The 140,174-nt window shown below is 38.4% G+C and overlaps 18 protein-coding genes across 20 annotated transcripts in view; 10 read left to right on the forward strand and 8 right to left on the reverse strand.

Annotated features, from left to right (window-relative positions):
- Window positions 1-3,634: 3,634 nt before the first annotated feature.
- Window positions 3,635-7,865, forward strand: LOC126782245 (uncharacterized). Of its 2 annotated transcripts, none has more exons than XR_007670747.1 (4): window positions 3,635-4,574; window positions 4,848-5,050; window positions 5,722-6,195; window positions 6,593-7,865. XR_007670747.1 is itself a non-coding variant. In XM_050507458.1 (4 exons), exons 2-4 carry the CDS (start codon window positions 4,945-4,947, stop codon window positions 6,803-6,805), a joined length of 477 nt encoding a protein of 158 aa, XP_050363415.1. In that variant the 5' UTR covers window positions 3,635-4,574; window positions 4,848-4,944; the 3' UTR covers window positions 6,806-7,865. The 2 variants fall into 2 exon arrangements, 1 of the variants encoding a protein (XP_050363415.1); XM_050507458.1 differs by having other exon boundaries at window positions 6,038-6,195.
- A 275-nt stretch (window positions 7,866-8,140) lies between these two features.
- LOC126782241 (EID1-like F-box protein 3) lies at window positions 8,141-9,625 on the forward strand. Its single transcript, XM_050507454.1, has one exon. The coding sequence runs from the start codon at window positions 8,619-8,621 to the stop codon at window positions 9,471-9,473; it is 855 nt and encodes a 284-aa protein (XP_050363411.1). The 5' UTR covers window positions 8,141-8,618; the 3' UTR covers window positions 9,474-9,625.
- A 1,295-nt stretch (window positions 9,626-10,920) lies between these two features.
- On the forward strand, window positions 10,921-15,238 carry LOC126782227 (CSC1-like protein At4g02900). Its single transcript, XM_050507437.1, has 11 exons — window positions 10,921-11,234; window positions 11,346-11,492; window positions 11,588-11,723; window positions 11,909-12,010; window positions 12,191-12,313; window positions 12,431-12,511; window positions 13,055-13,395; window positions 13,493-13,738; window positions 14,082-14,406; window positions 14,505-14,738; window positions 15,011-15,238. The coding sequence occupies exons 1-11, from the start codon at window positions 10,921-10,923 to the stop codon at window positions 15,236-15,238; spliced, it is 2,277 nt and encodes a 758-aa protein (XP_050363394.1).
- A 632-nt stretch (window positions 15,239-15,870) lies between these two features.
- Window positions 15,871-19,418, forward strand: LOC126782247 (isoamylase 2, chloroplastic-like). The gene is made up of 2 exons (XM_050507459.1): window positions 15,871-16,020; window positions 16,511-19,418. The coding sequence occupies exon 2, from the start codon at window positions 16,586-16,588 to the stop codon at window positions 17,630-17,632; it is 1,047 nt and encodes a 348-aa protein (XP_050363416.1). The 5' UTR covers window positions 15,871-16,020; window positions 16,511-16,585; the 3' UTR covers window positions 17,633-19,418.
- Window positions 17,858-19,198, forward strand: LOC126784149 (isoamylase 2, chloroplastic). Its single transcript, XM_050509634.1, has one exon. The coding sequence runs from the start codon at window positions 17,858-17,860 to the stop codon at window positions 19,196-19,198; it is 1,341 nt and encodes a 446-aa protein (XP_050365591.1).
- A 540-nt stretch (window positions 19,419-19,958) lies between the features above and the next one.
- LOC126782243 (endo-1,3;1,4-beta-D-glucanase-like) lies at window positions 19,959-22,582 on the reverse strand. Its single transcript, XM_050507456.1, has 7 exons — window positions 22,214-22,582; window positions 22,078-22,099; window positions 21,102-21,231; window positions 20,869-20,959; window positions 20,668-20,757; window positions 20,425-20,522; window positions 19,959-20,289 (listed from the first exon to the last, which is right to left on the reverse strand). The coding sequence occupies exons 1-7, from the start codon at window positions 22,419-22,421 to the stop codon at window positions 20,143-20,145; spliced, it is 786 nt and encodes a 261-aa protein (XP_050363413.1). The 5' UTR covers window positions 22,422-22,582; the 3' UTR covers window positions 19,959-20,142.
- Window positions 22,583-24,570: 1,988 nt separating this feature from the next.
- Window positions 24,571-34,157, reverse strand: LOC126782225 (mediator of RNA polymerase II transcription subunit 33B). Its single transcript, XM_050507436.1, has 12 exons — window positions 33,753-34,157; window positions 32,742-32,852; window positions 31,846-32,193; window positions 31,328-31,647; window positions 31,136-31,227; window positions 29,992-30,352; window positions 29,697-29,904; window positions 28,914-29,028; window positions 28,684-28,845; window positions 27,346-28,006; window positions 26,484-26,690; window positions 24,571-26,200 (listed from the first exon to the last, which is right to left on the reverse strand). Exons 1-12 carry the CDS (start codon window positions 34,028-34,030, stop codon window positions 25,080-25,082), a joined length of 3,984 nt encoding a protein of 1,327 aa, XP_050363393.1. The 5' UTR covers window positions 34,031-34,157; the 3' UTR covers window positions 24,571-25,079.
- A 4,973-nt stretch (window positions 34,158-39,130) lies between these two features.
- On the reverse strand, window positions 39,131-42,379 carry LOC126782237 (uncharacterized). Its single transcript, XM_050507449.1, has 7 exons — window positions 42,210-42,379; window positions 41,359-41,510; window positions 41,116-41,249; window positions 40,776-40,999; window positions 40,498-40,692; window positions 40,075-40,155; window positions 39,131-39,441 (listed from the first exon to the last, which is right to left on the reverse strand). Exons 1-7 carry the CDS (start codon window positions 42,254-42,256, stop codon window positions 39,201-39,203), a joined length of 1,074 nt encoding a protein of 357 aa, XP_050363406.1. The 5' UTR covers window positions 42,257-42,379; the 3' UTR covers window positions 39,131-39,200.
- A 1,247-nt stretch (window positions 42,380-43,626) lies between these two features.
- On the reverse strand, window positions 43,627-44,780 carry LOC126784150 (uclacyanin-3-like). Its single transcript, XM_050509635.1, has 2 exons — window positions 44,615-44,780; window positions 43,627-44,198 (listed from the first exon to the last, which is right to left on the reverse strand). Exons 1-2 carry the CDS (start codon window positions 44,778-44,780, stop codon window positions 43,627-43,629), a joined length of 738 nt encoding a protein of 245 aa, XP_050365592.1.
- A 5,410-nt stretch (window positions 44,781-50,190) lies between these two features.
- Window positions 50,191-50,986, reverse strand: LOC126784151 (leucine-rich repeat extensin-like protein 4). The gene is made up of 2 exons (XM_050509636.1): window positions 50,887-50,986; window positions 50,191-50,804 (listed from the first exon to the last, which is right to left on the reverse strand). Exons 1-2 carry the CDS (start codon window positions 50,984-50,986, stop codon window positions 50,191-50,193), a joined length of 714 nt encoding a protein of 237 aa, XP_050365593.1.
- Window positions 50,987-53,847: 2,861 nt separating this feature from the next.
- LOC126782242 (xyloglucan endotransglucosylase protein 1-like) lies at window positions 53,848-55,218 on the reverse strand. Its single transcript, XM_050507455.1, has 3 exons — window positions 54,931-55,218; window positions 54,507-54,700; window positions 53,848-54,205 (listed from the first exon to the last, which is right to left on the reverse strand). The coding sequence occupies exons 1-3, from the start codon at window positions 55,216-55,218 to the stop codon at window positions 53,848-53,850; spliced, it is 840 nt and encodes a 279-aa protein (XP_050363412.1).
- A 5,754-nt stretch (window positions 55,219-60,972) lies between these two features.
- Window positions 60,973-63,127, forward strand: LOC126782230 (aspartic proteinase 36-like). The gene has a single exon (XM_050507441.1). It carries the CDS (start codon window positions 61,264-61,266, stop codon window positions 62,746-62,748), a length of 1,485 nt encoding a protein of 494 aa, XP_050363398.1. The 5' UTR covers window positions 60,973-61,263; the 3' UTR covers window positions 62,749-63,127.
- A 1,703-nt stretch (window positions 63,128-64,830) lies between these two features.
- LOC126782234 (BTB/POZ and MATH domain-containing protein 1-like) lies at window positions 64,831-68,024 on the reverse strand. Its single transcript, XM_050507447.1, has 4 exons — window positions 67,329-68,024; window positions 66,445-66,793; window positions 66,042-66,318; window positions 64,831-65,207 (listed from the first exon to the last, which is right to left on the reverse strand). Exons 1-4 carry the CDS (start codon window positions 67,763-67,765, stop codon window positions 65,029-65,031), a joined length of 1,242 nt encoding a protein of 413 aa, XP_050363404.1. The 5' UTR covers window positions 67,766-68,024; the 3' UTR covers window positions 64,831-65,028.
- Window positions 68,025-83,355: 15,331 nt separating this feature from the next.
- On the forward strand, window positions 83,356-87,232 carry LOC126782233 (uncharacterized). Of its 2 annotated transcripts, XM_050507446.1 has the most exons (6): window positions 83,356-83,709; window positions 84,324-84,504; window positions 84,935-85,228; window positions 85,295-85,337; window positions 86,052-86,129; window positions 86,362-87,232. In XM_050507446.1, exons 1-6 carry the CDS (start codon window positions 83,623-83,625, stop codon window positions 86,861-86,863), a joined length of 1,185 nt encoding a protein of 394 aa, XP_050363403.1. In that variant the 5' UTR covers window positions 83,356-83,622; the 3' UTR covers window positions 86,864-87,232. The 2 variants fall into 2 exon arrangements, with proteins under 2 accessions (XP_050363403.1, XP_050363402.1); XM_050507445.1 differs by having other exon boundaries at window positions 84,935-85,337.
- Window positions 87,233-89,546: 2,314 nt separating this feature from the next.
- LOC126782235 (GDSL esterase/lipase At1g54790-like) lies at window positions 89,547-91,272 on the reverse strand. Its single transcript, XM_050507448.1, has 5 exons — window positions 91,068-91,272; window positions 90,732-90,935; window positions 90,475-90,641; window positions 90,120-90,390; window positions 89,547-90,026 (listed from the first exon to the last, which is right to left on the reverse strand). The coding sequence occupies exons 1-5, from the start codon at window positions 91,270-91,272 to the stop codon at window positions 89,749-89,751; spliced, it is 1,125 nt and encodes a 374-aa protein (XP_050363405.1). The 3' UTR covers window positions 89,547-89,748.
- An 824-nt stretch (window positions 91,273-92,096) lies between these two features.
- LOC126782232 (elongation factor Tu, mitochondrial) lies at window positions 92,097-95,518 on the forward strand. Its single transcript, XM_050507444.1, has 12 exons — window positions 92,097-92,360; window positions 92,640-92,715; window positions 92,846-92,938; window positions 93,058-93,132; window positions 93,237-93,341; window positions 93,452-93,542; window positions 93,621-93,826; window positions 94,084-94,167; window positions 94,392-94,457; window positions 94,543-94,605; window positions 94,743-94,983; window positions 95,129-95,518. The coding sequence occupies exons 1-12, from the start codon at window positions 92,188-92,190 to the stop codon at window positions 95,194-95,196; spliced, it is 1,341 nt and encodes a 446-aa protein (XP_050363401.1). The 5' UTR covers window positions 92,097-92,187; the 3' UTR covers window positions 95,197-95,518.
- Window positions 95,519-96,091: 573 nt separating this feature from the next.
- LOC126782239 (E3 ubiquitin-protein ligase SP1) lies at window positions 96,092-99,279 on the forward strand. The gene is made up of 11 exons (XM_050507451.1): window positions 96,092-96,431; window positions 96,552-96,604; window positions 96,687-96,808; window positions 96,914-97,009; window positions 97,204-97,341; window positions 97,420-97,485; window positions 97,917-98,029; window positions 98,136-98,246; window positions 98,442-98,488; window positions 98,573-98,681; window positions 98,779-99,279. The coding sequence occupies exons 1-11, from the start codon at window positions 96,358-96,360 to the stop codon at window positions 98,879-98,881; spliced, it is 1,032 nt and encodes a 343-aa protein (XP_050363408.1). The 5' UTR covers window positions 96,092-96,357; the 3' UTR covers window positions 98,882-99,279.
- A 40,006-nt stretch (window positions 99,280-139,285) lies between these two features.
- Window positions 139,286-140,174, forward strand: part of LOC126782228 (RNA demethylase ALKBH10B-like) — a 4,915-nt gene continuing 4,026 nt past the window's right edge. The window contains exon 1 of the mRNA XM_050507438.1: window positions 139,286-139,947. Coding sequence (XP_050363395.1) covers window positions 139,422-139,947 — 526 coding nt within the window. The 5' untranslated portion in view covers window positions 139,286-139,421. The remainder of the gene's footprint in view (window positions 139,948-140,174) is intronic.

Below are 140,174 nucleotides of genomic sequence, written 5' to 3' on the forward strand. Positions count from 1 at the left end.
CAATGTTGCACAAATGAAAATTTAGATCTCACATTTCATTTTTGCTATGCGTCTAATAGCCATTCTAGAAACAAAAAAAGACTAGACATTAAAAAAAATTACATATAAATTGGGAACTACATGTTTTATTTGGTTGATAGAACTCTCTCCAACGAGGAACTAAATATAAATTTAATATAACTACATGTTCTCAATTTCACATGTGTAATTTCACAACAATTGACCTTTTAGTGGTTACCATTTCAAACCTACCTTCTCTCTCTCCTCCTCCTCCTTGCTTTTCCTCCTTGCGAGAGGTCAACTGTGTCAGAAAAGGAGACGGTTCCTCCAACTCTCACTCTTACTACATCCATGTGTAAGAAAACAAAGTTTTCAGCTTGCTCGACGCTTATGTCCATTTGAGTATCAATGATGGATGTATTAGTCTCCAATACAAAGTGAAAATACATTCTTAGTTGACTAAATTTCTCATCCTCTCAGTAAAATCACTTGAAAAAGGGAGGGTCTCTCCCCTCTATCGACTCTATCACCTTCGATTCTAGAGAAAAATTTGACAATGCGATTCATGCAAAAATGTTGAAGAAGTATTTGCAGAGTCAGATCGCAAGCACCTTTGAAGTTCCCACCTTGCCCAATGCTTATGTCTAGTTGAGTGTCAACTATTATGGAGGTATTGAACTCTGATACGGGAGAAAGCTACCATCCCATTTGGCCAAATTTCTGAACATGTCAACAATTTCTCTTGCAAAAGGAGAGTCTCCCCCCTCCCCTATTGACTTTATCACCTTCACTTTTAGAGAAAAAATTGATGATGTTATTCATGCGAACAAGTTGAAGAAATATCTAGGGAGCCAGATTCCAAGTTTGGCGACGGAGGGGAAGCCTGCCCAACAAGCCAAGCCACCCCTCCCTAAGAAAAAAAACAAGGGGAGAAAGGTTTCCAGGGAATCCAAAGACTATATTAACTAGGAGGGGGGTCGTTGAAGAGAGCAAAAGAGAAAGAACTAAGTAGAATGGGAGGGAGACAAAGAAGAATTAGAAGATGTTATTTTGCGTAGAGGGGTATGGGGCTCCTCTCTTTTATTATGTTATATTTAATGAAATGAATTTCTCTTATTTTCTATGCTTCTTCTTAAGATCATTTTAGTACTCAATTTTTCTTTTTAATTCTACAAAGGCATTTTATTGAGAGGAAAATGAGTGACGTGATGAGTTGTCTATGGGAGATTATGAGGCAGCTGCCACTGCTGGAGCTGTTATCGGTGACGATGGTTTGCCTAGGATTGGGGTTTACTTGGTATGATTTTACATTCTTTTTGTTGTGTTGTTGTGTTGGAACTTCTCAACAACTAATGTAGATGTTGTGTTTAAGCATGATAGGTTCATCCATTGTAGAATTTCTTATTTGGGCAATAATGTTTGTTGGTTCACTACTTTTGTATGTGCTTTCCCTAAAAAGAAGAAGATACAATTAGATATGTGGAATGAGATTTAGAAGTTCAAACCCATGAATGATGATGCTTGGATTTTAATGGATGATTTTAAGGGAAAGACTAAACTTTACTTATAAAACAACGAAAGAAAAAGGCAATAGAGGGGTAAAAGCGATAGCTTCCACATGCATGTATATATATGAGGGTCATTGCTTCACCCATATTTCCAATCTTTCTTACCATAAGCAACTACATATAAGACAGCGCATGTTGTCTATGACAATGAAGCATGCATATGCATAACTTGTGTGAATAATGGCTGAATTGTCAAAATTGATTTTCACATAATCTACATCTCATATTACTTTTTTCTTTTCTGCTATATATTGGTCTTGAATTTTTTTTAAGACAAAAATAAAATTACAAAGACGCTCATCTGAGACGCCCATAAAACGAAATATCAGACAAAAGAGCCATATTGGTGGGGGAACTAAGGGAATGACCCAAAAAGTAGGGGTGGGCATAAAAAACGGAAATCCCGATCCCGTCCCGAAATTCATAGGGACGGGACGGGACGAAGGTCTAAAAACATTCGTCCCGTCCCGATCCCGTCCCGTTTCATAATGGTGGGATGGGACGTGGGACGAATAATTTCTATCCCGCTTCGTCCCGTCCCGTCCCACCTTTAATGAAAACTTAAAATTTCTTATATATTTGTATGAAAATTAAACTAATTTATGTTCTTAATAACTCCAAAATTCTATCAACTCAAATAATAATGGTAAATTATAATATTTTGAACATAATATGCATTTTTTTGTTAAAATTTCATTATTAAATGTTACTTTGTTAATGAAAAAGTAAAAATATAGGTTTTTATTTAACTTCATATGAAGGTGGGATTTGTCCCGTCCCGTCCCGATCCCGTCCCGTCCCAACCGGGATTAATCCCGAGTGGGATGCATTCTTAAAAATCTTCGTCCCGTCCCGATCCCGTCCCGATTCAAAAGAGTGGGACGGGACGTGGGATGAGCCCCGTCCCGTCCCATCCCGTCCCGTGCCCACCCCTACCAGAAAGACAATAATATCAACTAAAAAGTTGGCTTCTCTAAAGATATGCTTGAAGGAGATCTCACTGAAAGACTCTACGATGACTTTTACATCTCTCACCAAGGACTTGAGCTTCCAAATAACAGTACAAGAGCCATTGACACACCTAGTTATGAGGGATGAGTCTCCCTCTACTTCCAGGAAACGACAATTGGTGGACAAAGTTGCAATCAGACCATCACGTAAAGTAGAATATTCAGCTTCAGGAATTGAGGTCGAAGCAAGCTTGTGAGCACCTGGTTTTGAATGAGAAGGAACATCATATTGCATATTAGTAGCAGATTTAATGGAGAAAACTCCATTAGGAGTAGGACCCCAAACAAGTTCATCCTCATAGTCATTTAGAAGAATATTAATTGCCATAATCTCCTATACAATATCTTAATCCAACACAACATTGAGTTTATCTACATTCCATTGATCATTACAAATAAAATCAGCAACATAATCATTCACAGTAATCAAATGAAAGGAAGAAGGTAAATCAACTTTAAGGAGACAATAATCGAAAACCCAATGAAAGACTTGCATGTGCAAGAAGGCTACAGTGCATTTGTTTTTTAAGTGAGAGGACATGGGTTTAATTACGAATATTTATCCATTTTTTCCATTCTAATATAAATAAAATTTTAATTTCACGTCCACCCTAATACTGTATATGTGTGTGCATCCGAACTCTATCTTATTTGCCTAATTTTCACAATTTAAATAAAAAAAATATAAGTTGAATAAATCAATAAATATCATCTCTATAAAACAATTATTCTAAACAATTTATCTCAGTCTGTTGTATCAAACAAATAGACGGCTGATTATTAGACTAATAACTTTCAGATGACTGTTGCTTTGTTTAATATGGTCGACGGAGTTGATGACTTTAATTAACTATTGATCTTTTACCGAAATGATTTTTATTAATAAAAATTGAATGGTAAATACATTTTCAAGTGCGCAAATTAGAGCTAGTTCTTACACAAGTTTTTTCCATTATAAAATTATCTTCCTAGAAAGTTTGAAAGACTATCTTTTGCAGCAAACAAGTATCGAATACGAGACCTGAGACCTGACTGAAGCTACAACCTTCCTTTCAATGGATTCCATTTTTACTCCTTGGGAGAAATCTGCTCTGAAGGTCCAAACGGTCTCCTTCTTCAAAGTTCAAACCCTCACCTCCAGACTCAACTTCTCTCCGCCACTCCAAGAACCCCTACGGGCGGGGCTACTCTCCCTCCCCGTCCTCAAATTCCATTCCCAAAACCAAACCGCCACCGTCTCGTACCTTCCAACCGACCCTTCAATCCAGTCGTTCAGTGACACCGAGAGTCTCAACCTGAAGCTCGTCGCCGATCACCGTCTCCGCAGCAACTTCCTCGGCCTCTACGACGTCCAGTCCGCCGCCGACTCCATGTGCGCGTTCCTACAGCGCGTGGCCGCGGCCGGGTCAAAGGGGATCGCGCGGAGTCAACTCTCCAAGGAGCTTGGGATTAGAGGTGATATTTTCTTTTACAAGCTGAGGAGGCTTGATTGTGAAGAAAATGATGATCCTAATGTGAGTTTGAGTACCAATTTAGTGTACCTCAATCGTTATGCAAAGCATTTAGGTTCAGAGAGAGTGAGGTGACTAAATGTGAGGGTGGAGAGAGTAAGAGTGAGAAGAGTGGTGGAGATCTAATCGTGGAGCTTCCGATTGAGCATCAAATTTATGAGATGGTTAATGAAGCCGGGTCGAGGGGGCTGATTGTGTTTAAGGTTGCAGAGAGGCTGGGAATTGATAGGAAAGAGAATAGGAAGAGGATTGAGAGTTTGTGCTCCAAGTATGGGATGGTAATGGATAAAGAGATATGTGGAAAGACTCAAGTGTATCGAGTTATGAAATTCCGAATGAGTCTGCGAGTGATGGTATAAGTAAGTTTACTGAAGTAAGGCGATACTGCAATGGCAGCAGCCACAAATGATGTCTCGTCAAGAACATCGCCTGCTGTGGATAGTGCCAGGCCGATAAGGGGAAAATGTACACTTGAACCATCACAGGTGATAGTCCTTATCCATTTTTTTTTCAGAATTATTCCTAATCATCTTCGAATTATCTTCATTTTGTGTATGTATGTATCATGGATTTCTCAGTGTTTAGTATGATAAAGTGTAATCGGTTTTGATGTCAAATTAGGCTCCGACTTTTTAATATTGTTAGTAATTCAGGGATATAAAGTGCTTTCTGTTTTACTCATGTATGCTCTTGTAAATTATAACTTGTAAAGCTGCTTTGGCTCTTGATGTGTGCCTAAATTGTCGTAATTGATTCAGGATAAAGGTGATGAACTTCAATCTCTGGAAATCAGAAGTCCTTCACAGAAAAGGAAGAGATCAGCATATCTAAGGTTTCTAGAAGTTCACGACATAAATGAGCAGCAACCTGGAGCAAACGAGGATGGTGAAGAGTGGTGTGCTTTCTCAAAGCCAAAATCAACATGCGAAAGTAGGTTTTCATGGACAGAGGAGGCTGTTAGGTAAAAAAAAAAAACTTAATATCATTTTAGCTGTATACATTAAAAGTCTTAGGTCACTGTAAAGTCTATAAGGGAGCTACAACGTTAATTGTCATGTTTGTTATAAAAATCTAGGCCACTGCAATAGTGTAAAGTCTATAAGAAAGCTACTACATGAATTGTCATGTTTACTATAAAAATCTTAGGCCACTGTAAGGTCTATAGGGAGATTATATGAATTTTCATGTTTACAAAAAGAGCAATCTGACAAAGCTGGACGTGCATTCGTGTATCAAAACCCCAAGGTGATCATGGGTTTATCATCTATAAGAAGCTAAGTGACCAACACAATTGCATCATAGCATCAGTCAAGGGGTTATGCTTATGCATCTCAAACTTATTGTACATGTCTCCTTTTTTTTAATTTGTTTTTAAGACATGTAGTTAATGATGCCTAGACAGAGAAATAGTCTATCAGTTCGAATTGAATAATGAAAATACAATAGTAATTCTTTCTTCTTCGTTTTTTTCTCTTTCTTTTTCTTTCCTTCTTCGGGTTTATAAACGTGAAATCTTATCTCCTTGGATTAAGATGGGGCATGTATGCTCTATATGCTCTATGAATTTTATGATTTTTATGTACTTTTGATGTAGCTTAATAATTACGTAAATCTTTCATTTTTGTTCATCAGGAAATTGGTTATCCAATATGTAAGACAGTGTGCAACTATTGGAGCAAAATAATATCACCAGATAAATTGGGCTTCACTTCCGGACCTTCCAGCGCCTCCAAGTACCTGCAAAAGAAGAATGTCATAGCTGAAGATCAGTAATGGAAAATTTAGAAAGTCTTTAATGTCGCTGTGTAACATGTTCAGTACACGATATGCAAAGCTCCTGCTGAAAACCCAGAACAGGTCACTTAACCAAGATGCTTGCAAATCACTTCTGCAAGGTTCAACAGAGGGGGTTATAATCTGAATATACCTTTTAGTGACCATGGGACAGGTCTTCAAGAAGAATCTTGGGATGACTTTGATGACAAAAATATTAAGGAAGTGCTCAATAAGACGCTTCATTATGTGAGGTTGGCTAAATCTGTTGCCTCCAAAAGATGTGCATCTTCCTGCAAGGAGGAGTCAGATCTTAATGCAAATGCTGAAGATGTTAGTACACTATCCTTACACCTTTCGCTGTGTATTACTTCACTTTTTAAACTGTAATGTTTGAAAGAAACTAAGTGCAGCATCAGTTAGCTTGTCCACTGTGCTATATATTTTTATTGGGTGTCCACAACCTATATATCTGGCTCTTTCTCAGTCTCTACATGTGTCTAGTTTGTTACTGAAGTCCATGTGCTGTGGAATATACTGAGTCATCTATATTAGTTTTTGCAATTTGTTTTAGACTTTAGGTGATAAAATGGTGTTAAATCTGCAAGAGATTCATTTCCGTTATGATAAAGTTTGAACCCCCAGTTTCTGATCCAAGTGTTTCCATGTTTGTCATCTATTTCTTTGGACCTAATCAATGTATTTTCTTCCATGTACTTTTATTTTTCAGGTTGGGGGGAGTGATTTTCAACCTCTGTCTCTCTCACCTCTGGTCTTCCCTGACGTTGTCAAGTCACCATTTCCAACTAATTCTGGCAAGAGAGCTGCCAAATTTTCTAATTGGCTCCACGAAAAACATAGAGATCTTATCGAAAGGGGGATTGACCTTCCTACAGATATGCAGTGCGGAGACATGTTTCATCTGTTTGCTTTAGGTTCTTGAGGTGAATTGGTAATCACCCCATTCTTGCCTAATGGAGTGGGAAAGGCAGAAGATCTGAGACACTCTAAACGCAAAATCAGTAGTAAGGAAGACTTGGATGCTAAAAGGCTGAAATCCTTGGTAGCAGAAAGTGAGATTAATTCCCGTCGAGAAAAAGGTTTTCCAGGTCTTATTGTGTCTGTTTGTCGTACAACATCTTATAAAGCTGATGGTGAATTTATCTGATGGTATCTCTTGTGGAAAAGAACATTGTTGTGGGAATCATCAAGACCACTCAGGCCAGATTCCGACTAAAGAACCCCTCAATTCAGGCATTGTTTTTCATGTGGCAGAGACCTGTAGTGAGTCACTGGGCGAAAGTATCCTCCATCCAGGAATTTTTGATACTGGTGGTCCTCTGAATGTTAATGAAGCAGTAAGTACTCTTGATTCTCCAAAAGAGATTGCTGAGCGCCCATCAAAAAAAGTAACAAGCAGTGTAGAAGACAAAGTCATCTCTCCTAGGGGAGATTTTGATAACTGGTCAAAATGCTCTTCTGGTAAATTATGTGTGCCACCTCTTTGGTTAAATGAGGACAATACCGTCAACAAGAGTATATACGAGGGGCTCACGCGATGTGTTTTTGGGATTGTGATGCAAAATCCAGGGATATTAGAAGGTGAAATTATCAGTAAGATATCGTACTCGATCCGGATAGCTGTAAAAAATTGTTGGCAGAGATGATCGAGGCAAAGCATCTTCATATCAGGAATATGTGCCAAGCGACATCCAATGGTCCCCCAGCATTTCTAGGAACCCTCTCTGGTAGCAGCCTCACCCAATCAAAGGTGATTTTCCGTGACCATTTCTTTGCAAATTCCATGAGTTCATTCTTGTTCTAGGGATGCTTTAGCTTTTTTCCAATAGTGAAAGTACATTGCTAATTTGCAATTAGCATCCTATTCATAGAAATGAAAGCACATTATAGTGTAGAAACTTGACACTGACAGTGTATGTTGGTAAACTCGAGTTACGATTACTGTACTGCATTGTTTGGATAAACTGCGCAGCGCTCACTATTACTCCAGGTGATTACCATACTCTATTCACATTAATCGAACTTGGCGTATTTTTCGACCAAAAAAAAAAAAACTTGGCGCATTCGGTCTTCGTCTTTTGACTGTCTAGCATTCAAGATGTTGTATCTTTAAAGTGATCGTAAACTATCCATGCTTTTATTACCAACATTTTACATAAAGGGAAAATTGGGGGACATAATAATGGGCTTCCTCTTGGGTACCTCTCTCTTCTCTAACCCAAAAATAGAAGGAGGCTATTAAAGGAAAGAATTCTGGGTTCAGAAATGCCAAACTGATCATTGTCTTTACCTCAAAGCTTGTCAGTCACGCTCTGACAATTTAGGCGGGGACCAACCAACCACTTCTTTTTCCCTCTAAAATTCCCATTTTGGTCCATAACGTGACCACGTGAAGACAACTTTGAATCACACGTGTTGCCCTTCCCCGCCAACACGTGCTACCGAAAGGATCTCCCCACCTGATTCGTGCTCTGCCTCGCGCCACTTGTGGCTTCCGGATCAGATATTTTTGTTCTCGCGGAAAAGATATTTCCAGCCCGACACTATGACGTAACTCCTCGATTCGATAACCCAGCATCTTCTGCAATAACAGACCGACACGCGTCCGATTAACAAATGATCACCAAGGTAGCTGATTTTTCCACTCTGAGATACACACGTGGAGAGTAGCGGTGCTCGCTTATATATAAGCGTGGAAATAGTTCGTCGCTCACAAAAACCGGAAGGTTTCCGATATGAGTGCCAGACAACGAGTCAGGGCGAGTCAGGGCTCCGACTCCGCCGAGTTCGGGATTCACAACGAGCGCGTGCTGTTCCTCGTGTTCGAGTCCATGAAATGGGACATCCACGCGCTCTGCTCCACCGCTTCCGTCAACCGAAAGCTACGCGCCGTCGTCAACCGCCTCCTATGGCGGGAGGTCTGCCTCTACCGCGCGCCGCGGATGATAGCCACCTTGACGACCGGCGCGATCAACTCCCGGATCGGCGGCGGGTGGCACACGCTGGCGAAGCTCATGTTCTTCTGCTGCGGCTGCGAGCCGACCCGGCATTTCCGGACGAGTGAACCCACCCGCGGCCACCGGGTGAAGGCGTCGCGGTTCTCGAAGACCTCCGGGCAGAGCTTCCTCTCCAGGAACTGCCGCGGGGACCTGCTCTACGTCAGCGACATGTGCGAGCACCAGACCGGGGACAAGGAGGAGGACCACCTGGGGATATTCCGGGGGGTGTTTCGGGGATTTCACAGGTCGAGGACGAGGGCCTGCTTGGTGGAGCGGCGGGTGAAGCTGGAGGAGAGAGTCATGTGCACTTACTGTGGGGCGCCCGTGTGGAGCATGACCGCGGCTCAGCTCGTTCCCAAGAGCGCGGCGCGGCGGCTCGGCTCGCACGACGGGGCGCTGGAGTATTTTGTGTGTGTTAATGGGCACTTGTACGGCAGCTGCTGGCTGGTGCCGTTGTCGTCGGACGAGGATGATGACTCGGATGGGGAGGAGGAGTGTTATGAGGATGGTCGCCGGAGGATTAGCTCCCACGATCGGACGACGACGAGTGGAAGCCTGGGCTCGACGGGAGAGGTGGTTGTGGAGGATTAGTCATTGTGTTTTGTTTTGGTCGCGTGAGTGGATATGAGCGTTAGTTTTGGGTCAATTATGTGAAAAATTATTATATATACCCGACCCGTATTCAAGTGACGTACCTTTAATATTGTTGGTATATTTTTTGTTGCGATTATTTTGGATTTGTTCATATAAATAAATATTTTTTTTGTCATTTTCACCGCGTGCATGTTAATTATATCATGACGTAATATAATTGACTTGATACATAGATAGACATACTGTGCGGACATAGAATAATTACTCTTATTTTAGGGTGATCCACGTGATGACGTGAAAATAGTTTTGGCAAAACTTGGACTGACGTGTAAAATATGTTTTGTGGAATTTATATATGTGAGTCGGACTGGTACGGTGTTCATTTTTGCTGGAAGTTGCTTTCACCTCGGTGTCGTTCTTTGAGTTTGTTTATTCCTTTGGGGAAGCTTTTTCGCCGGAGTGCGATATATATGAGGATATGGATTGTGTTGCTTTCTAGCTAGAATCATATCAGCTAAAAGGACGGTCTGATAAAATCAAGAATTGTGTTGGCTATGCGTTCATATTCTCGGTAACACCAATAAGCTAAACTCTAAGTGGGCGACCTAAATTTCACGAACTAAAATCACCACCAAATCATGACCTATATGGTTATAGAATTAGAGATCAAAAGTCACGAGCAACACTTCTTAAACCTGTCCAAAATACAGTTGTTACGTTTCTAAGTAGAGGCAACCCTTGTGTATCATCAGGATCACGTCTAAACAAAAATTGTATTTGAATTATGTTATTCATTTTGAAAGTTACTAGCGCTAATCCAACACTCAAAGGTGCCTTTGTGGATAGGATTCAGTTGTCTCGGACTCTTGACATCTATATTTCACTTTTGATCAAGGGGGTGATTATCAGGAAAAAATATATATATTTGTCATAGAAAATCATATAGGGTTAATGGGGCAATTATTAGATTCAAATATGCCGGGTAGTGGTAATATGATAAAGGGTTAATGTGGTAAATAATAGATTCGAATAATACAATGATATAGGCATGTAAACGTTACACGCGTAAGTGCAGCGACGCCAAACACACCTCCGAGCTTATTGCCGCCATTCTGCTTCTCCTCCCCCCAAACTCCTCCATTCTCTCCGCAAATTTCAATCACCCTCATCTTCAAGGCTTCAATTCCCATTCAATCCCCAACCGCCGCGCACCGCCGTACCGTACAACGACGCATATACATTATCCTGAGTAAGTAATCCATCATTGAAAACTTATGGCAGAGGTATGAAGAATGTCACATCATCATACATTTCGTTTAGAACAATGTGACTGCATGTCTTTGATATCAATGTTCCTGAAAAGATCAGAATTGGGATTTGGATTAATTGCAGGAGGAAGAGGGAACCAATATTTGGGGTTTCTTTTTATTACTGAGTATCCGAAATGGCGAATCTTCAAGACATTCTAACGGCAGCAGCTATTAACCTCCTGACTGCATTTGGTTTCCTTGTGGCGTTTGCTTTGCTGAGGCTTCAGCCCTTCAACGACAGAGTCTACTTCCCGAAATGGTACCTGAAAGGGATCAGAGGGAGCCCCACGAGCTCCGGTACCGTGGTCAAGAAGTTTGTCAACTTAGATGCCATGACCTACATCAAGTTTCTGAATTGGATGCCTGCAGCACTGAGGATGCCGGAGCCGGAGCTCATTGATCACGCCGGGCTAGATTCTGCTGCGTATATTCGCATATATACTCTCGGGTAAACTTCATTATATTCATGATTCATGATGATGCATGGTCAAGTGCAAACTGTGCAATAGTATTCATCACATGATGATTGTAGTTGAGTTATGTTTCACACTGTTTGCAGCTTGAAGATATTCTTTCCCATTACTGTTGTTTCACTTGCGGTTTTGGTGCCTTTACATTACACAAATAACGAGCTGGAAAAATCCAAAGTAGAATTCAGCAATATCGACAAACTCTCGATATCCAATGTTCCTAATGCATCTCTTAAGTGAGTTTATTTTCTTGCTAACCAATGACTAGCTAGGAAAATATTGGATGATCCTTTACACTTTGCCAAATAAGGAAATTTTGTTTGTCTTCCAGGTTCATTGCACATCTCATATTGTCTTATGTCTTCACATTTTGGACGTGCTTTGTTTTATACCATGAGTACAAGACAATGGCGACTAAAAGGCTACGATTTTTAGCATCCCAGACACGCCGTCCAGATCAATTTTCGGTGAGAAGATATACTCTTGGCTGTGAAATTTGCTTCTATAATGTGCCCTTGAAACATGTTATGTATAAATCAATATGTTTCATGCATAAATCAGTATGTATATGCCCCCATTACCATCTGCCTCATAGTCTGCTAGGTCAGAGTTGAGCTTGCTTCCTACCCTAATGATTCTATGTCCCTAACAGGTTCTTGTGAGGAATGTACCCCCAGATCCTGATGAATCAGTCAGCGAGCATGTCGAACACTTCTTTTGCGTAAACCATCCCGATCATTATCTTACTCATCAGGTATGCAACTCTATTGAATTGTTCTAATTTTGCTAGTTCGATCGACTGATGTCAATTTATGCGGTGAACATATGGTCACAACAAAGATTGGCATTCAGGAGTCGCTTGTAAAAACAAAGTGGGATATTTTATATCTGCAGTTAAGTCTAAGAGATACTGTTTCTGCTTTAAAACTTTCAGGTTGTATACAATGCAAATAAACTTGCAAAGTTGGTTTCAAAGAAGAAGAGTATGACGAATAGGCTTGTGTACTACCAAAATAAGTATGAGAGACATCCTCAGAAATTAAGACCTACTACAAAGGTTTCTTTCTTTACTTGATTTTATTTTTTCCTTTTAGTTGTCAATATCTCAGTTATTGACAGTGCCATTTGATAATGGAACCGTTTCTATTGAATTCATCATCTCACATCCCATTAGACAGGTTTCTTGGGTCTGTTGGGAGACAAAGTGGATGCAATAAATTACTACACAACCGAAATTGAGAAGACAAGTGAAGAAGTGAGTATTGATTACTGTAGTATCTGTAATGTGTTTAGTGTTATCACTTTGTGTATACTGTATAAAGATAGTTTCTTGTAAAATTATTCCCATCTCTCACGTCATATAGAATCTTTTTTACTGCTTTTGTTCATATAGAATCTTCTAAGCATGTAGAAGAGGACACTAAATTGCAAAAGTAGCTTGACATATTTTGCAATAGAATCAATTATTAGTTACAGTGTTGGTGTCAGTTAGAGTACTTATTAGTTACAAAGAGCAACTATAGAAAAGTAAAAGCTCCAGTCTTACGATTAGTGACATTCAACAACTACATTATATATGATTCCCAGTCTTGTTCTGGTGTTCAAAATTGACAAAATGGAACTTCTGAAAAAGGAACATTGGTTCTAGGTTGTTAGGCCAATCCTTTTGAGCTACTATATAGCAATCATGTGCTAGCTAATATCAATGCCAATACTAGTGCCTGTTCTTCCTAAAATGAATGGGAATTGAGCCTTTGTTCTTCTGTTCTAGATGCATAATAATGTAGCTTTCATGCAGGAGAAAAAAGAAAGAGAAAGAGTTGCAAGTGATCCACAAGCCATAATGCCAGCAGCATTTGTTTCATTCAAATCACGATGGGGAGCAGCTGTATGTGCTCAAACTCAGCAATCAAGTAATGCTACCATCTGGTTGACAGAGTGGGCTCCCGAACCACGGGATGTATATTGGAGAAATCTTGCGATTCCATATGTTGAACTCAATGTGAGAAAGCTGCTTATGGGTGTTGCTTTCTTTCTTCTCACTTTCTTTTTTATGATTCCAATAGCATTTGTCCAATCTCTAGCCAACATTGAGAAGATTGAGAAGGCCCTTCCTTTCTTGAAGCCAGTAATAGAAATGTGTGTGCCTATTTCATGCTTTTAATTATTGTTTTGTTTTGTAAAAGTGTTACCTGATTTTACAGCTTACTTATGTGTTTCAAATCCTGTTCTTCAGGAACAAAGTTAAGTCTGTTATCCAAGGATTTCTTCCAGGAATTGCATTGAAGATATTCCTTGCTGTACTTCCTATGATTATAATGTTTATGTCAAAGATAGAGGGTTATACATCACTCTCATCTCTGGATAGGCGATCTGCTGCGAAGTATCACTTGTTCATACTTATCAATGTGTTTCTGGGAAGTATTGTTGCAGGAACAGCAATGGAACAGCTTGAGAAATTTACAAACCTGGCCCAAAAAGAGTAATAATTTGTAACTCTTTCAATGGTATCTAATCCTAACACATATAAGGAAAAAAGCAACTATATACATCTGACAACTCCCAAATTATGTGTGGTGGAACTCAACTTTATTGAGATCTTAACAAGCTTACTTCACTGGTTATTGATTTGTGAAGCAATACTTTACTTTTCCCCTTCTTTCTGTTCTAATGATTGAAAAAACCTCTTTTTATCAAGTAGAAGCAGCATTTCTGAAGCCGTTGGCACCAGTTGCTTATTTTGAATGTAGACTAGCGTGAAACTTTCACTCTATCTATTCATGAGGCAATAGTCTTACAGGAAACATGCACTGCTGATTTTGTAGATACTTGGAAACTATTGGAAGAGCCATGCCATTGAAAGGCACATTCTTCATCACTTATACAATGGTTGATGGCTGGAGTGGAATTGCTGCAGAAATCATCAGATTGGTTCCGCTAGTTCTATTCCACCTGAAAAACGCATTCTTGGTTAAGACAGCACAAGATAGGGAAGAAGCAATGGATCCTGGTTCCTTAAACTTTGCTACAAACGAACCTAGAATACAGTTCTATTTGTTGCTGGGGCTTGTATATTCTGTTGTCACACCTATACTTCTTCCATTTATTCTTATCTTCTTTGCTTTCGCCTATGTGGTTTTTCGTCACCAGGTGGGTTGTACTCTCACTGAGGCTAAAAAATTTGGTCTGTCATCCTCTGCTCATCTCATGTTTACATTTCACTAACATTTTTGTTCCTTTGTTGCCAGATTATTAATGTCTATAATCAGAAATATGAAAGCGGAGCAGCCTTCTGGCCTTATGTGCATATGCGCGTAATTATTGGCTTAATCATATCCCAAGTCCTTGTAATTGGACTATTTAACACATTACATGTGAAGTATTCAGCATATATTCTTGTTCCACAACCTGTTTTGACATTCTGGTTCCATAGAGTCTGCAAGGGTCGTTTCGAGCCAGCATTCGTGACCTTTCCTTTACAGGTAAGATTGAATTTTTCAGTACAAATTACTTTTAGTCATCCACCTTACTTCTGGATTAGTCTATGTACACACTTCTTGTTACTGCTGTGTAAACTCTGCTATGATGCCAGTGATACATCTTTGCATGCTTACTAGTGTGGTGACATGTACAGAACATTGCAAACTTAGTTCCTCTAGTATGCTTCTTTCTAATAGCAACAATCCGAAGAAATTTTCGCTTTTGCGATGAACATATACTGTTTCGGATTCTCAATGTCTTTGACAATGCACAGGATGCAATGGTGAAGGATACAGTTGAAAAAGCTACAGAACCAACCCTGAATTTGATGGCCTATCTCAAGGATGCTTATGTACACCCTAATTTCAAGGGAGGGGAACTCCACAAAGCCGAGGCCATTGACGAAGAAGAGAGCAGTCCTCTTGTTCCTACGAAGAGGACATCTCAAATGGGTAGTAAACACGAGTCTGAAGGATCTGAAGGACCATTTTCGAAATCTTAGGAATCTAAAACTATACCTTTCAAAATGTTTTCTACATGTTCTTGTAAATGCACCAGGATCATATCCCTTTGACATATTCTTCCTGTCTATAGTAGGAAATATGGTATGCCTGGTCTAACCTAGTGAGGTTTCAACCTCAGAGAGTCATAGTGCAAGATGAAACTCAGCAACTCTTCTGTAATTGACTTCATGATCAGGTGGTATTTCCTTTATATTGTTGTTATGTCAAAGCCAACATAAATTTTTTTTTTTGATTTCACAGCAGCGAGGACCATGTACCCCAATAACCCATGGACCCCCTAGTCTCATATGGCTCTTACGAGCCCAATAAGCCAATATAATATTTACCATAGCAAGAAAAGACAAGTTTAATAGAAACTTATATTGTTATTGTTACAATAGCTCAATAGCTCAATAAAGAATTAAAAACTTTATTTTTTTAATATTTTACTATTTTAAAATCCGAAACATACCATATTAGCCGACTCAAATTGTATGCCACTATACTGAATGATATAGGACTCGGAACTTCTGTGAGAGATTTATATCACTAAATCAAATAATTGTGAATGTGTTTTTATCCATTTCTTTTATTAATAGCAGACAGCTTTACCCAACACTTGAAACTCGATCAGCATTTGCTGCGTTGGGCGGCTCTTATAAGTTTTCCATAAAACGACGACATCTCCTGTCTTGTTCTCTTCCTCCTCTTCACTCGGCCCCTCGCTCTCTGCTTCTCTCTCATCATTTCCAGTTGCACCACTCTCACCAAATCCAATGATGTAAGTTCAACACCTTTCACATTCCTTGTGTTTCGATCATTCTTAACATTTGTTGATCTGGGTGTTATTGTTTTGCTCTATGTTAAAGTTTGTGACTTTATATCTGATTTATGAGTACCCATCTAGAAATTTTCAATTGAGAATTGGGTTTATTTCATTTTATTGATTTGCAATACGTGTAGGTTGATTAGTGAGGACCCTTTTTTGGCTTTGATGATTAACATTGAGTTTTGGTTGGTGTTGATTCTCTGATGGATTCCAATGCTTTAATGATTAGATTGGTTTTATGTTTATACTGTTGTGAATGCAATTGTATGCTGCAGAATTAAAATCAGGATTCTTTTGAACAATGCCAGAGCTTAGGAAATTTGGTCATGCTCCAATACCAATGATAGATTATAGTTAATGATTTGCTAGGATCTTATTTTAAGCCTGAGATGGTGAGTTTATGAACAGTTATTGAGAATTTTGGTATGTTTCATTGGAACAGAATACACGTTTGCATTGAGTAGGGAGGTCTTCTTGTCTTGCAATATCTGTTTGGGAATCTCCAGCTCTGTGATAGATGGCTACACTACCGCTGTCAATTACACCACAGGTCTGTTGTTGGGCCTGTGGAATAACCACCGAATTGTCTAAGCTGGCAGCCACTACTCATTATAGCAACAGAAAGAAATCTACACTCGGTTTAATAAAATTGGACGCAGAGAAAAAGCTGGTTTTTGGAGGATTTGTCCAGAGTTTTGCTCAGAGTTCACTACGGGGTTGTCAATCTAGGGTGCACACTGCATCAGGAGTTTCTATTGAACCAATGGAGCAAAAGTTTCCCATTGGTGCTGAAGAAACGGACAAGGTATCAACTTACCTATTCAGGACAGAAAATGGGGATCTGGTAAATGTCTTTGTTAGAAATAATACCGTCAACTACAGTGTGTATGTTGAACTTTCATCATTGCAACTGTCTAGCAGTAGTGACAGGCTAATCCTCAGTTGGGGCACATATAGAGCTGATTCATCCAGTCTCATGCCTTTAGACTTGATTGAAACCCCATTTAAAAGGACTTCTTCAGGCAGTTTTACTCTCAACTTGGAGTTTGAGGCTAAACAAACCCCATTGTATCTCTCATTTATTTTGAAGTCTTTGGTAGATGCCAATTTGAGTGGTTTGGAAATAAGAAGCCATAGGAAGACAAATTTCTGTGTCCCAATTGGTTTTGGTCGAGGTCATCCTACTCCATTGGGTCTTTCCTTTTCTGGTGATGGTTCCATAAACTTTGCCATTTTCTCTAGAAATGCAGAAAGTGTGGTTTTATGCTTGTATGATGACCCCACAGCTCAGGAACCTGCCCTGGAGCTTGATCTAGATCCATATGTCAATCGATCAGGCGACATGTGGCATGCGTCATTTGAAAGCTTGTCGACTTTTGTGAGCTATGGCTACAGATTTAAGGAAACTCTTCTGAGGAACACAGATAGGTCTGATGAAGGGCATATTCTTCTGGATCCATATGCTAAGGTCATTGATGAATCTATCTCTAATAAAGGGACATGGTTGAAGTTACTTGGAAGATTATGTGAGGAACCTGTATTTGATTGGGATGGTGATGTTTGACCTCACCTCCCAATAGAGAAACTAGTGGTTTATCGGTTGAACCTAACACGTTTTACCGCACACAAGTCTAGTAAGCTGCCTACTAATGTAGCAGGTACATTTTCTGGTTTGACCGATAAGTTGGATCATTTCAAAGATCTAGGTGTAAATGCAATTTTGTTAGAGCCAATTTTCCCATTTGATGAGGTAAAAGGTCCATATTTTCCTTGCCATTTCTTTTCACCAATGAGTTGTTTTGGACCATCGGGAGGCCCTGTAGCAGCTATCAACTCGATGAAAGAGATGGTGAAAGAGTTTCATGCCAATGGAATAGAGGTCCTGCTGGAAGTTGTTTTCACCCATACTGCTAAGGGTGAAGTGCTGCAAGGAATTGATAAATCATCTTATTATCGTGCAAGTAAGGCGGATGATTTGGAAGCAAGAAATTCTTTGAATTGTAACCATCCTGTTGTGCAGCAAATGGTATTAGATAGTCTCCGATACTGGGTGACTGAGTTTCACGTTGATGGTTTTTGTTTCATAAATGCATCGTCTCTGTTATGTGGAGTTGATGGTGAATACCAATCCCACCCGCCTTTAGTGGAAGCAATTGCCTTTGATCCAGTACTGACAAAAACCAAGTTCATTGCAGACCGTTGGGACCCTCATGAAATGGTACTAAAGGAAACTTGTTTTCCTCATTGGAAGAGATGGGCAGAAGTGAATACAAGATTCTGCAATGATGTAAGAAACTTTTTGAGGGGTGAAGGCCTTCTCAGTGACCTTGCTACACGGCTTTGTGGGAACGGGGACATCTTTTCAGATGGACGAGGCCCTGCATTCTCTTTCAATTTTATTTCCAGAAATTCTGGTCTTCCTCTTGTGGACCTTGTTAGTTTCAGTGGCAGTGAGTTATCTTCAGAACTGAGTTGGAATTGTGGGGAAGAAGGGCCTACAAGTAAAACTGCTGTACTAGAAAGACGCCTCAAACAAATCCGCAATTTTCTATTTATCTTGTTTCTTTCATTGGGTGTTCCTGTTCTTAACATGGGAGACGAGTGTGGACAATCTTCAGGTGGTTCCCCTGCATATCGTGATAGAAAGTCTTTCGATTGGAAGGCTCTGGAAACAGGTTTCGCTACTCAAACCACACAATTCATTTCATATTTAAGTTCACTCAGGAGGAGGCGGAGTGATCTTCTTCAGAAGCAGCACTTCTTTAAAGAAGAAAATATTGACTGGTTTGGAAGCGATCAATCTTCTCCTAGGTGGGAAGATCCTCTATGCAAATTCCTTGCTGTGAGATTAAAAGCAGACCAGGTTGAAGCGGAGAACCAATCAAACAATGAATATGCTGATTTAAGGGGTGACTTGTTTGTAGCCTTCAGTGCAGCTAATCAGTTGGAGACTGTTATTCTACCTCCACTCCCAGAAGGTATGGCATGGAGTCGTTTGGTTGACACAGCCCTCCCATTTCCAGGATTTTTCTCAATTTCTGGTGAGCCAGTCATTGAGGAAATGGAGAGTTTAATTGCTTATGAAATGAAGTCCCACAGTTGTGCTCTGTTTGAAGCCAGAAGCTTGTAGTGACCTCTACTTGCCTTTCCTACTGCCTTGTAAGTTTACCACATTTCCACTTTCTTTCTCTTGTAGATTATTTCCCCGCGCCTTAATGTTTGATATGCGTATGATAATAAGCATTGAAGTGCAGCATAGATAGGTACTGCTGTAAATCGCCTGTAAATTCACCAGCTTTTCCTGTAACGCTAGCAACTTTTAATTGCAGCAATAAATAGTTGTCACTACCTCATCATGCATTCTTATTCTGAGCTGAACTTTACACAAATTGTTGCCTAATGTTCACATCAAATGATTCTTAGCGAAATGATTGTCCTTCGCCCTTCTGTAGACTAGGTTGCCCACACCAAGAAGAAGAAGAATCATACATCATATTACTTCCCATTAAAGCAAAGGAATTGTACTTAGCTAACTGCATGCGAGACCTCTTCTGTAAGCCTAGGTTAGAGACTAAGCCCCATAACCTTGATATAGTTTCTCCACCAGTGTTAATCGTTTAAAGGGTCGTTAGAACACGTACTCTCTCACAGTATAGGCCAAAATCTCCAAGTTACACTTAGATGGAAGTTAGCTACCCCAAAAGGAATAAGGTTTCATCAACCATTAACTGGGGTTTTACATCAAAATGGTGCTCAAGGATACTAATCCTTTAGTGCATTGCAAGATTATGTCTGCTGCCATTGGCACGCTGTAGTGCGTTTTTTTTTTTATGCAAATGACTTTACCATTTCATATCATACATCCTGATATAGACTTTGGAAATGCCAAATAGCGTATTTTAGTAACTATATATTGTACTTTATAGATCCCAAAGAAGTTGAGAAAGTTCAGAAACAGCGTAAAAATTGCTCACATTTCCTGCTCACCATTCTTTATTGACAACTGATCATACAGTGAGCTGAAACAATACTGTCTAAATGTAAATGATGGCTGACAATTCATAATCCACAGAACTATCTCTTTTGAACATACTTAGTGAACCAGTTCAACATATCTTGATGAGCTTCGTTAGCACTTTTGACAGCGGTGGCATTATCCTCTGCATATCTGACAGCCCATCCATGCGAAACACCAGGAAATATTTTCACAAAGTTGTCAACCTGCATAAGGAAATCTTCCACAAGCATTAACATTTGTCTCTTCACATACCATTAACATTTGTAAGCAATTTCACATAAGATTATCGTTCCGTACCAGAGTGGTCATTTTACGATTCTAAGTTGGGAGAAACTTACCTTATTAGTGGTTAAAACCTCCTGAAACTGTTTCATGAGTGCAGGTGGAGTGCCATTGTCAAATTGGGCAACCAATATGGATATTGGAGTCTTAACCGCTGACATAGATGATAGATGAACAAAGATAAAGAAAACACTAGATCAGTAAGTTAAGAAATGAATGTACTAGTTTTTTTTTGTCTGAAACCAGAGGGATACCATTATTTTTTTTTTCAACTATGAATTGTGCAAGGGATTTCCTACCTTTAATATCATCAAGAGTGACACGGGAAGGGTGTAACAAAACTGCAGCCTTAGTGTAATAACCCTTTGCTAGCTCCGAGACTACTTTGCCTGATGAATTCAGTTTCAGAAGTTAGAATACTAACCATGCTAGTTAATCAAACCAAGAAAAGTCCATCTTCTATGATTCCACACATAAAAGTGGGAGTAAAGAGTTTTTACCTCCCCAACAGAACCCTGCAGCTCCTATCCTGGATACCCCTTTATTCCTTAGAGAAGCAATTACACGTTTAGCATCTTCAAAACCTTTGTCCTAAGAAAGAGAATGGGGTGGGGATGACAAAAGCAATATTCTTGATTAGGATATGAGTATATTTCACAACATAGAGAAGATATGCATATGTAACGCATTATACTTTTTTTTTTCCATAAAATAAAATGGTTTAGAAACTTACTGTCCCATGGTCCTTTAGCCAAACTGTCATATTCCTCTGAGTGTTGTTAGGATTGTATGGCTCTCCATAAAAGAAGTCTGGAACCACAACATGGAATCCAGCAGTGCTAGCAACTTTGTCTGCAATTTTCCTAATAGTGACGGTAGATAGATCCCGGGAATGAGTAAAATGAAAACCCACAACCAAATAGATGAAAAAAAAAACACATCTCAAAGGGAGGGAGTTTCAGTTATTCAAGCAGACATAGAAGAACGTCCACTCTATATGAACCTTGATAAAGTTGCCAATGCTGAGTAAAACGTGATGGTCATGGATAAAAGCCCACTAATTATAAAGTTTCTACTGGTGATTTTATAACTGATTGAGCAAGAAAACCAAATGACCAAAGTACTCAGAACATCACCTAACTAAGCATGAAAATCTATACATGAAGTAGGAGATCGATCTATATATGTAACTAAGTGCTTATTGACCTAACGAAATGTCTCCAAAGAGAATTTGATAAACAAAACGAGCGAAGTTACAGAAAATATAGTGCTTTCTGTCATTGCTTTACACAGATCTACTATATATATGCAACATTATGCAAATCATCATAGCTTCATAAGGTATCTTCTCAGAGGCTCAAAGGTTAAACAAATTGATACAATAAGCACATTATTTGGAACGTAAAAGCAATCGATGTACTATTGGAAATTTGGAATAATACTTTCTGAAACTTTCAGAAACTAAAAACAGAAGCAGTTGGCATTTGTCAGATAAGAATGCCATACTCATAATTCATGAACAAAAATTCTACATCTGCAGCGAAGCCAATAGATCAAATATCGACTTTGACTTCTTTCCAGACACCCTTGGCTCTTAATATGAATCCAACTAGAATAAAGTCAATTTACAACATACAACCAGTAGAAATTAAATCTATAGTAGAAAGTTACTGTAGATTCATAGCAAATAGTTGAGAAAGCGGGCATACCTCAAGTTTGGTGCTTCATATCCTTCAAATAAACAGACAATCAAACTGTTAGAACTTCTATAATCAAGAAATTAATCGATGCTTCATACTTTAACCACAGCACAGATAGAAGAATAGTTCAAATATGGGAGATTACCAAAGACGTCAGAAGCGAGAATAATGGCAACCTTGGAACGAGGAGGGCCAGTAACATAGGCCTTCAAGCCCCCAACCTTAATAACTGATCCTGCTCCGGACGTTCCGTTAAGGTTCGGTGGGTGCTCCAAGCATTGAGGACCAGACAAACCTTGTTGCAGTTGCAGACACAAAGTCACACACAGCAAATGTAATACGATGGTGAACATTCTGAGCGTTCAAGCTTGTGAAAATCCACCGGATTTGATTATGCTTCTTCAAGACACGAAGTCAGAGCCAGAGAGAAAGCAAGGGAGAGGTGCTGGATGAATCAAAAAGGGAGAGGTGCTGGGATTTATAGAGCCACAAGAGCGCGCGTTATAACTGAAAGAGAGTCAACACCGAATAATTAAAGGAAAAGAGAATATGGTTGATTTGTTCTTGTAAAAGTACATGTAGATTACTCCCCTATCTGATTCTGCCATGATATATTAGGAAAAACTTATAGTGTAATTGGTTTAAAACATAAATGCTTACCTGTTTTTACGATGAGAAAACTAAATACTTACCTATTTAATTTTGATCCATCTCCACTGCTATAACTAGAAGCTCTCTGTTGACACCAACAACTTAACCAAAAAAAAATGGATTTACCAGAAATACCAATGTCATGGAAAGCTAAGCTGAAATAATAATATACAAGAAGGTTAAAAAAGAAAAATAAAAAGAAAACTTACATGATGTAAAAAAGTGGGTAAAAGGTTAGTTTTAATATATTTAGGGACCTTATTTTCTAGCAAGATTAATACAATTAATGGTAACAAATAGCAAGCAGCACCAAGTGGAACATTTTAGCTAGGCATGCAATCAACTCCTATAATTAGCACTAATTTCGTTCCTGTTCCGGGAGAATTACTATTCTACCCTTGTGTGTGTCTTAACCTAATAGGTTTCCTGTTAGGAGATAGATTAACATCTCCGTAATAGATTAGGACTCCGAATCCTACGGGATTGTGGTTTTGTAATGCCTATATATAGGCCCCCATATCATTCAATAATACACGATTATTTTATCCTACATCAGTTCCAAGTTTTTCAAAGAAATTCTGCCTGTCTGCCACATACAGTATTAGGAACGCCACCTCAAATAAGGAAGCAGATCGATCGATTGATATAGTTAATTAACGTTCTAGAATATTAAAAGCTGAAATGTTGAATTAAAGATCGGCCAACTTGTATTTAAGTTTCTAAATAATAGCTAGTTCAACCGAATCGACCTAAAAAACAAAGACTGTCTAGGTCATAATCATATATATAATAGAATACCAAGTCAGAGAGATCTGCTGCAATCGGAGCCCGATCCCCGCCACTTATTTATATGAAAATAAAAGTGAAATAGACAGACCACAATTTCGGAATTTCCACGTTTAGAAGATAAGATAATTGACACCAAACAATTGTTTATTTCACACTATCGTGGAAGACGTAGTATGCAAGGCACCTGCTGCGTTTGACGTACTGGTGATGTTCAAACGAAGCTTTTCACCAGGGAAGTCGGAGCATTTTAAGGACCAAGGTGTGAGTCCAGTTTAATTTGTTGGCGCCAACGTAGCTTTCACATTATATGAAAGGGAAGAAATGATCGGAAAGGTCTGACTTCATGTCGAAACTGTCTGCGTTCTATTATAAGGGTCCCTTTGGCGCGCACTGTACGTAGTCACAAAAGTTCTAGGAAGATCGATCTACATGATAATTCGATCAACTGATTAATTGAAATTGTAAGTAACATAAAAAAAATATAATTAAGTGGTTGGAGTACTCCCAAATTTTGAGTTGAAGACTCTAGATCGATATGCCCTGCTGGAACTGAGCCGACACGTAGAGTACGTACTTACGCAACTTGATGCAAAACAAAGATCTAGAGACGTAAGCAAAGGAGGCGCAGAACTAAAGATTAGTGTTCATCTTTTCTCATATCACCATAAGCGATTCAATATTTAGATATGCTATTCAAGATCATCTCTACAAAATTTCATTTAATTCGGATATCGTTAAGGTATTGAAATTAGATTAAATCAATGAATGAATTAAAACTGTTCAACGTGAATCGTTCGTGTAAATCTCAATTTTAAAAGCTCAAACCATTATCAAATTGGATGAAACTTTGTAGAGATGATCTTGAATAACATACTTAATTATTGAATCACTTATGGTGAAAACATTTGACCGAAAAGTGTGCCAAAATTAGAACTTCACTCTGGATAGAGAATATATATATGCGCTTATGTCTCCTATTATCATCAACTTTCCTTGTATGGTTCGGAGTATAGCCTTTTCTTGACTACTAGGAAACCATTGAATCTTTCCTCATCTTTCCTCGTTCGTCTTTCCCTTTCTTGACTAGGAAAGAACACCGCAGGCTCTCATACATTTCTGAGAGTCTGATCTGATCTATCTGATACTACCATCACCTTTCCTAATTTGGTTCGGACTTCGGAGTAGCCCTTGACTACCTAGGAAAGCATTGAATCTTTCCTGGTACCGCTTCTATCTTTTTCCCTTTCTTGAATTACACAGGCTCTCACAAAATTGGTTTCACCAGCTCTAGGATCGCATTCTAGGATCACAGCCTCAGACTCCATGGATCCCATGATTGAAGGAGCTAGAAAGCTTGACGAAACCCAGAAACCTAAACTCTAAATGCACTAGAAATACTTTCAATTACTTATCCAAGTTCTAAGAATCCACTAGCGCACTTTACATGAATGAGGTGCTATATTTTTTCAAAACCTCTATAAGCTATTACCAATCTACCGGTCAAGAATGATATCTTACATGAGATAAAACTACAAGTTAGTCGCCTTTTGATGCATGCAAGCTCAAGGCATTCAAAATTCACATTCAACAATTAGTTCAGCTGCTGCGCCCATAGCCCCTACTCCACCAAGTCCCAGTAATGCCATAGCCAACTCTTCCTCATTCCAGAGTCTTAGTCCCTTGCTCAGTCTCTTCAACACTTCCACATCAACTTCCAGCACCCATTTCTGAGTGCAAGCCACCATCAAACTAATGAAGCCTGATACATATGCTCTCCACATGGCCCAGTCACAACCAAGCGAAATTTTCCCATCTAGCGCACTGGCCAGAAATTCCAAATGCGCCCCTAGAACCTTTGGACGACGTTTTGATGCTGGTGATGCTGAGTCCACACCCCAGGCAAATGTCCCACAAAGAACTGCAAAGTATGCAACAGCATAACCCCCCAGCATGGCCACCATGCCTCCAGATTCTCTGCCTTCCTGATCCAAACCATGGCCCGATATAAACCATGATGGTAGAGTTTCTTTGATCAATGACTGGACTAAACTTGACCCACCCGATATCCGAACTAAAGTAGCCCCAAGCGAAGCTGCAAGCCTGACACGAGCCATTGCTGCAGTAAGAGAAACCTGTCCATATCTCATCCCATACTTTGTCTTCTTCAATTTCTCCACTCTCTCTCTTTGTAACCCACTACTTGCAATATCTCTAACGCAAAGCATTAGAATAGAGAGAATCTCTTCAGTCATGAACATTACATCTCTCACAGACCGATGAACACGCAAGTACAGAATTCCAGGGGCAACTGGAGTGATCCCACCAGAGAAGTGGGAACCAAAACCATGGCCAAGGAGGCCACCCACACCACCATTGTTGTAAACGTGAGAGGAGCTTAGCCCAAGAGTTGATGTAAAGCAGCTCTTAAGAAGCTGGACTACAGCATCAGCATTGTGGTGGAAGACGGTCTGAGAAGCACAAAACACAAGGTAGTCACTCCAGCGCTTTACCTTCTGGGCCCATAATGAAGCTAGAATGGGCATGGATGGCCAAGGGCAACCAGCAGCCAGAGAATTCAAGGCTGGACCAATCAGGGTTAGGGCACGTTCAGAAGCTTTATCAAGTTTATACGTTATTGTGAGACTGATGAGAGCAGCAAAGGGTAAAGGAAGCGTAGCTGGAGCGCTCCCACCTGCAAACAAAAAATGAAAGGCCAGAAGTGTCAGAAGATTGACTGTCAGAAGTTTGTAAATATATTAAAAGCCACAATTTCACTTTTCAAATTCATTGGTCATTTTAATCTCAATTGGACAGTCACTTTTCATCATCACTAGAACAGATCTGTGAAGCCCTTCTAGTTTAAAACAATAGCAAGAATCAGGAATCTGGAAAATGTTCGTCCGCAAAGTTCTTTTTTTTTTTTTTTGCTTTTTGCTTGTTGTTTTTTGTTTTAAAAAGGCGATAAAGGCACATACCAACTGCAAGGCTAGGCACATCAACACCAGTGGCAGCTAGGATTTTCTTAATCTGCTGCTCAACAATGGATAAATTTGCTGCAGGGCTTGGCCAATCAGTTCCGTTCATAAATGCTGGCTTCCATATTCCCCGTGTCACTTCAGCCGAAAAATAGCTTACCATGGTTGCCAAAGTTGCTGGCAGATAATCAGCAAGATCTTTCAGTCCTGAAATGAAGCACACAAGGATATTTAACAACTAAGCAGTGCATTGTCTACATGTTCAACTCAGTAATAAGAATGCTTAAGTCAGTTTGGTCAGATATCCAGATACCAGAGTAGTTACATGTATAATTATTTCTTAACTCATAATTGATAGGTATATTCTTTCTTTTAAGCATACGATATTCCTTGGGGCAATTACAGTATCTGAATAGATTACTGGTATGAACAGAAATACAAGGCACAAAAGGTACTGGTAAATAATTACGCAATATGCTACAATATTGTGACATTTTTGCACATGTATACTTTTTAACTGAATGTCAGACAATGGTGAGATTGCCTACATTATGACTTCTATTTAGTAAACAAGGCATGTATCAACATAATAAACATACATATTTAGTCTGTGTGCGTGTGTGTGTTTTGAGTGTATATTTTATCTGAGTAAGATAACAAAATAGCATAGAATTTTAGACCTGATGTGATCTTACTCATTGCGCATTGAGCCATTTAGCTTAAAGTACTTTCACATGGAAAACTCAAAATATAACTTTTTCCATATACCTCAATTCTTCTCAGTCAAAATACCTCAACATGACGATACCCACTAAACATTACTGCTTGCTTTTATATTAGTATGTACAGAGAATCAACATACCTGTAGCCAGTTCACGGGGAGAAAGTCTTCCATGGGCACAGGCAGTAAGAGCAGCATCAAGCACAAATGGAGTTGCTTCAAGGATGTCCCATGCTGGAACTTTCATTCTAATAGAAGACTCATCAGTTCCTGATGCAGACGAATTACTGCTCCCTGAAGTTGCAGGAGTCACAGGGTGACTGCTTCTGTTTATTTTTCTAAACATCACGGTCAGGAGGGCATCAACAATTTGATGAACAGGAGTTCCAGGGACAAGCCCAGAAAGGGTGGAACAAATACATTTTTGATGCTGCTGGTACCAGAGTTTCAATTTTGGAAAGGAATCCATAGTAATTGGATCTGAAGAAAAGGTTATAAATTTTGAAACTCTTTTGCTTTTAATTCGATCTAGTGGTGAAGTACCATAGGATGCTAATCGAGCGTTACGAAGCACCAAGAGGTATTCCGGACCAACTTGGGTACCCACAGTCGGCGAATCCCCCATCATGTGTTCAAGAGGGGGATGATCAAATCTCCATAACCTCAAAAGAAGTGTAAAAGCATTGGAGAAAACTGCATGACATGAGAGCTCTTCCCCTGTTGTAGGAACCCATGAGGGATTGGGAACACTCGATCCAAAAACTTCACAGATGGGCATTAGTGCAGATGCAAGTAGTGGAACCTAGAAGTTGATAGAAAAGTGAATATAATATCAGTTTTAGGCCCTGAACGGCTCTTTTCTAGAACTTAATTGTGTTGCATGGAGAGAACAAAGCAAAATCATGCATGTTTACAAATGTTAGTTGATTGAAGATGCGGAACAATTTAGACAGTTGATAAAGATTTGGTTTGTTTTTAGCTATACAAGAATCAAGCATAGGCCTAAGTGCCTAACAAGTCTAGGAGACATTAAGAAGAAACTGTCCTGAAATTAGTATGTGTGCCTATCTAAAAACTTCTTGTTATAAATACGGAGAATATAGAATCCTTTTCAAGAATATCTAGAGATATCATATGAAGGACAGCAAAATTTATGAAGCTTAATAGATACTAGGTGGTATCACCCCCTTAATTCATCTCAATGCAATATTCATTAATACTCAATAGATAGACTAAAATTAGGAGACATTAAGAAAAAAACTGTCCTAAAATTAGTATTTCTGCCTATCTAAAATGCTCTGGTTATAAATACAGAGAATATAGCATCCTTTTCAAGAATATGCGGAAATGTCATATGAAGGACAGCAAATTTTTTGGAACTTAATAGATACCAGGTGGTAAGATAATTTATCTTGATGCAATATTCATAAAAAAAAACCCAATAAATACCAGGTGATTAATGTTTTTATAGAAACTTACCAATCCAAGTAAGGAGAAAATCTGAACAGTATCTATAGATGATACACCAACCAGAAGAACATTAAAGAATGAAGCATAGCTGATCAAATGGCTAACACTCCCTGAATAATCTGCAGGAACCGGAGGGGATAGCAGCCTTATAATGAAAAGGCAGGAGTGCTCCTGAAATATAACTAAATTAGATGAGAGAGAGAGAGAGAGAGAGAGAGAGAGAGAGAGTGATTTCACACCTGTATATTCCAACCACGAACTAGAGACGCCCCACAAAGAATGGTAGCCGCAGATATCTTGTCCTCATCTGAACCATTGACTGCAATCTCATATATTTTCTCAATCTCTGCTAAGCTTCCATCAAACCCATGAGCTTAAATTCAGTTGCCATACCATTGGATAAATTTACCAAAAAAAAAAAAAGCCATCTGATATTTCTTGCTTTATGAAAAAGAAGGCTACAAGCCTACAACTGAAGACCAGAGTCATTGAATCACAAGAAGTTAATGGGTACTATGGTGTCATTGCTGCTATAGGGATACTTTCAGCTGGGTACTACAGACTTATCCCATGTGTTGAACTAGGCTTTGGCAATACCTTTATACGCTTGAGTTTGTAACACTCAGTTTCTGTAACAGCAATTATTATCCTTTCTTAAGACCTAGTAAATACAGTGGACGGTGGTGGTACAGGAGTTCTTCAAAAAAGTATATAGGGGAGGGGTTAAATCTAGCAATACTTACCAGACAAGTGTCTGCATCCATCTAGTCAATTTAACATGCCATGGCAATTTCTTGAGCTTGCAGTTGAGGTTTTACATTCAACCACATCTTCCACTAGAATACTAATCTGAGTAATATCAGATTGAGTGGCTTGGGTTTGAGTACATCTCATCCTAAATTTGCAAATGTTCATAGACCTATAGACGGTTGTGGGGTGTGGGGTGGCAGGTGTTACATGGAAACAGAAAAGAGAAACAATAAAACGGAGAAAATGTTGTAGTGATGCGTGTAGCAGCATACCTAGAAGCTGGAGTTGTAACCAAAGCGCTAACCATTGATGGAGTTAGAGGAGACCCTTTCATTATTGAAGACCAACCAGGTACTTGGCCAGACACATTGCGCAGTACCTGGTTGCTGCTGCGCACATAACCTGGCCAGAAATATGCTGACGTGTCTAGTAGGTTCCGAGCAATACAAGCCTCAACGATTAGATGCCGCAGATTTCCCGCTGCAAGACAAATCAAGAGCTTGAGGATAAATCAGGCTATCTTCTAACATCCAAATTGCAAAGATGGAAGGAAACTTCAGGACTTACTACAATTTATTGGCATGTCATTCACACTAATAGATTCATAGTAACCATTACTGACGGTAAGGCCTGATCTTAACAGCATGGCCTTGGCAGCAGCTTGATTGGCCACTGAAGAAACAGACTGAGGTGTCACTAATAAGGCCTCATGATCACCTAATACCTGTAAGCTGGTAATTAAATCCCTGCGAAGCTTTCCCATAGCCTGTTTTTCCTTCCCTTGGTTAGTAGGGTCCCGCTCAGTTTCTTTCAACTGTTCAGCTTCCTCTTCTTCAACAAGATTTGTAACAGCAAGTGTTGTTATAGACAGTAGCATGCATAAGCAAGTATCAAGGCGAGGAACAGGTCCTTCCCTCGGATCTCTTTCCTAAAAGACCATATAATAACCAATCAATATGTATCAATTCAACAGAACACACCATAAGAAGATTTGAATACAGCTACTAGGATCTACTGTACAATCTGCATGCAGTTCCTTCACTTAATTACAATTGTTGTTGAGTCAACTAGATATAGAGATTCCTACATATTACAGTCAAGATGTGCCCCGTCAATGATTCAAAACAAAGTCGTTGGCCAAAAGCAATAGCAAAACATAATGATATTCCTGGAGAGAAAATAACTGAAATTAGAGCTAAAAGTTGAAGCTATAAATTTCAAGGGGCAAACATGCAAGTCACAGACCCAAGTTCTTGGATGTCACAGCTTCCCTTATTCTAGTTAACAAGGTTTTGGTCTCAGCTTTGGATCAAATTGAGCTTTAGTTGACGTGCTCATTTGCACCAAATCTGACCGCCGTACTCTAACCAGAATAATATTTTTACCAAGTTCTTGGATATCATGCATATATATAATTATATATTACCTAAAGATATATGTGACCATGTAAATTGGGCTTGGGTGTGATGGTATGGATGATCAAACATCAGTAACACTTGAAGAACGGGAGAAGAAAAATTATATTCCTAAGAATTATCCAACTAGACACAGTAATGTGTATTTAGAAAAAGATATGCGTAGATGCCTTATGTAGAAAGCTGAATCAGTCTTAAAGGCATCTTCCATTATCAATTCTTGGGAATCAATTCTTACCCTTTGAAAATGTCCTTTAACCAAGATTTTTCTAGCATCAACTGCAATCAATTCTTACCCTTTGAATTAGACGCAGAGCTGCAATCCACAGCCCTAAAAATGCATTTTGCCATGTAGTCCCATTAATTGCCTGCAGAGCCTTTACCAAACCTGCAATAAAGAAGATCATTATCACAGCCTGAGAGGACAGGATTCTTATCAACTACAGGTATGCAAAACAGAAATAATAATTACAGAAGTTGCCCCGCACCACCAAGAGTTTCAATGGCACTAGTTGCTGCTACTTCCGATCCATCCATAGCATCTTCAAGAAAGAGGTCAATAGGAAGCCAAAAGGCAGACGAAGTAGCCCCATGTGATTGACAAGCAGAAGACATTAAGGATCCAAAAGACAATACTGCATGAAATTTTTGCCTTGAAATTGTTTTGCCTTCCCTAGTCAAAAGTTGGCGGGAATCAGATGTCAGCTGCAGAAGGGACTCGGGAGTTACATGTTTCATAGTCCTCAAAATCGATGAGTGTGCAACGAGCACTTGCAGTTGCTGAATGAAACCTCTCCAATGTGATGGCCTATTAAAGAAACACCAACAATATGGTATCTCAATTCAATAATGCTTTTTAAACTCTAATATGAGATTTAAAACTAGTCAAACATCAGACCAATGTTTAGTATAACTGCTGTTTTATTTTTCTCCATCACAAACACAACTAACATTTATAAAACAGAAAGAAAAAGGTTAATATGTAACAAAATAACTAGGTCCTTACATATTTCGACGGGCCAAGTACAAAATCCTTGAAGTTACTTTGTTTTGAAGAAGCTCTTTGATTATCTCAATAGCCATGGCAGTATTTGCTTTCTTCAGGCCTTCATTTTGCTCACTTTTGTTTTCATTAAAACTACCGGTATCATCTATTTCCATATCTTGTGGCCTAGTAGGCCATCTGGAGCTCTTGTCTGGAGTCAATTCGAGCAAACGCTCATCATCTAATGATGCATCAAGTAATTGCCATATGATTGAAAAGACAAACTCAACAAGAACAACTCCAGGTTCACACACTGGAAGGCCAAATTGTTGCGAAAGTTGCAGAACATCCTGAATGGATCTTATGATACTGTAATCGCATCAAGATATGTGTTAATAATAGTTAATTGAGCATAAAGCATTAAATTATCAGGGCACATCAAATGGAAGAATCACTGAATAGGCATTTCATGATGGTACTTGAAGACTATGATAGATCTACTACATACATAAGACAGACCTTTAATTTTCAGTGCTCTTTTCAATGGAATCACCACCTGGCGGGATATGGAAAGGCTTTATTATTGGTGTTAATGACTGTCGATCAACACAGGTCTTTACCTCTATAGAGGTATGAGGAGAATCTGACTACCTATTTCAAAGACTACTGAAAGACTTTTATTTAGAAATTGCATCTTTAAATATGATTAACTTCCAATAAACTCAACAAAACAAAAAATATTTTAAACTGGCAGGAATGGAAACACCTAATTGTCCCTAATAATTTCAGGTTGTCATGAAGTATTGAGATCAGACTATATATCATAATAAGAAGGCATATGAATGAGGGAACTTTTTAGGGAGAAGTGAGCAATGATAAGTGCATTGTTGCAAGACAAGAACAAATATGAAACTTACTTCTGCACATTTGGTCCATTCAATTGAGAAGAAAATATAAATGTATGCCTCTTAAGAAGTTCCATATAAAGCCTATATGCTGCAGGGTGAATGTGCCGATTTGGAATAACCCTGTAATAGACAAAGAAAAATTGAAGGTCAACTTTTATCAGTGAAGTAAGCACTAGCAAAATGATAACTGATGATGCAACAGCCGCATTGCAGACAACAGAAACAAAGGTGCCAGACTGACAGTTGAAGTCTAAGACAAATTATGCTAATGCACGACGCAGATGTTAAAGGCAAAATACTTGAAGCTTTACATCATACATACAATCACATCATTTTTGCCAACTGAATAATTTCTTCACCGAGCACCGACTCGGTACCTTTGAGCCATAAGACCTTCAAATATACTGTCACTATATCTTGGGTGCAATTCTATCTTCTAGAATTTTCAGTTTCCATCTGCAGTTATCTGTATGCTATTTCAACAAGTCCCTATGAGTCCTCCTTTCCACGATTATAGGAGTTAGTTAGAGCCTAGCTTTATAATGAGAGAGCTGTGCCAGATTTTATGTAGCTGGTGACTGAATAAAAGAAGTCAACTTCTAGTACTTGCTTTCTAATCGTCACTTCATAGGTGTATTACTATGTGCCAAAACGATAATTTAGTCAATACCGATCCTTTAACATCTCTTGACCCCATTGTTAGACACCTGATTAATCATAGTTCACATTAACTTGTATTCCACAGTAACATTAACTCCGGCATTTCGCAAACACCTATTCTTAAACGAACCAAAGAGGCTTGCTCGACTACTTAACCTCATTTCTTTTTAAATGTACTTAAAAATATCACAATTCAACAGAATAGGCCAACCGAATCGGTCACTAGATACATCTCTCTAAGCAATCCTAGAGCAATTTAGTGCATTCTAAACAGAATCTGAGTCAAAACTGGCACTAGAATACGAAATCGACAACTCGAGAGAGAGAAATGGGGATGTAAGTAGTAGTCGTAGTAGTTACTCGGTGGAGAGAAGAGCGAGGACGAGCATGGGAGGGACGATCTTGACGGCCATAGCCTTCTCGAGGAACTTCCACGTGATCGGCACGTGATTGGCCCAGCAGATGTGGGAGACGAGGAGGTGTGCGAGCTCGACGGACGGCAAGGACACGGCGGCGGAATTGAGGCTGGAGCTGAGCTGGAGGGCCCAGAGGAGGGGGTCGCTGCTCTTGTCCTGAGCTGACTTGGTGAGCTGGAGGACCGAGTCCCATAGCTGACTCGGCGGTTGCTGCACAGCCATCGGAATCGCGGTAGGGGGAGGGTTAGGGTTTCTCAGGTCACTGCAGGGAAGAAGAGGGGGAGAGAGAGAGAATCTGAGAGCTTTTTATTGCTTTGGTGTTTAGCTTGTGTGTGATTGCTTTGACTGACGAAAGAACAAAGCAGACGCTGCCTCTGCTCTATTAGTCTCTTTTCATTGACTGCACTGCTCAAAATATGTGATAAGTTGAAAATGAAAATTATATAAATAACAATGAACACCAATTCCTTTTTTATTTTTTCTCTCCATAAGCAGAATACAAATACAAATTTCTTCTCTAAAAAAATATTACAAATTAAAGCTTCTTTTACAACCTCCTCTAACAAAATAAACTATAAACTATGAACGCAGGCATAAGTTCTCAAATTATTGTGACAAAATCAATGTAGTACCCAGACTCATAAAACTACCAACATAGTACACAAACTCACAATTCACTATTAACGTGATACATCATGAGTCCCCAAACCTCATGACAAGGCCAAAGTGATACCTAATCTTATAAAATGTAATATCCAAACTAATAATTCCCTATCAACGTGATGTCAAAGATTATTTTCTGGCGCGTTACAGTCTGTTTTATCAAGTATTGTGCACGTGCCCTTTTAAAAAATAGTAAACATGACATCTAATAGGGAAGTGTGCGATCACACTCGCCGCCTTATGAACCGACTTCCAGTGAGCCTCCAGCGCCTCTCCTTTCTTCTTCCACATAAATGTCATCTTCTCCTCCATAGCCATGCACATGCATTGCACACCCTTCGGGAATGATAAAAAATGAGATGATGAAGGAGATCGCTGACTTGTTCAGTGCATTCCAGGTAGATCTCCTGAGAACTCAGGAACTATTGGAACCGAACCAGTTGAGAGCAGTTCGGTTTGGTTCGTATTAGAAAAAATGTAAATTTTGTGTAGAACCGAACCGTTTTATATGAATACGGTTCAATTCAGTTCCCTTTATTAAAAATATATTAGGAACCGTTTGATCAATTTAAGATAATAATGACTGTTAGATGTATATATAGTTATGTATTCAATCCTTTTAAGTCTTTAACCCTAACACAATAATCTAGGGGTCGCAAAAATGAGCCAAACAAAACCGAACTAAGTCTTACCAACCGAACTAAGTAAGTTAGTTACCAAGTATTTCAGTTACCGAAACTTTGGTACGGTAGTACCAAACCAACTTCTCTAAATTAGGACGGTAATGGTAATGGTTTTAGCGGAAGTTGGTATTACCGTACCAACCGAATTTTTTATTTTAATTATTTATTTTTTTAATTCATTATTACATATATCGATCTTAGCCGTTGATATATCTCAAATTATGACTCGTCAACGGGCCGGCCTTGCATGCTTGTATTAGAAAAAAAAAACATAATACTCTTATTTAAGAGTTTGAAATAATAAAAGAATTATTAGAAAACATTCTAAAAAAAGTCACAAATAAATTCTAGTTTCGAAATATTGTCGATCGACACCGATAGATGTGATTGATATATATATTTAGGGACCCTGTAAAAAATTTGTCCGCTTTGAACATGGTTTGACCGTCTGTACCTACGGTTAACCAAAAAAGAGGCGTTTTGACATAATAAACCCTCATTGACCGGGGTTTTGCCAAATGAGTTTCCTTATTACGACCACGCACGATTGATGACAAAAATTAGAAATTAGGTGATTTCAAATATGTAAACAGCTTTCGACATTCGCATCTTGGTAATCGGTCCTCCCTTTGGGCATATTAGTGGTGTTTTTGGTTTACCGAAAATTCCACGATCAAACGAGGTCCGAATTGGATGAAATTTTAAAATGTTCACTAAATATATATACCGATCACATCGGATGTTGTTGATCGATTCATAGAAGTTTCCTTCATATGGTCGCTTCATCATGCGATGGTTTTATTATAAACCTAATATAAAGGTTATGATACATTAGTTGACACTTCAACTATCAACAACTCCAGTTCGAAATATGGTCGATCGACACCAACATATGTGATCAGTATATATATTTAGGGAACCAATGTCTAAAGCTCCAGCTCAGTTCAAACCAATGTCTAGCATAAGAGGATATTGAAGTCATCGATGTTGATATTCTGTATCAGTCCTTTAATTTGTTAATTTGTTTATGTTATGATGTTGGAGTGTTGGACAATACTATGTAATCACATTTGTAGTTGAGGGATATTGTTGTATTAAAGAGTTCGGTCCAAAATTCAACTATGAATTATGAAGTTTGTTTAAATTTCTTTTATAAGCAAAAAAACTGATCTGGGTCTTAAACTTAATTGAGCCGATATCATATGATGTTAAGGCCCATTACTAACCGAATTAACCGAAAATATTGATATACAAAAAACTTGGTATAAAGACTTAAGTGGTCGATACAAATTTTCTCGTGGTAATGACCAATTCAAGGTAATGTACCGAACCCAGCACTATAATAATTGTTCCACCGTCCATACTCAAATCTGAGTCTCTACTCTTTGTTCCCAAAGCCAAAACTATGATTAATTGAGGTGATTCTTCATGAGAACTTCAATTCGTTGCCAGAATGCTCTGATTCTTCAATTCATGCCCAGACTTCTCTGATTCTTTCATCAACTCGTTTGGTGGTAAAAGATTTGACGACATTGCCGACGGTTACCGTAGGTGAGTCTGATTGGGATTCCGACGAGGGCTTTGGTGTGATTCCCACTACCCATTAGGGCTTCTTCAAGTACATAACAGGTTGCTTAGTTTTTTCGGTGAGCAATTTCGGATTCATTCAAAATCGATTCATTGATTCTTCAATGTAATCTTTGTTTCTAATTCATTGATTTGTTGTTCTAGTTCGATCTCAGTTCATTGAGTGGATTGTTTTAAATTTTCATTTAGTTTCAATTTCGATTATAAATTTCATTGATTACGATTTCAAGGAAATATCTTTCGATTTAATCTGATGTTCATCCTACACTGAACTAAAGACATATGCAGAACCGTTTAGGGACTGGAACCGAACCGGTTCTAAACAGTCCGGTTTTTAAATGGTTCATATCCTCAGAAACACAGAATCCGAATCTTTTAAAGAACGTACACAGTTCAGCTCACGGTTCCTGTATATTTAGGTGCTTTTGGAACCGTTTACAGCCCTTGTGTTTATGAAGGAAGACCAAGGTTGTTGGTGTAACCTTTCCCTCTCCATCCCCGTCTGTTTCTTCTTCTTCTTCTTTGGGAGGGGAGGCTTGGATTCTTCCTCCTTGCATTCCAGCACAATTGTAGAAAGCTGGTTCTTCAAGTAAAGGGAAACTCTCCTCACTTCTTCAAAGTCTCTCCCCTCCTTGAAAGGGAGAAAGTCCAGAGAGGGAAGCTCATAGCCTTCTTTAAACAACTGAGCAGAGAGGTTCAGATAGTCGGCAATAGACTGGTATAGGACTCCTCCGTAACGGAGGTCCACCTTCAACCTCAATTTAACGTAAATCACCTTCTTGAAGCTGGGGATCTTGTTCTTCCCATCATACATTTTTGGATTAAAGGGAGTGTAAAGTTTCCATAATTCCTCAACCTCCTCAGAATCGCCGGCGCCACACTTCAGCTCCCGCAAGGAAGAGAAGCGGGAGGCGGAGAAGGAGAGAGAGGAGGAAGAGGAGGAGAGGGAGAGGGAAATGGAGGAGTGTAAGGAGAGAAATGGTGAGTTCAAAACTGATTTGGACAGAAGGACAAATGAAGAAATTGGAAGCGCCATGATTGATCGGTGTGGTTTGAAGGATTTACCACTCTCTAGTGTGTATAGAAGTCAATAAAATTAAATCTTTAGTATTGAAGACATTAACGATGAGTAGCTCAAGCACGATGGATTGTTATGAGAGATTCATGACACACCAAATTTCATTTCTCTCACTATTTTCATATTTACACTTGGTTTTGCATCTTGTTATTATATGATATACGTGGCGGTAAGTGTTAAAAGTATGAAAAAGTCTCTGATCAGTGAAAAGTCTTACAGTATGAAAAAATGATTTTAGAGCTTTGGCACTCTTAGTAATTATAATATGCACCTCCTTAGTTGTTTACACTTGAAACTATCAATAAAACGAAAATCATACTATTTATTCTCACACAGAGCTTAATTGTGAGATTAATAATGCATAAACAGATTGTCACGATTTGTCAATCTTTTTTTAGTCAATCTCAGTGCGTCAAAGTTCAAACTTCGTCCCACCTAAACCATTTTACCTTCCTTGTTGAAAAAATATAAATAAAAGAAAGAAGGAAGTGGCCGATGTTTATGAAATAGAAGATTAGCGAATGTTCAAGATGTTATGAGAAAGCAATTTTCTTTTTCCTTGTAGAAATGTATATATATTTTTTTCAAGTTCTAGCTCTCTCATGCTCACTCAAAAGACTCGATGGCGGACTAATTGAGATACATACTGTTTAGAGTTGTCCATTTATTAATCATTTATATGTGTTGTGACAGGTCAAACTGCGAAATTATCGTGTACCAAATCACACCATTGAGGATATAAGTGAAGTTTGACGGATTTAAGTGGAAACCATAGACATGCGCATAGAGAAATTTGTGAGACACTACATAGCAAGGTTCAGCATACTGAAAATTCTTCTTTATTTCATTCGTTAGGTTTTTGCACTATTTCTAGATTATTTTCTTATTATGATCTTTTTTACTGTAATCGTACCAAATTTTAGAATTTTTACCGAAAGCCAGTATGAAAAGGTAACACCACCATATCATTTGGATGAAGTATTTTAAAGTTTTTTTTTTAATTCAACTCTCTCTCTCTCTCTCTCTCCTTGTAGACATAAGTATTCTTATTTTCTTCTCATTTCAGGATTTTATTGACAGCAAAACACCCAGATCACGCTGTCTACTGGTTCACTTGGTGCTGTTTGAAAATGTTTTATAAAAACAGCTGCGCATGGCAAACTAAATTGCCAGAACTGAGAATGTGGTACTGTACCGAAATTCATAAACATTACCAGGGGAACGCTACTTCAGAATCCAAATGATGACTGCCAACAGAACGTGTACCAAAAAATTTATGACAAACGACAATCATGCCCAACATCCCCTGCATCTAAAACCCTTGCTGAATTGTCGTCTCTATATTACACAGAAAATTGTTTTCTAGATATTAGTCATAACCCTAAGGTTGCAGTGCTTGCCTTGTATCCAGACACCAGCACTTGTAGTCTGGTTTTGACAATGCATAAAGCTCTTCAGCTGTCATGTTTTCAAACTTTTCAGTTGTCCAAGAATCAAAACTCCCATCAAGTGATGCAACAGTGCCTTCTGTCTGATGATCCAGGGCTTGAAATCTCTTGTACAACCTCATTACAGCCACACAATCTTCATAAGGATCGTGCACAGCAGACTGGATATCGTACCTGTAAAGCCAAAGCGTCATGATTCACTCAATATATACAATCAGATATGACCTCTACAAGAAAATCAGGGAGACTGCAAGATGAAGAACCCTACAACTTGAGACTATCAACAATTTATACTAGTTTCTGGGTAATTTTTCAAATCATGAAGATATACATGAATTAAAGATGGTTATCAACATTTGGTATTTGCAATAAAAATATATAGAAGAGACAAAGAAATCATATGTCAAGGGAAAGAAGGCTTACAACAGTTCCTTGCATTCTCTAAAACAACAGAAGTGAGATACTAAGTTAGGTGCAAATGAGCCAGTAGTAATATGAAAAAAGCTTTGAAACTAGATTTCAAGTTAGAGATCATGACCCAACAAAATAGAAGGGTGCATCACATTTGTGTAACCCAGCTCAAACTACCACAATAATATTTGTTTCAAACTTTGATTGATGAAGTTCTTCAAAGTACCAGAAATGGTTTCTCGTAAAGAGAATAAACTGGAACAGCATAAGCGAATAAAATAATTTTACAAAATAAAAATTAAACAAAGAAACAAAGCAAACATCTCAGAAGAATAACTCACCCCAGAATCCCAGATCCATTCTGGTGACATACTTAAGGTACAAAGAATAACTTACCCCAGATATTTTTTGGTGAGATACGTGAGGGAGTGACTAGTTCGATTTGTTTTCATAAGTGGACGATACTTTGCAGTATCCCTGCACATAGTATAAGGAAACATCAAGCATCTAGAGGCAGCCAAAGGAAAACAACACACAAAATCAGTTATGTATGGCAGCACTGGTTCATAGAAAGGTAAAAAGAGCCCGAGTACAATGGCCCATATAATAAGAGTTAATATTAGCTACATTAGGCGTTGCATATGAAAAACCAAAAAAGTTTGATTGCTCCAGAGTTATAATACAATTTCATTCAAACAGATTTCTGTCCATATAAAGGTGCTCAGCACAGTGATGCAGTTAAATTAATATTGGCCTAAGAGATAACTAGTACCATATGAAGTAGAAAACATGACTTGGGAATGGAATAAAGCTTTATACCTCAGCAGGTGCTCAGGATAATACATTCCCATGCAATCCAAATCATGCCCCACAAGAAGCTTGGCCTTGCCCCCATCCAACCTTGATCTCCCAATGGACTCTTCATTGTACAAAATTTCCAAGACCTTATCTTGAACTTCTATGAGCGGCATCGCATTTCTAAAATGACCTTCTTCTAACCCTGTGATTTCATATCTGAAAACATCGTAAAAGGCATGTGAATCAGAGCACTGTTTCCAAAATTCGTGAGACAATAAAACGAGAAGCCATACAAATACCTGTAATTAGTGATAGAAAGTTGAGGCCGCACATAGGTATTGAATAGGACATTTTCGTTTTCATCTGTTAGGCAAACCCTTGCGCACAGGTCCAGTGATCCATCACTTCCACCGCCAACCATTTCACAATCCACTGCAATTGCTTCGGGGTGGTTATTAAAGTCGTTTTCACCACACAAATTCATAAAAGATTGAGATTCGGCATTAGGAATTATCATTGTTTCCTGCAACAGGTCAAAAAAATTAAGCCATGCATTTCTACATATACAGTAAGTTGAGAGGTTAAGAAGTGTTGTTGACGGATCAATGAACAATAAGACATCAAGTGAAATCAACTTACTATGGGAGCAGGTGCAGATAGGAGACACCATTCTCTATGCTGGCTAAGAGAAGCAGGGTTATCAAAGAGCTTCAAACATAGATCACAACCTTGATCAGAGAAAATCTCCATGCAATGTTCTTTTGCCTTTGGACCTAAACAATAGGAGCCACAAAAGATAATAGAAATGAGAAGCAGATTCACCGATGAAACATGAAAAACTACGTGATGACTTATCAGCTGATATGAACTATTCAGTCTCACCAGCAAGATGTTCCCTCAAGGACTCTAAAGATTTGCAGTGCTTTCTACACACTCCACACCTAGGATCATGAGCTGAGTGCAACGCCAGCTTCAGGTGCTCAACTAGATGTTCTGCTTTCTTGTATTGCTTGTAACAGGCAGAACATTTGTACCTGTAAGCCCATGGGTCACTAAGTTTCAACAGGGTCGACCAAATTCATGCATTGCATTCACTCTTAAACTCCCAATAGAAATGCTAGTGTTTATGTTTACTTATTTTGAAGATTTTATTAATTTAAAAGGTTTAGAAACACTACTCTAAGACTAAGAGTAAAACTGAAAATATGTGAACATGTTCCTGCAGCCTTATTATATGTAAGCATTTCAGTACTTTCTAGGATTAAATCTGAAACCTTTATAACTACCCTGAGACATCGATTACTCTCCTGCAATAACTACAATGACTAAACCAAACAGATTTCAGATCGGACACTATCAGACATAACTTCAGCTAAAGAATGTTGACACTTAAAGCAGCGCAATTGTAGAAATGTGCCATAAAATCGATAATAAGCACCCAAAAAGCACGATGACCCAGATGAAAAATGTTAAAAGATCAAAACTTCAAACTACCCTCAGCATTTCCAGCACAATCAAAGCTAACCTAAACCAATAAGCACCTCTTAATTTACTCAAGTTAGACGCACTTATACACACAGCACAAAGAATCAATCTTTAAACTGGAAAATCAGTTCTTTTTCAGCAACATGCAAACCTTTTTCGAAATGTGGAAAGAGAAGTAGACCCATAAACCTCAGCAATTGCAGAACATGAGAGAGAGAGAGAGAGAGAGAGAGAGAGAGAGGTGACACCTTGGGCTTGGGGTTTTCTCACTTTTCGGCGAGTCGTCAGATTCCATGGAGTGAACACCGGAATAGTATCCCAGTGAATCCGAATGGGGATATTCTCACTTCCGAAATTATATTTGGCTGTGACGAAAGAGAGAGAGAATCAGGTTTTAGGAATTTGGCGGTGACCACATTACTGTGTGTGCAAGTGTACAGTCTTACGATGACAAACAGCCTTAACTACACGGCTGTTTTTCTTTAACCCTTCAACTTCGTACTACTTCGTTCGAGTTCTAGTTTGGAGATAATAAGAAGAGAATAGTCTAGTTTAACACTTCCGTTACTGAAAGCAAGCGATACTACAAGACTGCATGAGTCTGCATCAATGTCTTCCATTTTCAACTCAATTTTAATTCTTTATATTTTGTGTCCATGAATGTTTGGATCGCAGTAAATAAGAAAATTATTTTATCAAGCAGCATCCATTTCTATTCTAATTTGTAAAAGTGAGAAGATTCGACTAACTAAATCACTTCTGTTTTTATCATGTTGTTCAAACGTGGATCTAGTCCGTTGATTTGGTTATGGTCCAAGAATATTACGTTCATTTTCCACACGATGGTCTCTACCGTATTGTTAGCTAAGCATTACCGTGCTTAACCAACCTTGTGTAATAGAACTTAAGAATCAGAGAAGAAAACGTGAAGTGCGCGCTTTAGATCGTATATGTACCGATGTACGTACGAACTTAATTAACAACGATTTCTTCAGTACATTGGTATGTATATTCCGCCGAAATATCTTTGGTAATTAAAGTACGTTTCGATCAACATTTGGTCATTAAACTTTTGAAAACTTTACTTTGGTCCTCCAACCATATTATCCTATGTCACATTGATAATTTTGTTTATATTTTTTATTAATTGAATGTTAAATCCTGATATATATGGTCATATTTATCATTTTAATTAAAAAATAATTAAACTATTGGGCTAGAGAAGAAGAAAAAGATTGTTATTTGATTACTTTAATCCTCGAACTACCCTTTGACTATTTGAGTTAACAAAGAAAACGGTGGAAATAAACGGAATGACAAATGTAACATACAAATAATATATTTTAATGACCAAAATGAAATTTTCAAAAATTTAATGACTAAAGTGTCCATCGAAACATACTTTAATGACCAAAGATATTTCTTCCTATATATTCTAATGGTCTGAGCATATATATGAATATGCTTTGAGAAAGTGCGCGCAATGAAACTTACGAAATGAGTTGACGAATATCTTCTAAACAAAAAAACAGAAATGAGTTGACGAATACACACTTAAGAAATTTAATAAACGAATTTGATTTGCTACAAAAATATATGAAATATATATAACTTATTATTGAACTTCATCGTTGCTAACTCTAAACCGAACGTCACCATTATTTCTTAGACCACAATAAAGGCAATAAACAGCGTTGCCATCAAGAATGACATAGAAGACTGAACGGATGGAGCACTGCTCTTGGGCGGGTTGGGAGGAGCTGCCTTAGGCGCTGGGTTCAGTTCTAAGGGAACATCAGGAGGAAAGTCTTCACTTGGTGGTCCATAAGGAGTTGTAGGGGAAGGAGTGGGGGCGTATTTAGGAGTCAGTGCAGCTTTAGGGGCCGCAGCGGGAGCGGCAGTCGGTGCAGCTTTTGGGGCGGCAATGGGAGCAGCTTTCGGGGCAGCAACGGGGGTGGCTGTAGAAGATGGTGGGCTGGAAACCGGTACCTGTGATAGGGTTGGGGCTGTTCCAGGACTGACACTTGGAACTGACTTAGAAACGGTAACATGAAGTTTCTGGCCGGAGCGGCAATGTCCGTTGACACTACAGATGAAGAAGAAGTTTCCAGGTCTATTTAAGCGTATATAATCATCTCCGGTGTGCAGCCTGTAGACTTCATGCTTTGGGTTGCATGTCCTAAATGCTTTATGTAACACTCTCACCACATTGTTCTCCTTTTTGTCATACTTGAAATCTGCATACATGTAATGCAGTAGGTTATGGCCTTATGGGTATTCATCGAAGAATAATATCGCTAGCGATATCAACAATATATGTACTAATTAGCCAAGTCCGATGCACATAAAATTTCATTAAAAAATATAACATGCAATTTAAGTATTTTAGAATGAGAGGGTTTTTGTTAGAACATTAACAAAACAATGAGATCGATCCACACCACAGATATGGGATCATCCTAGTTTTCATTCTAATATTTGTGAGATCGAACCACAACCAACACAAAAATGATTGAGAGAAAGGATTCTCTAGTCTTCATTACAATAAAATTCCAGATCCAAAAGCATCCTATCCACCAAAAAGTCCAAAACCTATCTGTAAGTTTCATATATATATTTTTCATATCAACGTACGAAAATGAAAGTAGCTTACGAAGAACGTCCCCAACGGTGAGGTTTCTGTATGATGCCCAGATCGTATAGTTAACAGCTTTGTCTGTCCATCCGCTAGAGTCACCCACTTGGTAAACCTCCCCAAAGCAGACTCCAAACAAGGCCATCAGAAGAGAAAGAAGCATCGGAATATTGGCCAAAGCCATGGCTAAACCACGAAGAAAGGACGGATCGAAGTGTAATTATAACAAAGGATGGAATCGTTAATGGCTACAAGACTGTATATATTAGCGCCACACCGGAGATATGTATATATTTGACGCAAATGACATATGTAAACAATATTGGTGATTAGGAGAGCAAGCTTTGAAGGGTAAGTTCTTTTTAGTACCATACATGGTGATTAATATATCCTTGATTGCTGTAATACTACGTTGATTTAGGATTTACATTATTTCTTGATTTCATGCCAAACCGAAAATTACTATCAATCCATGTAGATTTAATAGGCCAGGCAATCTTACAATTGGCGCAGATTTGTGTCATTCAATTGACCATGTATAATTGATTTTTTTTTCTTTCAGATTTTTCATGTTACCATTAGGAGATAAATTACTACTAACCACACTATATATACGATAATGGAAATCTTCTATAATTGCGTTTATAGAAGGAACTTCACTTAAACCTCGTTATCTTGGATCCCAAATTTGTGCTGAATTACGTTATAACATTTATAAGTTACCCAATGACTAGCTATCTAATCCTTTTAATTAATTAATTTCCCTAAAAACTTCTAGCTCTCAGGGATAGAGATCTCATATGGGCTCCAAACAAATCGTGGATGCTCTTAAAAAACATGAGAAATAACAGAGAGATCGATAGTTAGCTAGAGTTCTTAAGGATGTTTCCTCAGAAATTCAGAATTTAGAGTATGGTTCGACGCTTCGACCTACTGCCCTAAATTAGCGCTAAACGATTAGCTAGCTATTTCCTCAACAAATTTGGTGAAAACAAGAGGCTAGGGAGCGTCATCGAATCTTTCCAATCGATCTGATTAAGGAAGCTAAAATTATGAATCTATATCACAGTACCATTGCTTGATATTTACAAGATCCTTTCAATGTGTGCACCAATTGGTTTTCTTTACAACGTACTAATTAAAATATATTCCATTGATCTATTACCAATTGCCCAGCTGCTAACAATCTAGGGCTTGGAACGGAGGCATGTCGAACCCTAAGCTTACAGCTGATCTTATCGCCGTGGAGCACTCTAACTTCAATGATGGGTACTCATACGTACCGTGGTACTGCTCATGTGACTGCACTGAAGAACCGAAAGATTACAAACCTTGTAGTGGTGAAGAACTACCACTCTACCGGCGATAATGAGCAATTGAACTCATACGGTGGTACTGCTCATAATGACGTACCGTGTAATAACCCGAATTTTTCGAAACTAAATGTCGAGTATTTTCAAAGTGCTAAATTTGTGAAATTAATTCAAGATGATAATTAGTGGTTCGCGACATTTCGAAACGAAAACGGAAACGTTTTCGGATCGTTTAATTAGAAAACGTAACGTTACCGCAACGTATAGATCGACTTTTATTCCGTCGCTCGGTTGCGAAAACTTCCTTCACGGAAGTCGTAGAGCTCGTCGATACGAGTTCGTGGACACTTCACGCGTTCGAATCGAACGTCGGACGCGAAAGTTATTAACGACGGAATGTCATTTCCGATTTTGGAAACGGGTATAAATAGAACATTTTAGGGATTAGGGTTTCCATTTCTGGAAACCCTTCATCCGCCTCCCCTTCTCTCTCTCTCTCTCTCTCCCCTCGCGACTTTCTCTTCCCCCCCCCTCGAACTCACCTCTCCCTCAGATCGCCTCTGGCGATCTCCTCAGATGGAACGACGTGGTCCTCACCGCCACGCCACACGACCTCGCAAGGACCTCTGCATCGGACCCCGAGCCCATGACGCCCCGTCTCGTCGTTGTGAAGCAGCGAGCCACAACCGAGCCTCCTACGATTCTCGCCGACGCAAACCTCGTCGCTCATCCTCTCCGCCGCTCCTCATATCCAGAGCCACCAACGGCGCGACCGGAGCTCGATTCGCATCGCCCAAATCGCAGATCGCACGATCTCGACTCCGCCGAACATCTTGAGTTCTCCGGCCATTTTAGGGCAACGTACGGGTAAGGAATACATTTAATTTGATGTTGTGATGTGTGTGGATGATTTTGGGATCGATTTGATGAAGTTTGGGAGAGAATCGGAGGAGGAGGAGATTTGGGGATACCGCCGCCTTGGGCAGCGTGTGTGGACGCGTGGAGGTGGCTAGGCACGGTGTGACGCCGTGTGAAGGAATAGGGGAGGAAGGAGAAGAGATTTGGGGCGGCGGTGGCGTCATACCGCTTAACTGTTCGATATGTCTTACCTGTGGCATAAGAAAGAAACAATGTTGATATTCGGGGAGTTAACTCACGTAATCGTTGACCTCTTGCCAATTGATTCTCGTGCACCTCACGCGCCGCCACATGCGGCGGTGCGTGAACAGTGTTTCCGAAGGGTAATTTTGTAATTTATTTTTACGTACGGTAAATATAAAAAGGTGATTTGCGTACGGTAAATGTAAATTTTATTTACATACGGTGAATGTAAATATAAATTTACTTTTAGTAAATATAAAAAGTAATTTTGGAAGGGTAATTCAGTAATTATTATTTACTGAGACAGTACGTACATTTGAATAGTATTTATACGTACAAGGATACGTAAACAGTATGTACTCGTACAGAAATACGTATTGGATGTGTATTTGTACAGTAATACATGAATAGTAAATACGTGAATAGTAAACAATGAATAGTACTCGGTGAACAGTAAATTCGTAAAACCGAAAAATTCTGAACAGTAACCGATTATTACTGTTTCGGCATTTAAAGGTTTACGAAACGTTTCTAAATTCTTTTCTTATCTTTTCAAGGTGATCGATAAATCAAGTAAAGAAATTATCTTCGGAAATTGTGGAATTACGCTCGAGTCGATAAGGTGAGTAAAATCTCACATATTTACGAATCTACCCTTGCATTGAATTCAAGATTTTTGCAAGAGTTTTAAATATTGAAATACGACATGTATATGATATAGTAGAATATATATATTTATATAAATGGTAAATAAGTACTTATATATATAGTTTGCTATATTATATACTGTTATGAATTCATTGTGAATATGTCATTTCGATGACGATAATTATATTGAGCATGTGATTTAATTTGTACAATATGAGGTGTGATTATTGTACGTGGTTTTAACATGGTGTTTGTTAAAAATGTTGATTTGTCTTCAGACTTGATTTTTGTACAATATGATGTGAGATTATTGTACGTGATTTTAACATGGAGTTTGTTAAAACGTTTTGTCTTCGGACGAGTTTTGTCTTCGAATGAGTTTTTGCCTACGGACGTGTTTATGAAATAAGACATGTATATGATATAGTGGATTATATATATATTGTATAAATGGTAAATAGGTACATATATATATAGTTTGCTATATAATATACTATTATGATTTTATTGTGATTATGTCATTTTAATGACGAGATTTATATATCGAACATGTGATTTTGATTTGTACAATATGAGGTGTGATTATTATACGTGATTTTGATTTGTACAATATGAGGTGTGATTATTGTACGTGATTTGATTGGTACAATATGAGGTGTGATTATTGTACGTGAATTTAACATGGAGATTGTTAAAATGTTGATTGTCTTCGGACTTGATTTTGGTACAATATGATGTGAGATTATTGTACGTGTTTTGCAAGTCGGAACCTAGCCTTTGACCGGGCGAAAGTTACGATACAGTTAGAGCTCTAGTCTGTCTGCCGGAGTACTACATGTGAGGTAATTGGTGGTTATCTGCTCATGAGTACTCATATTTTTGGATGTTGGGTAGCGGGTGGTTGCCCAATATCGGCGGTGTACTACGAGAGGGGTAACAGATGTGTACCAACGTTCTTTAGTACCAGTATTATGAATGCATTTGGGTAATCAGAAGGGTTGCTTAATTTCTCATGAGCGCTTTATTTCATATTTTTTGGGACAACCAGATGGGTCGTCCATTGACTCATGAGTGCATTTATATTTGTTTGATTTGTGGATTTTCGTATATATTGTTATGCGAGTTATATTTTCATTTTACTCATACGAGCTGTAAAGCTTACCGGGTTTGTGTTTACAATCCTGGTGCACCAATTCGATGGTGTAGTGGATAACTCCGCAGGTGTGGATTAGCGGGAATTGACGGAGCGCTCAGAGGACTTGAAGTTATTTATCTCCAACTTGTGTGAGGATTTGGTGTGACTATCTTGTGAGGTTGTTGTGAGGATTATACATTTCCATTTGTTATAATGTTGAATTATAATTTGGTTTCTAATAAACGGTTTGACTGAGTTGTATTTTGAACTCAGAGATGATTCGCTGTGGCATTTTAAATGATTTCAATTTCATTGAGATTGTTTGGTGTTTAACGACTTTGAAATTTTGAGTTTTTATACTCAAAATTTTAGGGTCGTTACATACCGTATAACCACCCTCTTGATCATGATGATCCCTCACCCGTTGCCAAAGCTTGACGGCTTGCTATGGGAGGTGCAGGAAACGCCACTGTGTATATAGTCTCTTTTTTCCCCGATCGAGATTACAATTCAGTTAGCCTCTGCTTCTCTCCCAATTGGCATAGAATCCATTAACATTCTCAATCTTCAACTTTGAAAAAGATGTGGAAGTCTCTGTTGACTCCAAAGCTGAGAGTTTTTTCGTGGAAATTTCTCAGAGGCAGACAAAACATGAGACATGCATGGTTTTCACCAAACAAGCTATTTATAGATTCACAAATGTATTGTGTGCATAAACTTCTGCCCTTATAGCACGTCTTCAAGCAGCTCTATGAATAAATGTGTTTTGAAGCTGGTGACTCAAAACTTCTTATTCATAATCTTTGGTTAACGAATACTTTTTTCTTTAAACCACTAAATAGGTGAGCAACAATTGACAAACAACAAGTGGATGAAAGAATATTGATCGAAGTACAACGCTCGAAATCAAGAAGTGTTTTTTCCACCGTTGCAAAAACAAAAACAAAAACTACAGACCGTGTGAATTGCTAATGGATCAGAATTTGCAAATTTACGGCAACTCCATAAGAATAATCAGTAACTACATGAGACTCGATCAACCTAGCAAACAAAATCTGTGAAAAATAATATTGTGTGCTAGACATATAATATACGTAGAGCACGCATCAACTATATCACTATATTCACTATTATAACTGGAGACCCCTTCTTTAGTGTCAACAGCTTCAACAATGTTTTAAATTCCGAAAAACTTCATTTGCTATAAATAAATTAGTCAATAGAACAAATATGTTGGAATGATAATATGGTAAATCAAATACAAAATTAAAATAAAAGGAGAACTATATGGAATAGTAGTTGAGAAAAATAAGGATTCTGATGATAATCAATTTTCATTCCAATATTAATGGAGAGTGGGAAAATTAACCGTGCTAATGCATGGGGTAAAAGGCTAGTCAATGATAACGGTAGTTGTCTCTATAATCGGTGTAATGAACCATAGGGTTCGATCTTGGCGGCGACCTCTGGAAAGGATATCCGAAGGCCGTAGGCAATTCCGGCCTCCATACATACGGCGGTGGCGGTGGCCCATATGGCGGCATCCATGGCATCCCTGGTCGAAATGCTGGCCTAATTAGCGGCCCCTGGAAAACCCCATTGGCCGGAATTCCCATGAGGGGCAGCCGAGGCTCAGGTTTTGGTCGAGGAGGAGGTGGACGAATGGGCGTAGGGTTACTTTTCTTGCCAAAACATCTCATTATTCCACACATTTTTGTCTTCTTATCTTTCTTGGGTTCACTAATTGAGCCAGCATCATCATTGTCGGGCTTGTTATTTGCAGGAAAATTGTGGCCAGGGTAATCGTCCTTGCTATCATCACTTTCATCATCAGAGCAAGACATTTGTTGGCACACTGCATTTTTCGAGGGTTCATTCTTTTCAAATGGGCAGAGTAACTTGGCCTCCTTGTAATTGTTTCGGATCACCTCCATGAGCAACTTCGAGTCTATGCTACCTGAAACTGTTACTGTGCCACCTTGTTCTGGAACGATGTGGACATCATGCACCCCTAGCCAAACAATATGTACAAGAGAAATCAGGAAGTAGGGTTTACGAGAAACAAGGCCATATATATGATAGATAATACTTACCACTCATCTTCTGCAACTTTTTCTTCAGCTTCACTTGACAATCCAAACACTTACTTTGAAGATTCACTTTGATAGGAGGACCCTGCGGGAATTGTCCCATGAATAAGTCAATATATAGCAAAATTAAGAGAAAATCTACTGGAGGTCGTAGCGGGGGTGCATGATGATGTTGTTGATGCTGTTTATTTCGAATTCTTTCGAATGCTTGCTGTGAAGTTGAAGGATATGGCTGCATGTATGATGCTTGTGTATAATCCATCAAAATTGTCTGAGATGGAAGAAATTCGAGATCGGATCTTATGGATGCTGGGTTGCATAAGTTGTGTACTCATATGAAGAATATGAAGATTTCTCGGAAAATCCTAATTAATATTTAAAATCGTGCATGCTTTTCATTTGAGATATCATGAAAAATTATTAATTTCTTAAGAAATGGAGGCAATTAATCAAAATTTCCTTTTTGTTTTTTTTTAAAACGCAAACTTTCCTTTTTACTACACTTTGATTTAAATGGGTTCTTATGTATATTTTAGCTCAAAGGAAAACCCTAGATAATGCGAGATCTTGTGGTTGATATCGAATGATTTAGTTTACAATACAAATGGAGATATTACGTACCGTACTTGAATTATGCAATTATATGTCATTTTCTAATCGAAGTTCCATATATAATTCATTACTTTCAGTTGAGCCCTAATTAAGCACAATATATAAGGAATTAATACCTAAGATATGGTTCAGGATTCTTCTCCGTCCTAATTTACAAGAGAATCTTATAAGCAATGAATATTTTAGAATGTATATATTAATTACAATAATGAAATACAAGATTGCTATAGTTTTGTGAGGCGATCGATCATCCTTAAAACAAACACATGCACAAGTCCGCTCTGCCCTCAAATGGAGATCCACAGTGCTGATGGTCGGGTTTGTAACTCCTCTCTTCTGTACGTGACTTGAGCTTATAGAATAATATACATAGTATACGTACGGTTGGGTCTGAATTCCCTAATATCGTGTTCGTTGATGATATACGTTTTCTATATTAAGCCGTTGCTAGCCGTTACTGCAGACCTGTGATTTGAAGGTGAATACATGTTGCGAGGAATGTGCGTCCAAAATAAAGGAAAAGCTAGAGAAATTAAATGGTACGCACAAAATATTGAACTCCTAATTTCAATATTGTTGTTGGTATGTAATTGATGTACTTATCCACAGATGTTTGATTTTCGATTACGTTTTTAAAATTTTGAGATATGCGTAAATAGGAGTGAATTCTGTAAGTACAATACATGAAGAAAAGGAAACGGTACAAGATAATAAGGAGAATGATCCTATTCCTCACGGTAGCATAGATGAAGAAAAGGAGGTGGTAACATATACGAAGAGGAACTTCAAGCATTGTGCCAAAAATCTGAGAAAGCGAATATCAAGGCTTGGGAAAATGGCCGGGCTTATTGTGTCCTACAAGATCAAGAACCTTGTGAGTCCCCCAGAGAAATCTAAGCCTTCTGCAAATCAATTGCAACCACCACCTATCCAAAGCGTTCCGATAAATTGTCACAAGAAAAAAATTGTTTCCAGGGAAAAAGACTGCCAATACTGCAGTGAGAGTGATAGTTCCGATTGCGATGAAGATTATAAACGCACCTATATTCGTGTGCCGAGCAGGGCACCTAAGGGCACCATGTATAGGCATCGTCTGCCACTCACGCTTGTTCAACAGGCAAAGCTGAGGCCATCTATGTATGCGAACAGCTGGGGAAGACCACCACCACCACAGCCACCTTTATTGCCGCCCCGGCCGCCTGCCCTATATGGGTACCAAAATCCTTATGGTTACAATATAATGCCACCGCCACATTTATATGGCTACCAAAATCCTTACAATTACAACTTCATCAACGGCATGAACGTGTCCCAGCCCATGTATCCTTATCATTATTATGGTCAGAAACCAAGGGATCCCCCAGTTGGCAACTCATTCATCCATTTTTTAAGCGATGAGAACACAGCTAGTAGTTGCAGTACAATGTAAGGTGGTCGGACTTTAATTTTCTTATTTACTGTATGTCGACCTGAAGGATATCTTTTTCTTCATTCTTATAAGTCTTGTATCCCCAACTCATGTAGTCCAAAACTTTTAATATATATGTGCTACAACTTTTATTGATGAATAATGTAGAGTAACAAACTAACAATCTCGATCTTTTGATTTCACATCAGAAGCTAGATCAAATTAAGACAAAGCTTTTCTTTACTCTCGACAACGCAAGTCAGAATTAAGCTCGATGAAAAGGGACTCTTAAGCTTTATCAAGTCTTTTGAACAAGATTAAGTACAGTACGTACGTACTACTTTACATAATACACAAATTACATAAAAATCAAAGTGCGTAAAAAAATTTGTATATATATATATATATACAGTCCCTATCCAGAGTGAAGCTTCACTCTGAAATTTCAGAGTGAAGTTCCAATTTTATCACACTTTTCGGTCAAATTTTTTCAGCATAAGCTATTCAATATTTAAGTATGTTATTCAAGATCATCTATACAAAATTTCATCTAATTCGGACATCGTTAATGTATTGAAATTAGATTAAATCAATGAATGAATTAAAACTGTTCAACGTGAACCGTTCGTGTAAATCTCAATTTTGAAAGCTCAAATCATTGTCAAATTGGATGAAATTTTGTATAGATGATCTTGAATAGCATACCTAAATATTGAATTGCTTATGCTGGAAAAATTTGACCGAAAAGTGTGCCAAAATTGGAACTTCACTCTGAAATTTCAGAGTGAAACTTCACTCTGGATAGGGACTGTATATATATATATATATATATGTTGTATGATATTGTTCCACAGCATGCATCAACTAGAGGCGAGACCTGCTTGTATAAGCCAGTTTCATCATCATAGCTTTATTATTGTACAAACTAATCATCAGAGCTGCGTTTAAGACAGATAAGTCAAATAGCATTCAGGTGCAAACCCTAGGGGGAATCGCTTTGCATCTGTGCAGTAGTTGTAGATCATATAGTTTTTTTGCACCCATTGCATCTGCCCTTTTCCAATATAGTCCACCTTCTCCCAATACCACGCGGCATGAGAATTGGAATCGGCACTGAAGTACCTGTAAGATGCAGTGAAGGGTGCTTGTGTCCAGTCTATCTTTTCCAGTCCTCCTCTTGTAGCCCAGTTATCCGCATTCCAGAGACTGGAATATAACCTCATACGCTGGTATTTGGGAAATGGAATGCCAAAGGACTCCAGGTTCTTGAACTGTCTAATGGGAATGCCATCCACCAAAAAGCTATATATGCAAACAATTTGAAATCATATCAATATTAAGCCAATGAAACTAAAACAAGATACCTAACGATATTGCAGTTGTACTAATTAGTACTTAGTAGTTTCTACTGTAGTCTATGTAGAGTATGATACGTACCATTTCATGAATAATTAGGGCCAAAATGTTATGTTATTAACTTACAAAAAGTCATTACGCACTTTAAATATAGTGTTTCTCCCAGTTCAAATTCTGCAGCTGTGAATGTGGTACGATTTTGCCCTTTAATTTGCATTACAGTTGAGAATCAAAGTTTAGTACTTACACAATGTTTAGGGGATTCCATAGTATAGAATATGAGTGGAAGTCGGCAGTAGGATCAAACCAAAGGTAGAATTGCTGTTCTCTATTGCCCTTTCCTTGGCAAAAGACATTCGTATGAAGAATGTAAGGCTGACCAGTAACATTCCCCAAGAATTCGAAGTCTATCTCATCATGACGGTCTCCTGTTGACGACAACTGGAGCATACAGACGTACCAAACCAAAGTTTACCATTAGCATCTGGAAATACATGTAAAACGAGCCATATGTATAACCGTAATGGTAAGAAACACTCGATCACACATATATTATACTCGTCATGACATCATATGGCAAGCTAATGTGGCAAGAAAATTATGATATTTCTAGAGTTATAACTTATAACTATAAGTACTGTAATGTTTGTATCAAATATACATATACTTACGTAGAACGTAGTGACGGTACCGGCTGAGTTTCCGGCAACAAGCTTGATCTGCATTTCTATCTTTACATATAGATATTGATTGTAGGACTCAAAAGCTGATCCAGTGACATTGTCGAGGGAGAGAGTCAAGAGCTGTCCATGATCAAGCATTTTGGCATTCTTCGGTCCCCATGTTATATAGAAATCTTCATAAAATTTGCCACCAAAGGCAACCATGGGAGTGCTCATCATAAAGAGGAAAATGAGCAACGCTGAAACATTGGAAGAAGAATAATAAGCAGAAACCATTTTCAACAAGGGTGTTTGATGGCTGGTAGAGGATATGAAGAACACGAAATTTGCTGTGTACGGTTTTGGGAGACTTGTGTTTTTATAAGGTTTAAAGATGTACAAGGATTTTATGGGTTGCTTCGTAGCAGGTGAGATGGTGAGGTCTTATTGTAGTTGTGTAACAAACACAAATAGGATTTCAAGGTGATCTATCATTTGAAAATCATTGCCATGTCAACGGGAGAGAAATTAGTACTTGACTTTGATAACCAGTTCATGACTTCATGTCACGGCTCCTGGTATAATTGTATAAACTCTTCCACAAACTTCCGATATAACTGAACATACGTGAGGTCCACCCACGGCTTCAAGGGAAGGTGCCAACTAGATTAATCAGCTAATAGTCACTATAAGACAGTTGTCTCATATTTGTTTAAGAAACCCTACCTAGGCTCGACGCAGGCGTGCATCCAACTTGTTCATGATTAACTTCTGTCAGATCTTAATTCTTTCTCTCTTCCTTATGCCTTCTTTATATATGCATCTAGGATTCTAGGGACATGACTCGATTTTTTCAGGTATCTAATCCTAGGCGTTAGTAGTCTTACGCGGAGAGGATAAGAGACTAAGAGGTAATTGCGTATTATGATTACATTATTTGTAGCTTGATCATCGACTGATGGACGCATACAAGGGAGGCTTTGGTGGACAACATAAGCCCTAATAATTAACCATTCCATTATTGTCATCGTCTTGTGTAGTTTATCATATTTTGCATCGCGTTCTTTAGTTTTCATTTAACTTAAAACAAACTTCAAATTTAAATCAATCGCTATGCTGTCTATACATTGCACATAGCCACTATGGACACCTTTGACTGTCATTTGCGCCATTGCTCCTGTATTGCACATTTTAGGGGAGACTGCAGTAAATTAGGTTTCTTATGGGAGGCAGAGGGGCGGGGAGGGCAGCAAGATTAGGATCCTCAAGGACTAGTTCATGTTCTACCAGTACCAAAGCTAGGGTTTCCATAGTCGGGTGAGAATCTCCTGATAAAGTGATCTATCCGGGTTTTACATCAAAATACAATTGACAATAGATGGAGTGACCCAATGTCACGACCCTGAAATTTCGAGCATGAAATTCAAAAATCGAAATCATGAAAAACTCTAAAATAATCTCAATAAATTGAAATCATCTTATCGTCACAGCGGATCGTTACTCATTTCATAGTACAACTCAGTTGAATTGATTATTACAAACCAAATTATAATTCAAGCATTATATCAAATGAAAATGTAAAAATCTTCTCAATCCTTACCACAAAATAAATAAATAAACTTTGAAGTCTTCTGAGTTGTCCGTCGATTCTGTTAATTCACACATGCGGAACTATCCCATATACCATCGAATAGGTGCATCGGGATTGTAAAACACAAACCCGGTAAGCCTTGCAGCTCGTATGAGTAAAACAACAAAATAACATGCATAGTAATACGCGAGTAAATATTGAAACATCCAATTATAAAATGTACTTATGAGTCAAAGGACAACACATCTGGTTGTCCAATAATATCTGAAAATATAAGTGCTCATGAGAAATCAAGCAACTCATCTGTTTACTCAATTACATTTATAATACAGGTACTCATGACTCATGAGACCCATGTACTCATTTGTTACCCCTCATACAGCACACCGCCGGGCATTGGGCAACCCATCTGTCACCCAATAATCCCAAAAATATGGGTACTCATAAGCCGGTAACTCATTTGTTACCTCTCATGTCAGTACACTGGCAGACAGACTAGAGCTCTAACTGTATTGTAACTGTCGCCCGACCAAGGCTAGGTTCCGACATGACAACATGTCCGAAGACAACAAAAATATTTTAACATAACTCAAGTTAAAACCACGTACAAAACAATCATCACATGTTATTGTACAAAACCAAGTGACATGCTCAAATAAATAAATATCAATGCTATAAATGAACTAATTTTGCAAACATAAATATGACAATATATAATATAGCAACCCATATATATGTATCGATTTTGCCAATTATACACATACACAACCCACTATATCTTATATATATCATAGTTCAATCTTTTTAAATAAGTGTAATTATGAATCTCCGCTAAGGGTAGATTCGTCACTATGAGATTTTACTCATCTTATATTCCTGAGCATAATTCCCGAAATTCCACAAGCGAATCCTTTACTTATTGTATCGATCACCTAGAATAGATAAGAAGTGATTTAGAAATGTTACGTAAACCTCAAATGCTGAAACAGTACTAATGTTTTACTGTTAAGCAATTTTCGGTTTTTACGAAATTATTGTTCACGTAATTACTATTCTCGTATCATTGTTCATATACATATTGTATGCATATTTACTTTTCATATACGTACTGTCTACGTATTTACATTTTATATATGTATTGTTTATGTATTACTTTTCATAATAAATACTGTCAGTAAATACTAATCACCGATTTACCTTTCAAAATTTACTTAAATAATTATTGTACGTAAAATACTTTTACATTCACTGTACATAAATTACTTTTTACATTCACCGTACATAAATTACTTTTTACATAAATTTATTGTTTGAAATTGATTGTTCACACGCCGCCACACGTGGCGGCGCGTGGGGTTCATGCGCCACCTCCGGCGCTCACGCGCTTCCCCACAGTGGCAGCGCGTGGAGCTCACGCGCCGCTCAAATCGGCGCGCGTGGCTTACCCACCGCCGCCCAAAACCTCTCTTTCTTCCTCTCCTCCCCTTCCACGGCCTTAAGCCGCCTCCTGCCCCGTCACGCGCCGCCCTAGGCGGCAATACAACCCTCACCTCCTCCTCCTCTGATACTCCCCCAAATCGATCCAAATCAATCAAAATCGACTACAATAATCACATTAAACTAACCATCACCTCGATTGAACCTTTAAACCGTCTGATTGTCGCCGGAGAAGCTCGAGATGCCGGCGGTGTCGACTTTTCGGAGGGAATCTGCTATGGCTCGGATTGGGTTCCAAATCGATTGTAGAAGACGTCGGAGGATGAGGCGCGGTGGAGTGGAGCGATCACCGAGTGCTTGCGTCGCCGGAGGTGGAGTTTGGACGGCGGAGAGGACGCATAGATCGCTGGTAGTTGGCGTGGCTTCTCGGCGGCGAGGGAGGTCGCGTCTTGCCTGGGAGAGGGAGAAGTCGAGCTCGCGATGGCCTAGAGACCGACGGTGAGGATCACGTCGCCCGGAGTTGAGGGATCGGCGGTGAAATTTTCTTGAGGGGGGAGAGAGGCTCGGGTTTAGGGGAGGGATGCGGGGACAGGAGAGAGAGAATGTGAGGGTTTCCGAAATTGGAAACCCTAGCCCTTCACAATTTCTTTCTATACCCTTTTCCAAAATCAGAAACTAACTTCCGTCGCTAATAATTTTCACGTACGACATCCGATTAGAACATATGACGTATCTACGAACTCGTATCGACGAGCTCTACAACTTTTGTGAAGGAAGTTTTCAGAAATGAGCGACAGAGTAAAAGTCGACTCCCACGTCGTGGAAATGTAACGTTTTTCCAATTTAAATTTCCGACGACGGTTCCGTTTTCGATTGACAACGTTGCAAAGCGAAACAAATGCGGTTTATTAATTTTACAAACTTTATTAATTTCTAAGAATTCAATTTATTTGATTCTGAAAAATCGGGTCATTACACCAAAATCCTTATAAACCCACATGCTAAGTCTTAATTCTCAATGTGAGATGTATATTCTCAACACGCCCCTACAAGTCTGGAGAATTTTCAAATTTTAAAGTCATACAAGTGGACAACATTTTTGGTAACGTGGGATCCGTATGACCATTTGAGCTTTACACGTGGATGTAGGTAACCCGCTCTAATACCATAATAAAGTGATATGAGTTTTACATCTAAAACCAATTGGCAATGGATTGAGTGACCTAAACTCTTATAAACTCACAGACTATGTCTCAATTTCCAATCTAAGATGTATATTTTCAACATCTCCCACACGATCAAGCCATAAAATTACTGTCGTAGGCATCTTTGGCTTAAGATCATTGTGTTCTAAAAATAAAATATAATCTAATATTTTTGCTTCTTCGTATATCAAATGCTTCACCCCCTCTTTTAGGGTATCTCCAACACACAATAATAGGTTCAGTTTCGTAAAATCTCATCTCTAACCCAATACTAAAGTTGAGCTAAACTAGGGTTTACCAAAAATTCGTCCAATTTTGATTCAACTGAATATGATGATAACTTATAATTTATGAGCTAGCTTAGTAGATGTGGATCAATGAAGATTATTAATACTTTAATATCAAACAATTATGTATGGTAAAAAATTATTACACAATGATATAAAAAAATTAATAATTAGAATAGATTTAGCTTTTGACTCCACATAGTTACAAATTTCTTTTTTAAGAAAGATAACGCATGATTACAATCATGAAATTTATGTTGTGGACAAAAAGTCTACTACCATATCTAGAGATGCAAACGGGTCGGGCCGAGCCGGTTCATTTTAAGTGGATCAAAACCGTGCACATGTTATGTTTAGACCGACCCATTTATTTTCCGTGTCGGGTTCGGCCCGGCCCATTAGCTTAAATATTAAGTCCGGCTCGGCCCATGGCCTAAGCCCATATCAGGCCGAGCTCGGGCATATGTCAAGCCAAAAAACGGGCTGGTCCGGCCCATTAGCATTATAAGATACAATTAACATAAAAAAATTGTGTGATTAGAATATTTATTTTATATAACTATTTATAATAGTAAAATGAATAAAATGTTACAACACATTTGATAATCTTATTTCTAAAACGTTATGTATGTCAAAATTATGACTTTTTTGTCACTATTTTGATGATATTTGTGACATAATGTAATTAATAATGAAATAATTAAGAGGTTTATATTTAAAATGTCTAATATTCAATTATCATTATTATAATTATTTAAATATTTATATAAATAATATAAAATTATGTGTTTACGGGCCGACCCCAAACGGGCTCGGGGCAACCCGAGCCCATGAGTTAAAATATATAGGCCCAGTCTGCCCATTACAATAAAACGTAAGGGTAATGCTAAATGTACCCATCAAATTTTGTAGTATACCAAATATTTATATTTTTGTAATTTATTTCCAATTATACCCTTTTTCCCTACAAACTCCATTTTACAAAACTTTCAGCGGAGATCCCTTTCCAATTTCCATTCTTTTCAAGTATTCATCTTATCAGTTCATGATGAAATTCTTGTTGAATTCTACACTTTTTGCCCTCATTGGCCCTGTTCTTTATTGTATTCGGTTAACAATTTGGGGTTGTGCATGGATGTTTATCACTCCGTGGGGTACCACAAAGTATCAAGTATGGAGCAACGAAGACTGCAAATATGAAATCGAGATTCAAAGAGGAAGTGAGACCAAAATTGTTGCTGGGTATGTCTTTGTAGTAATTTATTAGGGGTATTTGTAGAAAGACGAAGAGAATTTTATACATGCTGGATATAGTAAGAAATTTATTGAGTACATTTAGTAGCAGCCAAACGTAATTATTATTACCAAAAAAACAAACAAAACCATCATATGGTTAAACTGACCTTACTGACGCGATAAAACCAATACTTGACTCGAAAGAAATTACAAAAACCAAACTTTGAAATCTAACGCGCAAATAGATGGGTCAGTCTTCCTTTGACACTTGACTATATCTTCTCCCTCCGTCTCTCTATGTTGCCGTCTTTCCCTTCCTTTTCTTCCTCACATGCTTTTCCCTCCCTCACCGTCACCGCCCAATTCGCTCTCAGAAACCCTTCTCTCTTCAATCATCTCATTCCCAAGTCAGGTATTCTTTCCCCACCTGGGTCTCTCTCCCCTAACCCAAACGAAAGTCTCCTCCTTTGCCTCAATCAGATCTTAAGTCCTCTCAAACTTTTCTTAAATAAAAAAACCCTTCTTTCTTCTTCAACCCACCATTAAAGATCAAATCTTTGCATCCAATTCCATCTGGGTTCTGTACATGGATCCCGGACCAACGTCAAAATCGGTTCTTTCCGGGTTCCTCATACTTCTCTCTTTGATTCTACATGTTTCCGGCAACTTCGTTTTTCCGGTGAGTCACAAGTTCCAGGGCCTACGCGGCCGGTGGTCGTTGACTGATTTGAAGGCCCACGACGCTCGGCGCCACGGCCGCAACCTCCTCACTGTTTCTTCCTCCGCCGTGGATCTGGAATTGGGCGGCAACGGCCATCCTTCTGAGACCGGTCTCTATTTCGCTAAGCTCGGAATCGGAACTCCGGCGAAGGACTACTATGTCCAAGTTGACACAGGCAGCGACATTCTGTGGGTCAACTGCATTGAGTGCGCCACTTGCCCCAAGAAAAGCGATATTGGGGTCAAGCTAACGTTGTATGATCCGAAGGGGTCTTCGAGTTCGGAACTGATCAGTTGTGATCAGGAGTTTTGTACTGCGCAGTATGGTGGTCAGTTGCTGGGTTGTAAGCCGGAGTTGCAGTGTCAATACAATGTGGTGTATGGCGATGGGAGCTCGACAGTAGGCTACTTTGTGAAGGATGTGATTGAATTTGATAGGGTGAGTGGGAGTCATCAGACTTCTGTGACGAATGGGAGCATTGTTTTCGGGTGTGGAGCTAAGCAGTCTGGGCAGCTAGGGAAGTCGTCCGAGGCGCTTGATGGGATTCTTGGATTTGGACAGTCGAATTCGTCTATGATTTCGCAGCTGGCTGCAGCTGGGAAGGTGAAGAAGCAGTTTGCGCATTGTTTGGATAATGTGAATGGTGGTGGGATTTTCGCCATTGGGGAAGTTGTGGAGCCGAAACTGAAGATGAATATGACTCCATTGGTGCCGAATACTGCACATTACAATGTGATCATGGAAGCCATTGAGGTGGGGGGTGATGTTGTCGACCTGCCCTCGGATACGTTTGATAGTGGAGACAAGGAAGGGACCATTATCGACAGTGGTACCACTTTGTCTTATCTTCCACAGGTGATTTATGAGCCTGTGATGAAAATGATACTTGGCAAGCAACCCGATTTGAAGTTGCACACTGTCGAGGAACAGTTCACATGTTTTCAGTATATGGAGGATGTTGATGAAGGGTTTCCAGTGGTGAAGTTTCACCTCAAGAACTCGGTTTCCCTTTCGGTGTATCCCCATGAGTATTTGTTTCAGCTGAAAGAGTATGTATGGTGTGTTGGGTGGCAGAGCAATGGGATGAAAACCAAAGATGGGGGCTCCATGACTCTTTTGGGAGATTTGGTGCTCTCGAATAAGCTGGTGTTCTACGATCTTGTGAATCAGTCCATCGGCTGGATTGATTACAATTGCTCTTCAAGCATCAGAGTGAAAGATGACAATTCAGGGGCAATATACACTGTTGCTGCACACAACATTTCTTCTGCTTCAGGTTTGTTAATAGGTGGAAGATTATTGACATTCTTGTTATTTGTAATTTATAAGCTGCAACAAATATCTTTATAGTTAAATTTGTTCAATATAGCACAGCATTCTTTGATTTTGGACCATAATTTATCAATCAATAAGAATGTGTTTGCTCAGTGTGGTGCAATGTATTCTCTATTCTGAGGATACATTGTGCTCTGATACTTCAGTTCAAAATTTATCTGATACATAGGATATGGGAATGTTTAGTTGGTGAAATGGAAGTGTGAGTGAAGTGATAGTTTTTGGTTTGCAGATTGAGAATATGGTGTTTGGAAGAGAGTGGAAATTTGGGGTTTAAGAGAATGGATTTTAGAATGATTTTCTGAAAATCCATATTGTTTAAGCTCTTATTTTCTGATTGCTCTGTATAAGCTCTTATTGCTAATTGGATTTCAAGGATCCCTTGTTTGCTTCAGTAACATGTTCCAATATTGTTGTATATAATCTCGTGCTAATGAAAACATAATCATTAATAATTCTTCTGTCCAAGCTCACAATTAGCAAGCCATTAGTATATGAAAAAACAGAACTCTAAACTCTTTCATCGTTCATTGAGTCCAATATCTTGAACATATGTGAGAACTGAAGTACTGAACAGCTATCAGCCTATCACTTTCAAGAGAACAAGTCCAGTAGTATCTGTTAGAATCTTGCTTGACGGCCAATATACAGCAGAGGCTGTCTGTGATGTTCCCATCTGTCAATTAGCAGATGTGAATAAATTTCTTAGTGGATTGCATGATGAAAACAATATTGTATTGAACAATGAGCAGCAGGCCTTTATATCATATTAGAAAATAGTGTTGATGTTCACAATTTATAAATTCTATCTGTCAAAACCGGACTTGATATACATCCTCCGATTAGCAGATATGCTACTATAAAGCAAGAGGAAATCTCACCTCTGCCTCCTTAAGAATTAAAAGTTTAAAACAATATAAGACAATTTTAGTTGCAAATTTCAAGTGCAGAATCACATAACTTGGGTATTTAGAAGACTATTGAAAACTTTACATATAACATCCATCATTCCATCATATCACTCAATCCATCCTATAAGACTACGCAAATGAAGTTACGAGCAGTTTTATTTGGCTTATTTTGAAGCTAAAGTAAACCCTCATATATTCTTCGACAAGATCAACACAAAGAAAACCAATCAAGCAATTAACTTTGCTCACAATCATCTGCAGGAAAAAGAAATAGTTTGTTACAGTAGCGAGTGATGCATGCTAATGATGCTATGTAGGATTTGATGAAAACAAATGAAGATTAAGTAGCATGGTCATATTCAACGTAGGATGAGAACATAGGATTTCACTAAAACGCACAAGGGGACAGTCCTATATAAAGGAACTTCCCTTGGTATTGAACAAACTCCCATTCAGATAGTTTTTGCTTCAACTTCCGTCATAAAAAATTAGTGTTGACATTATGATAAGATCCAAAGGAAAATGTTTTAATCAAATGGCATCCACCTCCTTTATCATACATGAAACCGAACTTTGATGGTTCAGCCAACCGAGCCCTAAGAAAAAAGGTCATCCGCCTAGCAGAAAGAATAAACTTCCATATGGTACTGCAGCTGCAAATAAAAAGAAGAAGGCACAACATGCTGGGACCAGGAAGCAAAACAAAGCTAAGAAGAAATTGCTTGACAGTATGGATAAGAAAGCGAAGGTAGATGCCAACTCCAACCCAATTGGGAAGGAGATGGCTTTAGTTCAAGTATGATGTTTTCGCCCTCCAAGCTTGATACATTCTGCTTAGTTTTAGTTTCTAAGTTGTGTATGTATTATCACTTGTGCCACAATAGAGTATTTTCGACATGTGAGAGTACAGACGGGAACATTTTAGTATGTATTCAGCTTGCTATATGCGAGCTGAATTGGTTTGACGGAGCTATGCATGCCTGAATCGGAATTGATTGTTTACCCGACAATCTCATATTCATCGGTGTTTAGTCTCTTGCCAATGTATTAGCAGTTGATTATCTAATGAATTTCAACTTTCAAAGGGGTCTTAAAATCCACTTTGTTGGCAACGTTACATATATCTCTCAAGCAGATAGCACACACAAGTTGTTGAAAGCGTGGAATTAAATTTCTTTTCTTAATCAATCGTACAGTCCGTGCTACAATTTTCACATCACAAACAAACAGTTACATCACCATCCGTACAAACAACAAAGCTAAGAAGAAACTAGTATTAGAAATATTTCTAAACCCTAGAAACAATCTCTGGCCTCGTTTTTTTTCTCGTTTCCATTTTCTCCTCATCTACACAGAGAACATATAACAAGCTGATTTTACTATACTACAGCCTTTGCTTCACTCGCCTGCCATTAATGTCGCTACCATCAAGAATAGCTTCATTACCATTTCTGCATACAGATACAGAATGCTCACTAACTCTAGCTACATATTCCAACAGTTCGGTCAGAACAGATGGGCAGCTTTCCCTCAAGTGTTTATAACCATCTGTTTTCATCACGCCTACAGAAACAAATGAAATCTCAGTTACTGAATCATAGTAATGTCATTTAAGCATACATTACATCCAGGAACCATATAATTAGACAAAGACAAACAAGGATCAAGACAGCATGATGTAATACAAAGAGATCTGAAATACACTTACAGGAGATTATATATAAGATCCAAATGTAAGATAATCATGTAGTCCAAGATTACCACCATTCTAGAAGTTTTCCACGTGAAAACAAGACCTAGTGTAAAATAGCCTATATTTGTTTTCTTGATCTATTAGACAATTGTGACAACCCTTTTCAAAAGCTTATGGTGAAAGCCTCTAGTATAATAGCTGCTAATAGAAAATAACAACCATCAAATGACCTTCCAGATACTAAAGGACCAAGAGGAAGTAATGGCCTTCTGACAATAAGGTTAAGGTACACTTAAGCTTAGGGCATAATTGAGGCATATGTAGAATAACCAGAGAAATAACCAGAGAACTGGTGATGAGCCCACAGGGTCACACAAATTTGTACATTACAAGTAATTACAAATAATAGTCAAGAGAATTGGTAATAAGATGCAACTGAATGCAAAATCAAAACATCATTAGATATATCAGGAATTTGAATGCCAGAAAGTAATTCTCCATTCTCCAATGATTGATTACACAATATTTCTAGCACAGCTTTTTAGAGTTATTCAATAATGCACTCGAGCAACTTAATTCTTCCATAATCATCATCAACAATCTCATCTGGGACTGTTGAGGATGATGTACCTTTCATCTTTAAAAGCTACAATTCATTTTGAAGTTATTAGTAAAACAAAACAGGAGAGATATAAAAGACTCACCTTGTAGATTTCCAGGTGTTGCAATGAATTTGAGGCACACTGCTTTCAATTGGAAACAGTGATGTTGTTCTGCCAAAGCTAATGTAGTTGCCACAGTGTTAATTGCTACATCCTTGCACAGACTTTCCTCGCACAGCAATTTTAACCTTTCTAAGCCATACCGATCTGCTGCAGCAAGCAGATGCTGAGCCATCAGAGTGGCAGCTCCATGAGAATTGATGCCGGTAAGCTCCTCTATGTCAGGCAGTGAATCCCAATACATGAAATGAAGTAGAGCCTACACATGGAAAAGAGATAAATGCAATGTCAAGCCTAGTCTCCCATCTTGGTAGAAAATACAATAAGCATAAGTTAAAATATGACTTATACACATAATAACCAAAGAAAGGGATAGGCATTGTACCTTAAAGACTGGAGGCTCTATATCCTCAACATTTATGCACTGAGTGTTCTGATCTTTCATAGGACCAAATAGTTGAGCCCTGAATACTGGCGATCGAGCTGCTAATACCAACTTGTGAGCAGCAAAAGTTTCCCCATCAACTTCAAAATTCACATCAGTACCCTTTCCACTTTCTAGTAGTTGCCCAAACTGTAGACCCATGTTGGATCGTGGTAAGGCTATAGAGTATATTTTTGGCCCTTCAGTGTGTGATTTCACAACACCAACCATACAGTTGACTGAGAGGCAATCATCTTTAAGGTAGTCCGATGTCTCAAGAGAAGTTCTTTTGAAAAAACGCTTGTAACCCCTGCAGCATCCAAAGAAACCATTATATTCTACAACTAGCCAGTCTCCACAATGAATATATACAGGATATGGCGAGCTGAACCAAACTATTATTTGGGAACATCAAGTAGCAGAATAATTAACATAATAATGTAGGACGTATATATTCTGCCTATACAAGATTAGATAACTACTGACCCACTAAGATACTAATTACTAAACAATGCTAGCAGAAACATATTAATCAAATGAGACATTGTCATTATACAACATACACAGGACTCTAGGACAGTATGATGTACCACCTTGTCTGTTGATCCTACTCTAAGTCAAGAACAATCAAATCAAAGAACACATACGTTTGTACTCTATACATGTCCTACATTGCTTCTAACAAGATTCAGCGCCGTTTCGGGTTGCACAATTAGTTCATTAATAGTGATCAAGGCAAAAGAACATATTAAAAAACACATCTTTACAAAACTAGCGAATCCAACAAACTCCCAACACATTCATCAACAAAGAAACAATGCAAGATAAACACGATTCAAACTCACCACATACTGCCGCGATACTTGAGAGTATAAGGACCACTATCCAAGGACCTCCCAAAATGGCTATGCACTTTGTGCCTCCCATTCCCACTCTGATCCAAAAGCGTCAGCTCAAACAAAGCCCTCACATCGCTGCCCTCACTCGCCAGCGCAATGAACAGCGACACATACGTGGCATTGTCCTCGACGCTTTTGCCGTCGGGATAGAAGTAAATGGCCCACGAGTACCCACCCACATTGAACACATCGGACGTCACGTACTTCCCAATCCCAATCCCCTTCGACAAAGAATAGCCGTTGATCTTGAACTGGTGCGTCCCGTTCACCGTCTCGGTAATCAACGTCGACGAGGTCGTCGCCGGCGCCGGCGACGGCGAGGCCAAGGGAGAGGGAGAGGAAGAGGATGACGGCCTGGAGGCTTCGACGAGAACCTTGCCCATGCTCCGGTGAGGAATTGAGCTGCTTTTGGGGGGTCGGATTTCGCCGGAATCGGGATCTAGGGTTTTGATCGGAGAATTGGGTCGGGAAATGAGAAATCTTCAGGGTGGAATTGACGATTCCTCGAGTGAGGAATAGGAAAGCGAGAGTCTTTAATTATCAGAGAATCTAAAAGCTTCTATGGGGTTCTGGAAGGTAAATAATACTAGGGATTGTGTTCACATTCAGAGAGAGAGAGAGAGAGAAAAGAAGAAGACGAGGAAGAAGAAGAAAGAGGATGATGACTTGTGTGAATCGTCATGGCGGATTTTATACTGAGTGTTTTTTTAGCTGACTGTGAATTATTGGTGAGGAAGCAGACAAGCTTACGTGCCTGGCCTAACTAATTTTGACCCACTCGCTCTCTTATTGGTGGGGGGCTAATGGAAGGATGTTGTGAGCATTTCGGATGTGGGATGTGGGAGCAGGATTTAGTTTCTATTCGTAGATGGCTTAGCCATATTTATACTGGGATCAAGAACATCAACGGAAGTTTTAGAGTGAGCATGGTAATGGAATATAGTTACGTATATGATTTATATCTTGTACAATTAATGAGATACGAGAATTAGCGGCATAGTCACCCAGTAAACAAATTGTAAACCAGTTAATAATGCGGTTAGTAAAGATCTTTATTATTATCAAATAAGAGATAATAGTTCGCAGTAACCACGATCAAAGAAATAGATGCGTTTCTCCAACACGCTTAACAAAGATTTAGGAATACACTATCATGATTAGTAAAAGGCTATTCTAATACAAAAATATGGTACCAAGTGTCAACAATCATGATCAAAGCAACCATGTTTTTCGTATCTTTACAGTTTTATAGGATGTTGGTTATAGATAAATCCTTAAGGAGAGTCATATATCAAGTATCAAGGCCAAGTGAAGAAGAATTGAAGATTTGCTCTTTGGTGAATGGTATGAGGTGAAGATGTCGAAAATCACAAGATTAATAGCCGTTGGTTTGTTGCTCAAGTGGGGTTTTGTCTTACGCGCCAATTGGTTTCGCGCGCGCGCGTCACGCTGCAACCAAGAATCTGGATGAAAGAGCTGACAGCCTGCTCTATGAATAATCGGGTAAGACAGCGTCAAAAAAAACACGTGGCATGACACTGCAGTTCTGAAAGATTTTAATTCGTAAAAACAACCGTCAGGTAAAAAAAACAATACCAAGCAATGAAGCGAAGAAAAACTTGGTCATGATTTCCAGATTGACTGTACGTGAATTTGGTGAACACATTTATATACATCTAAGTCTGTAATGAATGGCAACTTATTTGACTTCGATCTCGATCCGGTAAGATACATATGATGCAGGCATGGAGTGAAAGCCCTCGATCTGCTGATCCACATTTGTAGGTGAGCTCTTGAATGTGTAGCAAGTATTACCTGTTGTCATAAGTTTTGACTGCAGGAATCGAAGAATAGTGAGTATACAGACTGAGAAAGAAGAAGAGGTGATGAAAAACATGTCACATAATGAATGTGTTGTATAAATAGTTGGTGTAGTCAACTGGGAACATTAAACTTGGTCCAAGTTTATGTAGGACAAAGTGTTGGAGATGAGAGATCTCACATCTAAGAAGTGACAAATAAAATAGAGATTATAAGTGGGTGAATAATAACCAATTGTACCGAGGACTTTTGTGATTAAAACCCAACACATGTGATGTGACTAAGTTGGGACAATATCGGTACAGTTGGTCCATGGGTCACGCTTGTCGCTGTTTAACATAGTATCAGAGCGGGTCTCTCTCCAATCGCGTCCTCAATCTGTCGTGGGCTCGAGATGAGTGTCATTTTATCATGGGCCCATGATGGGTGTCATTATCATGTCATCGGAGGGTTTTCCAATTGGATGGTCACCAAGTGTCGTTGGTTACTGGACCTTGGTTTATTTCGTTTCAGTGTGTGGAATGTTAATTTGTCACGTGCAGACCTAAAAATTAGGTTGCACATGAGGGGGCGTGTTGGAAATGAGAGATCTCACATCTAAGAAGTGACAAATAAAATAGAGATTATAAGTGGGTGGATAATAACCAATTGTACCGAGGCCTTTTGTGATTAAAATCCAACACCTGTGAGGTGACTAAATTGAGACAATATCGGTACAGTTGGTCCATGGGTCAAGCTTGTCGTTGTTTAACACAAATAAATTCGGATGAGATATATATGCATGTATAGATCTGAATCACATCGATCAGCGGTTGATTTTATTCATTCAATGCGGATGTATCTTACATTGTGAATACATGTATTGGAACTGTAGGTATAAGACGACCATTATACCATTGATGATGAATTGGATGTCTCTAACTATCACTCAAATAACATCACAAACAAAGAGTACGTAGCAAACTCATAAAACATGATAAATGCATGCTGCAATTATCCGTATACGTTATTTAACAATAATTACAATAAGTTTATACAATTTATAATCTTTAATGAACAGCTTAAATTGAAAAACCAATTAAAATAAAATATGATGCAAAAATAGCAAAATAATGATTTTATCGTGCATGGCCAGTCTCATTTGCCAATAAAGCTCTAGCTGAAAACTAACTATTTCTCTTAGGGAGCGTTTAAAAACCAGAGAAAGAATGTTAAGATTTGGTGAGGTTAATACTTAATACTAATCTTTGCCCCTTTATATATGCAATAACATGTGGGAACTATTTCCAATCTTTTTTTGCAATTGTTCAATTTCCTCCAATTTGGATTCTTGCCCACTGTTTTAAAGTTGCTAGTGCTCCTAATCTAATTTAAAAACCTGAATGATCTCTTTTTCAATAGCCTTGAAAATTTATTACTCTTTATTGGCAGATTTGGCATAAGAGAAATAATAGTGTTCAAAAATGAGGCGTTTTCTCTTCAATTAGTTATGAGTTGTGCTGCTGTGGCCTGTGGCTAATGAAGCTCCTCTTCTCCCCAACTCTAAAAGAGTTCATTCTCATCCGGTGCATCAATACGTAATCATTGGAAGCTATCTCCTTCCTTCTAGAGGACCATATCGAAATAAACTTCAAAGATTATGTCTACCAATAACACTCAAATGCTACTATCGGCTTGGTGTTGCGTGATATTGCTGGCTGCATTATTTATGCAAGTGCCGGGAAAGCTAATGTGTCTGTTATCACAACTCTCAGAGATAGTATTTTTAAAGCGGAGGTTCTTCCCTCCTCCCCGTAGAGGTTCACCTGATGTTTTGTTAACGCGCGTATTGCACACACACTAACAGATATCGATGAAGCCATGAAGGTTGGTAACAAACTATTTTAACAGGGTAAAAGAGAAACAGTAACAGAGAAGAAGTCCAAAAAAGGCAAAAACTTATCGAAGACTTTTACGATTTTGAATCGCTTCCGTCTCCTCTGTACTCTGTAGTTCACTATTCCTTTTTCAGATCCCTTCCCTTCCTCTCCACCCAAGCTCGCTCTCTAAATTCATGAACCCAAACCCCATGTTTCCTCTAATTCATAACATGTATGTAATCAAACACACCCCATTCCACAACTTACTCATAAATTTTAATTAATATTGCTTATCTCAGTTATCTGTGAGTGCGTAGATGTGGGAGGAGGGGTTCACATGTTTCACACTTTCACTCGACTTGACACCCGAATTTTGAACTCAGGAGTTCATGATGCCGCCGATATGAATTACTCACAGATTGTGAAATTTCCGCTTCCCCGCATCATCCTTACTACAAATCAATCCATCTTAATTTTGCTTCAATTGTGAATTAATAGATGTGGAACATCAAGCTACAAAGCAGATGCAATCAATTACCACTCAAACCCAGAACTGCCAATCTCAAACTGCAGCTGTTATCCTCATTCCATCATTCTCCATTTTCCATTTTCAATATTCCATTCCTTCATTCTCGAAGCCAACACCGAGTACATCCTTTGCAACTCCTTCTTGATCTAAATAAGACTAGTCGACTGCCGATGAGATCAAGACTCGCACCCCAGGTGGAGATGGAAGCCATCATGGATAAATATGAGAATGGGTAAACCATTTCTTACAGCATTTTTTCCCCTACCCTCTTATATTGCATAAAAGTTAACGGAGAAACAAGAGGTTAGTTAAAATATAGTTACACACTAAAATACATGGTTGTTATTCTGCCATATCAGACAGTGAATCTCCACTGGGTGGAGGGAAGAATTTTCGTTTTTAAAGGCATAGAGTTTAATTTCTCCAAAGTTTGTGTTGAAAGTGATTCTTGTCATCAACTGCATCACAAGGAACCAAAATATCTCACGGAGGTTATTGCTTCAGATTTGTCTAGGTGCTTACTCAGTGTTTGATCCAAGGTACAAAATCTCCCTGATATTTCCGATATAATTTCCGATATCTCCATTTTTCAAAAAAACTATATATCTTAGGGCTAAATATCTTATTGTTTCCCGTATATGCGATATTTCTCCGATAACATAAAATATCTCTGATATTTCTCCGATATTTACGATATATCTGATATATCTTCGATATTTTAGAGAAATATCTAAAAAATTTAACTTAAAAAATTTAACTCAACTTGAGGATGTCTCAGACTCTTCTTGACCTGCAGTTTTTGATTAATTAATCACCTCGAGGGATATAAAAAATAAGACTAGAAGAGTAGTCCTTCAATCGGCTAATTTTTAATTTTTCGTAAAAGATATCGAGATGAGGAGTGAAAGTTCAAGTCTTAACTCTTAAAAGTCAAGTCATATCAGTGACAAGTGCTCTCCTTGACCTTGAGAGAATCCAAAATAAAGGGTCACAACGTAGTCTCATGAAGTTGGAAAAACTCGTATACTGCTACTACAACATGAAGTTACGACTACGTGATAAACGAACAAAGGATAATGTGATCAATGAAAATAACTATATCGATCTACTTCATGTTGCTAGTGAACCACTTCAGAATGTCATTAATCATCTTCATGATTGGATTATGTCTGCACACCTCGATGATGAAAATGGCAACCCTCCTCCACATGTCATAAAAAAATGCAACTAATTTTAGAATTGATGTAAACAAAGTATTATTTGATGAAGTTAGAGACCCGGGAAATGCTTCTGATAATACTAGTGTGTGGAGCGGTGTAGCAACTCCAGATAGTTCAGATAGTGATGATGATGGTGGTGGTGGTGGTGGTAATGGTGATGGTAGTGGTGGAAGTCGACAAGGTGGTGGAGATACAAGGTTTGAATATGGACAATCATATGTAGGTGGAAGATATTAACAGTTTACTTGTGAAAGTAATTTTGATCATGCTACCCAAGATGAGAATCATCGATCTAGAGTAGGCGGTCATTGTGTGCAACAACAAAATATGTGCGGGAGGATGACAAGAGGAGTCATTGATGATCAAAGTATTTCATATGATGTTAGTTCAGTTGCCTTAAGTTTTGACACAGAGTACAGTGGGATGTCAAACGAATCACATGGAAGTCAACTATCAATCTAGTCATCTTGTTTACAATTAAGGTCAATTTGGAGACATTTATAATCAATTATCGAGTTGGGTTCATCTTTACTATCACATTCTCGGAGAAACTGTCGGTAGCTCAAAAGAAATATATGACTATCATGTTAACCGTTAAAATTTGTACTATTGTATGTCTTGAGCAGAGTATTATAGTTTTGTTGACCAACTTGCATCTTTTCAAGCACTTATAGCCTCTTTTAGGTACTAGATAAAACTAATCATTGTATTTGTTTGTATGTAATTCAATAATAAATAAATAAGTAATTTCGGAAGAGGAACGATATTTGTTTTCCAATATCTCCGATATATCCGATATCTCTCTTTTTCAAAAAAAAAAAAAACGATATATCCCCCGATACCAATATTTTGAACCTTGGTTTGATCATTATCTCTTTGACTCATAATATTTCAAGAAGTTAATTTTGTTGTTAACGTTGCAGTGATCATTTGTCATTTTCATAATAAATGATTAGTCCTTAAATCTTAATTTCGATCTCTTTTCAGCGGCCTAGATAACTATTTACAATAAAACAAACGAATAAATAGTAATTTTATAATAATTATAAAATGATTCTCTAACATTTTCTTTAAATGAAATATCAAAGACTATAATTATGCATAGATTAAAGAACAAATTACTCAAAAGTAACACACAACAATTTAGTTTACAAATAACTCACTACTTAATTTGATAGAGCAAATAAGGACTAAAATTTACAAGGACCAAATGATGACAAGTTGTCACATGTCATAAAATATTTTTACTTTTTCACCCCTCTTTGACCCATAGTGTTTGTTACCATCAATGAAGAGGTTATCTGCTACTGTCGGTTATAAAAACTAACTGTTTTGTCGACTATAAAACCTAACTGCTACTATCGAGTTAAAAACCAGCTGCTACTGTCGACTTGGAATACACCTGCTACTGTCAACTATAAATCTTACTATTACTGTGGACTTGAAAGTTACCTGCTACTGTCAACTATAAATCTAGCTGCTACTGTCGACTGAGAAACTAATTGCTATTGTGGTTTTTGGTGAATATAATTCAAAATTTCAAAATTTCTCAAAACATATGCAATATGGTACTTAAATGAAAGCCCATGAGATAAGGAACAACTTTATATATTGGCTCACCTCCAAATTGCCGGTGGTTTAGCCGGAAAACTTAAATTTACCGGAAACAAAAACTAAAAAATGAGCAGAGAGAAATTTGTTAGATCTAGAAGTGATATTTGGTAATTTTCACGAAATAATGGTATTTTGGATATTTTTACATTAATTAATTAATCAGTTGTTTCGAGAGATTTATTATTCTACCATTTTGTGTGTCATAGCCTTATTAGGTTTCCTGTTAGAGATAGATTCACATCTCTGTAATAAATTAGGACTCTGAATCATGCGGGATTCAGGTGATGTAATCCATATATATATATGCCCCCATATCATTCAATAAGACACAATTTTCATCATGCTTCACGTTATGATGCACTTTATTCTACAATGCATGAGCGACAAAGCCCCCACCAGAAATTTTTTTGACCCCGGTCCTAAATCATTTTCCTACGGCAGCATCTTTTTCTTGGCTTCACCAGAAAATTACATCAGTTTCCGGCAAATAGTTGTAGGAACAAGAAAAAAATTGAAACTGATAAGGGCACCCAATACTTTGATCTGGGCACCCCTCTTCTTCGCCGGCAACTTTGCAGATCAAACATCTGCACCCACGTCGGACCAACGCAGGCGGCTAGCCTTAGAAAGCAGACCGGACTGGTCCTACACACTGACGACCGCGGTCGTCGACTTCTCTTGGCGCCGCTGCTACCCAATCCTGGCGTCTATCTCTTCCGATCGGCGCTACCTTCCCAGCTGAAAACCCAGCGAGCCCGACCCAGATCTTTGAGTTCGACCTGTCTCGAATTTGGGCCTATGGCGTGACGAGCTAGACAGCCCTATGGGCCTTTAAACGTTTTTTGTTTTTGTTTTTCCTTTTCTTTTCCTATTGATTTATTACATCGTTTAGTTGCACGTTTTAGTTTTCTAACTACGTTTTCACGTGCTCGTATAGGAAAAATGATCAATTGTCGTACCATCGTGATGACATCTATGCCTGAGATGGACGTTACTCACGCGCAATTTATGACATTAGTACGATCGAAAATGAATTCATCGAGCAGCTTCCTGCATGACGATCGATTTGCAGAGCAATTTAATTATATGCGGTCTATTTGGCAGACCAACAAGTATGTTTTTCTTAAAGTTTCTGTTTTTGAACATATATATATAAATTATCGGTCGCTATTAGCCTTCTTCATGTCTATTTTCCGGCCTTTCTTATAATGCCGATGAGACCAAAGAGAGATATGATTCCAATATTGGTCGACGTTTTTCGTGTGTCGGTCATGGGGGAGTCAAGTTATTATTTAAAGGGAAGAAATCGATTTCGTGTGGTTGTCTGAGTACACCACTATTTTGGGTGCGATCATGAGAATCGCTGATATGCATCGATTATTTTGTGACCATATACATCACAATCCTTCTAATTCCGGTTACATACTTGAATAGTTCGATTATTTGAAACCTATACAACCCTCATTTCTCATGGATGTGTCGCCATCACGACTGTTATTTGAAAGTTTGAGTTTTCTTAAACTCATGTCTATAAACGATAATCCCAAGGTCTACGTACTCATTTATTTGAGTTGAAATTCATTACTCTAAAGCAGCACTATTTGCTGACAAAATATCCCAAAAATAACGAATTCTATGGGACACACTTAAAAGTGATTCAATAAACGTCTATGACGTTGTATTACCAGAGTTGAACTTGAACCATGCTCCACATCCGAGAAAAACATGCCATTTTTGGCAACTGTATCTATTTCTTGAGGGAATTTCAGAGATAGAAACGTAACATTCTTCCATTCTCAAGTAAGCACATTTTTTTAGCCTCAAGCTAAGGCTCCGCCCGATCCGATATGCAAGATTTTGTTTTTGCTCGACTTTAGCTTAAGTCGTCTATTAGAATTGAAAGCTTGTTTGTGTTATATTAAATATTAGCATATTCAATAAAAATTCTCGTATTCCTTGTTTACAAGATGGTCTCATGAGAATTATATTTACCTTGACTTAGCATGAATGATCAACGTTTGCAACTCATGTGGTTTCTAAATTGGCCGCTTTTTGGTTACATGAGACCCCAACAGCACTACATTGTGAATTTGGACCTTCAAATTTGGAAAACGGACCTCGGAACGTCAAAATTGACGTCGTTTTTCCCGGTTACTTTTCCGGCGTTTCCGGAACGTTTTCCGGCATTTTGGTCGCCTTCTTGCCACTTGACAGCGTTTCCGGCGCCACCATCCGGTTCCTGCCGGCGTCCCCTGTCGGACAGCAGCCCCGGCCTCTTTGCCGGCCAGCTCCAAATGCCGCCGTCCGGCGATTTTTCATCATTTCTCGTCATTTTTACGGCATATTTCCAGCAGTTTTTACTGCCACGTTTTTCCAGTGCAAATTTCACCCGGTTTTGAGTTATTTTGACATGGTTTTCCGGTGAATTTTCCAGTTTTCTCCAAGTCGTTTCATAGCTCAAACGATTTTATTATTATTGGTGACCACCCGCACCAATTGGATGGTTTTCCACCCTAATTGTTTGGTATTCAACTGCTCCAATACCATGTTTTTCTAACGCTTAAGTTGAAGAATATAGTTATATTGCCATGTGATACATTCGATAAGATTTCCATTTGTTTCAATCCCCCCTCTTACAATATCCTACGGCGTATTGTCTAGAGAAGTTCACCGCGTTGTTGACTCTCTTAATTTTATTTTGAGAATGTCCCGCCGAGAAATCGAGTGTCTTGCTAATTGCATAACCACCCACACTGTCCTACGGCGCATATAGTTCTTTTACGGATCTCGTGCGGAGATTGTGTTCTATATCTTCATGCCTTGCTAAGTTTTAAAAGATCATACATGCCAATGATGAATTTTCATCTTGATATTTGTGTTAAGAATAGAAAGTAATAAATCTGTCCGATTTCATTGACAGTAGCTTTTTCAAGCTTAGACAGTAGCTTTGTTAGCCTGCGGACATAGCTTTACTTGCCTGTAACAGTAGCTTTACGTAACTCAAGATTTTTTGAATCATGGGTTCGGTTTTGCTGTCTCCTCGGTTTTGACATGATCATTTTTTGGCCATTTTAAACGAGATATGATGATTCGAGTTCTTTGAAATTCACATAATCATCTATTTTTCATGTTCACGAAGCAATTGGAGGACCACCTCACTTGTGCTCCACACGGTGAGGCCGAGCCTGCCCTTCTCGGCGGCTCCATGGCATTCAGTGGCGGCATCCCCTTCTTCACAGGAGCTTGTGATGCCTCCCGTGTTTTCTAATGCCTCCATGACAATCTTTGATGTCCATCGCTCATTTTACAAAGCTTGTTCTCTTGCTAGATTTCAAGGAAATCCTTCTCTGTTAAGGCTCCAACCGAGAACATTCTATTCTTACAAAGTATTTAAGGTGACATTAGTGGACCATATCCAACCGAATGCATATATTTTTCGGTATGTTTATGGTATAGGTTAAGAGCATCGACGCGTTGGTCACACGTCGCTTTGCTATCCACAAGAAACGCTGCATTTGCTAAAGTTTTAGCTATGATCATCATACTAAGGGCTCACCACCTTTCCCATCCTCTCGAATCTATTTGATTGGATACCGTTGGAGAGTTCACCTCTACGACTTTGATGATTTTGTTTTGCATGTCTACTTGGTTCGTCGTTGAACATATTATTCTTCATGTTCATTCAATGCACGATCTAGCAGAGCTCGGACTTGGTTATGGGTACTAACCTGTCGATTTTTGCATGGGGATATGTAATGATGTTGGATGCAGCGACACTTATTCGTTTCAGACCCACAACTTGCCAAACGTTTAGTGCGTACCAGATGATCACTGGATACGGTCCCAACGTTATTTTCACTAACGCATATTTGGTTAAGTTGTTTATGTGCCTCTATTGTAGTAATCTCAATGGGTCAACTTGAAACGATTAAGTATTTTGGTTGGTTATGATTTATAAATCACCAACAATTGTCCGCTATTTTCAATCTACAACCGTGAATCTCTATCCTATGATATTAGCAGACGGTCACTTTGATGGGACATACTTCCCGTCGTTAGGGGGAGATATAGAATGCTCCCTTTCCGGTTTTAATGCCAGGAATTCACGTGGTGTGGCACTATGTCTCATTAAGATCCCGCACTACTCAAAGTGAGCAAAAGTGCAACGCATTATCGACTTCCAAAAAGTCAAAGATTCGATGCTCAATGACTTTACTAATATTGCGAAAGTGACGAGATCGCAGATAAATGCTGTGATGTGCCGGTAAGGTTGGAACTCTCAGATTATGGGAGAATTTCATATAACCTGGTCCTAGCACCGTTGGCACCATCCCTGACAGTGGGAATGAAGCCGACGATGGCACCATTGTACGCTGTGGTGTTGTCGACGCCCGTGGTATTGCACCACAAAACAAGGGCGGCAAATGCAAAGATGGACTAGTAAGGGTCATAGTTTTGGTCTTGGCTCCTGCCTAGATGAGGGGGAGACCATTATTCTTTAGAATTAAAACCAGAAAGAAGCGATGTGCGTAGGCACAAGTATTTCGCCCATCATCAAGAGATATTCTCTAAATATGTGTATCAACTAAGTTTCTGTGGGACACTACAGACTCCTTTTGTTGATGTTAGAGAAGAAAAGAAATCTCTCAATTGATCGTATAACCACGCACATGTGTTTAATGGATTGATCTCCCATGATTGATGATGTATTCGCTTATGCTCTTATTCCGTTGTAAAGTATCAACGATGAGCAACTTGACCGAAGTGAAAATAATCAATACAGGCTGAACTAGACTTGTTATGTTGGTCGTTGTTCGTAAGTGTAATGAGAAAGATGAAGTCATGCAATATTTGCAGGACTTATGGCGCAAAGATTGTCTCATTATCCTAGTATTGACTACGATGAGTTATATTCTCTCGTTATGGACATAATTGTTTTCCGCTACTTGATCAATAGTAGTGTCCATGAAAACTGATTTGCAGTATATGATAGTGGTAATTGCATATCTGTAAAGGGATCTTGACGCATATATGAGAGTGTCCGAGGGACTTTAAATGCCTCCAGACCACAGAGAGCTTATGTAATCAGATTGCGACGTTCGAGAGAACGTAGTACAATCCTTTACAAGAACTCATACCTATATGTGTTCATATGAAAGCTAATTCTTGATTCTCGATTCCGTCTAAGTATAGATGATGAAGAGATTCAATGAGCTATACATTCATACATGTTAGTGTTGTTGGGACACTATTGCTTTTATTATGACGTGATTAACTATGCGCCTATGCATCGTCATTGGACTTGCATTGCTCCCTTGACATGGGTTTAGTTCTACACTTAGTGAACCAAGACAAATTCTATCCACACCAACGCCGCCAACAGCTCCAGCAACATCAACGTACGCCTTGATGTAGTAGTCGACACTGGTAGCGTAAAAGATGTTGTTAGGTTAATATTAATCTAGTAATGTTTGCCTTATTCTTCTTCTTTTGCTTTATTTTTTTTGTATATTTATTTATTTCTTATTACGTTTCCTACTCATGCTAGGAAAATGTGCAAATGATCGGAAACACGTCAAGAAGAGTGGATTTAGCGCACATTATGGATTCGGGTGAAAGTTTCAAGCCAAAAAGAGCAAATGTGGAGATTTCACAAGAAAACAAAAGTCAACGCTAGAAAATACCGGTTAAACTCCGGCGATGAAAATGTGGTTGCCGTAAATGGTGGTGGTTAAAGTCAATAAGTCAATGAAGCATATTGGTGAATTATGAATTGTAAATTTTAATTTACAATTTAAATTCAAAATAGAAGAAGACAAATGAATGAGACAATTTCAAGAACAAGATCCACAATTTGTGCTCCATGAATTGAGGATTTAAATTTAAAATAGAATAAGACAAATGAAGGGGACCATTTCAAGAACAAGATCCACAATTTGTGCTTCCACATTTGTCCATCGTATCTAGCCATTCATCCCCTTACATCTTCACCATTCATTTGTGACTTTAAGGCCTTTAAATACCCTCATTCTTCCCAAATTCGTGCAATCTCCTTCACCACACTAAAACTTCATCAAAACTTCATATTTTCCATAGTTTTAACATAGTTTTCTTAGGCCTAAGTCATAGATATCAAGTTGTGCAAAGAAAAGTGTAAAGTGTCTTGAGTTTTCACCAAAAACTAAAGATCATTTACACCCTTGATCAATCACAAACTTGTTTCATAGATTTGGGTTGGAGTAAAGAGTTGTGATAGTGTAGGGGTTTTACCAAAGTCATACTCACTTCACTCTCTTCATCCTCTACTCATACTCATTCTCAGCCCTTTGTTCTTTGTTCCTCGATTGTGTGGATAAAGTATGGTGTTCATAGAGTTCATTTTGTTAGAACCCATAGAAGCATTTTCTTTCTTATTACATCTTTGTGGGTAGTGAACCTTTAGAGGTACGGTTTGGTATCATTTGTACCAAACCCTTGGTAATATCTTCTCTCTTTACTCTACTTCTCTTTTGATGTATTTCATTTTCAAGGGTTTGTTGTATTTAATGGGTTGTGAGTAGTTGGATTTGAGGCTAGGCTAGCCCTATCCAAACTCATGTGCTAATGAATTCATTTTACTTTTAATTGATGTTGATGCATGTTGAATCTATGGGCTTCTACACTTAAAATGCTTACTAAATGTGTTGCTAGTTTTGTCACCTAGAAACATGTTTAGGTAATTAATGAATCAGAACTTGAACTTGACAACTTCTTGAATCCGTGAGCATGTGTAGCCTTTAGGTGGTGGCTTAGTGTTTCTTACGGGAAATATTAAGTTGCTTGAATTTCTTACCTTGAACTTAATGCTTGTGTCATTAGTGTAATTACTCTAAGGGGGTGTTATGCTTGTGGTACATAGCCCACTTGTATTATAAGGTAATATAATTGGGACTAAGGTTTTGTGATTTAATTTGGCTCCAAAAGACTTTGTTAAATTGCATGAGTAGTTGGTTTCTTGTTAGCTTCACCAAAGTACTAGGGGGAAGTTTGTCAAACATGTTTATGCATTAATCTTGAGTTGCATTTGTGCATGAGTAAGGCTAGGTGCAACGCCTAAGTGTCTACTCCTCTTTTGATTCTATCTCTACGTTTATATTTCTTTGTTGTTTTTGTGCAAGAATTAGTTTGCTTAGTTTAATTCTAAAATCAACCAAGTCGATTCACTACCATTTGTTAATACCATCTCCATGACTCTTAGCTTCCAAAGGGCTAAGGTTGTGAGCTTGTAAAAAGTTAGAATGCATGTTTTTCTAGTTTTTCTTGCGGAAATCTAGTTTGAGTTGAGTTTCCCTCAATCCCTTGGGTACGATACTCTACACTTTCCCTTACTAAAACTTAACCTCCTATACTTGGAAGTATGTAGTTTCACACATAAATACACATAATCATACTTAAGTTATTCAACCAACAGATGCGTACGGTTCCGTCTCGAACCAAAATCAGTCATTCATTGGTCAATTCTCCCATTCCTTTGTGAAAGACACATTGAATGTGACAAATCAGAATCTGTCCAGTTTCATAGGTCAACTTCAACGAGACCTACAAGACAGCTCGCTCAATGAAATATGGTGAAATTAGTACCATTGGAAAGGTATATGTGTCTACTTTCCAGGGACACCAACTATTTGTTCATAACTATCATATTGAGTGAGTTATGGCCGTTTTAGCAAAGTAGGATAGTTTTGTCCGGAAATTTGCAAGTCAGTCAACTTCGACATAGCACTGTGAACTGTTCCGATCGAATTAGGTTGTGAACTTTATGTCACTAAAAAGCGACGGGTGTCTACTTTACAGAACATTTTACGGTTCGCTGATACCTATTTTGACGAAGAAGTTATGGCCATTTAAGTGAGTGAATGTCATTCTACCCGAGAATCTGATTTTCATTACAAACTCTTGTTTTGAGTTGTTATGCAATCATGTTTCCTAAGATCTAAGTTTGATTAAGTATAACATATATGATTTAAGGATATGTGGCTATATTAATGATTAATCATTAGTCCAAGACTACGGTTGAGAAGCATGTAATGAACGTTGTATACGTTGTTCTTTGTACTCCATGATTATGACACTAATTATGGGGAGTTGTTTCGTAGACTTCAGGGGGAGTCTACCTCATATGATGCTATCAAATGTAGGCGGTGCGTTGTGCTCTTTTTTCCTTCGATCAAGCTTTTGTTTTTACCCAAGAAGTTTTTATTTTGCTTTACAAGGTTTTTACCGAAGCAACGATGTGTGCACCATGCAACCTAGGCATGCGACACAAAGTGGAGTGTTCTGGGAGAATTATTATTCTACCCTTGTGTGTATCTTAGCCTTATTAGGTTTCCTGTTAGAGATAGATTCGTATCTCTGTAATAGATTATGACTCCGAATTCTGCGGGGTTCAGGTGATGTAATGCACATATATATAGGCCTCCATATCATTCAATAAGACACAATTTGCATCATGCATCATCAGTTTTGTTCTAATTATTGTTTGGACTTGGGGTTATGTCATAATTTGTATAAGAAATATGAAAAGTAAGTTTTTAGTTAATTCAAATATAGTCTAGTACCCGTAAGTAATTTTCCCTAAATTAAATCTCATTAAAAAAAAAAGATCAAATAATGGATTGGTATTGCCACATAGGCTCTTGCATGAATTTCTACATATCTTAGATTCGTAGTGTTCTCCTTAAATCTCTAAATACCAATTGGCATCTGATTAATAAAACCAAGTTTGCTTTGCTCCTTGCCTCTTGGGTAGGTCGACCATCAAGTCAAGCAACGATTTTCTTCTTTAAAATCATCCACCAAACTCAACAGTCTATGGCGATATAGACGGCAGCGATTACATGAGAAACATGATAAGAGGTCACACAGCTACATTGGATTTTAGAGACTCCAAGGTAGAATAAAACAAACAGACTTCTTGTCTGATATGAGAAATCCAACCTGGATTCTCAGATGAGAGAATCAAAACAACTGGACGACATAAATCCCACTTTGTGATTTCCAATCGTCCTAATTTGGGTGCCACTCAAATTCTAATAAGTCTCGGATTTGGAGTTCTGGGATGGATCAGTTTATGGTGGCCTAAAGAGGCAAACCATACAAAAAGGAGCAAGAGATTTAGTTTAATCTGAACTGGGTTTCTCTGTTCTCTTTTGAGCTTCATGCTGAGCCATCTCTGCTTGATGGCCTCCCACAGTTACCCTCATGGCCTTGTTTTGCAGCAAGAACAGAACATGGGCATCATTAAGGTAAAGTGAAGGTCTTTATGTCTTGGCTTTATGGATTTTTTTAGCTGTGGTGTTTGTTTAGCTTTATTGAGCTCTGGTTGGGCTTGTTTTTGTTCTTCCGAAATTATTGTTTGATTTATTAATGTAAATCTGTATATGTTTTAATCAAATTCAGTTCTTTGATGTATGGTGTATGTTTAGCTTTATTTTGGGTCTTAATTAGACTTGATTTGCTTTTTTGGTGAATGAATTTGAAGGATAAGTTGCTTTATCTCCTAGAGTGTGTCTTTTATTCGTCTGTTCAAGTTGATACTTAAAGCTTTGCGGATATGGTTTATGATACCTGACGATTGTTGAGTTCTTCTGGGATGCATGATTGATTTGTAGTTTGGGCTGTTTACATATCGATCAAATTACAGTTCTTGGTGAATGCTCAACTTCATATAATTCTTGTTCTGTATCATTTTGGTTATTGAATCTCTAGGTGAAGTTGAGATATTGTCCTTTTTTCTTATCGAAGCTGTTGTTATAAAGTTTATATAGTCGACAAATAAGCTTTAGCAGCCTGGTGTTTATGTTTTGGTTAGTGACCTTAATCTGTATTTGAAAATAATCAAACTTTTTATTTATTGCAGGATTTCCAATCCTTTCTGCCGAGTTATGGAGTAAAACAGGAAGTTACAAAGTTAGGATCCTTAAAATTGATTCCTCAGCAAGGTGAGGAGCCATGGAGAGCAATAAGTGGATTGTCAGAGCCTAACTGGTTTGCTAAGACTGCCTCAGATATTGAAAGGCCGACACTCACTGATGTGCAAGGTATGCTTATACCTAGTTTCTGTTGGTTTTGATGAGAATTGCAGTATTAGATTTAAATGTTTTAGAGTGGCAGGGATTTCTTACCATGTTTTGATTCATGTGCCATGTAAGTTGCTGTAATGATATACTCATGCATCCTAACCCTTGCTAAATAAGTTGAGAATAAGGTGGAAAATGACAACTCTCTATTGGCTACTGCTTGTCTGTGGAAAAAAGATGCAATGTCAATACCTGTTTGGGTGTATGTATTCATGATCACAGATATGTGCGAAACATGAGCATTACCTGCTAAATAAGGTGTTTGCAGGAAACACCATATATTCAACTGACTGTCATGTGATGATTGACCTGCTAAATTGTTGCATATATTATAATGTAATATGCTTCCTGATTGATATGTTGAATGATCTCCTTTTACTGCTGATGACAGATGTTCATCAAGATTCAGTGCTCTTCAGCTATGGGATTGCTGACCACTTCTTACGACATGAAAAGATGGCGCAGTTGCTCATATCTGGAGAAAGTGAAGCAGAGAGAGGTGGACTAGATATAACTTCCCTATATGACTTAATGCGGTTAAATGAAATGCACCAAAAGCCCTTAATTCCTTCTCTCATCTATCCAATTAGTGAGTCACACACAAAGCCTCTCTTGGACTTTGTTGGTGGTCTGGCATCTAGTTCTAAGATTACAATTCAGCCAGATGGTCGAGTCTTCTTCACAGGTACGGGGACTGAGATGAAGCATCTTCTTTCAGTTGTATCTGAGTTTTACTCATTGAACAGATCAGCTAGTTCAGGAAAGCATTCTGTTCTGGTTCCATACTTTGATAGGTAAGCATTCGTATACCTGTTTGACTTTGCAGTCACTTGTTTTACAGGATCAAACATTTTCTGATGCTTCTCCTTTGGATGAATCTTCTAGAATAAATTATGTTTATATTTCTCTTAGAAGAATGTGGCACTATATTATTTGTTAAAGGCGATCTTGCTTTTAATTTTAACATCCATCGCAGTGTGAATTCTGTCTTTCTTGCCAAAGAAAAACCTAAATGATATTTTGCTAGTTTAGTCTATAAATTATTCTATAATAAATCATACAAGTTATCACTACTGAACACAATTGGATTCTGTAAATGTATTACATTGCCAGTTCTGTACAATTTTATATTTTTTTACTTGTTTCTGCCGGTGTGTTTCTGATTATAAACTTCCCATCATAAATTCTCTTTATTTATTTATATTCTGCATAAAGCTGTTTTATGCTACTCCAGTTCTCCTAGTTTGATGTGTTCTCACATATAAAATTTTTGCTTATTAACTTGTTCCAAGTTGGCCCTATGGACAACTTGTAAACTGTTTTGACATAATTGTACCGGGATTGTAAACTATGATAGTGGGGAGTGGGGACTGCTTAATTATAAAACTCCTTGCTTGTAGTAGTATTCTTAAATTTTGAATCCGTCATATATTTCAAAACTTATGTGTTCCCAAATTTCGTTTGGTTCCGTAGACATGACCTGACAGTCAGCTTATTATCTGGCACAGGTTCCAGTTCAGGGAAAAAATCAATATTGATGGTTCTCCTTTGAAGATGCATGGGACTACTGTTGCTCCTTTAAAGAGGTACAAGAATGAGAGTGTTTTGAGTACTTAATACTTTTTGTTTGATACCTATGACTGCCTCCCTTTTCTTCAATTTCTTACTATCTAGCTGAAGTGATATCAGTTTCAAGATTAAATTGAAAGTCCAAGGGTCGTTAATATGTTGGTGTGGCTTTTGTATGCTTGTTCTGCTAAATCTTGAATCAAGAAATACCTGCTGCTTATTAAGTTTATGCCATCCTTTTCTTTACAGTCCTGAAAAAATTAAGACAAGGGGCATGCCAAAGCAGAAGAATGGGAAAAAGGTGGGCAAAGACAGAGAACTATACACAAGGAACTATTTCCACGCTTGTGAGAGCCTTCTATCTTTAATGATCGACAGAAAGAAGAATGGGAAATCAGCAATTCTATCACTTCAAAAGTCTGGCCCTGAGCTTCCTCAGCTCCTGACCCAGTTTTCTGCCAGTATTGCCGGAACAGGACTGGCTGTCCTTTTCTCTGTTGTCTTTAATGTAGCTTGTGCGAGGGTACCCTTCTGCTCGTTGAAACTCATGAACACCGGAGTTGGATTTGGGTTAGTTTGGCTATCTTGGTCAGTAAATAAGCTGAGGGACACAATTGTTCCTATGAGCAAGAATCTAAGGAAGTCGGATTTAAAAGAAGATGAAATATTGTCAAGGGTAGAGACAAGCGTGCATGAGATTTACTTCAGAGCTGCAGCCTTGATGGCAGTGGCGGTGTTGAGATTTGCTTGAACATGAAGCAATGAAAAAGTTTTGTGAGATACAGATGGTGTGGATCACATATGACTAGATGGTCTATATCTGAATATAATTGTATATGGCGGCAGCTAATACTTGTACAGGTGAAGCCCTTTGATCAAACGTGTTCATTAATTATTTATGATTGAAGTGCCCATCTTTTTTTAAGAAATATGTTCTTAAAAACCCTTCAGTTGACGTGAACCAGAAGTCCGGTGAGCGTGCTGGCTCTGGCTGATGACCAGTCAGCTGGTTGTAGTAGTAGTACTAGTTCATGTAGAATGTGAATTGATAAGAAGGTTGCGTGTAGTCTGTAACATGGTACAATTTTGTGCATGGAACTGTCTCAGTGTTATTCCTCTACATTTTACTTTGCGTAAATAAGCTCCTCTATGCTCTCTGTGTTGGATAGGACATGTTTGCGTGACTAAAAGTCGTACGGGAATTGCGTTTTACTGCACTAAGTCAGTGGTAGCAGCACTTTAAACATAGCTGGTGGATAGGATTAAATTTAATCATCTTACTTCCGACTTTAGAATGAAGAGTTCAATGTTGTTATTTCTCTTTGGTTTTAACATGAATTGAGCAACACCAACGTATACATATGCTGAAATTTTCCTTGTTAGTTTCACTTCGATAATCTGCAATCGTAACATCAGCAAGGGTTCTGATGGCATGACCTTTTTTCGGCACAAGAGATGCATCTCCAGCCATCAGACAATATGCAGTCTCCAAGATAAAGATATGCACAGGGGAAGTTACCACTGGCTGATGACCAATCCTGTACTTCCATGATGGTGGTCCTAAGTACAATTAACACAAGGTGTCTGCTTAACACTACTAGCCTCCAGACTTGCAATTCTCACTTTCTCCTAACTCTCCAACGATTTTGGCATGTTCAACTGCCATAAATGTATGATGTATCTGTAGACACAAGAAATTTAATGAAGTAAATCATTTTTTTATTGAATGATTAAATCGACCAAGAACCCGACAAAATTGCATACGTAGCCCAAAAGTCAACAAAGTCAGTACGGACCTGAATATAATTCGCGTCAGCACATAAACGGATGATCGTAATCAAAGTTACGTGATTCCGACTTTAATTGGAAATTAAATGTCATTGACGATCGAAATGGTAATCGGGCATTTAATTAAATTAATAAATTTCTTTACGGTTATAATTAAATCAATTATTTGAATCTTGATTATTTAAATTAATCAAAAAATACATATTGATTTAATTATACAACTAAAGAAATATTATTATTTTAGTGTCATTAAAATATTCTATAAATAGAATATTTTTGACACTATAAATACCTGTTTCAACATAAAGAAATGGAGGTTTTTTTTAGACTTGGAGAAGAAGGAGAGAAATCACTTGAGCAAGAATCACTCTCGACAAATCCCGAAGTCTCTCAAGTCCACGAAGATCATCAAATTCACGAAGAATCGTCAAGCCACCAAATCGCTCGTTCTTCATCAAATCCACATCCAACCTCAAGTCTACGAAGAATCATCAAGCGGCCAAATCGCTCGTTCTTCATCAAATCCAAATCCAATCCAAACTCAAGTCCACGAAGAACCATCAAGCGGCCAAATCGCTCGTTCTTCATCAAATCAAATCCAAATCAAACTCAAATCCTCAAGATCAAGTGCATGCCACCCTTGAGCCAAATCACATACGGAGATAGAATCAGAGGAGTTCACCAAAGATTGTAACCATGCGCTTGATATTCAATAAATCACATTTTATTTGTACACGTGTCTACATTCTTATTTGTTTTCAGATTCGCGTTCTACAGTATCATACGTTATTGGTTGCTCATCTTCTGCGACATTCATGAGGCTGGAAAGAATACTCGGCCAGCTGGTTTGTATACCATATGTTTCTTCATAGTCTATACCATATATCCCTTTCAGAAACTCTTTTGTTTGTTTGCACCTTATTAGTGCCTATATGTTCAAGTGTTTAAGAAACTTTAAGTGATAGCTTTTTCAAGTGAAACTGTTTCCTACTTTCCTAGCTCCTAGGGTCATTGATCAATACTATTACTGTCAGTTTTTCTGTTATTGTGTCTACACTTTTGAACACCGGAGTTTGAGTTAGTTTGGTAATCTTGAGCAGTGAATAAAATGAGGGACTCAATATAGTTCTTACCAGCACGAATTAAAAAAACAGAAAATGATGAGGTTAGGTGAACAAAGATTCAAGGAGATTGACTTACATGCTGCAACATTGATGGCAGTGGGGTGTGGAGGGTTTGCTTGAACGTGAAGATGATGAGGATTCAGGTATGTATTGGGAGGTAAAGTTGCCAATAATTGAAGATATGGTTTCTAGTTTGGACGATGTCACAGGCTTGTTGTGGTGTTCTATCGGACATGTCACAATTGAAGAACCCATCTTTGAAAGAAATTGGTTATATGCTTTAACAACAGTATGACTATACATGATTAGTGATTGGTTGTAGACTTGTAGTAGTACATCAATTGTGAAATTGTGTACTGATACGAAGTTAAAGTGCTAGTCATTTGGACAGTGCATGTTTCATGTTTTTGCTCCCTCTCTACATTGTTGCTATCTGAACTCATTTGTTCAATGCAACTATGCAAGTGTTTTTGGTTCCACCAACAGAAAAGATCTTGTTTCTTTCAATTTGCATGCAAAGTGTGTAGTACATGATGGGTGACTGCAGCTGTAGGATTCCATTCTCCCCACGGTTGGGAATTAATGATTGGGAACAAGAAGCCACCCGCGGGAGAACAAGACAGAAAGACAGACGGGGCGGAGAAAGCAGTAAGGCAGAAGGACATGTAGGATAATCTGATCAGTATAATTGATAACTTATTACATTGTTTGTGAGTGGTACATGCTACGCAAGGTTTGGATTCCCATCAGAAAGCTTGCATTCAATGGAAGAGTTCAAGTAGTATGTATAGTTTCCTGTTAATATCTGCGAGGACACATATTGATTTGCAGCTTCTGTATAATGATTACCATCCCAGTTCACATACTCAGCTGGATTACTGCACGGTGTTGCAGTGACCTCAGTCCCATTCAGATTCTTGGTTTGGCCACAAGCTATCCGGTTATCAAAATTTATAGGCGGACCACCGTACCCGCAGCAAGCTGCTATGCCTTGTTTGAAACCTGGAAAAAGAAACAGTAACACAGAAATTAACATCAATAAATAAGGCAAAACATAGTGAAAGATAAGAAAGTTCTATGAAAACGGCAGGCTACCATATTGAGCAAAGTTTGTGATAAGGTCCAGCTTTATCTTGAAGATATCAACATAAGTAACATTAGCTTCAGGGAAGCTTTCCTTGAACTTCAAGCAAAGATCATGTAGTTGTTCATTGAAGGCAGTAGCAGCACGGTTATGCGAAGCAACACATCCGACCTGGTTCAGGTTTGAGGGATCTTTCCCAAATGTTGCTATAATTCTTGGTAGGCATCCTAGTGGACCTGTGTTATGAATCCAAAAATTCCTAGCCCCCTGATTGTATAGCTTCTGCAGATGAAAAAAATAAAAATCTTCAGTCACAAAGGACTTCCAATTCATGAGAAGGAAAAGAATTACCTAATTATATATTACCTCAAATCCAGTCTCCATTTCTGTCAGAACAGCTGGGATTGAAGCAACAACTTGGTCTTCTGATTTGGAATAAAATGCACCATCAAAATCATTCTGTCCCACATCAAAAGTGTAAAGGCCTTGCTTGAAATAATCTTCATTTGGGAGGACTGGTTGAAGCTTCTTGTCTAAATCACACATGAAATGTTCTCAGATCAGTAAGTTTAAGATAACAAACAAAAAAAACAACATGCATCCATGCACAACATTATTAGTACCTCTCTTAGCCAGTAACTCATGTACTCGAGCCCTGAATCGGGAGAATTGAGCAACCTGAATTCCGAAGGAAAAAGGATTTGTTGAAGATGCTTTGGCGGGAAGAATGGTAGCCCCTCCGGTTGCAAAATTACATCCTGTTTGGAAGCTTGGTGCACCAACTGAATCCAAGTAAGGATTCAGATAAGATAGGTTCATCGCAGTCACTGCAACATAGATAAAACATGCTCAAGTGCATGTCGACTCTACAATAATAGATTAAATAGACTTCAAAGCTCAAAATGCATGCTTAACACTAAAGTTATGTTGGACATAGACACAACACCAAAATGACTAACCGAAATAGTCGATGATCAAATAGCCATTGCAGAAGCGCTTAATGGGAAAACCGACTCCTGCTTGAATGCCTCCGGTGTCTGAATTTGAATCACCGAAGTTAAAAACTGCCGGATAAGTGAGATTGGTGGGAATATTACTAGTTCTAGGTAATAGTGCAGACACCAAGGCTAGGAAATGAACGATAAAGACTACTTTCAAACACATGGCTACTGAAGAAGTGTGGTTCATTAGAACATATAATAAGTAAAATAACTGTGTAGTAATATGAGTGCTCAAAGTTCTGTGATATATGTGTCTTTCTTTCTTCTAGAGAAAAAGGGTTAGGTGATATATGGGTGCCTTGTAAGCTGAAATAAATATGCTAATAGGGATGGATTTAAATCCATGAACTTGAAAGTATCTCAAGTCCAAATGGGATGGTTACGTACTTACATCCTAGTCAAAATGATGCCAACTTCTAATTCTGTTGCTTTGTCAAACCTAACCCTTCGCTTCAAGCCTCATCTCGAGATACTTAGGAGGTGATCCAAAGCATCTAAGGCAAGTTTTAACAAGAAGAAACTGTGCTTTTGGAGTAAATCTTCATTTAGATTTTATGACCTTTTAGTTTAGCTGTCAGGGAGTCATGTCATACAATAATATCACAATGAATGTATCATAGATGAAGTAATGCTTGTTATTACTCTGTGGCTTAGTCATATATAACCAAACCGTAATACTCTTCACACGACAGATAAGTGTATACTCAAACAAAAATTCTCATGCTACTGTAATTGATCATAAAAACATGGACATTTCTTTTTTATAATCATATAATGTCCATTTGTCCATGGAATATGGTCCAAGTTCAGTTGTGTCCTCATGGAAAATTCATAATCTTAAAAAGATAAAATTATACATACTTGTGATTTTCATAGGATAAACACAAACACCAACCAGTCATATGACTCATTATCAGTTTATTGTGGGCCGGGTCGGGTATAGTCGGGTTAAAAAACCAAGACCCGCGAGTGAAAACCTCTGATAACCCCAAACTAAAACCCTTCCAAGTCTCTCCGCCACAACACTGCGAGTCAGTAGCAGAGGCTCTCTCTTCTTCTTCCTTCATTCCAATTCCCAATGGCTTCGGTCGCTCTCCGAAACCCTAACTCCCGCCGCCTCCTCCCCGTCTCCTCCCAAATCTACTCCTGCTGCCGTGGATCCGCCGCCGCCGCCTCTCCGATCTCCTCCCAAAATGATCGCTCTTACAACCCCATTCCCTGGTGGAGATCCATGGCCACCTTCACACGCACGTAAGTATTCCCCATCTCTCTCTCTGTCTGTTTTTTACTATTAGGGTTTAGGGTTTTAAGCCGATTAGTAATATTGAACATCAAAGGTTGGATTTTTAAGTGATTGATTTACTTATTTCATTAGAAAGATGACTTTTTTGGAGAACCCAAGTTCTAATATGTATCGGGTTCTCTTTTTCTGAATTGGGTTTGGCATAGTTTTGCCTTTTTTTGGTTTACTTGGATGAGCTTGAGTGTTAAAGGATGAGACTTTAAGATATGGTGGTGTTTGTGTAACAGAAAACCTCATGTCAATGTGGGAACCATTGGACACGTCGATCACGGAAAGACGACTCTGACTGCTGCAATTACAAGGGTTTGGTCACTGATTCTCCTGGCCTATTTTCATTTTTCTTCTTAGATGCATAGTTCAGAAGTAGTGTTTTGTTTAAAAGGTCCTGACTTTAGCATTTTCGATTGTAATAATGGTTTGGGTTTCTTCTCAGGTGCTTGCGGAGGAAGGGAAAGCTAAGGCAATAGCCTTTGATGAAATTGACAAGGCCCCTGAAGAGAGAAAGAGAGGAATTACAATTGCTACGGTTAGTATGCGTATTTCCATCTGATGCTTGCTTGCCCTTTTGATTGGAATGCTGTAGCTTTCGTATTCATTATCACACTTGTCTTTGCGTATGTGACTTAGTTTGCCTTGATTTTGTAGGCTCATGTGGAGTATGAGACCACAAAACGCCATTATGCACATGTAGACTGCCCAGGTCATGCTGATTATGTCAAAGTAAGTTTGTTACTTAAGTTGAAGTTTGAATGAAGAAAAGATTTTAATAGAAAAGATTGCATAACCCTGTGCCTCTATACTTAATTCGATCCGTTGATGGGCAGAACATGATTACTGGAGCTGCTCAAATGGATGGAGGTATTCTTGTTGTATCTGCGCCTGATGGGCCTATGCCACAAACTAAGGAACACATTCTGCTTGCACGTCAGGTGGGTATTTACTGATGCCAAATTTATTAATAATTTACAACCTTTCTGTTTATCCTGTGCTTTTCAGTGTATTGTAATGCGTATAATGTGTTCGTTGGGTTTAATAATAGGTTGGTGTGCCATCGCTTGTGTGTTTCCTCAATAAAGTTGACGCTGTTGATGATCCAGAATTGTTGGAGCTTGTCGAAATGGAACTCCGTGGTATGTAAATTTACAATTTATGAATTGATAGTTTTGTATTTTACTTGATTTCTCATATTTTCTCCAAATTTTTGGTAGAACTTCTTAGTTTCTACAAGTTCCCTGGGGATGAAATTCCTATCGTCCGTGGTTCGGCTTTGTCTGCTTTGCAAGGCACAAATGAAGAGATAGGCAAAAAGGCAATTTTAAAACTCATGGAATCTGTGGATCAATACATTCCCGACCCTGTACGCCAGCTCGACAAGCCTTTCCTTATGCCAATTGAAGATGTTTTCTCAATTCAGGTAAGCTGGATGCTTCTAGCTGTAACAGATTTGTGGTGCATTTCTTTTCCTAAATAACATGTACTGGATTCATGATGATAACATCATAACTATAATTTTGATAACAGATATGTCTGTAAAAGCCTTTTTTAATTTAGTTGATCTTTTGTCCTGAATTGCTTTTGTTCTCATGTCATAAACTAGAAGATGTGGTTTTCACTTTTATTCTTATATATTGTCTTTTGGTGCTGGATTCATCAATTTCATGTGTGTTTAAGGGGCGTGGAACTGTTGCTACTGGACGCATTGAACAAGGGTGCATTAAAGTTGGTGAGGAAGTTGAGATTTTGGGGTTACATCAGGTGTGTGTGTGTGTATTTGCTCTTTTATGTTACATAATCCTGCATAATGTTTCTTGTATATTTCGGTGAATGATATACTATGCAATCAGTGGAGCTTCAGTTAATAAGGCTATACAGCACATTAAACTTAGGTGGCATTGATCCTTAAAACAGCAGTGTTGATGATGGAATACCATTATATGAAGGTTGGTCCTAACACCTGAGGTTGAACTTTCTATTTTCAGACCGGTCCTCAAAAATCTGTGGTGACAGGTGTTGAGATGTTTAAGAAAATCTTGGATCAAGGGCAAGTAAGTGACTGCTCTAAAAGACTAAAACTCTTCAAGATGCTAAGTTTCTGTATCATTTTCTCATGATGGGTTTGAACCTGACTAGGCTGGTGACAATGTGGGTCTTCTTCTTCGAGGTCTAAAACGAGAAGATATACAACGAGGACAGGTGTGTGGTTTTAGTTGCATTAGGAAATTCATCTATTCCAGATTTGTACTTTATACACGTTACATTTAATTGAACTATGATTTGGTATTGACCTCCTCGATTTTGGAAGATACTTAACTTCTTATACCTGTGTATAGGTAATTGCTAAGCCAGGAACAGTGAAAACGCACAAGAGATTTGAAGCAGAGATATATGTCCTCACAAAGGATGAAGGTGGACGTCATACTGCCTTTTTCTCAAACTACATGCCTCAGTTTTATTTGAGGACTGCAGATATCACTGGAAAAGTAGAATTGCCAGCTGATGTTAAGATGGTTATGCCTGGGGACAACGTGACTGCAGTTTTTGAGCTCATGCTACCTGTTCCCCTTGAAGCAGGTATGTTGACCTCATTGTGTATTCCCGGTGATAGCCCCTGTTATTTCCCTTATTGACTTTGATTTATTCGTTCAATTGTAAACCAAGTGTAGCTGTCTGTTCATAATATGTTCTAGAAACTTAGTATTCTCTATATTGATTTCAGGTCAAAGATTTGCCTTGAGGGAGGGAGGTAGAACAGTTGGTGCAGGAGTAGTTTCTAAACTACTTTGAGCAGAGATTTCCTAACGCTGGAGCCTTCATTTCCCTTTGTATTCATAAAGTGAAAAAGGGCACTTAGAAAAACATGACGTGGTTATTCGTTGCATATTATGAGTTGTGTGCGTTTGTTTTAGGTATTCTCAACGAGATTATTTGTTAGAGAAAACAGCGTATATTGAGAAGGAAACTTCCCTGCTCTGCAGTAGTTTTTTTGTTTGCACATTAGTTTCTATTCAGGGCTGACAATAATAATGTAATCAGGGTCGATTTGTTAAGCGACTTATATAGTTTGTTATGTACAATTTGAGTTCCTCGCTAATCTGTTTTGCTGTCATTGGAGGAAGCCTGATTGTTCTCTGTTAGTTTCTGTTTCTGCCAAATTCATTATGTTTCCAATTGAAATCCAAGTCGTTAAAGGTTGTTGTCAAAAGCTGTTGGCCTAGAAATTTACTCGACTCATGCACCAGCAATTGAGGTGTTACTATTATCACTGAAAATCATACAAATACAGAGCTTGATAGAAATACTAACTGGGCGTCACAATTGAATGTTATTATGATGAATTGAGTGTGAGGTTATCATGCATGCTCAATATTCATGTGCATTGAGTAGCTTGCTCGATATGCTGCTCATGTGTGGTTTTGAATCCAGTTTTAACAATTTTTTTGGGTTAAATGGTTTTAACCATGTTTTTTTCCGGTTACACAACAGATTGATAAATGATTTATCTTGGGATTGTGCTTCTGGGTATTTTTGGAATTTGGAACACAAGAATTTACCACCAGGGTAAGATCAACTACAAATTCTCTTCGTTTTTAACCAAATAACCATGTAAGTAAATAATATATAATCCAAAAAACCTGCAGTTCACATCATTCCTATCCCAAATCAACGTCAATCCCAACAAAGCTTTTAAGCTGTGTATCACCTCCACCACCTCTCCAGTCTCTCTCTCTCTCTCTTCATTCTCCCTTTTCAACACTCCTCGTATCTCATTCCTCCTTTCCCGTTTTTTTAAATTTCCCGGCATACCCTTCCCCCCTAAAGCTCCCTCCTTTTAAATCCCTAATTATTCCTTCCCCTAATTTCATTCCAAAGTCTCGACTTTTAATCTCTCTGATCATATGCCTACGTAGCAAAAGGCTCCGACTTTAGGGTTCTTGATTGGTAAAGATGCTTCCTTGGGGTGGATTGAGCTGCTGTCTGAGCGCTGCTGCTCTCTATCTTCTTGGCAGAAGCAGTGGCAGGTCTGTTTCTTATCAATCTGATCATCTTTTACCGACTCTTAATTACCCAGTTTGAGTTTTGTTTGGTAATTTGAAGTTACTGTGATCATTTAGCTTATTGGGTGTGTTGTGATTTTACAGGGATGCTGATATTCTTAAGACCGCCACTCGGGTTAGCCAGTTGAAGGAATTGGGTATGTACCCTTTTAATGACCATAGTCTAATTAGTTGTATTAGAATCTGAGATTGCCTTCGTGTTCTTTTTGGATTTTTCAGCTAAATTGTTGGATTCTGAGTCTATATTACCATTGGTGGTTGCGATTTCGGGGAGAGTTAGCTCTGATACTCCCATCTCTTGTGAGTTCAGTGGTTTGAGAGGTGTAGTTGTAGAAGAAACGGTATGGAAATTGAACTCTAGAGCTATTGTTATCATGTGTATTTTGGTCTAGCGATTAGTTGTTTGGGTAATTGGTAATGGATGGTCTTGGTTATGTATTGTTTAGGCAGAACAACATTTTCTGAAACACAATGATGCTGGATCATGGATACAGGATTCTGCTTTGATGCTGTCGATGAGTAAAGAAGTCCCGTGGTATCTGGTGAGGAAACTGTGCTAAGTTTCCCCTCTCCTAGCTCTCATATGAATATATGCAAACATATTATAGTTGTGGCTTTGCAATACTTCACCTGATGTTTGATGTGCATGATTGGGTGAATAGTGATGTATGGGTTTGCTTGCAGTTGAAAGATGACTAATTGGTTATGTTGATGGTGTTTTATTCTTTTATAACAGGATGATGGGACTGGTCGTGTGCATGTGGTAGGAGCTCGAGGTGCCACAGGCTTTTGTTTGCCGGTTGCAAGTGAGGTATTTGAAGAGTCAGGGCGATCCCTTGTACGAGGAACATTGGATTATCTTCAAGGCCTCAAGGTCCGTCTGATTCTGTTATTGATCTTTGTTTCTCGCAGAACTTAATTAGTTGACTAATATGGTGACTACTTTTGTTAGATGCTTGGAGTCAAACGAATTGAAAGGGTATTACCAACTGGTAGTTCTTTGAGTGTTGTTGGCGAGGTATGTTACCCACTGTAAGCACTTTGTCGTTTTACATGTGAATAGAGTTAAAGCAAATGAATTACTGTTACATTGTTATGATGTGTGTGTATATATATATATATATATATATATATATATATATATATATATTGTAGAATTACAGCATAAGCGAACATTTTTAGTTTAACATTTTACCAATTGGATGTAGTCCAACCACATTAAGGATTTCTACTTTCCTTTTTTGACATTTGTTGCAGTGTAGAATATGGTACGGTATACGCCCCTATAAATGGATTTAGGTTATTTTCATAATCTCAGTGTTTGTAAGGGAAAAACCTTTATTGAGATCATTCAATGAAATGTTACATTCTTTTAATATATTCTCTCACTTAGGTTGCTTTCATCACAAATTTTTTTTGTATCTCTGATTGTTTCAAGTTTATGTTCAGGCTGTTAAAGATGACATTGGTACCATTCGAATTCAACGGCCCCACAAAGGACCATTTTATATCTCCCCCAAAACCATTGATCAGCTCATTGCAAACCTAGGAAAATGGGCAAGGTTGGTTATTGAATTCTTGAATTACAATATGGTGTGTGCATTTGGGTGCGAGTATATTTTTGTCCGTCCTTTCTCTGAACTCTAATGGTAGGGATCTATTCATCAGGTTGTACGAATATGCATCTTTGGGTTTGAGCGTGTTTGGTGTTTATTTGATCGCTAAACATTCTGTCCACTACATCATGGAAAGAAGGCGTCGTTGGGAATTGCAGAAAAGGTAAGTTCCTGCTAATATTGTAATGTTAAGTATGGGAAACAATGTATATAGTCGTTGTCACTCAGATTGGTGGGGCTTCTTGCTCCTTAGGGGTGTAATTCTTTTGGACAGCAAACTCAGTTAACTCCATTGAAAATTGTTTCTTCTGTTTTCCCAGAAATGCTATAGATTTACATGAGATTCCTCTTGATGCAGGGTTCTTGCTGCAGCTGCTGCTAAAAGATCCGGGGAAGATAATGAAGGTAAAAAATTTATTATTGACTGACCCCATTACATGATCATATGCTCAGAAGTCTACTAATATGCTTCAAATCCGTTTCTCCCAGGTTCAAATGAAATAGATGATAATGTGTCAGATGCTCCCAAGAAAGACCGGCTGATGCCTGATTTATGTGTGATATGCCTCGAGCAGGAGTATAATGCGGTTTTTGTCCCGTAAGAACTCACTTTAGTCCTTTGATACTATAATTTAATCTGATTCGTAGTTCATTCCCTTAAAACTTTGCAGTGGCTGACTGGTTTGTTTAATCAGGTGTGGTCATATGTGCTGTTGTACAACCTGCTCCTTGCACCTGACCAATTGTCCTCTCTGTCGGCGGCGGATTGAGCAGGTCGTTAAGACTTTCCGCCATTAAGATTCTGATCAAAATGCTTTCAGCTTCTGTAGCAGATGACAAAAGATAGTAGATCAATTTTTTGTTGATCTCAAGGTCCACCTCATCTGCAATCTGACTCTGAAATGTGGTGCAACACTAAGCCCCTCGACTTTTGCTCTGAGTACATTTCAGCATGCTCTTGTTTTATTTCAGAAAAGTTACTGAAACACAGTTCTTTCAATCCAATCTCCAAGTTGTACCTTGTAAATGATGAGTGGATGTATCATATTGTTGTAGATTAGTATTCATGTAAAAGGAGATTGAGAGTGTGCCCTCTCCATGTACGAGTATAGGTTATGCTCTCCCAGGAAATTACTCCAACATTACTGTTATCGAAAATGTTTATTCAAAAAATGTGTTGAAAGTATCATTTCTTTGCTTCTTTTGGAGACCCAACACTAACCCATGTGGTACAGTGGTACTTGTCTGCGCTTGACGCCTGATGTTTTCCCCTAACTTGATTCAGTTCTGTTTCCTTTTTTACATACTGATGCTGTTCTTTAGGCTGAACAACAGAAATGCCTTCTCTTCGTTTTTTCTTTTATGAGACATGTATCCTCTGTTTAGTATGGACAAGAAGTACCTGTAGCTGTTGGGTGCAGACAATCATCGATGTCGCTGATGCAGTGACGCACAAGGATGCCCTTAAGTATGACAGTACGTATCACCCAGATCTTTGGATATGATCATTCGAGTACAATACTTGCCCAGCTTTAGTAAATTGCTGAAGGAATCTGGTTGAGGATTTGCTTTCTAATGATGGAAAACTTAGCACAAGGTAATGAAAACATGAACAAAGCATTAACACTTGATTACTGAGGCTTCTTTACAATTAATTTTCACTTAATTTACAAAATTGGCAGTTTTTCACCAGCATTCATGTTTGGCCATTTTCATGCCGGATGATGAGCGGGATTGCATAGCAAGGCTCTTGCTATTTTTTGGTCAATACTTGAAACATTCTTGCAAGGCTCTTTGATGATGTGAAGAGGTAAGGATTTTGAACAGGATGATAAACACAGTATTGTAAACCTATAGCTTAAGCTGCATAACTCCTGATTGGTCTGTAAGTAAATGTTGATGCCACAGCGCTCTTTTAGTGTCGGGGGGTTCACCTACAAAATTAGGAAATACATAAGATTCTGAAAAAGCTTTACGTTTTCTAGAATCTAGACGTGTTCATATATCAACTTCAAGGTTTCACATTACAGTTATGAGAATGACTGGTTTCTAGTGCTTCTTTTGAGTTGTTTTTAGAGCTAGAACTTACCTTCTTCGGTTTCACATTACAGTTATGAGAATGACTGGTTTCTAGTGCTTCTTTTGAGTTGTTTTTAGAGCTAGAACTTACCTTCTTCGGTACAGTTTATATTCCAGTTCAAAAGGATTCGATGTTCCTTTCCCAGAACTTTACCTGGAGACCGTAGGAAAGGAAAATTGGAGAGAAACTGAGTCTATCCGTCAAAATCTGGTGTAACCTTTTACCCTGATTTGATTTTCCACCCTTCAATAGACTACAAAAGTATGATTCTTACAAGCTTTTTAGTTGCAAAAGCATCAGAAGCCATGAGAGGAAGACTCCTAGCTCTGATTACGATGGTTAATTGGTTTGTTAATGTACATAATGTACATGCTCGTCTCTAGAAGAATTGAGACTTGTCTCAAAAACTCATTTCCTTCTGAACCCAATCTATCAAAGTAGTTGTTGGAAACCAGCTCAAGATTTCTTTAATCTCTTTGTGCAAGCTTGCTTTCTTAGATTCTAATATCCGTAGAAAAATATGTCACATAAAGTGGTCAGGAATATGATTCCAACAAAATAAATGCTTTTCTCTATCCTTGCAGAAACCCCATGAGGTGATATAATTTACAATGCATATAAATACCTTATCTGGTCCTAGTTTCATGCATCACTTTCAAGTTTTCAGCTATCTTTAAGTTTCAAAACTTCATCTTGTAGTTCTATGGAAAAGAACATCAATGGTACTGGTTCCAAAGATTCAGGAGGGGTGTGTGAGAAACTCTTCAGTGCCATTACAGCCAGTCCTTCTTTTCAAACACTCCGGCGACTCTCCTCTCCTGCTAGAGATCGTTCTCCGCTGGCAAATGTCAAACATGCTGCAGGAAAGAAGATAATTGACATCCAAAGCAAACCTCATCAACCCAACGAGTTGGCGAATCAAGTCGTTCAGGTTCCTATCAAGTTTGAAAAGACTGAAGTGGTGCAGCCTGCTAGTACTCCATATGAGAATAGAGGAAAGTTGTCAACATCACACAAGTCAGCTGCTAAGATAGGAACTGAACCAGCACTGGTGGCCAAAAAGAAGGTAATTGCTATTGAACACATCACTCATGGCCAGGAAGCAAAGAAGGAGAAGCAGAAATCTAAGTCTGAGCCATTACTGGTGAAAGGAGGAGCAGTTGGGGAGGGGCAACATATCAACGCTGCTATGAAAGTTGAGAAAGCACAACAAGTACAAGTTAAGAATGAAGGTAAGAAACCTGCAGGAGGAGTGGATATCAATGAAAGGTTTTCTCAATATATAACTCAAGCTAAGATTAAGATCAGAAGCATGTCATCAAAGAAGATAGAAGAATTTGATCATGAGGGTACTGGTGGTGGTAAGGACGTCCACTTTTCTGATTTTATTGATCGTGCCAAGAACAAATTCAAATCTAGCACATCGAATGTTGGCGGTACCGGAAAGACTGTCTCGTATAAGAGAGATCAGTAGGACTGGAGGTGAAGAAGATTGAATGTTCAACTGTTTGGTTGATTATGGGTTTATTTGATAAATAACAGTGGTGTTGATGTTGGTGATGAAGTAACAGTGTGTTTTTATGTGCTCAGTTTCCCTGGTGGATAAGGAGAAAATGAGCATTATATGTGTGGGATAATGTAACTGCACGTTTATGTATAACTATCTACACTTGGATCAATTTCGATCATTTAGTTTGAATTTCCATTAGCGCACTACAGCAAATATGGAGGAATCACAAATAAATGTCGATCCAGTACCAATTTATAGAACACGTACAACATGAGGACATAACTCCATATTGAGCCACCTACTACCATTTTCAGACGATATATGAATAATCAAACACACATACTCAAAAGTCAAAAGAGAGTCCTAGAGGAGAACTTGCAGTCCAAGAAACCCCAAGATATATGAGCTGGCAGTAAAGCTTCAAAACATCAGGTATCCCAGTAAGCCAATTTTCACACTATATATAGTTGGCCTCATCCATAATGCTTCTCACAATTGCTAAAGGGAATGTACGTTTTAGATAGATCCAACTTTGGTTATTCTGGACTTTTAGTATGAAAATTCCAAAAAAAAAAAATGAATCAACTTTGGAATTTCAAGAATGGGATACTAATTAAGCAACTTCTCCTAGCCAGTCTGCTATAAAGTTACCAATAGGAATTTGAGCAAAGAAAAACGGGAGTGAAGTCTTTGAGAAAAGAGGGAAAATTGTATGTAAATAAAATAGTTGGTCGATAAGCTAGGGGGCTAAAGGGCAAGTAATTTCTGGATTTGAGGGTTCATGAAATTGTGTCATTCGACCCCCAACATAATACATAAATTTAATTGGTATAAAAATAACCACATCATCACTATACTAAAATTGGAAGAAAATTGCTGCTCTTAAATAATTTAGACAAGTGAAAACTTCTTACAAAGTTAACAATGCCTTTGCACAATTGCACATATGCAAGAAGAGACTAGCTAGATGGTGGAAGAATGGGGTCAGTCAGAGTACTATGCGGACCATCATCCCCATCCTCCTTTGATAAGAATCGTCTAGTAACTTATCCTCATCGTTGTCTTCAGTCCCATTCATCATAACCTCCTTCACACTGTTTGCTTCATTCTGATAATTATGTGTTCTGATAAAAGTATCAAAGTCATCGTCGTCCTCCTCATCCTTTTGCGGATCTTCAGTGAAGGCGCTTGTGTTCTCCTCTTCTTCGATCTCCTTCTCCTGAATCTGAGCTTCCCTGATGATTCTCAAGCTCATGCGTGCACATGAAGACAGACTCTCTTGGTGCTTGAACTCCTTTTTCGGCGAGGACAGTCTCTGGGTTCCCATGGCTCTGTCTCGAGCTCCGCCTTTTCTTCGTCATTGATGACTTGCTCTCTCTCTCTCTCTCTCTCTCTCTCTCTCTCTCTCTCTCTCTCTCTCTCTCTATGACTATGTATCGTTGGGAGGATTGAAAAACTTTTTATCTCACGATCTCTCTCTAATATTAGGGTTTTTGAGTAGTAGTGAGTGAGTGAGTCACAACCCTAGAGGGATACATTGGCAAAAATTTCAAAAATAGACCCCGATCTTTTCATAAATCGAATAAAAGCTATCAATTTCCTTTCTTTTCTTTGTGAAACAACTATATAATAGGCGTTTGGACCAAGGAACCGAACCGATCGAACTGAAAAAAAAATTCCAATTGGTTTCAGTCTTAGTTTTTTTGAGGGACCGAAAGACCAAACTGACCCGATAGCTCTTTTAAATCGCCGTTGACCTCCATACTCTCATATCTCTGTCGGCGGTGGGTTTCCTAGGTACATCAACTTTGGAAAATAGTAAGTTTGGAGTTGCAGACTTGCAGCAATTCAAATTGATACAAAAATTAAGCCAAGCCAAATTTGCTTCTTCAATTTCATAAGAATAAATGGATGACTAAGTGTTATTTGCATCTGAGTTTGGTTTTTCAATTGAAAACGATGGGGTTAAAGTTCTCGAAAGAATGAAAGAAGTTAGTTTGCTGATGTTGATAGAGTTAGTTTATATTGAATATTGATTATAATGTTTAGAGAACATATAAGTATAATTATTGTGAGAATAAGCTAAAAGTAGCTTGTGCTCTAGTGGTTTTGGAGCATGGCCATTTTAAATGAGGTAATGGGTTTGAGTCTCTCCTCTTACAAATTAATTTTGAAATGACTTGCAGGTTGAATGGATTTGGGGCATGAGGAAAACGGTAAACCAACCCGAACTGAGTTGGTCGGGTTTGGGCTGATTTTGCTTGACAAAAAATCCAAATCAGCATGAATTGAAAGTTTCGGGCTTTGAGTTGGTTTCACCAAATTTTCGGCTCGGACTAAACCGAGCTCACCCCTATTATATATGTATCTATCCCATATTCAAAAAAAAACCCCCTATAATTTGTTGGATATATGTTTGTGACTTTTCAATTCGAAGTTGGATGGTCTTCTGTTAGATGAAGTTGCAACCGATTATGTAAAAAAAAAAACTCGTCACTTTTCATTGTTTGCTTTCAATTTTCTTGGATGCTTGGTGTGAGGCTGATGAATATGAGGATGACATTGTTGAGGAGATTAACATATACTACACGTCTTAGTACATTTTCTTCAACTCAGAGATAATTAACAATGTGACATAATTTATTAAAATCAAATCAATTATTAGAGACGCTTCAGATCTTCTTGGTAGCTTGAAGAAGTTCAGAGTGTCCGATCCCATGTCTATAGAGAGGCAAACTTCTTGACTGATGCAATTGCAATTGCTAATGTGGGGCTTTCCATCCCCCCCCCCCCCTGTGTAATTTTCTTTTCTATTAAAAAGAAAACATAATTTATTTAAAGTGTATCATTTTTAATCGATTTTTAATAACAGACAAAGATGTCATGCATTTTAATCATAGATATAGTGAAAACAAATAAACGAAAACTCAACAATTTAACCACTGATTCAAGGCTCAAGGATGAATTGGACATAAAAGTAACCGTAAACAGTAGTCTTTGGAGATTTCAAGATATGTGAACCCCTTGGGTCACCCTCAATTCTTTGGTTTCAAAATAAAAGAATAAAGGAAAGGAAAATAAAAAAAGGGCAAGTCGTAAAATCTTATCTTCCCAGGCCTCCGCCACTTTTGTATTCACGTAGCTCTCATGAGTTGCTCCAATTTGTTACCATGTGGCGGTCCTCCGCCACGTGTGATCTCCTCAATGACAGAGAACGTTGTTATATAATGTACTGCAAGTCTACAACCCATTCATTATTAGAGAGCTAGAAATGATATATCTAGCTTGATTTTACCATCCATCTCACCTTTGCTCTCAAAACCCCAAACCAAAATGGACGAAAGGCTCTTTCACGTGGCGGAGTCCCGTCACCGGCGCAACCATCCACCACCGTTGATGACTGCCTCCGCGGTGAATGTGGCCCAAGTTGTTGGCATGCCTCACCGCTCTTCTCCTCATCTTTCCTCTGCTGTCGCTACTCATCACGATTTTGATCCTAAGAGCACTCACCATAAAACCCGTCGATCTCTCCGTCGTTGTCGAGATTTTCCAATTTGTCGGAGTCATCTCCATTTTTATTGACTTTTGGACCAAGAGTACTCTGCCGGTAACCCCTAGCCTATCCGCCCCCCTTTTCAAAATTAGGGTTTTGAATTTGCTTAAACTTGTTATGAAGTTGTTAGCATTTGTAGGACTGTCACTCAAATCACTGGAGCTTATGGCTCTATATATGGTTGTTAGGTTGTATTGCAACTGGGTGTTGTTATTTGTACCCATCAAATATCTAAGTGTACCCAGCACTATTCTTTATGACATATTTACCCCTATTTGAATATGAAAAAAGATAATTGAAAATTAAGTTCATGACCCCTAGGCATCCTCTATCCCCGATGGTCAACCATGGTTTCTGAATCATGGTCCCAATTTACATGAATACATGAAAGCACAACTATAAGAATATGAATCAAATGATGATAATTTGATTATAAGGTTTCCAAATATAGCTAGTGTTATTAAAGAGAAAGAAGTAGGATTGTGGGTTCCCATTGGGAATTTGGGAAGTACCCAGATTTGATATCCATATGGATTGTGGTCGCTCGATGGGTTGTATTTGAGGACTTCAACTCTCTCACACACTTTCTTGATCATTCTTATTTCCTTTCTTTATCAAATTACCTTATTTTGCTGATTATTGAAATTTATAGGTTCTTTGTTTTTCAGTTGGATGTAAAATTTTGAAATGATTGAAGTACAAATTTAAAGAAGAAACTTAATGCTTGATCTATTGTTTGGCCTTGAAGATCGTACTGCACCTGAATCACAAACATGGTATTTGGTATCCTTGTTTAATTACACTGATAATACTTTATTAAATGGGCAGAATGGGAAAATATGTGCCAAAAATTGTGATGTTGGGTATATTTAGAACTTTACTTGGTACATTTAGAAGCACTCATTGCAATTTGGTCATAAGTAATGTTGGGCGGTGGACCAGCTCACACATGAGAGGTCTTTTCTAATGATAACCGTGTGGATCATATATATGATTCGTTTCAAACTCAGGTCAAGCTATATGGAATCGAAAGATAACTTCCCAATCTGCTACTTTGTATTCGAGTTTGCAAAAATTAGTGTATGGATTGATTTTATTAGTCCATGAACAAGCAAGACAGGGGCGGGTCCAAGGCTTGGGTTTGTTGGGCCCGAGAATTTCGGGAGGAAAAAAAAGGACTTCTTATAAAAAAGAGTCATACATGAAATTGGAAAAAAAAGTCGAGCAATATTTTAAAATTAGAAAAAAGTCACTCAATTAAAGTCGTTAAACAGTTGCCATCGCAGTTTATAATATTTACCTACTTGTCATCCAGCTAAAACTGGAACATATCTTGCGCAACTGGTACTCTTCCTTCATCAACGTCTTCCCCTCCTTCATATGGCTCCCTTAACACCCATTGATTCCCATCCCTGGCATCATCATCATCGCCAGCTCGACCATCGTCTTGGTCTCCGATGACAAAGTGGAAGGGACCGAATGGTGCATAGTTAAAGGTGCTTCAGCACGCGAATCTGGAATTGATTCCCATCCTCACATTCGATTAGACCGAAGCCAAAGCCCGAGAACTGACGACCTCGCTCACCATCTATAAACTTCGAGGAGTCGGTGGTCACCACATGCCTTGAGTTTTCTAGGTTCGCATATCAGTACTTGACCCCGAATGGAGGAGATAAATTTACTTAAATGATTTGAGTCTTCTGGATTCATATTCCCTTAGATGATATGACTGGTGGTGTTCTGGCGGTGAGCTGGATCTGGAAACTGGGCTTCGACCAGAAGAGGGCGAGGACGGCGGAGGGATGGGCGACGGTGATTGCGCCGTTGAAGAAAAAGGTGAAGTTGGGAGACTGGCGAGCATGACGTTGGTGGCGGCAGAAGAGGACGGCGTAGACGTTTTTGGGTTTGACATGGGTGCCCATATCATTTTATGGGTGCCCATATCATTTTATGGGTGCCCAATAAGAAAAGAAATTCAGTATTTTTTAAAGGCTCAATGGTTGGGCAGAGACAAGGATGTTGATGCAAGAATCTACCGTCAAGTTACCCGTCATACTACTAGCCACACTAATTTTGTGTTGTGACATGTAGTGTGACAGGTAGTGTGATAGCTAGTGTGATAAGTAGTGTAACAGACAATGTGACATAGTCACATAAAATAATAAACAAAGATTTCTTATTTCTAGTCATTTTTTCCTTCTTCTTCTTCTTCTTCTTCTTCTTCTTCTTTTTCTTGTCACATAAAACAATGTGACAATGAGTGTGACTGACAGGGGGTGTGACTGACAGGGGGTATGACTGTTAGTGTGATTGGTAGTCTAATAGATAGTGTGACAGCGGGTGTGATAGGTAGTGTGACATGGGTGTGACAGGGGGTGTGACAGCAAATGTGGCAATTAGTGTGATAAGTAGTGTGATAAATAGTGTGACAACGGGTGTGATAGGTAGTGTGACAAGGGTTGTGACATATAGTGCGACATCGGGTGTGACAGAGGTGTGACAATTAGTGTGACAATTAGTGTGGCATGTAGTGTGAAATGGGGTGTGATAGCGGGTGTAACAAGTAGTGTGATAGTGGGTGTGACATGGAGTGTGACAACAGGTGTGACATATCGAGAGGAAATGTCTAAATATGCGAAATGATGTTAAAATTCAAAAATAGGTATGCTCAAAATGAATAAAATAACTAGAATTAGGAAGCCTTGAGCTCAGATTTCGCCGGAATAGCTTGGTGCACCACCATGGAAGGCGGCAACCCCTTGCGAGAATTGTTACACCTTGTACGGTGGTCGGTTCGGAGTGGATATGATATCAAATGAAAGAAGTGAGATAAATCTTTCCAACGGTACCAACCACGCTCAAATCCATCGTGGGATGACAAAGTTATGGCCGGAGTTAGAAGAATAAGGGAAAAAAAGAATATAAAGAAGAAATGGCAAAACAGTTCGGAAAATATTTAAAAATTAACTATTTTATAATTTTGTTCCAAGCTTGTTGACTATTTTCTAATTTCTAGTTAATTGAGATGACTTTTTTATAATTGAGAAATAAAATAGTGACTTTTTCTAATTTATGATAGGATATGGTACTATTTTATAATTTGCCAAAAAAACCTAGGTATATACATATATATTTGTTTTGGTAATAGACATTTGGCTTTGATTTTCCTGATCTATTCCTCTCCACCTCTCAATCTGCGTCGATAACTTGTTGCAGCTCCTTAATCAAAATCAAAGTCTTGACATGGTTCGTCAATTTGTCTTCCACTGAGCCACCAAATTCTATTTCTTTGACTCCATCAAGTTCAGTAGTGTCCTTTTGGTTTCTATCAAAATTCACAAAATATGGTATTGTTGTATCAGTATTATTATTGTTACTATGTTTGCCTATACTTAGTCCAATATAAGCACGGTTTCCTAATCTATAGATATTCTTGATAATTGTATAACCCTCCACATTGAGATTGAGTATGCTAATTCTGTTAATAATAAGGTGGTAATTCAGTGGCGGAGCCAGAAATCTAAGTTTACTGGTGCACAAATGAGGATGGATATAAAAAAACTAATTTTCTTTTTAGAATCGATGAATGTAAAAAGATTTGAAAGCTTACAATGAAGAAAATGTTTCTTTTTGGATGAAACAAAAAAAAAATTGAGTACAGAGACGAAACAAATTTTATTGAGTAATACAAAGATAACTCATCCATAAAAGCTGACAATAAGAGTCATCCCGTATGACTTTTCAGATCTAGAAGCAACTAAATTATAAGGCTGAAAGTACACATACCTTTTCAATACCATTTATAGCTAGCACCATTATTTCGATGAAACAATTTAAAAAGTTTCGGAATTGATTATAAGATCTTCAATAAAAAACAAAACTAGAAATAACATTAATATTAAAATACAAAAATAAATAAAAATACTTACTTAAAAGAACCATGAAATGAAAAGGAAAAAAAAGTTATTATTGTTGCCAGCAAGATTCGAAAGGATACTAGGCACCTACGTGTATAAGACACCCCACCGTTATACCAACCCATCACTAAAGGCAGTAGGCACCTACGTGCCTCCGTCTCTCAAGTGATCTTATATTATATTTGATAGGTAAGACTCACTATGTTCTCTTTGTGGTATTTTTTTTCTTAATTAATATAGTAAGTTTCTCTGCGTTGAGATTTTTTATTATATTTTTTTTATAGAAAACTCAAATCCACCCGAACTCCAATTTCTGAATTCGCCACTGAAGCAAGATGGATAGGTTCTTACTTCTTAGTGCTGTTTATTAGTCCTTGAAGCCAGCTGAAATGAATTTCGACTGTTCTGGCTTTAATTATGTTGGGTACATTTGTTCCTGGCTTCCATATAGGTTGATTTTGTATTCGAGTCTGCATAAATGGGTGTGTATAGATGTTACCATTTGATGGTGGCAGTTATATCTAGTCCTAGAAAAGCTGAAATGAATTTCTACTGTTCTTGCTTTATTAATGTTAGGTAGATTTGTTGCTAGCTGGCTTCCATATCTGTAATTAGAAAATGTGTAGACTATTGACAATGCCTTGTTCACTAACTGTGATGGATATAAAGTGATCAATCTATGTCAGCGCTCCTGCTGCTCTACATACTGTTAGTTTCTAATGTCTTGTGAAATTTCGCAAGGATCACACATTCATTAAGTGATGATAGTCCACACTAAAATGTTATAATTGTGGACTATAAATTTTCCTTTTCTGGTTCCCTTATTGATTGTTCGGTTTAATGTATCCAGGTGGTATTATGTCTTCTGCTCTCTATAGCCATTCCCATACCCACAGAGCATCTCTCTGATGCCCTTCCCTTCTTCACAGAGCAGCAGTTCAATTTGAATAGAATTTTGTGGGCTTTCTATGTTTATCTTAAAGCTGTGTCATCATTACCTCAGCTATGGTTCATACATAATACAATGGTACGCCACAGAGACCTGAATGATCTTTATGATTTGGTGATAACATAGAGTAATTCTTGGTTCTCATCTCAAGTGATTTGGTCCAGCAATGAAATATTTGACGAGTATCTGTTAATGAGCAGTCTATTTGGCTATCTTCTCACCTTTATTACCTTTATATATATAATCTGTGTTTTATTTTATTTTCAGATTGTGAAACCATACTAGACGTATACTGTTGTTACACTTGCAGCTGTACCTTACGTCACTATTTCAAATTGTGTCCTCCAGGTTTGACATGCAGCTTACCAGTACTTAAATCTGATGTTTGATACTATGTTTGCCTCAATAATCAGTATGAGTAATTTTTTCTACCTAGTATACTCTTTTAGTATATACGGTGCATGCATCTATTCAGATATGCTTACGATGTACATCGGGGAACTTGCATCGACCCCCTCAATGGTACTACAAGACCCACGTACTGTTTCACATGAATTAACACTCGACAATTATGCACTCTTGGGGTCTTGGACACAATGCTTTTATCTTTATTTTGTCTGGTTTTCCCGAATATCAAGAGAAATTGAGCTAGAGCATTCACCTAGCTATAAATATATGCTAAACCTGCTTGTCTCTTTTTTATTTCTAGGTTTTAAGAATTGTTGTAATTGATCTGGGTAATTCTTTTCATTCTTCTTTGTATTTACTTTGTCTGGTTGGAAATATAATGTTCCTCTACTAAGTGACCACGACTTGATATAATTATTATCAGGGATAACTCTTTTTTACTCTAGTCTCATTCTGGTGCCAATCCATACCCAGTAGTGACTGGCTCATCTATAATCTGGTCTAAACGTTTTATGTACTCTGTTATTTCTTCTACACAGGTTCTGCTTCCAGGAGATTACTTCGGAAAGGATTTGTGGAGCTCTATGGTGTGGACATCACAGGCTTCCCAGACTTTGACACTTGCATACTTTTCCTTCTGTTCCATAAGGTGGGTTATAAGTCATCTTCATGTGTTCATTATAATATGCCATCTCTTTCATTTTCTTCTTTAGTTTAATGATAGATTCTATTCTGGTTGCAATGGTTTCAATGGAGCAGGTGCATATCCCGTGAGCTACTTGTACGTCTCAGCAAAAACTCTGGAGGTGTGACTGACAAGATCTAAGCTGCGGTATTGAACTGTTACAAACTTACATCGAGTAGATGCCTTGCCAGCATTACCTCAGCTATGGTTCATGCATAATACAATGGTACGCCACAGAGACCTGAATGATTTTTATCATTTGGTGATAAAATAGATTAATTCTGGGTTCTCATCTCAAGAGATTCTGTTCAGCAATGAAATAGTTGACGAGTATCTGTCAATGAGCAGTCTATATGGCTTTCTTCTCTGCTTTATTCCCTTTATATATATAATCTGTATTTTATTTTATTTTATTTTCAGACTGAAACCATACGAGACGTAACTGTTGTTACACTCGCAGCTGTACCTTTCGTCAATGTTACAAATTGTGTCCTCCAGGTTTGACAGGCAGCTTACTTAAAACCGATGTTTGATACTATGTTTGCCTCTAAAAACAGTACAAGCAGCTTTTTCTAACCAGTATACACTCTTTAAGTATAAATGGTACATGCATCTGTACAGATATGCTTATGTAATGTACATTTGGGAACAATAGTAGCTGTAAATATCTTTACACATGTATTTATCTGTCAGTGGTGTTTCACATGTATTTACAGGCTTGAATATCAAGAGAATTTGAGCTATCTGCTAAACCTACTTGTCTGTATAACTTTATTTCTACGTTTTATAAATTATCATAATTGATCAGGCTAACTCTTTTCATTCTTCTTTGTATAAACTCAGTCTGGTTCGAAGTGTGCCTCTCCTAACTGACCACAAATTGATATAACTTTATTCAGATATAGCTCTTTTTTACTCTAGTCTCCAATAGGGCTGCAATTGAACCACATCACTGACTTCTAGACGTACATGAAATGGATCACGGAAGAAGACGTATCCCCAGACCCAGCAGACCCCGACCCCACTCATAGTATGACTGAATACAGGAACGATTACGACTGTAAAGAGAGTTGGTGGAAATTCTAGGGGGCCGGGTTCGAAAGGAATGGCTCTGGTCCTAATTCATACCCTGGAGTGACTGGATCATATGTATTCTAGTCTAAATATATATGTCTGTGATTCTTCTTTTACACAGATTTTGCTTCTTGAAGGTTACTTTGGAAAAAGATTTGTGGTGCTCAATGGTGTGGACATCACAGGCTTTCCAGACTTTGATACCTGCATACTTTTGCGTCTGTTACATCAGTTGAGTAATAAGTTAGCTTGTGTTCATTCTTAAGTTTCCTGATCGATGCTATTACGGTCGCAATGGTTTCAATAAAGCAGGTGTGTTTTGTTAGTGCTTGTTAGTGCTACTTAGTGCTAGTTAGTGTGTGTTAGTGCTAGTTAGTGCAATTCACTTTAGCATGATTAACTAATGTATGTAATATGCAATCAATCAAGTAAGAACACTTACCTTTTAACTTGGTATCAGAGCCTTTGTGCTTTTCTTTTTCTGGGTATTTGTCCCGTCTTTTTTTTCCGGCCGGTTACACCGCTGCCTCTTTCCCTCCGGCGCTCCCTCACCGCTGCCTTCCAACTCTCCTCGACGCCCGACGTCACCGAACTCCTCTTTCCCTTCGGATGCATTCATACCCTGAACTACTGCCGTCAATATTTTATTTACGTGCTCTTGATCCACAACTTCAGGAGAGACTTCCTCACACAAGTACCCTAGAGTCTCTAAAGTGGCCTGCTTCACATGAGATGGTAACTGGTGTATATTTGACAAAAGTGATCCAATCAGTTCTGGCCACTCTTTCTGAGGCAGCTCAATGCCGGCAACTTTGGCAATGACTTGTGAAGTAGTTGAACGAGCATCTGCAACAAGAGAAGAGAGTGTCTGTAACAAGCACATTTTAATCTGGGCTTTCACCGACGGATCTAATGCCAACCATCTCTGAACAACATCAGACTTCCTATGTTGTTCCTTAGCATCCAAAGCATTCTTAAGAATCAGACCAGCTAACTTTCAGCTCTCAACAGGTTTCTCTTCATTCGCTATCTCTCTGGATAGAGATAACAAAAACAAAGGAAGATCTTGCTCCTGAAACTGTTTCAAACTTTCTTCAGCCTGCTTCCGCACAGTTCCATCTATTGCTTGAGCATTCAGAAGTACCTGGGTAACTTCCAGTGACATACTGTATCGAAGAAAACGAAGAGCTTGAGAGAACCGTAGAGGCTACGGATCGTCCTCGCCGCTGCTGTTATCCCCTCCCCAAATCGCCCCTCTCCGCTCCTCAAATCGTCGCTCCTCAAATCGCCTCTCTCTCGCTCTTTCCCGTTATCGCGTCGCAAGTTCTCTCTCCTCCTCAAATCCCTCATAATCCGCTCAAATCGCCCTAATTTAGCCCCTGGATCCGACCCGGTCTCCTTCACCTGGCCCGGCCCAAACACGACCCGGCCCATCCAAAAACAGCCCGGCCCGACCTGGCCTGCTTGATCCGACCCGGCCCAGTAATAACCAGCAGTCTTTTCTTACTGTCAGTACACACGCACCGTCAGTGCAAGTGCACCGGCAACAGATTCTTCTCCATTGTTTTGTGGTTCTTTGCTGTCTAATTTTCTTTGTGGTCCATCCTCGACCCGACCCGGTCCATCTTCTGCCCGACCCAGTTTATATCCATTTTTTTTTGTGCTTCCGCTGTATAACCTCTGATTTGTCAAATAATGTTCATCCCTACCGCATCCATCGTTGGTCATGGTAAAATTGGTATAACTCTAATTATTTCTCACTTTGTTGGCTTTGATACATGGATTATTGATTCTGGTGCGTCTGATCATATGACTTATGACAAATCTTATTTTACCATATTGTCTCCTTCACCTGTACCCTATGTTACTAATGCTAATGGTGAGGCATTTCCTGTCTTAGGAAAAGGGTCTGTTCGCATTACTCCCACTATAGAGCTTCACAATGTGCTATATGTCCCTGCTTTATCTCATCATTTGATATCTGTTCCCCAATTAAACACTGACGCTAAGTGTTATGTGACATTTTTTCCTATGTATGTGATATTTCAGGATCTTCTCACCGGAGAGTTAATTGGTCGGGGATATCTGAGGGGCCGGTTGTTTCATCTAGATCAGACATATGCGGGGGAGAAACCAGAGGCACAATCTCGGACCGCTTTAATCTCCACTTCTGATAAGCTAAGTGAAATTTGGTTATGGCACCGTCGCTTAGGGCATCCATCTTTTAGTGTTATGAAAAAATCTATGCCTACTTTGTTTTTCAGTGTGGATGAGTCTTCTTTACATTGTGAAACATGTGTTTTGGGCAAGAGTCATCGGTCTACCTATTCCCTTAGTAAATCTAATAAAAGTACTCTTCCTTTTGAATTAATTCATTCTGATGTTTGGGGACCTTCCAAAGAGTCTACTATGTCAGGAATGCGGTACTATGTGTCATTTATTGATGATTGCACCCGTCTTTCGTGGACTGTTCTTCTTAAAACTAAAAATGAGGTTTTTCCGGCTTTTCAAGCCTTCTATACCACTGTGCAAACACAATATAATGCCACAATTAGAGTTCTTCGTTCTGATAATGGGGGGGAATATGTGAATCATGTCTTTCAGGAGTTCTTTAACTCACACGGAATTGTTCATCAAACAACGTGTCCTTACACACCCGAGCAAAATGACGTTTCTGAAAGGAAAAATCGTCATTTACTTGAAATGGCTCGGTGTATTCTTTTTAGTGCCCATATGCCTAAGTATCTTTGGGGTGATGCTGTCATCACTTCCGCCCACCTCATTAATCGTCTTTCTTCTCGTGTCCTTCAGGGTAAAGTTCCATATGAGGTACTTGCATCCCATGTCTCCTTACCCTCTTTTCATAATCTTCCTACCCGTGTTTTCGGTTGTGTTGCTTTTGTCCATCTTCCAAAACATCAACGGTCTAAATTGGATGCCCGGGCGGTTAAATGTGTGTTTGTTGGGTATGGAGGCCATCAAAAAGGGTACCGGTGCTATCATCCACCTACCAAGCAGTACTATGTCACTATGGATGTTACTTTCTTTGAAGACATGAGTTATTTTGCCCCTTCTGATACTGCTCTTCAGGGGGAGAATTCCTATTTTGAAGAGCTGTATCATGGAGAGGGGGAGACAAGTAAGCCAGTAGATATGGTGACAGGTTCAGTTGAGATTACCAATGTAGCAGCTCCACAGGCGCCACCAGATGGTTCCGGCGGTGTAGTCACTCCAGAGATTCAGGAACTAGCAGATGAAAACACAACTGCCCCTCATATCTCACATACTACTGTTTCTACACCTGACCAATGCTCTCCTGGTACAGAAGATCACTCACCTGAGGTTAGTCATTCTATTAGAGCTACTAGTAGACAATATGTTTTGCCAAATAGGTCTACTCGGGGTCAACCAACAAAAAGATATGAACCTACCCTTCAGACTACATCCAAGTATCCGGTAGTGAATTTTATATCTACCAAAAGATTATCTAAGTCATATGAGTCATTTGTGAATCAAAGATCTACTGTATCAGTACCTAACAAAGTGCAGGATGCATTGCGAGATCCAAAATGGAGGAAAGCAATGGAGGAAGAGATGGAAGCATTACAAAAGAACAATACTTGGGAGCTTGTACCTCCACCATATGGCAATAAGACAGTAGGATGTCGTTGGGTGTTTACAGTGAAGCATAATACAGATGGGTCAGTAAGCCGGTATAAAGCACGCTTAGTAGCGAAGGGGTTCACTCAGACATATGGCATAGACTATGATGAGACATTTGCACTTGTTGCAAAGATAAACACTATCCGGGTATTGCTTTCTGTCGCTGCTAACTTGAACTGGCCACTTAGGCAGTTTGATGTTAAGAATCCATTCCTTCATGGAGAACTAACGGAGGAAGTATACATGGATCTTCCGCCTGGATATATGGCCGCTTCTCCAAGTAACTCCGTATACAGATTGATAAAGTCTTTGTATGGTCTTAAGCAGTCACCTCGTGCTTGGTTTGGAAGATTCTCACAATTCATGAGGAAGATTGGCTACAAACAGAGTAATTCAGACCACACGTTATTTCTCAAACATCAACAAGGGAAGGTAACAGCCCTAATTATATATGTTGATGATATGGTGGTTACTGGGAATGATTCTGTTGAGGTGGATAAATTACAGAAACAGCTTGCCACAGAGTTTGAGATGAAAGACCTAGGTACACTCAAGTACTTCTTAGGCATTAAGGTAGCCCGGGGAAGTAATGGTATTTATCTGTGTCAGAGGAAGTACATTCTTGATCTACTAACAGAGATAGGTATGTTGGACTGCACTCCCATTGATACTCCTATTGAGCAGAACCATCGGTTAGCAGAATATCCAGATCAAGTCCCTACTGACAAACCTCGTTATCAGAGACTAGTTAGACGTCTGATTTATCTATCACATACCAGACCAGATGTTCCATATGCAGTAAGTGTAGTAAGTCAGTTCATGCATAATCCCAGCGAGGATCACATGGATGCTGTTGTAAGGATCTTGAGGTACTTGAAGTCAGCTCCGGGGAGAGGAGTAATGTTCTCTAATCACAATAAAATCCTTGAAATTTGTGGCTTTACAGATGCAGACTAGGCTGGAAATATTACAGATCGGAGATCCACATCAGGGTACTTTACCTTTGTTGGGGGTAATCTTGTTACATGGAAGAGTAAGAAACAAAAAGTGGTAGCCCGATCTAGTGCTGAGGCAGAATACAGAGGTATGGCTCAGGGAGTGTGCGAATTGTTATGGCTGAGAAATTTGCTACAAGATTTGGGCATTGAGCCTAAGGGTGCTATGCAGCTGTACTGTGACAACAAAGCGGCTATTGATATTTCACATAACCCTGTGCAACATGATCGTACAAAACATGTGGAAGTTGATCGTCACTTTATAAAGGAGAAGCTAGACACAAAGATCATTAATTTTCCTTTTGTTCATACAGAAGAGCAACTTGCCGATATGCTCACAAAATGAGTGTCTAAAAAGGCTTTTTATGACGCACTTAGCAAGTTGGGCATGGTTGATGTATATGCACCAACTTGAGGGGGAGTGTTAGTTCTTGTTAGTGCTACTTAGTGCTAGTTAGTGTCAGTGCTAGTTAGTGCAATTCACTTTAGCATGATTAACTCCACTTGTAATTAGCTTATATATAGATCATCAAATGTATGTAATATGCAATCAATCAAGTAAGAACACTTACCTTTTAACTTGTTTAGCGCATGAGCTACCTGTTCGAGCAAGAACTTTGGGAGGTCAGGTGGTGTGAGTGATAAGATCTAAGCTGTTACAATGGGAAACAGTGGCGGATCCAGTATTTAAGGCCTGGGTATGTTTGAAAATTTTACTTAAGAAATTCATTGCAATGTAAATATTTAATAAAATGTATATTATGTTTCAGGATGAAAATAATTGTGTATTATTGAATGATATGGGGGCCTATATATAGGCATTACAAAACCACAATCCCGTAGGATTCGGAGTCCTAATCTATTACGGAGATGCTAATCTATTTCCTAACAGGAAACCTATTAGGCTAAGACACACACAAGGGTAGAATAGTAATTCTCCCGGAACACTCTCCCTTGTGTCGCATGCCTAGGTTGCATGGTGCACACATCGTTGCCTCGGTAAAAACCTTGTCAAGCAAAATAAAAACCACTTGGGTACAAACAAAAGCTTGATCGAAGGGAAAAAGAGCACAACGCACCGTCTACATTTGATAGCATCATGTGAGGTAGACTCCCCTTGAAGTCTACGAAACAACTCCCCCTGATTAGTGCCATAATCATGGTGTACAAAGAACAACGTATACAACGTTCATTACATGCTTCCCAAACGTAGTCTTGGGCTAATGATTAATCATTAATCTAGCCACACATCCTTAGATCATACATGCTATACTTAGCCAAACTTAGATCTTAGGAAACAAGATTGCATAACAACTCAAAACAAGAGTTTGCAATGAAAATCAGATTCTCGGATAGAATGACCTTCACTCACTTAAACGGCCATAACTTCTTCGTCAAAATAGATATCAGCGAACCGTAAAATGTTCTGAAAAGTAGACACCCGTGGCTTTCCAGTGACATAAGGTTCACAACCTCATCCGATCGGAGCAGTTCACAATGCTCTGTCGAAGTTGACTGACTTGCAAATTTCCGGACAGGACTGTCATACTTTGCTAAAACGGCCATAACTCACTCAATATGATAGCTATGAACGAAAGGTTGATGTCTCTTCAAAGTAGACACATAGACCTTTCCAACGGTACTAATTTCACCATATTTCATCGAGCGAGCTGTCCTGTAGGTCTCGTTGAAGTTGACCTATGAAACTGGACAGATTCTGATTTGTCACATTTAATGTGTCTTTCGCGAAAAGAATGGGGGAATGGACCAATGAAGGACTGATTTTGGTCCAAGACGGAACCGTACGCATCTTCTACGCTACCAGTGTCGACTGCTACACCAAGGCGTACGTTGATGTTGCTGGAGCTGCTGGCGGCGTTGGTGTGGATAGGATTTGTGTTGGTTCACTAAGTGTAGAACTAAACCCATGTCAAATAAGCAATGCAAGTCCAATGACAATGCATAGGCGCATAGTTAATCACGTCATAATGAAAGCAATAGTGTCCCAACAATACTAGCATGCATGAATGTATAGCTCATTGAATCTCTTCATCATCTGTACTTAGACGGAATAGAGAATCAAGAATTAGCTTCATATGAACACATATGGGTATGAGTTCTTGCAACCGATTGTACTACGTTCTCTCGAACGTCGCAATCTGATTACATAAGCTCTCCGTGGTCTGGAGGCATTTAAAGTCCCTCGGGCACTCTCATATCTGCGTCAAGATCCCTTTACAGATATTCTATGACCACTATCATATGCTGCAAATCAGTTTTCATGGACACTACTACTGATCAAGTAGCGGAAAGCAATTATGTCCATAACGAGATAATATAACTCATCGTACTCAATACTAGGATAATGAGACAATCTTTGCGCCATAAGTCCTGCATATATTGCATGACTTCATCTTTCTCATTACACTTACGAACAACGACCAACATAACAAGTCTAGTTCAGCCTGTATTGATTCTTTCCACTTCGGTCAAGTTGTTCATCGTTAATGTTTTACAACGGAATAAGAGCATAAGCGAATACATCATCAATCATGGGAGATCAATCCATTAAACACGCGCGCGCGCTGTATATGATCAATTTGTGGGATTTCTATTCTTCTCTAACATCAACAAAAGGAGTCTGTAGCGTCCCACAGAAACTTAGTTGATACACATGTTTAGAGAATATCTCTTGATGATGGGCGAAATACTTGTGCCTACGCACTTCGCTTCTTTCTGGTTTTGATACCAGAGAATAATGGTCTCCCCCTCATCTAGGCAGGAGCCAAGACTGAAGCTATGACCCTTACTAGTCCATCTTTACGTTTGCCGCCCTTGTTTTGTGGTGCAATGCCACGGCCGCCGACAACACCACAGCGTACGATGGTGCCATCGCCGGCTTCCTTCCCACTGTCAGGGATGGTGCCAACAGTGCTAGGACCAGGTCATATGAAATTCTCTCATATTCTGAGAGTCCCAACCTTACCGGCACATAACAGCATTTATGTGCGATCTCGTCACTTTCGCAATATCGGTAAAGTCATTGAGCATCGAATCTTTGACTTTCTGGAGGTCGGTAATGCGTTGCACATTTGCTCACTTTGAGTAGTGCGGGATCTTAATGAGACATAGTGCCACACCACATCAATTCCTGGCGTTAAAACCGGAATGGGAGCAATCCATATCTCCCCCTAACGACGGGAAGTATGTCTCATCAAAGTGACCGTCTGCTAATATCGCAGGATAGAGATCAACGGTTGTAGATTGGAAATAGCGGACAGGTGTTGGTGATTCATAAATCATAACCAACCAGAATACTTAATCGTTTCAAGTAGACCCATTGAGATAACTACAATAGAGGCACATAGACAACTTTAACCAAATAGGCGTTTAAGGGAAAGAACGTTGGGATCGTATCCAGTAACCATCTGGTAGGCACTAAACGCTTGGCAAGTTGTGGGTCTAAAACGAATAAGTGTCGCTGCATGCAACATCATTACATATCTCCATGCAAAAATCGGCAGGTTAGTACCCATAACCAAGTCCGAGCTCTGCTAGATCGTGCAGTGAATGAACATGAGGAATACTATGTTCAACGACGATCCCAGTAGATATGCAAAACGAAATCATCAAAGTCGTGGAGGTGAACTCTCCAACGGTATCCAATCAAATAGATTTGAGAGGATGGGAAGGGTGGTGAGCCCTTAGTATGATGATCATAGCTAAAAACTTTAGCGAATGCAGCGTTTCTTGTGGAAAGCAAAGCGACGTGTGACCAACGCGTCGATGCTCTTAACCTATACCATAAAAATACCGAAAAATGTCCGTATTCGGTTAGATAGGGTCCACTAATGTCACCTTAAATACTTTGTAAGAATGAAATGTTCTCGGTTGGAGCCTTAGCAAATAAGGACTTCCTTGAAAGCTAGCAAAAGAACAAGCTTTGCAAAATAAGCGATTGGCATCAGAGATTGTCATGGAGGCATTAGAAGACACGGGAGACATCACAAGCTCCTGTGAAGGAGGGGATGCCGCCACCAACGGCCTTAATGCCATGGAGCCGCCGAAATAGGCAGGCTCGGCCTCACCGTGTGGAGCATGGGTGAGGTGGTCCTCCAATCGCTTCATGAACATGAAAAATAGATGATAATGTGAATTTCAAAGAACTCGAATCATCATATCTTGTTCAAAATGACCAAAAAATGATCATGTCAAAACCGAGAAGACAGTAAAACCGAACCCATGATTCAAAGAATCTTGAGTTACATAAAGCTACTGCTGCAGGCAAGCAAAACGATGTCTGCAGGCTAACAAAGCTACTGTCGAAGCTTGAAAAAGATACTGTCAATGAAATCTAACAGATTTATTCCTCTCCATTCTTAACACAAATATCAAGATGAGAATCCATCATTGGCATGAATGGCCTTTAAAACTTAGCAAGGCACGAAGATATACAACACAATCTCCGCACGAGATCCGTAAAACAACTACCTGCGCCGTAGGACAGTGTGGGTGGTTACGCAATTAGCAAGACACTCGATTTCACGGCGGGACATTCTCAAAATGAAGATTAAGAGAGTCAACAACGCGGTGAACTTCTCTACACAATACGCCGTAGGATATTGTAAGAGAGAGGATTGAAACAAATGGCAATCCCATCGAATGTATCACATGGTAATAGAACTACATTCTTCAACTCAAGAGTTGGAAAAACATGGTATTGGAGCAGTTGAATACCAAAAAATTTGGGTGGTAAAAACCATCCAATTGGTGCGGGTGGTCACCAATAATAATAAAATCATTTGAGCTATGAAACGACTTGGAGAAAACCGAAAAATTAACCGGAAAACCATGTCAAATTAACTCAAAACCGGGTGAATTTTGGGCTAGGAAAACATGGCAGCAAGAACTGCTGAGATATGCGGGAAAAATGACGAGAAACGACGAAAAAAAAACGTCGGAAAAACTCGTCAGAAGCCGGCGGCACCGATTGTCGGAAATCCGGCCGGCAGTGGCCGGACCTGGCCGGTATGGAGGCCATAACTTCATGTCCGACAGGGAACGCCGTCCAGAACCGGATGGCGGTGCCGGAAACGCCGGAATATGGCCGGAAGGCGGCGAATACGCCGGTAAAACGTCAAAAAACGTTTCGGAAACGCCGGAACAGTAACCGGGAAAAACGACGTCAATTTTGACGTTCTGAGGTCCGTTTTCCAAATTTCAAAGTCCAAAATCACAATGTAGTGCTATTGGGGTCCCATGTAACCCAAAAGCGGCCAATTTAAAAACCACGTGAGTTGCAACGTTGACCATGCATGCTAAGCTAAGGCAAATAAAATTCTCACGAGTCAATCTTGTAAACAAGATATACGAGAGATTTTATAGAATATGCCAATATTTAATACAACACAAACAAGCTTCCAATTCCAATAGACGACTTAAGCTAAAGTCGAGCAATAATCATGGCAATGCCAACGTCATACTTGAAAAATAGTAAGCAGAAGACATAGTCAAAATAGATTGACTAATCAAAAGTCTGTACCAACAAAATCTTGCATATCTGATTGGGCGGAGCCTTAGCCTGAGGCTCAAAAATGTGCTTACTTGAGAATGGAAGAATGTTACGTTTCCATCTCCAAAATTCCCTCAAGAAATAGATACAGGTGCCAATAAATGACATGTGTTTCTCGGATGTGGAGCATGTTTCAAGGTCAACTCTGGTAATACGTCGTCATAGACGTTCATTAAATCACTTTTAAGTGTGTCCCATAGAATTCGTTATTTTTGGGATCTTTTTGTCAGCAAATAGTGCTGCATCAGAGTAATGAATCAACTCAAATAAATGAGTACGTAGACCTTGAGATTATCGTTTATAGACATGAGTTTAAGAAACTCAAACATTCAAATAACAGTCGCGATGGCGACGCATCCATAAGAAACGAGGGTTGTATAGGTTTCGAATAATCGAAACTATTCAAGTATGTAACCGGAATTAGAAGGGTTGTGATGTATATGGTCACAAAATAATCGATGCATATCGGCGATTCTCATGATCGCACCCAAAACAGCGGTGCACTCAGGCGACCACACGAAATCGATATCTTCCTTTTTAAATAATAACGTGACTCCCCCAGGACCGTCACACGAAAAACGTCGACCAAGAGGGGAATCATATCCCTCTTTGGTCTCATCGGCGTTATAAGAAAGGCCAGAAAAGAAGACATGAAAAAAAAGGCTAATAGCGCCCGATAATTTATATATATATATCTTCAAAAGCAGCAACTTTAAGAAAAACATACTTGTTTGTGTGCCAAATAGACCGCATATAATTAAATTGCACTGCAAATCGATTGTCATGCATGAAGTTGCTTGATGAATTCCTTTTCGATCTTCGTCCGATGACATAAAATCTTGGGAGGATACGATCAAAATCGTATGTAGATGACAAAAGTATCATCCATCTCGGCATGAATGTCATCACCATAGTACGACGAGTGATCACTTTTCCCTGCGGGGCTGCGGAGGCTGCGTGCAGGGGCAGCAGGGGCCGCAGGGCAAAATCTGCGTGCGGGGCTGCATGCGGCTGTGATGCGGGGGCAGCAGGGGTTCGTGCAGGGCTGCGTGCGAGGCTGCGTGCGTGCGTGCAGGGCTGCGTTGCGGGGGCTGCAGGGCAGGGCAGCGTGCGGGGCTGCGGGGGCAGCATGCAGGGGCTGCGGGGGCAGCATGCAGGGGCTGCGGGGGCAGCATGCAGGGGCTGCGCGCGGGGCTGCAGAGGTAGCAACAGGGGGGCTGCATCGACGACGAGCAGGGGCTGCGCCGACGAGGAACGTCGACGGGAAGATGTCGGAGGCCGGAGACGACGGTGGCCGGCGGTGGAGAAGAGAAAAAATTTCTAGGGCTCTAAAAGTTCAGGGTTTTAGAGCAACGTGCTGATAACGTGTTTCAGGATGAAAATAATTGTGTATTATTGAATGATATGGGGGCCTATATATAGACATTACAAAACCACAATCCCGTAGGATTCGGAGTCCTAATCTATTACGGAGATGCTAATCTATTTCCTAACAGGAAACCTATTAGGCTAAGACACACACAAGGGTAGAATAGTAATTCTCCCGGAACATATTATACATAATCTTTTTACATCTATAAAAATTTAAGAACCGTATGATATATAGCCAAGTTGAAAAATATTTTTTCAAACTACTTATATTTATTGAGAAAATAATTTTTTTTATTGAATAAGACTATTGAGACAAAAGTAAGAGGAAACTATCATTAATAATTTATTATGACTTATTCTATTAGAGCTAACCTAAAAAACCAAGGTTAAATCTTAAATGGATTAAAAAAACCACAAATGAGGAAAGCCCACTGTTCAAATTTAGATGATTGAGGATTTGAGGGTAGAAACTAGAAAACATTGAGAAATAAAGAACTAAAAAATAGATAAAAGCATGTGAGAATGAGAATTGAACTTAAATGGATACTTTTTTAATAGACTTAACAAAGCTGACAATTTGTTCAACTACCTATCATATACACATACTAACAAATTTTGAAAATTATAATCTCGGTTGGGTTCACCCTACCAAGTGATAGGCTAGCTTCGCGCCTGATGGGAGATGCCCATTGCCTTGTGTGTACATGGATTAGTTGTCAATACTACATTTTAAGCGGTTCATGCTTTTCAGATTCACTGTGAAGTGAAGACATAACTCACTTAAGATTTAGATGTTCTCTCGTCGAGATTTGACTATTCCTTGTGCCTCTCTGTTGTTGACATTGAGAACGTAGAAGAGATTGTGACAAATGACAATTGAATTGAATTGACTTTGCTTCTGAAAACCAAGAATGTTGGATGTTATGATAATATTCATCATGTTATTCCCCTGTTCCAGCGTGTTGACCTTATCCTAGAGAGATTGTAAGCAGGAGCATCCTTCGTCTTTGAACATCTTGCTTCGTGTATTCTTCTTTGTGACCACTTCTTGAACGATTCTGCAGCATTTTGTTATAACATCCAACAAGCCCAAACATATGGCCCGCTCAATAATCAAACCTCCATTTGGACCATATCTTTTTTCTTTCAATTTTCTTTTACCTTCGGTAAACAAATCAAGTTCAAGAAATCAGGTACCCTGGTACCGCCTAGCGAATCCAAAGCGCCTGATCTGAGATCCTTTTAAGTTATTGTGTGCCAAGATTATGAAAAGTTACATATGTTTCGTGTTATCGTGATTGTTTGGTAACCATTCGAAATTTTTTCTCATTCAGTAAGCTGGTTCCTTCTTGTTGCTAGATAAGAACAGTCTTAGGAAGTTTGGGTAGTAATATACAATTGGAACAACCGGACTGAGCTAACTGCGAGCTCATTTCCCGTACTCCATAGCATACATGAACGTGATCAACATGGTATATAACCCACCCAACCACTCAACCGCTCATTCAAATACCAAACTCTGAGGGTCTCGATTTCATGTAGACCTGTACATGAAATGTCATGATTCATGACTTGTGATGCTTGTGATCACTAATTTTTTTTCCCACTTGCCTGAGTCTGTGTACGTTGTTGCGTAATAATAGATACGGGACCCTATAACAAACTCTGTCCTTAAGCTGAAGGTGACTCGCTCCTCCTTGAAATGTTGAATGTTGCTTAATGGCATGGGTCTGCCGGAAGGTCGGGGAAGATGGTGGACCTCATGAAAGGAAAGCCGGTGACCGAGGCTCCTTTGAACGGTGGCTACAACGGTTTCAAGGTAGCAAAAATACTTTGTCTACCAAATTACAACTTGTACGATAGGTGTAGAGAGCTATGATAAACATGAAGCTTAATTGATGAGTATGTGAAAGAACAGCCTACATGCACCTTTGATAGGAAAACCTCATAGACTATCTCAATCAAGAGTATCTATACTTAACTTTCATATTAATAAAAAATGGAAAGAATAACAAGCTTGTCCATAATATAACACATTTGTCCGTAATATATCAAAAAAATGTTATTCAATTATGGTTCCAAGTTAAGTTTTTCACACGTACGTATATGTAGCGTTGAAATGAGTACGAAGATGTATTACGGCAAATGCATCTTTTTCGATTTTTTTTCTCTCATATCAAAATACAATTTAATAAATACTTAGATATTGTAAGGAATGTTGGACAATATCTAAGTATGATCGCTAAATAATTTCGTCACATATCAAAGTTGGGGCACTAGGCCACCTTTGATCTTTACAGATCTGATGCATTGAGCTCGTGCCTGGCGGCATTAAGCACCATATGAGTCCATAACCATGAGTTGTTCTTCCCATTATTTAATACGACCACAACTTCGAATCATTCTCTAGACTATTAACTCACCATTTTTTTCCTTCAATTTATAAAAGTATGGGTCCAGTTTTGAAATATATGGTTGACTGTTTTACATTATTTTGGTACCTCTTGGAGAAATATTCAATCTTCTGTTTGTCCCAAGCCCTCAGCAACAGGCGCGATATTACGGCATATACTACAACCCATTAACTATATATAGCCAAATAATTGCTAGCTACACCTATATGTGAGCTAAGACTAATCCTCTGTTGATTTGTTTCACATTGTGACTCATATTTGACGTCAAACACCTAAACTGTTTCGATGTAATTGACAGAGTGCTATCTCCTAGGGTTCCCACTCAAATTTGGCTAACGGTCTCCGTTGTTTGAGTTGGTTGCGATCTGGCTGTTTTGCTGGCGAGTCGGGAGGCTTAATGATCGTCGGAGAGTGGATTCGGGTTTTCCGGCCGGTTGGTGTTGTGACTATCTAAATGGATCTATATGAGTTTTGCTGTCGTTTTATCTTCTGTAATATTGATGATTCTTATGAAAACTTAGTCAGGGCATAGTTTAATGCGTTTTAAGTACATTGATCTATCAATGCGTCAATTGCAGTAGTGGCAAAAGAAAGTATATGAGAAGTGAATTCCTGCAATGGTTAATGCCAGGAAGTTGGTGTATAATTTGAATTGCTCAACTGATCGAACTATTTGGCAGTGGCGGATCTAGTATAAAAAATTAGATGAGTGGTAAAAAAAACCATCAGAATAGTGATAAGTCAATATATATTTCTTACATAGTATACGAAAGAGTTAATAACATCTAGGCTGACACAACTTCAAGAGATGTACATGTTGTAGAAGTCCAAAATCCATTTGTATCATCATCAACTAATATTTTTCCTTTTAATTATCAACCACCATCTTCTTAAAACCTACATTTCTTGATAGTATTGTTCCTAATACGATATGGTGTTGGCTACCTTGTTTTTAAATGAAACTACCCAACGCACCCAAAGCATGCGAAAATGGTGATAAATTATAGTTGCATACACTTCTTACATAGTTGCATATATAACTACTAATAGTTGCATATCCAGAATAGAGTAGGGAAGTTTTATCACCATTAGCTCAATTATAGTTGCATGTACTTCTAAAAGCATGCCTAACCCACGTCAACTAACCATTCTATGGTACTAAACGCAGCCTAATGAATATATTATCATAAATCATAAGATCCTTGGATTGGCATGAGATTTTACCCAGCGGGAAAAAAATATTAGCATAACCCAATGAAAAATTGGCCAGCGGACGCTGGGTCCGCTCTCTCAGAATCATAGGTCCGCCTCTGCTATTTGGTATTCCTATATAATATCAAGAGGCTACGGGAAGCATGCTGAAGTACGTACGTATGAGGGAAGCAGCCATATATCAACAAGCTGCTAACAACATTAGACTGATTCATGTCAATTTCAGGAAGAGAAGAAACTTATATTAACTGTGTTATTGACATATTGTATTACATCTATACATCATAAACAATTCTCAAACTTGCATATATGTATATATATATATATATATATATACATACGTCAGAGTCATCAAGTAAACTAATCAAGTTATCAGACTAAACTATTAATATTTCTCGTTCTTTTCCACGCAGTAAGTAGTAGATACTGGATTCAATAATATTCATGCATGTTTTGTATTATACTTCTTCTTCGTCTTCTTATTCTTCTTCTTCTTCTTCTTCTACAAATTATTAATGTGGCTTGTATAGAGGGAATATATATAACACAGTTCTTCAATCTTTTCATTAAGCGTTAGGTCAAGCCATTAGATGATAAAAGTAATCATACATGTACAGCATGCTCACGCACGCTGAATAGTTTTCTAGCAATTAATTAACATGATAGAAACCCTTTCACAATTCAACTTTGAGACAAATTAAGTATCATGGAGGGGGACTAATGATCTTGAAATACATATATATGTGATGTGGGATGTACGTATGATGCCACACCCCATATCATTCATGTTTTCCGGTATTTACAGTGTTATAAGATGTTGTAAAAGTCGACCAAGTGGTGTGGTGTAGTAGTTTATTACCGCGGCAACTCTTTGACCAACGTGACATTAGTCAATTGTTCGAGTCATTACACACCTATTTGTTTCTAACTTGGCCAAAAATGAGTCTAAATTAGGGCATTAAGGACATTTTTGTGGCCAGGGCACCCGGTTTCTAGACTACCGAATTGGAACCATTTCACATGGGCTATGTCAGAGATTAGTCTCATGTCGAAGAAATTACCTTCGGCCGTGGGGATACCTTGATGCCCGGTTTATGTACTGGCTCTTCCGCTTCGGTATGCAACGGTGTACCACCATGAAGCATTTATGGGTTTTCTCCGCTGGGTTTGCTTTCGGGCCTCATATAGGAATTGTTTTGGAACTGGAAATTAAAAAAAAATTGTTGTAAAAGTCAACTGGATTACATACATCATATGAATTGGAAGCATGAATGCATGATCATCAAGGTCTTGAGGTCGATGATGTATGCATATATACAACATACTTTTGTGTAGCTTGGAGTGAGTTATAGATCATTGACTAAACTATACAACATTAATTTTAACTTTCAATTTTGAGATAGCTTCTTCTTCTTCTTCTTCTTCTTCTTCATATTAGTAAGGGAGTTAGGGAGATGCAAATAACAAATAAAGAAATATGGGAAGCCGACCTTCAATTTGTTCATAAAAATCATGGGTACGAAGCTATATATAGCATGCTTGGTAACTACAGTATATCTCAATGTATTATTTTTTTTGCGATCGTTTCGTGTCCGGTGGCTTGTGTAAAATGATATGGATTTGTTGACAGCATAGGTGATTTAGAGGTTTTTGTCCGTTTAGTTGAGGGCAAACACTTATTGTTAATTATTTCACTTGTTTACGTACACTAGAGTGTGTATGGTAGAAAGGTTATTATATTTTCATATGTCGCATGCAGCCAAATGGCCTACAGAGTTACAGATCGGGGCTCTGTGACTTTTCCTTCCAGTTCAAGACATGTCAAAATTATGTCCCGGTGATATCAGAATCAGAAATTTACTGAGAAAGAGGAGGAGTGATTAGAAAGCATATAAAATACTAGACACTTGTGTGGTATTTTGTGTGTACGTAATAGAACAAATGAAGTGATGTTGTGTGGTGATTGGTTTCATGATCCAAGAGTTTACACTATAAGTAAACTTCATGCAGTAAAATATCGGTACACGGGTACGTAATGTTGTATAAATTTAGTAGTTTTTTTTTTTAAGTTTTCACAAAATCTATTATATCATGGAGTATTTCATATATCGATGTGCTACATCGAAATCTCCATGTATACAACAACTGAACAGAGAAATTTTGAGAAATGACCACATTTAGGAATCTAGGTTGATTTTTAACCTAATATTTTAAAATAATTGAAAAACAACCTTATGTTTACTACTATAAAGTGAGTAACCAAGTACGACCAAAATACGAACTTCTGAAAACATTATTTTCAAATCTCACACTAACAAACAAACAAGTAGGGATATTACAGTCAAAATTTAAATAAATTAAATAATAAATATTATTTCTTATTAGATTTAACCCACTTTTTCAAGTAGATAACTACCTACTTTATCCACTATAAATAAAGAGATAAAATGTCATAAATATCTTCGTAAACTCTCTTTCTAATCAATGCTTCGTAGCAACACTAATTCACTTATCTCTCTTTCAAATATATTGGCGTGAACCACAACATTGATTTCATATCTCCAACGAATGCCAACGAAGTTTATTGTCTTAATCTTCCTCTCAAGTAAAGACCAATTTCAATTCCCATGCGTCTTCTTGTTCCTCTTTCTATTAATGAGGGTTTATAAATGTCGTAAAGGAACCATCATTCTCTTTTAAGCTCCATATCACCAAAACGAAAAGAAAAATATAGAGCTCCGAGTTTGGCAGAGCGATACCAAAACCTAGTTTTAGGTTTTGTGCAGCAGGGCGGCGACGTCTCCGACTTCGCCCGCACTAGGACGCCACGACGTGCAAGGCCTAGGTGGGGAGGTTTCTTTCGTGCGGTGTGGATTGTCGGTCGGTAGGTTGATTTTCGCCTGCTCAAAGACTATATCTTTCCGGCGAGATGAAGCCTAAACTTGTAGACGGAAGAGGTTATTCAGATATGCTTCCTGACGATTCATTGTAGACGGACTTGGTGCCGATCTTCACCCATAACTAAAATTGTCATCCTAGTTAACCCACTGGCGACAGTCGAGCAAGTTTTCTTAGCGGCGGCGGCGGAGGCGTTGAGTCCCACCACCAGTTTCATCATGGTTCCAAAGCCGGCCATGGCACCGGATTGAGGTGTAGACGAAGTCCCATGCGGTCTGATCTAGCCAGAATTGATGTGGTTGAGGGAGGGCTGCAAGGCTATGGGCCTTAGCTTTTTGGGCTGGGCTTCATTTATCTTGAGCTCTTTCTGCTCATGTTGGTTTTGGTTCCTAGCTAATGAGAAGTGAGGAGTTATTTGCTTTATGCTTTTATTTTCCGAACTTTGGTTATGTCCGCTTGTTTTGTACGAATTTTAGTTTCGAACTTTTAAATTCGTTTTTATGTTTATTGCCTAGTTGGTTAGTGCTTGCTTAAGGGTGGCTTATCACCTATATGCATGATCATTGTGATCGTTATGAGCCTTGCCCTCGGATTGGCTTATGCCAAGTGAATTTGTTTCACTATTTAAAAAAAAAGGTTTATAAATGTCATTAACCTAGGAATACGTTGAATGTGATGTGAATATGATATGAAAGTGAATTCGTTATTAGTTCTTGCAATACTATCCAAAACAAAATTAACTTCTAATCATATGTTACAATTGTATAGTAATTTTTTGTTCTTCCTTATCTTGATCTTCTTCATGTCTAATCAAATTGCTATGTTTTTTTTTTACTTCCAGATTCTCTGCCCAGTAAAGATAATATAAAAATCACATCTTGGGGTAATTATGTCTTTCTATCTCTCAATCAGGTCATTTTTCAACTTTTGAAAAAACTAGGTTATAAATCAATTTGGAGAATGAAAAGTGGTTATTTTGAAAAATTTATCAACTGAGAGAACAACATTGTCGAAAGGAGCCATGAACATTTATATATTTTAAAACCAAAGTAAGGAGCTAAAACACCTGCATGTATAGAGATCGATCTCCTAAATCTCCGCTGATCCAAGTGCAGATTAATCAATTTATACCCAATTAACTAGCAGCTGGTTGCTGCTCATAGAAGAAAAATAATCGAAACAAAAACAAACTTTAATTTATAGGAGCACATATCTTTTTTTTTTCTTTTCAGAAGAGCACATATATCTTTGCTCTACTTAATTTATAGTAGAAATAGAGTAGCCTGGCCAAGAATCAAGCTCCTCTTTTTTCTTGGATCAACTTCTTAATTGGTTTCTTCGTCCATCGATCACCTAGATTTAACAGATCGATCATATATAAAAACTATGAATAATTAGGAACTGGAATCCAGCCATTTCTGCTAGCTTGCTTTGTGTTCGTGTATTCATCTTTTTCCCAGCTTAACGGCCGTAAAGATCACATGCCACATGACATGTTAGAGCATTTTTGACACTTTATCCCAATACATAGGAAGAAAAATACGATCATTTTCTGCTTAATTTAGTTTGGATGGTCTAGGTTTTGGTGTGTGGGTTTTGTCCTCCGCCATCCAAATTTTAACAAAATTAAAAGTGCTTTTGGGCACAAGCACGTTCAAGGAGATGGGGTGGTCTCATGTTTTGTGTGAATGTAGAAGGGTTCCTTATCTTCTTTGTGTTTAAAGGGTTTTGTCTTTGGGAATATATAAAGTTTAACTGAGGGTGTATGAGATCATATTCGATCTACCATGCATGAAAACTCTGAGTATATGTAGTTATTTTAAGATCAAGATCGATAAATGATGAACTTAATGGAATACTACTAATCAAAAACAGACTAATATTATTCTTAGTTGTTTACAATGCAATATACAAAATCTAATTTTTTCCAAGGTATCGATCGACCTGTTAGAGAAGAAACAACGTTCTTTCTCTCCTCCAACCAAATTACAAGGTAACAACTCAAACAAGCAATCCAATTGTAGCGTAGAATCAACGAGGCAGTGAGGCACCCATCACATCTCGAAAAAGAAAGCATTTTTACTCTCACAGTATAATTCAATTAGAAATACAACACTAACTAAAACTCTTATACTTGAACAGTCACATCTTATAGTCGGCATGATCACGATGGTGATAATCGACGTCCAAATATCAGAAACCTCTATACGTACAGTCGTAGTCACTGTCAATAAGTTCAAGGGCATCACGATTTGGTTTCCCAAAAATAAATAGACGACGTAGATTGACGTTCATGCATGATCTCTTCACATGTAGGGTTTCTATTGGCAAACCAAAGTTTTTAATCTTCATAAGCACAAATTTAAGTTTTTTTTATCAAATAACATTTCATTCAATTAAGAAAAAATACAATGGGTTTGAGACTTGTATCCAACCAGGAAGGAACAATCCTCTAGATTTCAGGATTGAAATTAAGTAGGAAGTTGCAAACTAACTTTTTTTTTTCTAGAAAGTGCTTTTGTAATCTTGTGGGACTTTGTGGGTGCGAGTCATGGGAGGGTCTCCATCTAAATGGGCACCCTACTTTTCACTGGCGCCTCTCATATGACATATTTCATGTGCAACCCTCCATTTTGACCTATAAAAGATTAAAAGGTAACAATGGGAATCTAGGGCTTTCTATCCCCCACTCAAGTACGTAGCTTTGGCTTGGCTTGCAAACTCGGCCACGTAGAGAATAAAGATTATTTTTGACGGGTAGAATCAAATAAAGGATTAACAAGATCAAAGTTAAAATTGTTTAACAAGTGAAGAGGATGGCTTTGTCATCCTTTTAGCAGCAATTGGCTTTTATGCCCTAATGGAAAGGATTAAAGGCATAAAAATTATTCACTTGCACTATTAGGGGAATTGACAGGTGAAGATTTATGCCCTGATGGATTAAACAAAGAGAAGTTCATTAGAATATGTTAAAGTACGTGTGTGGCACAGCTGCTAATGTTCTTGTTAAAAAGTTAGAAATGATTTGGATGGCGCAGGTTCGCATATGAATATAAAACGCATCCTATGCATGGTTAATGTCATGTAACACAGCACATGATTTATGATTTCGACCTAAACAGTGATTATGTGTGCCAAAGCTAAACTGCATGTATAGATTGTGTATTATTATATGGACACTCACTGATTGAAATGCATGTTATTAACAAATAGTCCATCTCTATATTTAAAGCTTCTGGTACAGGAAATCGAATCTTGAAACATGTCGACTGATCTCATTATAGCATAATATATGTTCATGATTACCTTACAAAGATGGAATTTTCTACTAGTAAATTTAATTCAGATCATTGAAGAAAAATCGATGAAATACTATATATACGTACTCATTTGAGATATTCACAAGCCTACATACGTACAAATTTAATTTTTAAGAATCGTCTGTTTTTGTCATCAGAAACTCCAAAGTAACTTCATTTACCAACATCATAGAAAGAAAAAAAATCGTCTCTGACACTCTCAAGCATGACATATCAAAATGCTAAGGTGAACATAGACTACTATAGATTAATGCTTACACGACTGTTTACGAGTCATGAACTTATATATATATATATACCCACTCTGCAGTCTCTGCTCTTGCAGAACTATGTACCCCATTGAAAGAGTCTGCCACAACCATTAGGGCACCCCAAAAGGCCAAACGTCTAATTAAGGCCAACCTTGACACGATCAGCCAGCATAGGTTTATTAGGTTATGCCAATCACTAAGTATTATCTTATCTTAATTATATGCATTCGAATTTAGAACTAAACAGATTGATATACTGGTCGAATTTGGTACCTCTTAAGAATAATGAAAGAATGAAGCTAACTCACATGAATGACAGGTATACTGTATACGTCAACCTTCCGAAACAAGCTTCCCTCTGTTATATATCGGAGATGCGATCGAATTAGACAACAAAGCCCTTTCCCATCAATAAAATACGGAAAAGGAAAGTTCCTGAAAAACAACCCCTCCGGTAAAAAAAAAAAGTCGCCTTAAAGGGAAAGTTGGCGGCCGAGGCGAGCTGATAACGAGCCGGGTAGCCAGCTCGGGGATCGTCTCGGACGGCGTGTCGTTTATAGTGGTGGCTTTGCGTGCCATTTTATATATACGACACTTGGTGGAGGTTAGTGCGGAATGCGCGTCAGTGGACTCACGCAACTAGAAGAAGTTGAGCCTTTTAGGCTCTCCTCTCCTCCGCCTATCCTAAAAGGGGGGCGGACCCACGCAACTTTCCTTCCTCGTCTATAAGCCAACAATAGAGGCGGGTGCGGGGGGCCCACCACCCGGAACGGACCTGACTTACTGTGAGGGGAGGGATACCCTACGCCACCGTACATGGCATTTTCTGGGGCGCGTCTCGTCGTTCTGTTATGGCCTGCTTTTACTTGGTCTTGTCAAAAGGTACAGACTAACCGCCTCTGTACCTCAAAATCGGAAGCAAATAATCTAATTTTCTGTTATCACGGCGAGTGATAAAGTTGAAACCAAACAAAAAAGATTAAATTGCTTAAAATCTGACGTAGATTCAAGTGATTGATGCTGAAGACATTACTACGTAAGTTATTTTGAGTAATTTGTGATTTTGAGCTTCACTTGCAGAACAATATGTTGAGGTTTTCTTTTTGCTTTTTTAATTTTAATTTTAATTTTTTAAAAAAGTTTAGCACAGAAAACAAACTAAGTTAATAGATAGCAAAAATCTATGCATTTACATGAACTTTAAATGAAGTGTAATATCACTAAATACACGATTCTCGGTTCCCGACACGTATTACTCTTACTTGGAGTGTTGTAACTGAAAATTGAATGTACATCACCTCATTAATAATGCAACAAGAGAAATGAGACTTGATATACGTGAGTTCGATTAAAGACCAGCTCACTTGTTATTTGAAATATACACTAGGTAATTTGCTCATAAACATACATGCGAGTATTTCAAGAAGTACAATCATCACGCATCTGTTATTTTAGCGGGGATGATGGTTTCTTTTATTTTTAAGTAAATAGATAATTGATTAAGTTATCTAGAACTAACTATCATAACCAATGATTATAATTTGGTTATTTATGCATCCATACGTGGCATACCAAAGTTCGAAGTACACTAGCTAAATCATACATTAGTTATAATGTTTATTTTTTGATGTAAGAGCTAGTGCGGTTGTTTTCTCAAACATTTATTAATGAAATTGTCGAATACATGAGGAGGACGTGAAACTAAAATCTCTTATTACAAAGACCTGACATAATATCAAATATCTCTACAAATAAATACACAAATTGTCACGCCCCAAAATCTGAGACTACAATTATATGGAAAATATGGTTCCCGAATTAGAGGTGTGACCTTAAAACAATAAAATTTTCTCAATAAAACTGATAGAAATATATGTCTGAATAATACTTTTATTAGGAAACAGAATCATATTTATTTTACAATAAAACAGATTTAGAAATACTGAAATTTAGCGAAGATACATGAGTCTCGCATTTATTGTCTTGAAATAATAATTGAAGAAAAACCATCATTTTATTTAGTAGATTCATCTCATTCCCCAAAAATCTATTCATTACCTGAAAATAAGATTGTATAACATCATGAGTAACACAGACCCATTAAGTACATAATACATTCTTATAATAATTTGGCTAATGAGAAATTCAAATATGAACAACCAAGTAAAATGTACCAAGAACTAAATGTATTTGGTCATACGAATTCTTACTTATGCATATAGATATACATATCAGCATCAATAAACTTAATCAATTGTGTGAATTTTCAAGAAAACTGGTAATTAATCACAAAGTCACATGTTAGGGTTCACGTTTACCAAAATCACGGATAATCCTCAGCATACCGAGACTAACACAAAAGTATGTATACTCAAGGTCAATTCTCCTATGAGTATAATAATGCATTGTCTGTAGGGACTATGGCCCAAGGCGAACTCACAAAGCACAAAACAATTTTACCAGCAATTCACTTAAGCATGGGGTAGTACTAATCACCCGGCTTCACAGCTCCAACTCAATAACCTCAATAGAATATCAAACAGTTTAGTAATTAAGATAATATTTAAATACTAAAAATAATAATCTTACACTAAGATATAAAATACTTATCAATAACTCAATGTATGCATAAAATATAAACAAGTTAATAAACTTGAAAGTAAATGTGCAAATAAAGTAAATGTACTTTAAATTAAAAGTAATGAGATAATATTAGTTAGTAGTCAAATGATTAGTAGTCATTTCTCCCATAATGAGAAAAATCTTTGTCCAAAGTAGCAATTGTCATTCAAAGAATAGTGTCAAAGTCTCTCAACTTTCCGTATCAATAACTCAATCAATAAACGTCCAAATTAGACAAGTGAGGAGTCTATGTTCAAGGATTTTTCGTAAAGAATCCAATAGGATAAGTCATACAGTCTAGTTCAAAGTCATTAAGTCCAAAAAGTTCAAACACAGTAACAGTGCAGAAACCGATCATCAAGTTATCATCTTAGATGTCTTATATATTCTACTTGTAACAATTTTTATTATTACTTCTTCTTAAACTTTCTAGATTAAAAATAGAGGTCTTCTACTCTAATTTAATATAAAGTTTGTGGAAAATGTTAAAAATGAGTGAGATATGAGTTTTTAAAGTTGTGAGTGCTACATAAGATTTTTAGTGAGTTTATTAACTCTAACTTTGATTAGCGATAACTTCTCAATTTCTAAACATTTTTGAGTGATTCAAAAGACTAAATTAAAGCATTTTTATGAGGAATTTAATGCTATTGTTACCTTGGACAAAATCAGATGGTATAAAATACGAAAAATATATCTCTTACCAAAACATGGTCTTTTCCATTTTATCCTTAGTTATGCACTTTGATAAATCTAAATAGGCAAAAGATTATAAGGATGTAAGATGTACTTACCTTCAATTTTCAGGAGTGAAATAAAGGTTTTGATGTGGATCTAAAGTTGGATTACTTTAGTAAAGAAGAAATTTGTTTAAGAGAGAAATAATGAATGCTATAATTTTAGCTTGAGAAACATTGGATGATTGAGTTTTATATCAACTAAGGGAACTCTAGACTTACATGATTTCTGATTTTGAAGTGTGAAGAAAACTTGAGACAGCTCATAACTATAAATAGGCTAAGAATGAATACAAAATTTCAATTCTCATATACCATTCGCAATAATTAATATTGAGTTAGTGTGGTTGTTGGCAAATAAAAAAAATAGTGTGATGGGGTAAAACATAAAAATAAATAAGCAAGGGTCAAAACATATTGACATAAGGATTATATATATGTGTGTGTAGATATAACAAACACATTTATATGTGTTATTCTAAAGGAATTTAGTATATTCTTTTTATAAGGTTTTCAATATATTTGCACTATCTAATACTAATATAATGCATAAAAATAATACTATTAGTATTAGTCTTAAACTCGATTACAAAGTATCGAGTATACGCAAGAATGTAAACTAACATATTCAAATCGTGGTCTAATACTTATAAAAAGAAATTAATTATCTTTGAAAGTATGTACCTTAGCATCATTGGTTTCTAAAGATAAATATTAGAAGAAAAATTGAATTAATTAAAAGTTAATATAAACTTAGAGTACTAAATAGTAAATACTAAATTTCGGGGTATTACATAAATCCCTTTTCCCCATCGATAGATGAAGCAACCTTCTCTCTTGCCACAACCTGGTCTCTCGGTAGCTTGGACAACCATTCCACCACACATATTGTTCTCTAATGGGGATTATTTAACTTAATCCATCCGACGAAGACGCCACAAGAGCGTGTCGCCAGAGGGTCACACCGCTCTCTCTTCTTCCCTCGCGCGCGCACTCTCTGTTTTCTCTCTAATCCTAGAGGCTACTTCAGGCTTGAAATAATTAGTTCTTATCACCAAAACTTTACTCGCATATAGATATTGAATTGATTAGTTATGAACTTATGAAGTGAGTAATACATGACATCGTGTTATTATCTTCAATACATGGTTATAAAAAAGAATAAAAATTATTATATGTACACAGTATATAGTCTACGTGGCGTACCCATTTAATATTATTAGTCAATTATTATTGTGTTTGTTTCTGATTGGTTACTCATATTTAAATATATATATTTTTTCTTTCAACGTGTGCATGTTTACTACACCATGAAATAATTATATGATTGGTTCAAGGATACCATATGACAGTGTCATGTAGTGTTCTAGGTACACAAAATAATTACTCATATAAAGAAATAGTAATGTTTAAGTTCCTCAAATTCCTCTGCAAGAAAAGGAAATTAGTCATCAATCCTATCATGCTCGCAAATCTCATTGCATGTAGCGCAAGTTATTGAAACATCTACCCAAATTCTTTGTCTAAGACGATTAATATGCATAAAAAATGTGGTAGAGTTCTAAACCACATCCACATACCAATTTGAACGAACTTGTATTCCACGGACCAAACAACTTAAAACATTTTAATATCTATAGATAACCCAAGGGACATAAATGATAAATTTACTCAGAGGAAGAATAGTAAGGCTCAACAAAATGTAAGGCTACTTTTGTAATTCCATTTACTGACCTTAGTAACTAGGTACCTTCGTGCCCTAACCATCATTCACAGAGCCAAAATTTATCTTTGGGTGTACCAAACCACCCAACCTTCATTTCGGTCCGCCACGTCACTAAAACCTCGAAATTGCCACCTCGTCGCATGGGCTCCACATGCACGGAAATGCCACGGCCCAGCAGCCCGCTCGGAGTATATATATGAAATCCCAAGCACCACAAAAACCCTCCATGTGAAAACCTCCTCCTTCTCTCTCTATATTTTAACTCTCTCCCCTGAGACAGCTTAAGCAACCACCGTGCCGGAGTTGAACCACCGTGAACGAGTGCTACGGGAGCTGTGAGAGATTCCGATATAAAGGAAAAGAGTATTGAGCTGACAGTACATGGCGATGGCGGTTGGGCCAGCTGCGTTGCCGCCGGCCGATGGAGCCAGTCCTCCAGCCATGGGACCCGCAATGATGCCGACGCCGATGACGTTGGTGCCGGACGCGGTGGCCAAGGACGCGATACTAGGCTGGTACCGCGGCGAGTTCGCGGCGGCCAACGCGATCATCGACGCTCTTTGCGGCCACCTGACGCAGCTCAGCGGCGGAGGCACCGAGTACAGCGCCGTCTTCGCCGCCATACACCGGCGGCGGATGAATTGGATCCCGGTGCTCCAGATGCAAAAGTATCACTCCATTGCTGACGTGATGGTGGAGCTCCGAAACCTCGGGGCGAAGATGGCGGAGCGGGAGAGCCACCAAAACGGCGAAGTTTTTGAAGCCGAGGACAATTGCAAGAGCAGCGAAGGCGCTAAGTCGTGTGTGGAGGACGAGAAGATGGAAGAAGCTAACGGATATGAGGTCGCCGCCGATGAGGTCATTACCGAAGAAGACGGTTCGCCGGAGAGTGATATCACTGACTCAGGTACGTGATCTAGTTCCCTTTGAGTTCTGAATTGTTAATGTTTATTTTTTCGGATCTATATTTCCTAGTTTTACGGTGGATTTTAAATTTAACCATAAATGATTGACTGAAATTGAGTGAGCCAGATTTCGTAGCACTACACTAAGTTTAGAATTTCTTTCTCGTTCGATTTCAGTTGTGTGATTGGAACCTACCTCCGGCGTCTGAATTCTCCATAAAAAACGGAA

The sequence above is a fragment of the Argentina anserina genome, chromosome 2, assembly GCF_933775445.1.
Source record: "Argentina anserina chromosome 2, drPotAnse1.1, whole genome shotgun sequence".
Classification (NCBI taxonomy): Eukaryota; Viridiplantae; Streptophyta; class Magnoliopsida; order Rosales; family Rosaceae; genus Argentina; species Argentina anserina.

What these genes read in the sequence shown, in the direction of transcription:
- LOC126782245 (XM_050507458.1), top strand. Translation starts at nt 4,945, where the DNA reads ATGAGCAGCAACCTGGAGCAAACGAGGATGGTGAAGAGTGGTGTGCTT. An exon ending in TGGACAGAGGAGGCTGTTAG is followed by an intron (nt 5,051 to 6,037) that starts GTAAAAAAAAAA and finishes ACCATGGGACAG; the next exon opens with GTCTTCAAGAAGAATCTTGG. An exon ending in TTAATGCAAATGCTGAAGAT is followed by an intron (nt 6,196 to 6,592) that starts GTTAGTACACTA and finishes TTTATTTTTCAG; the next exon opens with GTTGGGGGGAGTGATTTTCA.
- LOC126782241 (XM_050507454.1), top strand. Translation starts at nt 8,619, where the DNA reads ATGAGTGCCAGACAACGAGTCAGGGCGAGTCAGGGCTCCGACTCCGCC.
- LOC126782227 (XM_050507437.1), top strand. Translation starts at nt 10,921, where the DNA reads ATGGCGAATCTTCAAGACATTCTAACGGCAGCAGCTATTAACCTCCTG. An exon ending in ATCATTATCTTACTCATCAG is followed by an intron (nt 12,011 to 12,190) that starts GTATGCAACTCT and finishes TAAAACTTTCAG; the next exon opens with GTTGTATACAATGCAAATAA. An exon ending in AATTAAGACCTACTACAAAG is followed by an intron (nt 12,314 to 12,430) that starts GTTTCTTTCTTT and finishes ACATCCCATTAG; the next exon opens with ACAGGTTTCTTGGGTCTGTT.
- LOC126782247 (XM_050507459.1), top strand. Translation starts at nt 16,586, where the DNA reads ATGGCTACACTACCGCTGTCAATTACACCACAGGTCTGTTGTTGGGCC.
- LOC126784149 (XM_050509634.1), top strand. Translation starts at nt 17,858, where the DNA reads ATGAGTTGTTTTGGACCATCGGGAGGCCCTGTAGCAGCTATCAACTCG.
- LOC126782243 (XM_050507456.1), bottom strand. Translation starts at nt 22,421, where the DNA reads ATGTTCACCATCGTATTACATTTGCTGTGTGTGACTTTGTGTCTGCAA. An exon ending in TCTCGCTTCTGACGTCTTTG is followed by an intron (nt 22,100 to 22,213) that starts GTAATCTCCCAT and finishes GTTTATTTGAAG; the next exon opens with GATATGAAGCACCAAACTTG. An exon ending in TGCAGGGTTCTGTTGGGGAG is followed by an intron (nt 20,758 to 20,868) that starts GTAAAAACTCTT and finishes TGAATTCATCAG; the next exon opens with GCAAAGTAGTCTCGGAGCTA.
- LOC126782225 (XM_050507436.1), bottom strand. Translation starts at nt 34,030, where the DNA reads ATGGCTGTGCAGCAACCGCCGAGTCAGCTATGGGACTCGGTCCTCCAG. An exon ending in TCCCCGTGAACTGGCTACAG is followed by an intron (nt 26,691 to 27,345) that starts GTATGTTGATTC and finishes GCTTCATTTCAG; the next exon opens with GACTGAAAGATCTTGCTGAT. An exon ending in TGTGCCTAGCCTTGCAGTTG is followed by an intron (nt 26,201 to 26,483) that starts GTATGTGCCTTT and finishes TTTTGTTTGCAG; the next exon opens with GTGGGAGCGCTCCAGCTACG.
- LOC126782237 (XM_050507449.1), bottom strand. Translation starts at nt 42,256, where the DNA reads ATGGAATCTGACGACTCGCCGAAAAGTGAGAAAACCCCAAGCCCAAG. An exon ending in GAGAAAACCCCAAGCCCAAG is followed by an intron (nt 41,511 to 42,209) that starts GTGTCACCTCTC and finishes ATGGGCTTACAG; the next exon opens with GTACAAATGTTCTGCCTGTT. An exon ending in CTTTCTATCACTAATTACAG is followed by an intron (nt 40,693 to 40,775) that starts GTATTTGTATGG and finishes CGATGTTTTCAG; the next exon opens with ATATGAAATCACAGGGTTAG.
- LOC126784150 (XM_050509635.1), bottom strand. Translation starts at nt 44,780, where the DNA reads ATGGCTTTGGCCAATATTCCGATGCTTCTTTCTCTTCTGATGGCCTTG. An exon ending in CACCGTTGGGGACGTTCTTC is followed by an intron (nt 44,199 to 44,614) that starts GTAAGCTACTTT and finishes ACATGTATGCAG; the next exon opens with ATTTCAAGTATGACAAAAAG.
- LOC126784151 (XM_050509636.1), bottom strand. Translation starts at nt 50,986, where the DNA reads ATGGGACAATTCCCGCAGGGTCCTCCTATCAAAGTGAATCTTCAAAGT. An exon ending in AAAGTTGCAGAAGATGAGTG is followed by an intron (nt 50,805 to 50,886) that starts GTAAGTATTATC and finishes TTGTTTGGCTAG; the next exon opens with GGGTGCATGATGTCCACATC.
- LOC126782242 (XM_050507455.1), bottom strand. Translation starts at nt 55,218, where the DNA reads ATGGTTTCTGCTTATTATTCTTCTTCCAATGTTTCAGCGTTGCTCATT. An exon ending in GTACCGTCACTACGTTCTAC is followed by an intron (nt 54,701 to 54,930) that starts GTAAGTATATGT and finishes TGTATGCTCCAG; the next exon opens with TTGTCGTCAACAGGAGACCG. An exon ending in TGGAATCCCCTAAACATTGT is followed by an intron (nt 54,206 to 54,506) that starts GTAAGTACTAAA and finishes TTGCATATATAG; the next exon opens with CTTTTTGGTGGATGGCATTC.
- LOC126782230 (XM_050507441.1), top strand. Translation starts at nt 61,264, where the DNA reads ATGGATCCCGGACCAACGTCAAAATCGGTTCTTTCCGGGTTCCTCATA.
- LOC126782234 (XM_050507447.1), bottom strand. Translation starts at nt 67,765, where the DNA reads ATGGGCAAGGTTCTCGTCGAAGCCTCCAGGCCGTCATCCTCTTCCTCT. An exon ending in TAGAGCCTCCAGTCTTTAAG is followed by an intron (nt 66,319 to 66,444) that starts GTACAATGCCTA and finishes TTCCATGTGTAG; the next exon opens with GCTCTACTTCATTTCATGTA. An exon ending in AACACCTGGAAATCTACAAG is followed by an intron (nt 65,208 to 66,041) that starts GTGAGTCTTTTA and finishes TTGTTTCTGTAG; the next exon opens with GCGTGATGAAAACAGATGGT.
- LOC126782233 (XM_050507445.1), top strand. Translation starts at nt 83,623, where the DNA reads ATGCTGAGCCATCTCTGCTTGATGGCCTCCCACAGTTACCCTCATGGC. An exon ending in AGAACATGGGCATCATTAAG is followed by an intron (nt 83,710 to 84,323) that starts GTAAAGTGAAGG and finishes TATTTATTGCAG; the next exon opens with GATTTCCAATCCTTTCTGCC. An exon ending in GACACTCACTGATGTGCAAG is followed by an intron (nt 84,505 to 84,934) that starts GTATGCTTATAC and finishes TGCTGATGACAG; the next exon opens with ATGTTCATCAAGATTCAGTG.
- LOC126782235 (XM_050507448.1), bottom strand. Translation starts at nt 91,272, where the DNA reads ATGTGTTTGAAAGTAGTCTTTATCGTTCATTTCCTAGCCTTGGTGTCT. An exon ending in TGAGTTACTGGCTAAGAGAG is followed by an intron (nt 90,642 to 90,731) that starts GTACTAATAATG and finishes TGTGTGATTTAG; the next exon opens with ACAAGAAGCTTCAACCAGTC. An exon ending in AAATGGAGACTGGATTTGAG is followed by an intron (nt 90,391 to 90,474) that starts GTAATATATAAT and finishes TTTCATCTGCAG; the next exon opens with AAGCTATACAATCAGGGGGC.
- LOC126782232 (XM_050507444.1), top strand. Translation starts at nt 92,188, where the DNA reads ATGGCTTCGGTCGCTCTCCGAAACCCTAACTCCCGCCGCCTCCTCCCC. An exon ending in TGTCGAAATGGAACTCCGTG is followed by an intron (nt 93,543 to 93,620) that starts GTATGTAAATTT and finishes AATTTTTGGTAG; the next exon opens with AACTTCTTAGTTTCTACAAG. An exon ending in AAATCTTGGATCAAGGGCAA is followed by an intron (nt 94,458 to 94,542) that starts GTAAGTGACTGC and finishes GAACCTGACTAG; the next exon opens with GCTGGTGACAATGTGGGTCT.
- LOC126782239 (XM_050507451.1), top strand. Translation starts at nt 96,358, where the DNA reads ATGCTTCCTTGGGGTGGATTGAGCTGCTGTCTGAGCGCTGCTGCTCTC. An exon ending in CTTTGAGTGTTGTTGGCGAG is followed by an intron (nt 97,486 to 97,916) that starts GTATGTTACCCA and finishes GTTTATGTTCAG; the next exon opens with GCTGTTAAAGATGACATTGG. An exon ending in ATCCGGGGAAGATAATGAAG is followed by an intron (nt 98,489 to 98,572) that starts GTAAAAAATTTA and finishes CGTTTCTCCCAG; the next exon opens with GTTCAAATGAAATAGATGAT.